The 104386-nt window shown below is 41.5% G+C and overlaps 1 protein-coding gene and 1 long non-coding RNA gene across 7 annotated transcripts; both read left to right on the forward strand.

Moving 5' to 3' along the window:
• Window positions 1–1917: 1917 nt before the first annotated feature.
• pja2 (praja ring finger ubiquitin ligase 2) lies at window positions 1918–103764 on the forward strand. 6 transcript variants are annotated; one of them, XM_041185559.1, is made up of 9 exons: window positions 1918–2232; window positions 24052–24252; window positions 29620–30673; window positions 31066–31266; window positions 41049–41240; window positions 87232–87340; window positions 89776–89890; window positions 91116–91231; window positions 103042–103764. In XM_041185559.1, the coding sequence occupies exons 2-9, from the start codon at window positions 24054–24056 to the stop codon at window positions 103162–103164; spliced, it is 2109 nt and encodes a 702-aa protein (XP_041041493.1). In that variant the 5' UTR covers window positions 1918–2232; window positions 24052–24053; the 3' UTR covers window positions 103165–103764. The 6 variants fall into 6 exon arrangements, with proteins under 6 accessions (XP_041041493.1, XP_041041498.1, XP_041041492.1 ...); XM_041185564.1 differs by having other exon boundaries at window positions 1928–2232; window positions 24052–24136; XM_041185558.1 differs by lacking the exon at window positions 1918–2232 and adding an exon at window positions 3551–3749.
• Window positions 55722–61503, forward strand: LOC121276914. Its single transcript, XR_005942750.1, has 2 exons — window positions 55722–55776; window positions 60733–61503. It is a non-coding gene; the product is annotated as an uncharacterized LOC121276914 (long non-coding RNA).
• Window positions 103765–104386: the final 622 nt, after the last annotated feature.

A 104386-nucleotide genomic window follows, 5' to 3' on the forward strand; every position in this document is an offset into this window, starting at 1 on the left:
ATTTCAATATGGTCATTTCAGACAGTGCAATGTTATTGGAGTTATCAACATGCATCATAATCTTTTAAATGAAAACCAAATCAACAAAATTGGGATAAATCAGGCACAGCCCCTAATTCAGGTCAGCTGTAAAACCAAGAACAAAGTTTAAAGGAAACTTACAAACTTTAAATCAAAATGTGATTAAAGGGGTCAACAAAACACCCCAGTCCCCGCGGTGCCCACCGAGCACGGAAGGCCTCGAGAGTGCCAGCAGACACCGCGTGCTCCTTCTCCAGGGACATCCGGCAGCGAACGTAGCCGCGGAAGAGGGGCAAACAATCGGGCGGGACTCCCCCGTCGATCGCCCGCTGCCTGGACCTGTTAATGGCCAACTTGGCCAGGCCCAGGAGCAGGTTCACGAGGAGGTCCTCCTCCTTCCCGACCCCCTTCCGCACCGGGTGCCCATAGATCAGGAGCGTGGGGCTGAAGTGCAAACAAAACATCAATAAAAGGTTTTTCAAATAACTAAAAAGGGAGTGCAGCCTACAACACCCTATGTATACATGGTCCACGGACTCCACAAGACCGCAAAAAGGGCATGTGTCCTGAGAGTCCGTGAACCTATGCATCCTCTTATTATAAGGGACTGCTGCATGCAACACCCTCCAACCCAGGTCCCCGATAGAAAGGGGGAGGACACCTCCGTAGAGGGCCTCCCATCGAGGGCCTCCGCCGCCGGACGGCAACAAGGCACGCCAGGGCGTGTCCGGTCGACGGACAAGGGCGAGAAAATGGAAGGTATGCAGCAGCAGTCCGTACAAAAAGCCCCTCTTTGCCATGCCAAAAGGCACAGAGGGCATGTCCCCGAGGCGGCTCATATTGCGGGGCACCAGCACCCGAGGGAGGGTTCGGGGCTTGGGGTCAATGTGGAATTCCGTCCGAACAGGGGAACGCTCAGACGGAAGACCACCGCGCACCTGGGCCACCTCAAGACCCAAAATAACGTAGGGTCCGAGCACGACCGTTCTCAGGTCTTGGATGGCATCAGCTGCGACCTGGACACTCACAGACACGCGTCGCGCCAACTCCTGCGGGAGCATCCAGCCCAGTCCTCCGCCACCCAGCACGTCCCCGATCCTGGTCACCCCTGCGGCCACAGCCCTCCTCTCCGCCAACCACTGAAAAGGACGGAGGGGCGGATTCCTGAGCAGCGGCTCTCTGACGATAGCCGCTACTCCAGACGGGGGAGAGCTGCGTCGCGAGGCCGCCACTTTCCAGACTTTGATCAGGTCCTGGTAAAAGACGGGCAACGCCTGCAAGGAGCCACCGAGGCCCAGCTGTTCTATAAACAGGAGCTGCACGTCATAATTCAGGCCGTGCACCTGACGGAAGAAATACGTCATCAGGGCACACCATCTAGGAGGAGGCTCGACGTAGAGGTATCGCTGCAGGGTCTGAAGGCGGAAAGTCGCCACCTGTGTGCGTAGGCACACTAGTGCCTGACCACCCTCCCTAAGCGGGATCAACATGCATCATATTGCATTCTGAGGTGCTTCAAGACAATTACAAAATAATTACTATTCAATGCATATGTTCATTGCGAGCCGTACAGCCCGAGGGCTCTATGCCTTTCCCAGCCCCTTAGAGAAGAAAGACTATGCAGGAGGAAGGGACCTTTGTGCCTTAGTGCACCATTACCCCCACTTTACCATTCCTCTCTCATAACGCCTGACTTAATTGTTCCCATTACAACTGTCTTTTCTATCATCCTACTCGATGTTCTACTTTGTCCACTATTGATTGTTCTTTCTTCTCTATTGCTCACTTACTGTTCCTTCACTCACTTTCCTCTATTAACCCCGCCCATTGCCCCTAATTTACCCCTCCTTTTTGCAGTGAGTGACAGTCTGGCTGCTGATTGGCTGCTGGATCCTCAGTGACGTGTTGCTCTGTTGCGGGTTGTTTTGCTGTGGGAGTGACGCTGTTGGGAGATGAGGGAGGGAGTGAGGGGGAAGCGAGGGCCCGCAAAGCGACTGCTGTTCACTGCAACTGTCACTGAATGCCTGCTCCAGACCGTCGAAGCAGTTGCAATAATCACAGCATGAGCCGCCGTCACAGGCGCAGGAGTGGAGGAATCTGACTTGTTCCTGGTCTGTTCCCAGCCTCTGGAGTCCTGTCACTGGCCGGGCCTAGGGAATGTGTCGCACAACCTAAAGCCTGAATCGCGGAAAAATATCGCCTTCTATTTCTGTACGTATTTTAGATAAAACACAATTGCAGTGCAGCTGTAGTGAGTGACAGTGTTGAAGATCTGTGTAATACTGGGAGTGGGACGGCTGGTTATTTGCTCATGGTTGCCGTTAATTGTCAGTAACACGATTTCAATTATGAGCTTTTAGTTTTATGTATCCTTCTCAATCCTGAGAAGTTGAGGGGTCGTTATCCTATCGGGGCAAAATGAATCTGATGGGCTTTTTTTACAAGTTTCCTGTTGAGTTATTTTCTAAGTATTTCTAGAAGGGGGTTTGACCTAAGTTATTATGTAAAGGTTACAGCAGTGGTGTTTTGGCATCTACTTAAAATATCAGGGCCAAACTATGATCGTTTGCTGAAGTCACTGATGATACCGTGGGTGAATTCGTATTGTACGTGTTATAAGATCATGAGAAAGAGGGGTCCGAGTAGGCCATTTGACACATCAAGCCTGTTCTGCCATTCAATAAGATCATGGCTGATCTGATTGTGGCCTAAACTCCACATTTCTGCCTGCCCAGCCATCCCCACCTCCCCCTTTGGATAATCCATGACTTTCATGTCGATCAAAAATCTGTTTTACTCAACCTTGAATATTTTCATTCATCCAGCCTCCATTGCACTCTGTGGAAGAGAATTCCAAAGACTAATGAGAGAAGAAATGCCTCCTCACATTTGCCTTAAATGGGGGATCCCTTATTTTAAATCGTGCCCCCTAGTTCTAAAGTGCCTCATGAGGGGAAACATCCTTGAAACATCTACCAAGTCTACCTGAGACTTTGATGTTTCAGTAAGATCACCTTAGCTAGATGGATAGAAAGGCACATGAGTGGCTTAGATTAGAAGCTCAGGAATTAAAAGGGTTGTTAAGTACATTTAGCAAGAAAGAGAGCATGGTACGAACATTGGAAACAAAGACCTGACAGCCTGGCAACAATTGGAGAAATTGAAGGTGATAACAGTACAGGCAGAAGAAAATCAGATGGTGGATAACACTGAATCATTGACTAAAGGAGGTTTGAAGAAGGTCAGAGAAGAGACAAGATGATGCCAATGGTCCCACGAAGACTATGGTGAAAACAAATGAACAAAGCTTCTAAACTCCAATGAGCATAGACCTAACCTGCTCAACCTTTCCTCATAAGACAGCCCCCTCATCCCAGCAATCAGTCAAGTGAACCTTCTCTGAACTGCTTCCATTGGAAGTATATCACTGCTTAAGTGAGGATACCAAACTGTATACAGTACTCAAAGCCTGGTCTCAGCAATGCCCTGTACAGTTGTAAAAGACTTTTCTACTTTATACTCCACCCCATTTGCAGTAAAGGCTAACATTCCGTTTGCCTTCCTAATGACTTGCTGTACCCACATGCTGACTTTTTGTGATTCAGACAAGGATACTCTGATCCCTCTTTTGCCCCTTGGCTGACCACCTGAGTATTTCTGTCATTTTATGTTTTTATTTCAAATGTGCAATACTGCTTTGGCTGTTACATTTTGAATGTTTTGAGAAAGTAAGTGGATAAGTCTATGTTCTTAATATATATATAAATTAGCTGTTTAATATTAAAAAATTAACTAATAAATGAATGGCATTTTAGGTTAGTTTACGGTCCAAGCCTCTCTCATGATCAGTTCCTTTGTGCACTTTAGCTGTCATGTTTGCCAACATGAAAGTGACTACACTTCAAGAAGTATTTCATTGGCTGTGAATCATTTAGGCAAGTCTTATGGACATGATAAGATGCCAATTGGTATTTTTAGTGCAGTAGTTCCCTGCCAAGAGTAGGTATATAGTTGGAGTTTTACCCTGTTCCAGTTAGCTTGTGGCTTTAAAAGGATAGGATAGATTAGGTGCAGCTCCACCATGGCAGCAAACAACATTCTTTGAGGCCAGACTGAAACTCTTCTTGTATAATGCATTGTGTGCAACCTGCCATCGTTCTCCTTTTCACAAGGAAAGCTATAGGAGATCCACTACCATCTGCATTAAATTGTTTTTTAAATTATTTAATTAATGTTTTGATCGTACTGTAAATTTTCTATCTGCTGCCCAATTTATGCTTGAGTTGTTGAATTAAATATTTCTGAACCTCTGCTCAGGGCAATGACCTGAAACTAGAATTAGTGGCAATTCTGGCCTGTTTCTAGATGATGTGTTTATACATCATTCATGATTCACTTTGATTTTGTGTCCTTTAGATGTTTAGAGCTTGGGGCACTATAAAGGTATGCATAATGTCCTTACCAATGGAACTCGGAATCTATTTTTTCAAACTACTCTTTTCCACTACAAGTTCTATGGTTAAAAAGGTTAATTAGTTTGTGAAATATCAAACGTAATTTTCAGGAGCATGACTAAAATGACCCTGATTTATTTGCAAAAAATCCTGTGTACTATCTAAGCTTGGCCAAATTTTTAAAATATTTCATGATAGAGATGCTGCTCTTGTGCAAACTGCATTTTAAATATGCACTTCAGTGAAGTTATCAAAGTGGATGTTCTCAAATTTGAGATGTTTCAGGTAATAATGCCAATACTACTGTTTTTCTTCCATGATTTTTTTCTAGTAAGGTAAAGAGCATCTATACAAATATTGTTTTCTGCTGCCATTCCATTTAAAATGTGGCAAACCAATTCGAATTGCTAACTCCAGCTATTTTGAATCTAAGTTGCTGTTGTTTTTGATCTCTGCTTTTAACTCTTTGAAAACATTTGCCCTTCTGACAGTCTTGGAATAGTAGAAAGCAAAGTCTAGTTTTCCTTTATGTATTGGTGCTTTTCACAGAAAAATAAAATGAAACTTTCTTCAGGTTACACAGACTAGAAATAGTATATACCTTGTGGCCTAATTGTGAGGATAATTGATTACAAAAATAGGGAGGTTATGCTTCAGTTGTACAGGGCATTGATGAGACCACATCTGGAGTATTGTATACAGTACTGGTCTCCTTATTTAAAGAAGTATGTAAATGCTTTAGAAGCAGTTCAGGGAAGGTGTGCTAGACTAATACCAGGAATGGGTGAGTTGTCTTATGAGGAAAGGCTGGACAGGTTAGGCTTGCATCCGTTGGAATTTAGAAAAGTAAAAGGCGATTTAATTGAAACCTTTAAGATCCTGAGGGGTCTTGACAGGGTGAATGTAGAGAGGATGTTTTCGCTTGTTTGAGAATCTAGAACTAGGGGCCACTGTTTAAAGATAAGGGGTCGTTCATTCAAGACAGATGAGGAAAAAAAAATTTCTGAGGATTGTGAGCCTTTGGAACTCTTCCTCAAAAGGCGGTGGAGGCAGAGTCCTTTAATATTTTTAAGGCAGAGCTAGTTAGATTCTTGATTAACAAGTGGGTGAAAGATTATTGGGGGTAGGCAGGAATGTGAGGCTGAGGTTACATTCAGATCAGCCATGATTTTATTGAATGGTGGAGCAGGCTGGAAGGGCTGAGTGCCCCACTCCTGCTCCTAATTCATATGTTCATATGATCACCAAATTGCCAAAACAGATGCTAATACTAGAGGATTACCTTTATTGGACTTAGAATTAATACATTGAGAACACCTGTATTGAGAAACAGAAAAATTAGTGGCGCAGCAAAGGTTGGAATTTAAACTAAGCAGATAGCGAGGTCAAGAAGAGGGATGTTGTCAGTGCTGACAGTAGGTGCCTAAAATAGAGAACTGTTCTATTTTCCAGTGCTGACAGAACTTGATCATTTCAGGAGAGAAATGTACATATTGAACATCTTGTATGTTTGAAAATAAATGTACTGAATGAGAAAATAAAATTACATTAAATTACAAGATTTTTAAAAAACTTAGATGAAATAGTTACGATGCTAGGATACCCTAGTATGTCTACTATGCAACCATAAGAAAAGAATTAGACTTTTAGAAAGCATAGTAAGAAGTCAATGCAATAGTAAGCTTCTTATTTTTGTGATTTGGCAGGTGATTAAATTGTTAACCTGTACATCACTGCTAGCCATCGTTATAACATATGTTAGGTTTTTTTCATCTCTAGTACAGATTGGTTAAGAAATTGCAGATAAAATCAAATGAGGTAATAGATAAGACATGGAACATATAGACCATAACAGCTTACTTATGTTGTGCCTGTAAGGTAATAAAGCATTCCAAAGGTCTTCACAGGAGCACAATAAGCAAAAGCATACTAAAGGGAGGACGAGGCAACTATGGCTGACAAGGGACATCAGGGACAGCATAAAAGCTAAAGAGAAAGCATACAATGTGGCGAAGAGCAGTGGGAAACCAGGGGATTGGGAAGCCTACACAGACCAACAGAGGACAACTAAAAAAGAAATAAGGAGGGAGAAGATTAAATATGAGGGTAAACTAGCCAGTAATATAAGAGAAGATTGCAAGAGTTTTCTTAGCTTTATAACGGGTAAGAGAGAGGCAAAAGTGGACATTGGGCCGCTGGAAAATGACGCTGGAGAAGTAGTAGTGGGGATCAAAGAAATGGCAGAGGAACTGAATAGGTACTTTGCGTCAGTCTTCACGGTGGAAGACACGAGTGACATCCCCAAAGTTCAAGAGAGTTGGGGGCCAGAGGTGAGTATGGAGGCCATTACCAAGGAGAAGGTGCTAGGAAAACTGAAAGGTCTGAAGGTGGATAAATTACCCAGACCAGATGGATGACACCCCAGAGTTCTGAAGGAGATAGCTGAAGAGATAGTGGAGGCGTTAGTGGTGATCTTTCAGGAATCACTGGAGTCAGGGAGGGTCCCAGAGGACTGGAAAATCGCTAATGTAACCCCCCTGTTTAAGAAGGGATGAGGCAAAAGACGGGAAATTACAGGCCGATTAGCCTGACCTCGGTCGTTGGTAAGATTTTAGAGTCCATTATTAAGGATGAGATTTCAGAATACCTGGAAGTGCATGGTAAAATCGGGGAAAGTCAGCATGGTTTCATCAAGGGGAGGTCATGCCTGACAAATCTGTAAGAACTCGTTGAGGAGGTAATGAGTAGGTTAGACAAAGGAGAGCCAATGGATGTTATCTACTTGGACTTCCAGAAGGCCTTTGACAAGGTGCCGCACAGGAGGCTGCTCAGTAAGATAAGAGCCCATGGTGTTAGAGGCAAGGTACTAGCATGGATAGAAGATTGGCTGTCTGGCAGGAGGCAGAGAGTGGGGATAAGGGGGTCCTTCTCAGGATGGCGGCCAGGGACTAGTGGAGTTCCGCACGGGTCAGTGTTGGGACCACAACTTTTCACTTTATACATTAATGCTCCAGATGAAGGAACTGAGAGCATCCTGGCTAAGTTTGTAGATGATACAAAGATAGGTGGAGGGACAGGTAGTATTGAGGAGGTGCGGAGGTTGCAGAAGGATTTGGACAGGTTAGGAGAATGGGCAAAGAAGTGGCAGATGGAATACAACGTGGGCAAGTGTGAGGTCATGCACTTTGGTAGGAAGAATAGAGGCATAGACTATTTTCTAAATGGGGAGAGAATTCAGAAATCTGGAGTGCAAAGGGACTTGGGAGTCCTAGTCCAGGATTCTCTTAAGGTTAACTTGCAGGTTGAGTCGGTAGTTAGGAAGGCAAATGCAATGTTGGCATTTATTTCGAAAGGACTAGAATATAAAAGCAGGAATGTGCTGCTGAGGCTTTATAAGGCTCTGGTCAGACCACATTTAGAATATTGTGAGCAATTTTGGGCCCCGTATCTCAGGAAGGATGTTCTGGCCCTGGAAAGGGTCCAGAGGAGGTTCACAAGAACAATCCCAGGAATGAAAGGCTTAACATAAGAGGAACATTTGAGGACTCTGGGTCTATACTCGATGGAGTTTAGAAAGATGAGGGGGGATCTGATTGAAACTTACAGAATACTGAAAGGCCTGGATAGAATGGACATGGGGAAGATGTTTCCATTAGTAGGAGAGACTAGGACCTGAGGACACAGCCTCAGAGTAAAGGGAAGACCTTTTAGAACAGAGATGAAGAGAAACTTCTTTAGCCAGAGAGTGGTGAATCAATGGAATTCATTGCCACAGAAGGCTGTGGAGGCCAGGTGATTGAGTGTGTTTAAGACCGAGATTGATAGGTTCTTGATTGGTAAGGGGAACAAAGGTTACGGGGAGAAGGCGGGAGAATGGGGTTGAGCAACCTATCAGCCATGATTGATTGGTGGAGCAGACTCGATGGGCCGAATGGCCTAATTTCTGCTCCTATGTCTTACGGTCTAAAATAAAATATGACACTGGCAAATAAGGAAATACTAGGTCAGGTGACCAAAACCATGGTCAAAAAAGTAGGTTATAAGGAGTATCTTAAAGGAGAAAGGTAGAGAGGTGTAAGGAAGGTATTCAAGAGATTAAGTTCTAGGCAACTGATGGCGCAGCCACCAATGGTGAAGCAATTAAAATCAGGTATGCTGAAGAGGCCAGAATTAGAGGAGCACAAATATCTGAGGGTTGTGGAGTTGGAGGAGATAACAGATATAGGGAGGGGCAAGGCCCTGGAGGAATTGAAAGCAAGGCTGAGAATTTAAACTTAAGGCATTGCTTGACCAGGGTCCCAATATAGGTCAGTGAACACAGAGGTGATAAGGGAACGGAACTGAGCAGCAGAGTTTTGGATGACCACAAGTTTACAGAGGGTAGAATATGGGAGGCCAGCCAGGAGTGTATTAGAATAGTCAAGTCTAGAGGTAACAGTGTGAATGAGTTTCAGCAGCAGATGAGCTGAGATTGGAAAAGTCAGGTGATGCTACAGAGCGATCTTAGTGATGGCACAAATATGAAGTTGGAAGCATGTCTTGGGCCAGATATGACACTAAGGTTGCGAACAGACTGGCTTAATCTCACACAGTTGCCAAGATGAAGGATGGAGTTGGTACCTAGGGAATGGAGTTTGGTGCAGGGACCGAAAACAATGGCTTTAGTCTTCCAGTATTTAAATGACATATATTGGAAAAGGATTTGGTATAATTCTTAATTATTCACTGAACACTTCCAGTCAATTTGAAACTATTCACAATCTTATTCTAGTAGTATTCTGTGGCATTTGACTACAATACAAAATGTTATAAAATATAAAGGCAGTAATATCACATTTGGAATATTATGCACATTTTTTGGAACCATGTTAATATGCAGTGATGTATTTGATGCAGATTAAAAGATGATGTGATTTACAGGAGACCTATTGATAAAGTGAAAGTATACAGTGTTTAGGAAGATTTGGTAGTGTTTGGTTAAAGAACAGAAAATGGAGGTTTTCGAATACCGCGTATAAACTTACATTACAATAGTCTAAGCCTCGTCTAAAGTAAATAAGATGACTAGAAAAATAAGATGTACCGCTGAATAATAAATACCGGGTGCCCGAAAAAGTTTATTTTTGACATGTTCACCACATAAATCGCAAAGTAGACAATGCAGACAAATAACTAAACCTCATGCGCTAAAGGTCGATGAGGTTCAAAAAAAGTGCGGTTTTTGCATGTTTTCGGATTTACAAATAACGGATACTCAACCTGCAAAGTAAAAATAAAAGGAGTATAAAAGCAGAGAAACTTGCAGGTTTAGATACACAAATCTTTAGACATGGGAGCTTATGTTAATAAAATGTTTTAAAATCTGAGGCTTTATAAATGGGGATGTGAATACAAAAGCAAAGAGGTCATTTTAAAACCTTATAGATAATTGGGTGGCTGTGACTAGAATAGTGTGTCCACTAGGGCACCCTACTTTAGGAGGAATATAAAGGCCATGGATAGAGTACTAAGATAATGCAAAGTGCGATGTGCTTTAATTACAAAGTGTGACTAGATAAACTAGGATTCTTTTTATTTGACACAGAAAAGGTCAATGAATTCTAGCAGAGATATTGAACAATTGAGAAGTTTTAATAAGGTAAATTGAGCTCTTGACCAGCAGCATTGGCCAAAACCCCTTGGCCCAGTGTGTCTCTCCCCACCATCGGAAGGAGATAGAGGAAGTGTGAGAGTCCATCAAGGGAACACGGAACCTGTGAATGAAGCTGTTCACAGGAAATACCTTGAGAGAATGTAATGCTTGAACAATGTCTGAATAACTTTCCAAGACTTCATACACATATAGTAGGCAGAAAGATTGCATGTTTTATAATTAACAATGCCAGAGAATCTCAGAATTAAAGTTGTGAGGCCCTCTTCTATTTCAAAATGTGAATTTTTATGTTTTAATCTGTAAACCTGGACTAATGACTCAGAAAACAGGAGTTTCCAATCCCATATTTTGCTGTTGTGAATTTGAATTCTGAATTTTCTAAAATTGAATCTGGAATTAATTCAGGATGGAATGATTCACATTCTGTCTGCTGCTGCAAAAAAAAAGTAAGTTGAGGGGGTGGGAGAAGAATATATTTTCACAAGTCAGGATGAGGTTTACGTATATGTGCTCCAGTTACCAACTTGAAAGGGTGAAATTAGGACTGCTGTAATAAAAATATTGGCGGAAGCAGAATCAATAATTGAAAAGAACAAAAGCAAATGATGAAGGGGATGGGATCTAGTGGAAACTCTTTCAGAAAATTGGCTCAGGTACAGTTGGCTGAATGGCCTCCTGTGCTTTGATATTCGGATTCTGAATGCCAAGAATAATTGAGGCTTCAAGTTAGGTTAGACTCAGAGTTGGAACTTGTTTTTATTGTTGAAGGGGTTAGGGAGAGGATGAGAAAAACAATCCAGAATGTCCTGGTGCTGGCCGGCATGCCAGTTTGCTGGCAATTTCCTGCCTCCGAACCATTTTCAAAGAGGCAGGTCTGATGGCTACCTGCCTGCAAGCGTCAGGTAGCTTATTAACATAATTAAAAAGCCTACTATGGGCACTAATCAGAGGTCAGTTGGAATTTCCCAGTCGGTCTGTGGTGTCCGGATGCCTGAAGAGGACCTCCCAGGGCAGACCAGAAGACCAGCAGTTCAGGATCCAAATGAGGCCCAACACATCTTCCCCTTTCCCCCAACAGCACCATATCTCCATGGATTCCCTCTCCACAATAGTGACCTGGCAGCTGTGGCCACTTTTTTGTTTAGAAGTATTATGATCCCAGCAGATGTTATTACTGGACAAGTCAGAGACCAGAATGGAACTGGCTTGATGGATCATAATTTTGAAAAAAAATTTAAACCATGTAGCGTATTTACTGAAACAGATTTACAGGAGTCTGCCGTTAACTTTTTAACAAAAAGATAAACAAGAAACATTAACTATACTACTACACTAGACAAAAAGGCTGGAAAGATTTTGACACACACCAAGAAAAAACATTTCAAATTCATGCTATCCCTTTTATCCCAGCAATGCCCTTATAGACCCAACACTCCAGTGAAGAGGTACCACTATTTCCACACCAAGGATAGAGCTGGTTCAGTTGCAAAGAGGTTTCTTTTCCAGTAGACTTCTGAACATTCACTAGAAGTCCTTCTGCAATTGGCACTTCGCTTGAGATATCCAGAAAACTCACCCTAAATTCACTATTACTTTAACTTTAGAGCAATACATGCGAGTTCCTTAAGAATCTGGCATCTTTTCCAACTAGAGTCTAAGGCCAGAATTTTCACATCAGTGTGCAGGGGCGGGTCCAGCACGCCGACGCATAAAATGATGAGCAGTGATGTCGGGCATGCTTCCCGATGTCACCGCACGTCATTCAGATCTGTTAAGGCAATTAACATAATCATCAATGCTGCCTGTCCAATCTTAAGGTTGGTGGGCAGGCAAAGAGCCTAAGTGGCCTTCGCTTTTTTTCAGGAAGCCTCATCCACGGGTGGGATGAGGTTTCTTGAAGGTTTCATTAAATAAATAAATAATTTTTTCACATTTTATAAACCTGTCTCATGAGGGGACATGTCTAAATAATTTTTATCTTTATTTAAACATTCCATAGGAACTTAATCATGGAGCTGCCTCAGGGAGAGTTCTGCGCTCTTTTGTGCACATGCCCTGACCCTTACTCCTCCCCGCAACCGCACAGGTAGCACTGAGTGCTACCAGCTGTGCGTCACGCTGGGTGGGCCTTAATTGGCCTGCCCATGTTAAATGGCGTGCAGCCGATCATGGGCGGCGATCAACTTTGCACCTGCCCACACCCACTCCCGACCGGCCTGCCTGACAGGCAGAAAATTTTGTCCTTGGACATTTTATGTCTTCGCTATGTGATGTACACCTACCAGCTGAAACTAAAATTGCTTTTCTTGTCTCTCCTGTATCTCTGTGGGTCAGTCTCTGTTTCTAGGCAACAGCAGTTTTTTTCTACTTTGTTTCTTTTTTGTTTCAACTTCCCTAAACTACCAACCCCTTGGTATCCCATCTCTTCACTTTGAGTCATAAAACATTATTAAAAATGTTTGTATACAAACAGGCCCCTAGACATGCTGCTCCATCTCTCAAAACTCTAAATTGAAACCAAACCCAGGTTTCACCTTTCTTAACACACACCTAAGAAAGAACTAAATTAAATTTAAAGCTATATCTTGTTCCTAACACCCACAAATACAAATATAATTTACTTAAAACTATCTCTAATTTCTAACAAAAGTTTGTAAGAAATGCTGATAGAATGCTTCCATCTCGAGGGAAACATTAAATGAAGACATTCCCTCTATTTCCTTCCCTTTGGCTATTTACCACTGCCCCCTAACCCCATTTTCACCCCACCCCCCACCCACTCCCCATCAACCTTAAGTATCCTTGAGCTTAAAATATACTTTCCAATTTTAAAAAACCACCACAAAAGAGAACATTGTACCCCCAATGTGCCACATCACTCCAATGCTCTGCTGCAGGCCAGCTTGCTGGAGATCAGTGACATATTGGAAGGCCACGAATACAGTACCTATCATTCTGTTTAAGGATGCAGACCCTCCGCAGCTTTCCTGCCACCTGTGCCTGCTCGTGCTTGGCTTGTGAGTTGTGAATCAGCAGGTGAAAACCCAACCAGCTGTCTTAATGGACCTGCTGCACTATATTTTCCACCGGTGCATGTCCCTTTGTCCAGTGCACCCTCAGAAGAATTTGGGTTCTTCTGGGGAATTGTCCTTATGCATATTCAGCAATCTTTGCTGCATGCCTGAAGGCCCTGCCCCGAAAGACATAAGAAAAGGATAGTTCTGGGAACTCCACAATCTTGACTACTCAGTCTTCTATTAGTTCAGTCATTGATGAAGTTAAATCATCATGTGTGCCAGGTATTTGTAATTCTGTCACTAATTACCTGCGAGTTTCCAGTATCTGCATTTCAGGGATACAGATATGCCACTGATCTATAGGACATTCTCCTCCACATCTGTTAGCTAGGTTATTTGAGGAAGAGGAAGTCCACCTCTAGACCTCTGCTCCAGCTTGCATATTGCCACAAGGGTGGGAAACACAGGCCTGTAAGTGAAGATCAGTTATTTACCTGATAGATGGAGGACATTTGGTGAGGGTGACAAAAGACAGCTGTATCACATTATACAATGTTTGGGGTGAGTGACAATGATGGATGGATAAGTGGGAAAATGATGAAGAGCATAGAAAGTGAAGACTGGGTCCTGCTGAGTTGGGTGTGATGGTGTATACTTGGCGAAATAGTGAGAAGGAAGTGGGTACTTAAACTACAGGATATAGGTAAATCAGCAAATATTCTCACTTTTCCTAACCTGCTTAGGCCATTAAGCTGCAACTTGCTGAGCGTCAACTCACAGACACTTCCTCCTACCTCTCCCTGGACCATGACCCCACCACTGAACATCAAACCATTGTTTCCAGAAGTATCACTGACCTCATCTCCTCTGGAGATCTTCCTTCCACAGCTTCCAACCTGATAGTCGCCCAATCTCGGACGGCCCGCTTCCAACTCCTACCCAAAATCCACAAAGAGGACTGTCCCGGCAGATCGATTGTGTCAGCCTGTTCCTGCCCCACGGAACTAATTTCTCGCTATCTTGACTCCCTTCTCTCTCCCCTTGTCCAGTCCCATCCCACCTACATCCGTGATTCCTCTGACACCTTACGTCACATCAACAATTTCCAGTTCCCTGGCCCCAACCGCCTCCTCTTTACCATGGACGTCCAATCCCTCTACACCTCCAACCCCACTGGGATGGTCTGAGTGCTGTCAGCTTCTTCCTCGAACAGAGGCCCAAACAATCCCCATCCACCACTACTCTCCTCCAACTGGCTGTACTTGTTCTCACGCTGAACAATTTCTCCTTTAACTCCTCTCACTTCCTCCAAATAAAAGATGTGGCTATGGGTACCTGCATGGGCCCCAGCTATGCCTGTCTCTTTATGAGGTATGTGGAACATTCCCTGTTCCAGTCCTACTCCGGTCCCCTCCCACAACTCTTTCTCTGGTACATCGATGATTACTTCAATGCTGCTTCATGCTCTCGTCAGGACCTGGAAAAATTTATTAATTTTGCTTCCAATCTCCACCCCGCCATCATTTTCACATGGTCTATATCTGACACTTCCCTTCCTTGATCTCTCTGTCTCAATTTCTGGTGATAGACTGTCCACCAATATCCATTACAAGCCTACCGACTACAACTTCTCACACCCCGCTTCCTGTAAGGACTCCATCCCATTCTCTCAGTTCCTTCGCCTCTGTCGTATCTGTTCTGATGATGCTACCTTCAAAAACAGTTCCTCTGACATGTCCTCCTCCTTCCTTAATCGAGGTTTTCCACCCATAGTAGTTGACAGGGCCCTGAACCGTGTCCAGCCCATCTCCCGCGCATCTGCCCTCATGCCTTCTTCTCCCTCCCAGAAACATGATAGGGTCCCCCTTGTCCTCACTTATCACCCCACCAGCCTCCACATTCAAAGGATCATCCTCCGCCATTTCCGCCAACTCCAGCACGATGCCACCACCAAACACATCTTCCCTTCACCACCCCCCCCCCAGCGGCATTCCGTAGAGATCATTCCCTCGGGGACACTCTGGTCCACTCCTCCATCACCCCCTACTCATCAACCCCCGCCTACGGCACCTCCCCATGCGAACGCAAGATATGCAACACCTGCCCCTTCACTTCCTCTTTCCTCACTGTCCAAGGGCCCAAACACTCCTTTCAAGTGAAGCAGCATTTCACTTGCATTTCCTTCAACTCAGTCTACTGCTTTCGTTGTTTCCTCTACATTGGAGAGACCAAACACAGACTGGGTAACCGCTTTGCAGAACACCTTCGGTCTGTCCGCAAGCTTCACCCAGACCTCCCTGTTGTTTGCCATGTTAACACTCCACCCTGCTCTCTTGCCCACATGTCTGTCCTTGGCTTGCTGCATTGTTCCAGTGAAGCTCAACGCACACTGGAGGAACAGCACCTCATCTTCCGACTAGGCACTTTACAGCCTTCTGGACTGAATATTGAGTTCAACAATTTTAGATCTTGAACTCCCTCCTCCATCCCCACCCCCTTTCCGTTTCTTCCCCCTCCTTTTTGTTTTTTCCAATAATTTATATTGATTTTCCTTTTCCCACCTATTTCCATTATTTTTAATGTATTCCACCGATCATTTATCTATACCTCTTATGCCCTTTTAGTCTTATTTCACCCCACCCGCACTAAAGCTATCCGTATGTTGCTTGTCCTGCTATCCATTCTTAATTAGCACATTCTTTTAGATAATATCACCACCTTCAACACCTCTTTGTTCTTTTGTCTGTGAAATCTCTTGGTTATCTCCTCCTATCACTGCTTGCTTGTTCCCCCCCCCCTTCCAGCTTATATTTCACCCCTCTCCTATTTTTACTTAGTTCTGTTGAAGGGTCATGAGGACTTGAAACGTCAACTGTACTCTTCTCTGCCGATGCTGCCAGACCTGCTGAGTTTTTCCAGGTATTTTTTATTTTAAGCTGCATTCAAGACTGGGGCAAAATGCTCCTGCTGTTCACCACTTCAGCTACCTCCAATCATGCTGCCATAGGAATCGCAGGCTTCCTCCTTGTGCTGCTGGAGAAAAGTACATCCCTCTTGTTACTGACCGCACCCAACAGTAATGGATCTTTGAATCTGGGTGCTACCCTTGCCATATGTGCAGCATCTATTTTAAATGTCACGACCCACTGTGGATAGTGCGCTGTAATATCAAACCCCCCTGTTCCCCGAACCACAACAAATGTGAAAAAGTTTGATCAAACCACCAGATTGCCCCAATTCTACCTGTTTAATTTAGGTTGGCAGAATATGAGCTCCAGGTTTGTAAACTTAATAAGTAACTAACTGTTTATTGAACAAACTGTCGTTAACCAGCGGCAAAAGAAAGAAGTATGAACTACTAATTTCTAACTCTATAACCTAAACTCTACCCCTTCTTAAATCCCTATACACACACATACAAGACACATAAAGCACACAAAACATGGATTTTAAGAATGGGATAAAACAGTTCAACAGCACCAATTTGGAGTAAAGGATTCAATGGGTTGACTTTGATTAATGTTTTCCAAATTCCTTTTCATTCTTATTGATGACCTGGGGTGATCTTCCAGTATTTTCCACATTTAGTTCACTGGTTGAGCACTTGCCTTTCAATGTCTGTAACATTGATTTTCCCCTTTGCTTCTTGACAGGGGTTTGCAGAGAGAGAGCAGATTATAGAGATATGAGGAGAAAAAGCCAGCTAGCTAATATTGTGGAATTACTGGAATCTTCCACATGCAGGAGAAAGAGGTTTTAGGTCTTGTACCTTTCAGGCTTGGAGCTATTCAGCTGCACGGCTCTCACACAAACCCTGGTCACCTGGTCAGGAGCCAATTAAACATTGTTGCCAGGCAGCTCCCTTGGCCCAGGACTCTTCTCCAGCACCATCCTGTGGCACACTCTGTTCCTGGACTGCAACATTGTATATATATCTCACCCAGTTCCAGTGGACATGTCTTCCAAACTGCAGCTATTGTAATTTTAATCCAGCAGTCCAACAGAAGTAAAAATATACGTTCCTTCAACTAATTCCCATATCGTTGAACCACAGTTATTAAATTAAAACTGGCCAACCAGTTAATACACTCTATTTGTTTGCTAAAAACTGCTAAACAATCAGCAGCTGCCTACCATATTTAAATAAATAATTAAGAGTTAATTAGGCTTGATACCATTGTTGGCATTTGTGGCCATTTCTTTTCTCCAGCTTTGTAAAAAGTGCTGAGATGGAGGTGCCTCTCTCTCCCTTACCTGCAGTGGCAGGCTGCAACTGCTTCCTTAAAGGAGTGGAAATGAGAGCCAAACCTGAGGTGGGGAAACTGCTTAGTGAGAGTGGAGTGATTTTATTGGGACTTGGGCATCAAGGGTGGAGATGAGGATGTAGTTGAGCAAATCTGTAGCTGTAGAAACGTTGTGACAGATGAAGGGCCAAAGATTAGATGATTGTAATTGAAAGTGCAGTGAGTAAATTCTCACCCCTCCTCATCTTTAACTTTCTGCATGCCTACAACCCTTCAAGAACTGTGTTCCTCCAGTTCTGACCTCTTGTCTATATCCTATTTTATTTTCCATACCTTTGGCATCTGTCTAGCCCCTAAGCTTTGTAATTTTCTCCCAAAGCCTCTCCACCTCTGTCCTCCTTACACTTTTTACCAAGCTTTTAGCCACCTACCTATTATCTCTTCCTTTAGCTTAGTGCCAATTTTTGTCTGGCTAGGCTGCTTTGAAGCACTTTGAAATATTTTTCTATGTTAAAGGTCCCATATAATTGCATGTTGTTGTTAGTCATTTTGCTGCTATCACCCCACCTCATTAAAACCAACCTCTGACCCCTCTGTTGTTGCAAACTACAGCCCATCTCCAACCTCCCTTTCCCCTCAAGTCCTTGAAGTGTTGCTGCCTCTTAAATCTATGCTCATCTTTTCTGGATCTCCATGTTTGAATCCCTTCAATCAAGTTTTTACTCCAGCACAGAATCGAAACAGCTCTTATCAAAGTCACAAATGACATCCTATGTGATGTGACAAAAATAAATTATCCATCCTCAATCTTCTTGACGCATTTGATATGATTGACCACCACATCACCACCACCTCCTATCATCTCCCCACAATCATCAGCTGGGTGGGACTGCTGTCTGCTGATTCCATTCTTATCTATCTAATCGAAGCCAAAGTAATACTTGCAGTGGCTTCGCTTTCTGCTCCTGGACTGTTATGCCCCCCAAGGATCTATTGTTGGCCTCCTATTTTCCATCTACATTTTGCCCCTTCATGATATTATCTGAAAACACAAGCATTAATTTTCACATGTATGTTGATGACACCCAGCTCTACTTCATCGCCATATCTGTCAACTTCTGCACTGTTGCCAAATTAGCAAACTACTTGATATCCAGTATTGCCTGAGCAGAAATTTCCTCCAATCAAATGTTGGGAAGATTGAAGCCATTGTTTTTGGTTACTACTCCAAACTCTTCCCTAGCTACCAATTCTGTTCCTCTCCCTGGCATCGATCTGAGGCTGAAGCAGACTGTTTACAATCTTTGTGTCATGTTTGACTCCAAGATGAGCTGCTGACCACATATTTGCACCATTGCTAAGACTGTCTATTTTTACCTCAGTATATCACCCAACTTTGCCCTTGCCTCAGCTCATCTTTTGAAACCTTTCATTCATGCCTTAGTTAGCTCTCAATTTAACTATTCCAATGCATTCCTGACTGGTGTCCCACATTCTACCTTTGGTTAACTTAGGAAATTCCAAACACTGCTGCTTGTTCTGACTCACACCAAGTCCTTTTCACCAATCACCACTGTGCTCGTTGATATGTGTTGGCCCCAGGCCTCATCCTTGCTTTCAGATCCCTTCATGGCCTCACCCTTCCATATCTGTGTAATCTCCTGCAGGCACAATACCTTCAGATTTGAGCACTTATCTAATCATGTCCTCTTGAACATCCCTGACTTTAATCAGACCACCATTGGTGGCATTCCTTTAGTTGCCTTGGGCTGAAATGCTGGAATTCCCCCCCTCCCCATACTTGATAAGAACATCAGAAATAGGAACATGAGAAGACCATATGGCCTGTCAATCCTGCTCTGCTATTCAATATGATCATGACTAATCTGAGACATAAATTTCTCATTCCCACCTGTTCCCATATACCTCGATTCCCTGAGACATCAAAAAGCTGTCTATCTGAGCCTTAAACATAATCAATGATGGTGCATCCACAGCTCTCTGAGAGAGAAAATTCCAAAGATCCGCAACCCTTTGAATCGTGGTTCGCAGTTTTCAGAGGCAGCAGATTCCATTGCTGGGGTTGAACATAGGGCATAACCCCCTTCAGCCTGTGGCTGAACCCTCTTTTTAACAACTTGTTCACGAGATGTGGGCATCGCTGGCCAGGCCAGCATTTATTGACAATCCATAATTTCCCTTGAGAAGGTGATGGTGAGTTATTTCTTGAACTGTTCAGTCCATGTGGCTTGGATACACCCATAGTGCTGTTAGGAAGGATTTTGACCCAGTGACAGTGAAGGAATGATAATCATAGTTCCAACACAGGATGGTATATGGCTTGGAGGGGAACTTGAAGATGGTTGTGTTCCCATGCACCTGCTGCTTTTAGGTGGTAGAGGTTGCAGGTTTGGAAGGTGCTGTTGAAGGTGCCTTGAAGAGTTGCTGCAGTGCATCTGGTAGATGGTACACACTGCTGCCACTGTGTGTTGGTGGGGTGGAGGGGTAGTGAATGGAGTGCCAGTCAAGTGGGCTGCTTTGTCCTTTGAGTTCCTTGAGTGTTGTGGGAGCGCACTCATTCTGGCAAGTGGAGGTTATTCCATCACACCCCTGACTTGTGCCTTGTAGATGATGGACAAGCTTTGGGGAGTCAGGAGGTCAGTTAAACTCCACAGAATTTCCAGCATCAGACCAGCTTTTGTAGCCACAGTATTTATATGGCAGGTCAATTCAATGTCTTGTTAATGGTACAAGTTGTTAGGAAATAGTTTAAGTAAGTTATATTTGCATTTGTGGGCATTCAGAATGAGTTTAAAAGGCACTTTAAAAGGTGACTGCATTTCTAATGAGAGTTTACGACTGTAAGAGGAGTTCAGCAAACACAAGAGTAGAAAAACTGGGCTCTTGCCTAGAAACGGGTCCAGAGAGGCAGGTCCCTCCCACAGACACACAGAAAAAACTAGAAACAGCAGTTTTTGAATTCAGTTTTGAAGACAGCTGCCAGGCAGAAGGAGCCTAGAAGGCTCAGATAGCCAGTTCCAAGCTAAGGAAGAAAGTCCCCAAGAATCCAGGGGACTGGAACAGGAGAAAGTCCCAAGCAGACCTTCTGGTCAAAGGTAGGACAGGGACCTGGAAAAGGTCCTGTTAAGGGAAGCTAAGAGTGAGGGGCAGAGAAAGGCTCCAAGCTGCAAAAAGCAGAGTCAAAGCAATATAAACGCTTGTGAGAAGTCAGAAGGTCCAAAGAGGCAACTGAAGGTCTATAACTCTTCACTATGGGCATGTGAAGCAGTGGTGTACTGTTAACAGCTGAGCTTGTGAGAGAGAGTGCATGGAAGAAAGCTTGAATGCACGTGGTGACCCAGGGGAGAGGTAATTCGGAAGGAGAGTTCAAAACCCTGGAAGTGAACCCTTGAGGAAGACATCTGGGAGAAATTATCGGTTTGGGAGAAGATTCCAAGACGAGTTTTTGGAAAGTGGAGATTGGAAACCCTCAAGTGAAAGATGGAGCTCAGTGAGACTGGTTGGCTCACAGTGTAACAAACATCAAGGCGGTGGGGGGTGATGAGGAGAGATCCATAGCATCTGCCTGGGGTGGCATCTGTCACTTGGTTTTAGAGCGTGGTATGCCTGACCACAGGTTGATAATTGGTTTACATGGACTATAAGATAGTTTTTGTAACTTGTATTATCCTTACAAATCTGTATATATCTCTAAAGGTATGATTGTGAGTAAAGGAGTATTATAATATGCTTCATCTTTTCTTGTTTAATAAATGTTTTATGCTTTTGTTATAAGTTCATTAGCTGACTCTGGTGACTCTGTTCAGTAGCCCCTCTCCATGTATCTAAACAAATAAATTTAGGATCTATCAAGCCAGGTTCCACCCTGGGATAAGGCTTGTCCAGTTGTAACATCAGCTAGGATCATAAAGTAAATAGGTTGGATCTGAAATTTGCATTTTGAGGAAGTGGGGAAATTGGTTTTTCAAAAGGGAGTTCAGAGGTGACCAGGAACATTTGTATCTTATAGGGTTCCCATGAGTAAACAGGGGAAGGTATATAAAATTTTATTGACCCGAAAGTAGAGGCAAAATAAAAAAACATGAAAGATTTTTATATTTGGAAAATTGGAGTTTCAAAGAGGTTTGAGGTCCTGAGATGAAAGTGGAAAAAGATTTTTAAGGAAAGGGACGTTTAACTGTTGGGAGTTGCTGTGGGAAAGGCTAGTTGCTTTGTGTGTGAGCTGTTGAGAAGCTGTGAAAGTTTTGAATTGGAAGCAACTACTCAGTGTTGAGCCAGGAGAGTTTTTGTTTTAGGAAGCAGTTTCATAGAATCACAGAATTGTTACGATGTAGAAGGAGGCCATTTGGCCTGTCGTGTCTGAACCAGCTCTCTGAGCATTTTAACTTTGTGCCAATCTCCTGCCATTTCCATGTAATCCTGCACGTTGTTTCTATTTAAATAATCATCCACTGCCCTCTTGAATGCCTCAATTAAACCATCGTCCTCCACACTTCCAGGCAGTTCATTCCAAACCCTAACCACTCGCTGTGTGAAAAAGTTTTTCTCACCTCGCATTTGCTTCTTTTGCAAAACACTAAAACTGTGCCCTCTGGTTCTCAATTTGTTTACGAGCAGGAACAGTTTCTCCCCATCCAGACCCATCATGACTTCTACCAAGTCTCCTCTTAGCCTTCTCCTCTCCAAGGAAAACAGTCCCAACTTCTCTAGTCTTTCCTCATAACTGAAGTGTCTCATCCCTGAAAACATTCTCGTAAATCCATTCTGCACTCTCTCTCCAATGCTTTCACACCCTACCTATAGTGTGGCACCCAGATCTGTACCCACTACTCCAGCTGAGTTCTCACCAGTGTCTTATATAAGTTCATCATAACCTTCCTGCTCTTATACTCTATGCCCCTATTATTGAAGCCTAGAATACCGAATCCTTTAGAAACAGCTCTCTCTACCTGTCCTGCCACCTTTAATGACTTATGTGCATATACACCCAGCTCTCTGCTTCTGCACACCCTTTAGAATAGCATCCTTTATTCTATACTGTCTCTCCGTGTTCTTTGTACCAAAGTGCATCACCTCACACTCCTCCGCATTGAACTTCATCTGCTACCAGTTTGTTTCTGCACCTCTTCTTTGAATTCCATATCAGAGTAGAAGTGTCTGAGAAGCCGTGAGGTGTACCTTTATTGAAATGACAATAATTCCTTGACTTGGGTAATATTTACTGGATTTTCCTGGTTAAAATCTATACAGGGTTGTTGTCAGAACGGTAGCTTAATTGTGTACATTCGATCAAGCATGTATTTTTGGGAGTTGTCCTGTAAGACTGTTTTAACTATGTAACTTATTTTGTGTGCTTAAGTTTTTTTGAATAAATCTTCTAATTTTTAAAATTCTAAAGGTGTTGCTGGAGCTCTATGCTTTTGAGGTCAATAGCTCTTCCTCCTCATTTTCACAATAAAGAAAAGGTTTATGATCAGTGAGGCAGACTTCACTCTGGGGTGAAACCCCATCAACTGTGGTTGTGACATTACTCCACCTGAGGCCGACCCAGTGATTTATAAATGCTTACCTTAACTTTCTCGCTCTTGAACTCTCTATCTCTATTTATAATGCCTGGAATTCCCTCTGATTTTTTTTAACAGCTCAATCAATTTGTCCTGCCACCTTCAAAGTATTAAAAGGATTTTACCTATACTTGGCTCCTTTTTGCTTTTATAAATAATTTAAAATGCACTCAACCTATGCCTTTAGTTGCTGTGCTTCAGTGTATATTACTTAAAGTAGTGCCATATCATTGTAAAACACACTTGAGAGAGGAAATTGAAATGTTATATAAATTTTGATTTTTGTGAATCTGTACTTCCAGGTCTTTCTGTTCCTTCACCCACTTTGAATTTGTACAATTTTTAGTATATCATTCCTCCCAAGTTGTAACTCTAGATTCAGTGATTATGCCTTTTGGATTGAAAAATTTCAAAAATCACTTTTATTTAAGTAGGAAGGGAGGAAGAAACCAACTAACTATGGATCCATTGGGTTAATATCCGTTATGGGGAAGTTACTGGAATCCATCATCGGGTGCAAAGTCACCAAAGGCATGGGCGCTTATGAACTGATCAGCAAGTCAGTGTGAATTTGTGATGGGTAGGTTATGTCTAAAAATCTAAATTATTTTTGAGGAGGTCATCAGCATATATCTATGAGTGTCTGTGATTGGGTAAACCAGCCTATGGATAATGCCCAGGTGATGAAGTTGAAAATTACCCTGGTGATCTATACTTTTGCATTTCAAGCTTTTAGAAGCCCATAAAAAGATCACATTGTATAACTTAGGATTGTGGCAATCGGAAGTCTGTTTTTGAGAACCTAAAGTGAAGGGCCTGGGTCTGCAGTGCAGGATGCCACCAAAATTAAAAATGAGTGGTGAATTGAAAGAATTTTACCTATACTTGGCTCCTTTTTGCTTTTATAAATAATTTAAAATGCACTCAACCTATGCCTTTAGTTGCTGTGCTTCAGTGCATATTACTTAAAGTAGTGCCATATCATTGTAAAACACACGAGAGAGGAAATTGAAATGTTATATAAATTTTGATTTTTGTGCATTTTGGACTGATTTTTTTCCCCCCTTTGTTTTGTAGTGATGGGTCAAGAGTCTGGAAAAGCAGCCTGGCCCAGACCAGCAGGAGGTTATCAGACAATCACCGGAAGAAGATATGGGAGAAGGCATGCTTATGTTAGCTTTCGTCCCTCTATTGCCAAGCCATGGAATCAGTTAAAAGAAAATGAACCCCAATGGGAAGGAATGGAGCTAAACACTGTTTCAAAAGATAATGGTTTATGTGTGTTGTGTTTCATTTATGTTATATGCTGTCTAAAAAGAATAAGTAGATTTGGGTATTCAAAAGGCTGAGGAAAAAGTAGAGGATGAAAGGTTTGGATTTGTCACTTGTTTTATAAAAAATTACAAGTCCCCTCAATTTATGGCAGGTGCATTCTTCAAAGTATGTTCTCAAAGACTCAAAGACAGCATTAGGAAGAATCAATTTATCCTGAGTGAACGATGTTTGAATAATCTGCCAGACTGTCTCTGTTACTTCCTGTTCTGAAAGATTAGATTAGTGAGGTTTTCAGAGCATTTGAATCCACCTTTCAATTTCTGTCAGTTTGGTTTTACTCTATCAATTTCAACATAAAATGTTTCAGAATTATTTTAATTCCAGATCTGATTTGGGGGGAAAGTTCTCAACCAGGTAGTTTCTTTGCCTGGTTCAAATTTTGATTAAATTGACAAGTCTGCATTCAAGAAGCAAGGTGTCAGCAATATTTGCTCTTTCTGTAAAAAAAATAGTTGAACTTCATAGAATGGCTATAGCACAGAAGGAGGCCATTTGGCCAGTCATGTCTGCACTGACTCTGTGAAGGAGCTGTTTGCCTAGTGCCACTCGCCAGCTTTCTGCCCGGAACCCTGCACATTCTTCCTTTTCAGACGATAATATAGTTCCCTCTTAAATGCCTCGATTGAACCTGCCTCCACCGCACCCTAGACATTGCATTCCAGATCCCAACCACTCACTACATGAAAATATTTTTCTTCATGTCTCCATTGCTTCTTTTGGCAATAATTTTCTTTTGGATTTCCAGCATCTGCAGTTTTTTTTGTTTTTACCTTAAATCTGTGCCCTTTTGTTCCTGATCCTTCCACCAATGAGAACAGCTTTTCCCCATCTCCTCTGTCCAGACCCCCTCATGATTTTTGTATACCTTTATCAAATCTCCTCTCAACCTTTTCTCCAGTGAAAACAGTGCCAATCTCTCGAATCTATGAACTGGTATGAATTCAACTGTGTTTGTGTGTGCGCGCCCACATGCACGCATATATCTGCCACCCATCATCTGTCCCGTCATCTGAATCTCACCAGGGTAGTTCGTAGGTAGCAACCACTGCTGCCATTCAGCACAGAGAAGCTCTTTTATTGTGAATTGTGCTGAATGAGTAAATAGTTTATTTTTGTTTTGTTTTGCTGCTGAAATATCAGGATATTTTAGAGGATTTCAAATGCTTTCCATTAGCAACCAGTGTTCAAAGAGCTTAATAAATAGCCCGAAACAGCCAGTGTGCTTCTTTTGTAGAGTAAACAGCATCTTTGTAATTCATTTCTTTGCTGATAGGAAATTGCTTGGTATAGACTGTCGCATGGTATAAGCGGTTAGGACTGTACTTCAGAAATGTGTGTTTTACTGTGACATCCTTGAGTAGGTATTTAAGATTGAAGAAACTCAGCTCTTTTTAAATATATGTACTATAAAGATGTTTTTTTTAAAAATCCAATTAGCACTTTGAAAATTTGGAATATTCGTTACTGTTGCTTTAGTTCGAAGTCTTATCTTTTTTCAGCCAAGTTACAGGTTGATACCAAAATGAGGGGGTAATTTAAATTTAACTCAGTTGGTGAAAAGTAAAATCAGCTATCTGCTAGGGATTGTGCAAGTGTCATGTAAAGTGGTGGTCACTTATTTTCCATCTTGTTCAGTGAAAAAGTTTAGTGTGGTTGAAGCTAAGAATTCTCTCCAGGTAAGGAATTGCAGGTAAAAACACATAAGAAAAAGTGAATACACATACATAGGAGCATAAATAGACCATTCAGCACCCCAGCTTGCTCAGCCATTTGATAAGATCATGGCTGATCGATTGTGGCCTCAACTCTCCACCCTCCTACACCCTTTGAGTCCTTGTCAGTCATGAATCTACCTAACTCCACATTAGAAATATTCAATTAACCTCCCTCCGTTACTCTCTGGGGAAGGGAATTTTGATGATTAATGATCCTCTGAGAGAAAAACTTTCTCCTCAACTCCATCTTCAATGGGGGCTCCCTGATTTTCAAACTTTGTCCCCTAGTTCTAGTCTCTCTCATAAGGGGAAACATCTTCTCAGCATCCACCCTGTCAGATCCCCTCAACATATATGTTTCAATAAGATCACTTCTCATTCTTATAGACTCCAGTGGATACAGGTCCAACCTGTCCAGCCTTTCCTCATAAGATAACCCCTTCATCCCAGGAAACAAATGACCTCTCTCTGAACTGCTTCCAATGCAATCCTTTCTTACACAAGGAGACCAAAACTGTGCACACTACTCCAGATGGTCTCATCAACTCATCAATGCTCTGTTCAACTTTAACAAAACTTCTTTACTTTTATATTCCATTCCCCTTGCAATAAATAACATTCCATTTGCCTGCATAATCACTTGCTGTACCTGTATACTAACTCTTTGTGATTCATGTATCAAGATATCTAGATCCAACTGCACTCAGAATTCTACAATCTCTCTCTCTCCCCATTTAAATAATATACTGCTGTTCTATCCTTCCTGCTGAAGTGGACAAGTTCTCATTTTCCCACATTATATTCCATCTACCAGATTTTTGCCCACTCACTTAACCCAATATATGGGATAGCAAGTTGTGAGAAAGACATAAGGAGTCTGCAAGAGTTTGAGTCCATTCTCCCTCATAAAGATTTTTTTGTATTTGTTCTTGGGATGTTGACAAGGTCACATTGCCCATCCCAAGTTGTCCTGAGATGGTGGTGGACCAACTTAAAAGTAGAGGTTGTTTCGGGCTAGTTCAGAGGCTGTCAGTGGTCAGCCAGTGGAAATGTAACCCTCTGGCTGTTCACCCCAGTATCCTATTTGCTTTCTTCATTGTTATTGGTTTCAGCAAATTGTCCATGAGAACCACCAGGCATTTTGTGTGTGGTGGGTGTGTAACAAATACCGTTTGGTTTAAATTTCCTTCCCTTATTCCCTTTGTTCCTCTAATCACTTTGCATTTATTTGCTAATTGTGACCCCTAGATTCAGAATATATTGAAATTTCTCTATTTTGATCAACTTGCCACGTTATTTTCCAGCACCGCTCCCCCCCCCCCCCCCCCACACACACACACACACACACACACACACACACACACACACACACACATTTTGTATGATTAGCAAGCTTGCTTTGTTCATCCATTTTCAAATTCCTTGGAGAACAGTAACGGCTCAAGGATTGATACATGGTCATCTCTAAGCCGATGCAGTTCCAAATGCAACTAACCTTTGTTTCCTGTGCTTTGTTTCCAGCGGCTTCTGATTTCTGAGGCTTGTCCTTTCCATGTCTTCTTTTGTTGCTGACCAGTCTCCTGTGTGATACTGTCAAAAGCTTTGATAAAATCTAAATATCTACCGTTCACTGAATTTCTCCGTGTTCACCGGGAAGAAATTCCAATAAACTGGTCAGACCTTATGTTTCACTTGCATTGTTCCTCATTATTCACTTTTCTTTAACTATTATTTTCTACTGTTCAATATTTTATGTATTACAGTTGCTGGACTTATCAGTCTCTAGTTCATGTGGTTATCTTATTTTTGTCTCCATTGGTACCGGGAGGTGGAATTTTTCCCATTTCAACTACACAGTGTCTGGATCAAGCACTGAGAGGCCAGCTATAGCATAGCCAGATACAGACAATTTCCCTCTATTCTGCCCCAAAATGTTCAACAGCCAAACTTCAGAAGAACACTTCCTATTGCACCAGTATTACATTCTTCCATTTCCTACAGCCATCTTTTGACTTCCTTGCATGATATTGCCAACCAGTGCTGAAATACAGACAGAACTGGATTGAAACTACTAAAACTCTTTCAGGTTGATCTCTTGCAGTCAGTCGTTCCAAGATATTAACACTGCTACTTATAAATTAGAATTCCATTTCTTTCTCAGTCGCATAAAGGCCATTCCAGTGCTATTTTCTAAGTAACTCCTAAAGCTTTTATAAGAAAGTCCATCAGGGTTAGGTGACTTGAACTTTTTAGTCTCCTCAACTTGTCTGCCATTTGATTTGAAATTTGCATTTTATATATTTTTGCTTTGCCATGGAAATGCTACTTTTGTATTGTTGAACCCTTGAACATGGATATGAAGGAGTCATTTAGAATATTGAGTATCCTTTGATCACTTGCTATTTCACCCTGAGGATACTCTTGTTTCTTTGACTGTCTTTTGCCCTCAAAACACTTTTGTAATGCATTCCATTTGTATCTTAGCTATGCCTAATATTCATTTATGCCTTTTGCTCTACCTGTCGATTTATACAGGCCAGTTTCTTTATTGTTCGCAATTTTGCATTGTCTCTATTGTTGCGAGCATTAGTTTCTTCTTTGTCACTCTTCTAGATTATGGTTATCTTGTAGTCTCAGTTATCTTTTGAACTTTCCAATTTCCTTTTGTATGGCTGATTTAAAAAAAACTAACCATATTGTGGTCACTGTTTCCAAGCTATTCCCGATTGTAGCATAAGTTCTCGTTCTATGAATTGGCATTCTGAATAAATATGGCTAAGCCATCAATATTATAAGTAGACTAGAAATAAAATGTTTTGACATCATTCCTGTAAGATCCAGCACCGCCTCTAAGAAATTAATGAATGCTGGTGCGAGAATATTTGAATATCTGACCTTGCCTGTTTTTGTTTTGAAGATATGTTAGTTGTCTTATACAATTTCTGGGCCACCAGACGACCTTGGGAGTGTTCAGAGTTTTAGCTGCAACATGATCCTTTGTATTTTACGCCCACCCCAAACAAGAATATTGAAGTGGCATGGACCAGGATAGGGACTTGCAGGCCAGGAATTTCCATGCTTCTGGCTCGGTAGCTCATGAGCAGGCTAAGACACTATATAAGCAGTCAATATTGCTATTTTGAACCTTAAAAGAGGTTTTGACCATGGCTTGAAAGCGCAATCTGAAAATAAATTTCGCAGCTATATTTTGCTCGGTCTCCCCACTCTGCGCACAGCATTTTTCAGCCTCCTTGGGCAGGGAGGCACCCAAGCTATGCCCCTAATGGCATGGCACATAGTAACTTTATTTAAGCCAAATGACCTCCCCATGACTGAAATTTGGGATCAGTGACAGAGGTCTGAGGCATGTACATTGGTCTTTGGATTGTATTTGTTTCATGTTTGCAGTGCATCTGTTTGGTTTCAGTGTAATCTAAGCAATTAGTCCTTGCATTAACATTAGAGTTATGCTCTTATTTAGTTGAATCTGCATTAATTTAGACACTTTGAGCTGTTTGGGAATATACAGGAGAATTATAGTGTGATATAGTGCTGAATTGCAATTTACTTGAGATTTAATTTTTTTCTTTCTTAGCACCCAGTAGAATCTTATCAACAAATGAACTTCTGCCGCAGTGCACGACGTATGACCTAACTATGGATGCTAAGAGAGATGCAGGTTGTGAACCTCAGAAAGAGAATAGATTTTTGCCATCCCCTCTGAACCGAAGACTTTTTCAATGCGAGTCCAATGACTTTGCTTTACCCAGTGCTACAGAGCCATTAGGCAGTTATTCAGGTAGCCAAAGTACAGAGTCCTCCAAGTGGTCAATTCCTAATGATTTTTTTGAGACTGATTCCAGAAGTCCGTCTGGCATTGGTTTTGTAAATATTGATTCTTATGAACCAGAAAGCAGCGAAGGAGAGGATGAAGACTCAACTATTCAATCATCCTTGGAAAAAGAAGGAAAACTTCAGAAAAGGTTGGACACCATGCTTTCAGAATTAGAGAAAGGTGTTGACTATCTTAATGGGCTACAGTCATATCTCTCAGCTGTAATCCATGATGGTAACAGCCCACAAATTGAGCTGCCATGCTCTGTAGCATTGGACAATTTGTCTAATGCAGACATTGGTGTTAAAGGACATCAAACTGAATTAAAAGAACATAGGAAAACCTTACCAACAGTGGGAAATGCGGAAGAAATTAATGGCTATGTCAGGATGGAGGATATAAAAGAAAAAAGAGAAAGAAATCTTGATAAGGCCTCACTGAGCGTTCAAACAGAAGGAAACATTTTCTGTTGTATGTCAGAGCAACCAAGTTCCTCAGAAATGGTAGTAAGACCAAAAGTTAGAAAGGAAAGAGATGCTAAAAGAGATTTGCACTCCCCTGATGAGTTTTATAGTTATTGTACCAGGGAAATGAAGACTAATGTTGAGTGTTGTGGATCAAATTGTGCCTTGTGGAACTGCAGGAGTAAACTCCATAGAGATTCAAAGATTGGATCTGGACTTAATGGCAAGGAAACTACTGGTATTCAGAAGGAACAGGCCACCATCCAACTACAAGAAAAGCCTGAAGATGTCACAACAGAAAACAGTTTCTGGGATGATTTTGAAAATGATTGTAACAAAGGTGAAGAAAGGTAACAAAATGTTCTGTTTATTGCCCCCTTGAAGGGTATGAAAGCTGATTTATTATTATCCTTAAAAATATAATCAATGCCAATATTCTGACTAGTTCTGAATCTCATTTTGCATATCTCCAAATTGGTGACAAAGCTAAACTTTATACTGTTATCCTTCACCTTAATAACAAAGCCATAATTTTTAACATTTGTCCTTTTTCAGCTTGGCGTACTCAGTACTTTGGGTTAACTGGTCTTGATTAAGTTTACTTAATCCATTCACATACTTAAATCCACTTTAATACTTAAAGCAAACAGATTTTGCAATTGTCATATTAAAACTGATAAACATTTAGATGGCATGTACTTTAATGCACTAATTTTTTCCCCCTCTACCTCCTCTTCAAAAGCAGTTCCCTAAGCAGTGATGAGGAGTGGTCAGCAATATGGACCTCTGATTTCGTTTTAGAACAGATGCACTCTAGTGATGAGAGCTGGGAGACCTTGTCAGGAGTTGAAGAACAACAAACTGAACCAAACAGCATTAGTAGCAGCCTGGATGAAGAAGCTTTTAAACATTGCTTCACTGTAGGGTATGAGTCTACCTTAAGGTATAATCCAGACATTGGATTTAATTTTAAGTCTCTAATGCATAGAATGGGGTGTCAAACATATGGATTAAATGGGGCACAGAATACAGTTTAATCTGGCCCATGTGTGTGTGCTGTGCCTGGATTGTTCTGGGTCCTGAAATGGAACATGAATCTCCCAGCCACTGCTTCTGACAGCCTAAGGACTGCATCTTTCAAACTTGGTGTAGCAGCATTGGCCCCTCTCTATGATATCATCCTTTACCCCACCCACACCCTACCCTTACCCTATGCTGGCAGAGCAAGCCAACATACAAGTGGAGCGACCTGCTGGTAGAGAGGAATGAGACATGAGGATTGCAAATCATGGAGAAGGATTGGTTGGGACCAGAGTTTGGTGGGATTGGAAAAGTGGGGCTTAGAAGCAGGACCTCGTATCCAGAAATTGGTATACCATGTGTCCGTTTTACATGCAAATTAGGGCAAAACATGTCAAAAAAACTTTTACTGAACCTGGCCCATGCCAAGAGCCAAGATGTCTGATCAGGCCTGCTATTTAAAATGAGTTTGACACCCTGTACCAGAATAAAAATCTGTTACTGTATAGTATGTATAGTGACCATTTGTCATTTGATTAAATAATTGAAATTCACCTGATTTCTCAAGTCACCTATTATTTATGGCACATTATATTGTTTTATCCACATGATAAAGAACATAAAGTACATATAATCTGTTTGTGTGCTGTAAGTTCTATGGCTCACCTAGTCCATGCCAATGTTTATGCTCCAGATGAGCCTCCTCGTCAAATGTCAGCATAACCTTCCATTCCTTTCTCTCCTTGTGTGTTTATCTACCATTCTATTAAATGCATTTATGCTATTCACCTTAACTGCTTTCTTGTGGTAGCAAATTTCACATTCTAAGTATGCTTTGACTAAAGAATTCCTAAAACCCACAGCCTATCGGCATCAATCCTATCTTTATGGCCCCTAGGTTTGGATACCCCCCACAAGTCTTTTTCTCCTATCAAAGCCTTTCATAAACTTCTATCAGTTGAACCCTCAAACCTTTTTTTTAAGAGGAATGAACACCATTCTGTTCAATCTTTCTTTTTCTGATTGGTATAACCTCTGTTTTGGCATCTCCATGTAAATGTTTTTTTTGCATCTTCTCCAGATGCCTCTATATACTTCAAAATATGGATACCAGAATTACATGTCAGTCCACTGCTGGTAGTTGTGTAGAGGTAGATTGTATAAATGCAGAGATTAGGCAAACATGCAGCAAAGGCAGAGTGGTTTTAATGTGGGATTTTAACTTCCACATAGATTGGAATGAGCAGACATGTCAGAAAGATAGTGAGATTCTTGAGTGTGTCCAGGATAGTTTTCTGCAGCTGTTTGCTCCAGAACCAACAAGGGGTCATGTCATTAGCAATTTTAGTTAACAGGCTAACAGCATGAACATTTATCCATTAGCAATCAAAATATGATTAGAAAATATGAGGTTGATCACATGCAATGTGGGCTCCTTGTGAACATACATTGGTAATATTGTCGAATACAATTAGGAAGATTTTTTTTATTCATTTACAGGATGTGGTGTCACTGGCTAGGTCAGCATTTATTGTCCATCACTAATTGTCCTTGAGAAGGTGGTGGTGAGCTGTTGCCTTGAACCGCTGCAGTCTATGTGGTGTAGGTACAACCGCAGTGCTGTCAGGGAGGGAGTTCCAGGATTTTGACCCAGTGATAGTGGTGAACATGCTGAATTATTACTTTATGTCAGTATTTCCGGTCGAGGAAGAGGCAGTCAGCATGTCAGAAATCGTAAGGGATCTAAAATTGAATCAGGTTCGGGGATTCACCAAAATTAATGTAAGCTAAATAGCAATAACAAAGAAAATAATAGTCCTAAAGAGTGACAACTCCCCTGGATCATGTGTTTTCTGTCCCAGAGTTTTAAAGTCGTAGTTGATAAAACTGAAGGTGATGTAATTATGATTTTCTAAAGTGCCCTCAATTCAGGAACCGTTCCTTTAGATTGGGATATAGTGCTTGTCACATCGCTATTTTAAGAAAGGCGAGCGGGAAACCAGAGAATTATAGACCTAACTCTAGCCTAACATCTGTTGCCAAAAAATTATTAGAGCCTATAATTAAAGGTAGAGTGACTGAACACTGAAAATTCTCAGCTGTTCAGAGAGCTTGCATGGATTTGTGAAGGGTAGGACATGCCTGACAAACTTGTTTAAATAATTTGAAGAGGTGACTAAAGTGGTGGACAGGAGTATATCAATGTATGTTATTCATACAGATATCCAGAAGGCATCTGATAGGTACTGTTAAGCTAAAGTTGAAGCTCATGAAATTTAAGATAGATTATTTACCTGTTTGGGATATTAGTTGAGCGGTAGGTGACAGAGTAATGGACAAAATAATGGGCAGGTACTCCAGTTGGCAGGACATGACTAGTGGTTTCCCACAAGTTTCCCATAAGCCTCAACTGTTCACAGTATTGATGAATGACCTAGTTGATGAGAATCAAATTTGTCAATGACATAAAGCTAGGTGACATTATAAACAGTGTAGATGGAAGTATAAAATTACAAAACAAATTGATAGATTGAGTGGGCAAAGCTGTGGCAAATGGATTTCAGTGTAGGCAAATGTGATCTACAAAGATAGAAACAGTTCTTTCTATTTGGTCCAAAGCTTGAAACAGTGGAAATCCAAAGAGAACATAAGACATAGGAGCAGAAATTAGGCCATTCGGCCCATCAAGTCTGCTCCACCATTCAATCATGGCTGATAAGTTTCTCAACCCCATTCTCCCGCCTTCTCCCCGTAACCTTTGTTCCCCTTACCAATCAAGAACCTATCTATCGTGGTCTTAAATACACTCAATGACCTGGCCTCCACAGCCTTCTGTGGCAATGAATTCCATTGATTCACCACTCTCTGGCTAAAGAAGTTTCTCCTCATCTCTGTTCTAAAAGGTCTTTCCTTTACTCTGAGGCTGTGCCCTCAGGTCCTAGTCTCTCCTACTAATGGAAACGTCTTCCCCATGTCCACTCTATCCAGGCCTTTCAGTATTCTGTAAGTTTCAATCAGATCCCCCCTCATCTTTCTAAACTCTATCGAGTATAGACCCAGAGTCCTCAAATGTTCCTCTTATGTTAAGCCTTTCATTCCTGGGATTGTTCTCGTGAACCTCCTCTGGACCCTTTCCAGGGCCAGAACATCCTTCCTGAGATACGGGGCCCAAAATTGCTCACAATATTCTAAATGTGGTCTGACCAGAGCCTAAAAAAGCCTCAGCAGCACATTCCTGCTTTTATATTCTAGTCCTTTCGAAATAAATGCCAACATTGCATGTGCCTTCCTAACTACCGACTCAACCTGCAAGTTAACCTTAAGAGAATCCTGGACTAGGACTCCCAAGTCCCTTTGCACTCCAGATTTCTGAATTCTCTCCCCATTTAGAAAATCGTCTATGCCTCTATTCTTCCTACCAAAGTTCATGACCTCACACTTGCCCACGTTGTATTCCATCTGCCACTTCTTTGCCCATTCTCCTAACCTGTCCAAATCCTTCTGCAACCTCCGCACCTCCTCAATACTACCTGTCCCTCCACCTATCTTTGTATCATCTGCAAACTTAGCCAGGATGCCCTCAGTTCCTTCATCTGGAGCATTAATGTATAAAGTGAAAAGTTGTGGTCCCAACACTGACCCGTGCGGAACTCCACTAGTCCCCGGCCGCCATCCTGAGAAGGACCCCCTTATCCCCACTCTCTGCCTCCTGCCAGACAGCCAATCTTCTATCCATGCTAGTACCTTGCCTCTAACACCATGGGCTCTTATCTTACTGAGCAGCCTCCTGTGCGGCCCTTGTCAAAGGCCTTCTGGAAGTCCAAGTAGATAACATCCATTGGCTCTCCTTTGTCTAACCTACTCGTTACCACCTCAAAGAGTTCTTACAGATTTGTCAGGCATGACCTCCCCTTGATGAAACCATGCTGACTTTGCCTGATTTTACCATGCACTTCCAAGTATTCTGAAATCTCATCCTTAATAATGGACTCTTAAAATCTTACCAACAACTGAGGTCAGGCTAATCGGCCTGCAATTTCCCGTCTTTTGCCTCATCCCTTCTTAAACGGGGGGGTTACATTAGCGATTTTCCAGTCCTCTGGGACCCTCCCTGACTCCAGTGATTCCTGAAAGATCACCACTAACACCTCCACTATCTCTTCAGCTATCTCCTTCAGAACTCTGGGGTGTAATCCATCTGGTCCGGGTAATTTATCCACCTTCAGACCTTACAGTTTTCCTAGCACCTTCTCCTTGGTAATGGCCTCCATACTCACCTCTGCTCCCCAACTCTCTTGAACTTTGGGGATGTCTTTCGTGTCTTCCACTGTGAAGACTGACGCAAAGTACCTATTCAGTTCTTCTGCCATTTCTTTGATCCCCACTACTACTTCTCCAGCGTTGTTTTCCAGCGGCCCAGTATCCACTTTGGCCTCTCCCTTACCCTTTATATATCTAAAAAAAACTCTTGCAATCTTCTTTTATATTACCGGCTAGTTTACCCTCATATTTAATCTTCTCCCTCCTTATTTCTTTTTTAGTTGTCCTCTGTTGGTCTTTGTAGGCTTCCCAATCCCCTGGTTTCCTACTGCTCTTCGCCGCATTGTATGCTTTCTCTTTAGCTTTTAAGCTGTCCCTGACATCCCTTGTCAGCCATGGTTGCCTCGTCCTCCCTTTAGTATGCTTCTTCCTAGGGATGAATTTTTGCTGTGTCTCCCAAATTACTCCCAGAAACTCCTGCCATTGCTGTTCCACTGTCTTTCCTGCTAGGCTCATCTCCCAGTCAGTTCTGGCCAGCTCCTCCCTCATGTCTCTGTAGTTGCCTTTATTCAACTGTAATACCGTTACGTCTGATTCCAGCTTTTTCCTCTCAGATTTCTTGGCAGTCCAGGTACATCGATCATTAAAATGCCATGAGGAGATGCAGAAGATAATTTAAAGGTCCAGTGGAATGCTGGCCTTAATATGCAGAAGGCTAGAATACATGAGGTGGGAGGAGGGGTGGAAGTCATGCTTCAGATATGCAAAGCCGTGGTTAAATCACACCTGGAATACTGAGTATATCTGGACACAGCACTTTAGAAAGGCATATCGACCTATTGACAGAGCGCAGCGCAGGTTTACCAGAATGATGTCTGGATCCCAAGAGTTAAATTATAGAGCGAGATTAACAAATTAGGTTCTCTGGAATTTAGAAGGCTAAGGGCTGATTTGATTGAAACTGTCAAGATATAAGGTGGAACAGATAGGGGAGATAGAGAAAAACTATTTTTGATAGTTGGGTAGTCTAGGATTAATGAGGGAATAGTCTTAAAATTAGAGCCAGACCTGTCAGGAATGAAATTAGGGAACACTTTTATGCTCAAAAGGTGGTAGAAGTTTGGTAAGATTTAGATTCTTCTGAGATTTAGAATTTTTGTTATCCAAAGATTATAGAAATATGGAGCAAGGGCAGGTGTGTGACCTTTGGCCACAGATTGGTCATGATTTCGTTGAATCCCAGAACGGGCTTGAGGGACTAAATGGCCTACTGCTGTTCCAATGTTCAATTCTATGCCTCTGGAAATGAGCCCTAGTGCTTCGATTATTTGTTGTATTATACCATCAGCCTTATATAATTAATTTGCAAATTCCTTAATATTGATAGAACTCAAATTAGAGCTGTCAAATTAGTGTTGACAAAAAAATGTACTTGTAGGGATGAGGCAATTGCCTGACTGAAATTGAAAGTGGGCAAGAAGGGAAAAATATGGGGCCATTGTACTGGGTAATTCCCTTGATTTTGGATTATTTTATTTTTAAACAGTAGTTGTAAATTTTAGAACCTGTTTTAAGAAACTACTTTTTGGGTAGCTAGCCTGCCAAACCTTGTTCACAAGCTTCTGTCCATAGTCTGATGCCTGAACGTTAATGAGCATTATCCACCCATGTGATATTGGAAAATGTTGACCTAAATGGAATTTAATGTCAAGAAAGATCTTGGGCAGGATTTCCCAGTCGGTGTACGGGGGCGGGACCCACACACCAACTTGTAAAATGACGCGGGATGACGTCGGGCAGAACTCTCGATGTTACCCCGCGTCTTTTCAATTTTCAGTTCGGCAGGGGCACAGCCAAATCAGCTGTACATCCGCTGACCTGTCAACGGCCTATTGAGGCCATTTAAAAAGTAGTTGCACTAGATAAAGGACCTGACCTTAAGGTTGGTGGGCAGGCCGGGAGCCCTGGCAGGCTTCAGAAAAAGCATGAAACCTCATCCACGGGCAGGATGAGGTTTCATGTAGGTTTTTAAAAATTTAATAAAAGTTTAATTAAAGGCGATGGACATGTCCCAACTCATGTAATGGTATCACATGAAGGGACATGCAAGGGAAATTTTATTTTTCTATATTTAACATTTTTGACGTTGGCACCGATTTCCCTGAGGCAGCACTTAGCCTCACGGAGATGAGTGCGCTCTCGGCTTAGGGAATCCCCCCCCCCCCCCCACCTGCACAGGGAGCGGACGTCACGCTGGGTGGGCCTTAATTGGTCTGCCCGTGTAAAATGGCACACCCCCGATTGGGGGCATTGACTGGAGGCGCGCCCGCTCCTGAACTTCCCCCCCCCCCCCCCCCCCCGCCCCCCCCCCACCCCCGACAGGGGGAAAATTCTGTCCTGTGTGATTAAATGCCAGCACCGTTTGGCCTTTTTTTGTTTTTCTTTTTTTTCTGTACTTGTATACTAGTTTTTAGTGATTCGTGTGCCTGGAAACCAAAATCCCATTGTTTCTCCACAGTTCCTACTCTCACATCATTAATGGAATATTCCAAGTTCCCTTTCTTGGATCCAACATGGAGATCCCATGTTTCCCACATGAACTGGATCTACAGTTTTGCGCACTCATTACATTTATGTAGTGCTTAGCAAGATCACATGTTGACCCAAGCACTTTTCAGCCAGTAAGATATAGTATAGTCATTGTGGTAATGGAAGAAACATGGCAGAGAATTTGCACACAGCAAGCTCCCACAAACAACAGTATAATCGTGACTGGGTAGTCTGGTTTTTGAGATATTGATGGAGGAATAAATATTGGCCAGGACACTGGGAATAACTCCCCTACTCTTTGAAATAGTGCCAAGGGAATCTATTACTTCTGCCTGAGGGTAGGCATGGCCTAGGTTTAACATCTCATCCAAAAGGCACCTCTGACAGCACAATACTCCTTCAGTATTGTATTGGAATGTCAGCCTTGATATGTATGCTCATGTCCTGGATTGACACTTGAAGTCACAACCTTCTCACTCCAAGATGAGAGTGCTACTAATTGAGCGATAGCTGACACAATGATGGACTCCAGTAACTTCCCCGCAGCTGATATTAACCCAACAGGTGTATTGTTTCATAGTTTGTCCCTCTGCCCCTTAAATAATAGTGGCATTTGCAGTTTTTCAGTCCTAAGGGGCATAATTGAGGCTAAGGGATAAGTCAATAGAGATGCAGTGGCAGACATTTAAAGGGATTTTTCAGAATACACAGAATAGATACATTCCAATCAAGGGACCCACCATCTGTGGTTAACTAAAAAAGCGAAAGGTAGTAACTTAAAGAAAAAGCATATAATTTCTCAAAGACGGCAGGTCAGAAGATTGGACAGAATATAAAGAAGAGGAGCAAAGAATGACAAGAAGATTAATAAGGGAAAAATTAGAGTACGAGAGAAAGTTAGCCAGAAATATAAAGGTGATAGTAAGAGTTTCTATAGATATTTAAATAAGAAAACAATTAACAAAGCGAACGTTGGTTCTATAGAATTGAGTCTAGGGGATTAATACTGGAAAATAGGGAGATGGCAGATGAATTGAACCGGTAATTTACATTGGTCTTCACTATGGAGAATACAAGTAACATCCCAGAAATAGCTGTAAATCAGGAATTTGAAGAGAGAGAGGAGCTCAGGAAAAATGATGCTTAGCAAATTGTTGGAGCTGCGGGCTGATAAATTCTCGAATCCTGATGGACTTCATCCTAAGGTCTTAAAAAAAATGGCTAGTGAGATAGCTGATGCATTTGTTTTAATTTTTCAGAATTCCCTAGATTTCAGGAAGGTTCCATTAGATTGGAAAATAGTGAAAGTAAAATCTTTATTTAATAAAGGAAGGAGACAACAGGAAACTACCGGCCAGTTAGCTTAACATCTGTCTTAGGGAAAATATTGGAATCTATTATTAAAGAAGTTAAAGCAGGGCACTTAGAAAACTTCAACGAAATCAGGCAGAGTCAACATGGTTTTATGAAAAGAAAATCATATTTAACCAATTGATTGGAGTTCTTTGAGTGAATCACATGTGTTGTGGATAAAGGGGAACTGGTGGATGTATTGTGCTTAGATTTCCAGAAGGCATTTGATATGGTGCCACATCAAAGGTGGAACATAATAGCTCATGGCGTTAAGGGGTAACATATTGACACGGATAGAAGATTGACTAGCTAACAGGAAATAAAGTATGCAAAAATGGGTTTTTTTCTTGTTGGAAAGACGTGATGAGTGGTGTGCCACAGGGATCAGTGGTGGGGCCTCAACTTTTTACATTTTATGTAAATGACTTGGATGAAAGGACTGAAGGTATGGTTGCTAAATTTGCTGATGACGCAAAGATAAGTAGGAAAGTAAGTTGTGAAGAGGACACAAAGAGGCTACAAATGGATACAGATAGGTTAAGTGAGTAGGCAAAGACCTGGCATATGGAGTATAATGTGGGAAAATGTGAAATTGTCCATTTGGTAGGAGGAATAAAAAAAGAAGCATATTATCTAAAGAGCGAGAGATTATAGAGCTCTGAGATGCAGAAGAATCTGGGTGTCCAAATGAAAGAAACACAAAAGGCTAGGATGCAGTTACTGCAAGTAATTAGGAAAATTAATAGAATGTTATCATTTATTGCGAGGGGAATTGAATACAAAAGTAGAGAGGTTATGCTTCAGTTATACAGGGCACTGGTAAGACCACATCTGGAGTACTGTGTAAAGTAATGGACTCCTTATTTAATAAAGGATGTAAATGGGTTAGAAGCAGTTCAGAGAAGGTTTCTAAAATAATACCAGGAATGAGTGGGTTGTCTTGTGAGGACAGACTAGGCTTGTATCCACTGGAGTTTAGAAGCATTAGAGACAACTTGATTGAAACCCTTAAGATCCTGAGGGGTCTTGACAGGGTGGATGTGGAGAGGATGTTTCCTCTTGTGGGAGAATCTGGAACTAGGGGTCACTGTTTAAAAATAAGCGGTTGCCCATTTGAGACAGATGAGGAGAATATTTTCTCTGAGGGTGGGGAGTTTTTGGAACATTCTTTCTCAAAAGACATGGGAAGCAGAGTCATTAAATATTTTAAGGCAGAACTAGATACATGCTTGATAAACAAGGGGATGAAAGTTTTTTGAGGTTAGGTAGGAGGTTACAATCGGATCAGCCATGATCGTATTGAATAGCGGAGCAGGCTCAAGGGACCGAGCGGCCTACTCTTGCTCTTAATTCGTACATTAGTATAATTACTGACTCTAGAGAGCATTGGGAAATTATAAATAACACATTTAATAACAAAACAAAGTACGAGTTAGAAGCCAGCTTTTTCCATTTCTAGTTGTGAAGGTTTTCTCCTCTGCATACTTTTTCTAAATGCAAACACATGATTTCATGTATGGTAACTTTTTAAAACTTCCATAGGGAACAAACCTCTTTGGAAGAAGGAGAAATCCCCTGGGTAGCATTCAATGAAGAAAGTGACAGCAGCAGCAGTAGTACTGATGAGACTGAAGGGTTGGGTCAACTTGCACATTCAGGACTTCTAATTCTGGATGGTAACAACAACTTTGAAGATGATTCGAGCATAAGTGAAGACTTGGACATGGAATGGAGGTTTGTGTGTTTTTTTTATATTTTTGTTGGCACCCAATCACCACTACTTGCAGCTTTAATTGTCATCATGTGATTATCCTAAACTGCCTATAAATGAGGCTCTTTTCACCCCCATCTATTGTTTTGCATGAAGTCATTATGAAAAATACTTCTTGTGCAGAACTTTCTCCATCGCTGATTACATATTAGAGTATCTGTAGGGAACTAGATCTGGTTTTACTATCTTGCAAGATAAAGAAATCTGATATCTCATTTAACGCTAGATAAACGATAAGCAAATCAGCTTGACCGGTTGTGAGAAAACCATGTGCTTATACGTTTATAAATGATGACATTGTAGATAAATTACCTGTCACTGACCTGTCTAACATGTTGCTAGAATCTGTGCCATTGTATAATTTTATTTCACCGCAGTCTGTTTTCTATTCCTCGTGATATACATCCTAGTGTTGCACTGGGACATATCCTGCTGAGATACTGAAGGCTATTAGATTGGCAATTCTTACAGTCTTTAACAGTTTTTAATTGTATTCTTTTACCAAATTGGGCAGTGAGTATTTCTCTCATTTCAGGTTTTTAATCCTAATAATTTGGAAATTGTTTTAAGATTCAACATAGAGAAGACTCATCAGCTGGCCTGTGAATGTGATTGTCGGCATTAACCCATGCATCAGAATGAGCTAAGTGCTTTCACAGTTGGGAAAACTTTCTCATAGGTGTTTGCACAATTCGTACTTGCCCAACCTTCATAGTGCAGCAGTAAAGAAAAGGCCTGCAGCAGCTTAGACAAAAAAAATCCTAAAATTTAAACCTGATGAAGCAAACAAGCTTTGGTTCTACTAAATGTTACATAGGAGTTCAGGGACGCAGGGGTCATAGGTGATTAAATCATCAAAGGTTCATAAGCAGCAAGTGGGAGGAGGTCTTCACTATTGTCAATGTTTACTCTATGGAAGCAGGTAGGAAACATTTCTGGATCCCTAACAGTACAGCCAGGGTAAGACAACTGAACATAACCTTAAATTAACATAGTACAAAACATATATATCATAACACTCACCCAAGAAGCTCTCCTAAAGTACTTTATAGTTTCTGGGATAGACTTTATACTCTAGGTCTTCTTTTGGAAGTGTTTGCAAGTATTTGCAAGCTTGGAAGATAGCTCCCATTTAATGTAACTGTTGCATGTAGATGACATCGCATTCACTTCGGGCCACATGTTGGCAGGTTGTATTCCTCCATGTCATCTTAATTTTTTTTAAAAACCTTTCCTGCTGGAGAAGACAATCCAGGTGTGATAAGTCAAGGGTCCCCAGAATCTAGTGCTAACCCCATTAGAGGAACAAGTTCTCGAAGACCCTGGAAGGAAACCTATTATAGGAGATGCTGAAGTTGGGGTAAATAGTTGGGCAGCTGTCAGCTGAGAATCTGTCTGCAACTAATGCCTTTTTGTCGTACGTTCTCATTTCCCAGTTATCAGCATGGAAGCACTTTACCACAGCACTTACTGAAAGCTATATGTGAAGTTGTTCCATCATCATTGTGACCATTCTTCATTTTTTCCTTTTAGATGTGCTGGACGTTGAAGGCACAGGCCTCAAAATATCTGCTTGTGCCAGCCAGCACTGTATAGGGCACACTGTCATTCACTCTTTCTTTTAAGTACAAGGTCAGAAATGTCCACCTTGGGTAACAGAGAATGCACTAGATGAGATAGATCATTAGTGAACAGGAGCAATGAAAAGGGTATTAGGAGGGCAGCACAGAGAAAGGGATAACATTGCTGGTTGGAGGTTAAGTGGATGACCCAAATAATCTGAATTTCATGAATTCTACTTTTTTAAAAAGTAGGATATTTTCAGATGTTTGATACTTACAAAGCATCATGCATTTGTTACAAGCATTTGGGCTTATACCTAACAGTGGTTCAGATGGTAGCTTTAACGGAGTCTACTAGCTACTTGTCCAGTTATCCTGCAAGATGGTTTCAGAAAATGAGCAAGCATAAAAATAGAATGCATTTTATAGTCATTGACAGAGTGGTGCCCATTTGACTATAGCTCTGCTTGCAACATGTGCGTTAACTTAGCCATCACTTCCCTGGTAATGCAAAGTGTTGACAACGTTGTTCATTGTCTGTACAGTCTGGGTTAATGGTGCTGGTGGATAGGTGTAAAGTGCCTCTGTACACTTTGACTTGCCTGATATCCCTCTGTTGATTATGTGCCTCCTTTTTCCAAAAAGCAGACTTGTGCATAAGTTCCACTGAAAGCCCTGAAAAGCAAAAAGAAAGCAGCACCACAGATAGTACTGTAAAAGATTCAGTACCTCTGTTGAAACACAAAAAAAAACTAACGAAAGTTTTAGCAATATCCTGACAAATAGGCAACTACTGGCCTCTGTAAACTGATGTCTGTGTGCAGTTTGGCACCCAACAGTTCTGAATTCTGAGTTTATGTGGGTGGGTAATGGAAACTCTTGAATAACGAAGGCTGAGTGGTGACTTAATAGAGCCCTTTAAAATTGTGAAAAGTGTGACAGAATGGATACTGAGAGAATGTTTCCACTTGTGAGGAAGAACATAACTATAGGCCATCAATATAAGATAGTCATCAGGAAATCCATTAGGAAATTCAGAATAAGCTTCTTTACCCAAAGAGTGGTGAGAAAGTGGAACTCGCTATTGTAGTAAGTGGTTGAATTGAATAGTGTAGGTGCATTTAAGGGGAGGCTAGACAAGCATATGAAGGAGAAGGAAAAGGGTTATGTTAATAGATTTAGGTGAGGAAAGATTGGAGGAGACTCGAGTGGAGCATACATGCTGGTATGGATCGGTTGGGCCAAATGGCCTGTTTCTGTTCCGTATATCCTGTGTAAATTGATAGAAATGATGGAAAATCATGTGGAAGATTGCATAATGGTATCATGACATCATATTGGCACCATAGTACAGACTCTACTTTTATATGTGAAATCAACAGAGATTCTAGTCACAGCAGATAAGCATTTACTAAAGCCTCCTCAAAAACTAATTGTGGCAAGCCGCTTATCTATGCTGATAATCCAGGTGCAACATGAAACCAAACATAGATATGTGAAGAGACTGAAGCACCCACTTGCATCACTAGAACAATTTCTATATATAAAAAAACTCACTATTGTAACATCCAACTCTGGGAGATGGATAACCAAGGCAAAACAACACTTGAATGATCATGATTTGCTCCCTATTTGCTGGAAGAGATTTATGAAGACTGCTAAGCATACTCTCCAGCATTATAGGTTGTGATCCCAAAACATATCTCATAATACCCTTAATGCCTCACTTCCTACAGTTCTTGATCAGAATCTTGAGTTCAGGAGGCCTGCCTTGAAGATAACCGTTTTCCTGGCACAAGCTCCTACGAATGCCAGTATACTTGGTACAAAAGGTGTGATGCCCTCACTAAATCATCTTGTGTTCTGCTGTATTCCACTATAAGCCACTTTTCCCAATCTGGACATCTGTAACCAGGATATCCTCAACTGTTGATTTGGGAAGTATCCCAGAATGGGTACTTTGAAATGGTTTCATTGTGGGGGTAGCACAGAGGGATGAGACTGATCTATTGTTTAAGAGCACTTTGCTAGCTTATAGTTCCAAATTCTCAAGATGTTAAACCAATGAATAGTAACGCAAACTCTTAACATACTGCAAGGACTTAAGATAGAATCCCTCTTTCAGATTTTGTACAGACTGCAACACACAATTTTCATGTGGTTACACATATCCACTTAATAGTGAGCTACAATAGCTCAACTGACAAAATTGTTAGGATTCTTTTTCAAATTAGAGCAACATTTACTGGACCCACCAGGAGTTAGAGAAATATTTGAAGTGCATCTTAGTTTTAGACTTGGCAATTGTTCTCCATATTGTTCACAGGTTATTAAATCCACATTGCAGGATGTTAATACCATATAATTATGTAGAATCTACAGCACAGAAACGGGTCATTCGAGCGTCTTAAACCAATGTTTATGATCCACGTACACCTTTTCCCACCTGACTCTTATTTGACCTTCCCTGTCTCACTTGTGCATGCATCACACTTCTTATTAAATGTGTCAATGCTATCTACTTCATATACTCCATATGGTAGTGTGTTCCACATATGAATCCGTGAAGAAATTTTTCATAAATTATTTATTTGATCCATTGGTGGCTATTTATACCTCCTTGTTCTGGATTTAACCCCAAGCGGCCACTGCTTCTCCATGTTCATTATGTGTTTGGTGGTATCATGCTCAGGTTAGCTGAAGTGGTAGAGGATGATCTGTTGACTGTGGAGGCTAGTGGGGCAGTGGGTAAGGACAAGGGCAGTCTTATTATGGTTCTGGGAAGGAGCAAGAGCTGAAGTGCAGGAAATGGAATGGGCACGGTTGAGAGCCCTAATAGCTACAGCTGAAGGGAATCCTAGATTGAAGAAAAAAGGAGACATATCAGAAGCACTGGTATGGAAGGTGGCATCATCAGAGACTGAGAAACTGGAGGAATGGAATAGAGTATTTGAAGAAAATGGGATGGGAGGAGGTGTAGTCGAGGTAACTGTAAAAGTCAGAGGACTTAGCATGGAGATAGAGAAGTCAAGGAAAAGAGTCAGAGATGGACCACATGAAGGCAAAGGAAAGAGAGAAGCTGGAAACTAAGTTGGTGGAATTTTTTCAACCTAGAACGAGAGCAGGAAACAGCACTACGTAGTCATCAATGTGCCAGGAAAAAGAGATGAAAGATGGTACTCAAGGGTGGTTGATGGCATAGTGGTATTGTCACTGGACTGGTAGCCCGGAGACCTAGGCTAATGCTCTGGGGATCAGGTTTGAATCCCAGCATGGCAGATGGTTGGATTTGAATTCAAAAAAAAAAATCTGGGCAGAGCTGGCGGCACAGTGGTATACAGTTGGCAGGCAGTTCCTTTGGGAGAACTCAACATGGCATCAGGTCAAACGTGGGCAAGGAAACCTCCTGCTGATTACCACATATTGCCCACCCCACCCCTCAGCTGGCGAATCAGTTCTCCACTAGGAGGAAGCACTGAGGGTAGCAAGAGCACAGAATATACTCTGGGTGGGAGACTTCACAGAGTGATTCGGTTAGCACCACCATAGGCCCAGCTGGCCCAGTCCTAAAGGACATAGCTGCTAGACTGGGTCTGCGGCCAGTGGTGAGGGAATCAATAAGAGGGAAAACCACACTTGACCTCGTCCTCACCAACCTGCCTGCCGTGGATACATCTGTCCATGACAGTATCTGTGGAGTGACCACCACCCAGCCTTGTGGAGACAAGTTTCTTCCTCACTTTGGGAATACCCTCCATTGTGTTGTGTGGCACTACCACCGTGCTAAATGGGATAGATTTTGAACAGATCTAGCAACTCGAGACTGAGCATCCATGAAGTGCTATGGGCCATTAGCAGCAAGACAACTTGTAACCTCGTCGGCATATCCCCCACTCTACCATTGTCACCAAGCGAGGGGAACAAACCTGGTTCAATGAAGAGTGCAGGAGGGCATGCCAGGAGCAGCACCAGGCATACCTAAAAATGAATAGTGAACCTGGTGAAGCTACAACACAGGATTAGTGTACCAAACAGCATATGCAGCAGGTGATAGAGCTAAGCAATCCCACAACCAAAGGATCAGATCTAAGCTCTGCAGTCCTGCCACGTCTAGTCGTGAAAGGTAGTGAACAGTTAAACAACTCAGGAGGAGGAGGCTTCACAAATATCCCCATCCTCAATGATGGAGGGGCCCAGCACATCAGTGCAAAAGATAAGGCTATAGCATTTGCAACAATCTTCAGCCAGAAGTGCTGAGTGAATGATCCGTCTCAGCTTCCTCCAAAGGTTCTCAGAATCACAGATGCCAGTCATCAGCCAATTTGATTCACTCCACATGATATCAAGAAACAGCTAAAGGCACTGGATACTACAAAGGTTTTGGGCCCTGACAAATTCCGGCAATATTACTGAAGAACTTGCCGCTAGCCAAGCTATTGCAGTACAGCTACAACACTGGTATCTACCCGCCTATGTGAAAAATTGCTCAAGTATGCCCTGTACACACGAAGCAGGACAAATCCAACCTGGCCAATTACTGCCCCATGAGGCTACTCTCGCTCATCAATAAAGTGATGGAAGAGGTAATCAACAGTGTTATCAAGTGGCACTTGTTCAGCAATAACCTGCTCACTGATGCTCAGTTTGGGTTCCGCCGGGGTCATTCAGCTTCCGACCTTATTACAGCCTTGGTTCAAACATGGACAAAGGAGCTGAACTCCAGAGGTGCGGTGAGAGTGACTGCCTTTGAGATCAAGGTAGCATTTGATCAAGCATGGCATCAGAGAATCCTAGCAAAACTGGAGTCGATGGGAGTCAGGAAAACTCTCCGCTAGTTGGAGTCATACCTAGCACAAAGGAAGATTGTTGGAGGTCAATCGCCTCAGCTCCAGGATGTCACTGCAGGAGTTCCTCAGGGTAGTGCTCGAGGCCCAACCATCTTTAGCTGCTTCATCAATGACCTTCCTTCCATCATAAGGGATATTCACTGATGATTACACAATGTTCAACACCATTTGCGATTCCTCAGATACTGAAACAGCCCATGTCCAAATGCAGCAAGCCCTGGATGATATCCAGGATTGGGCTGACAAGTGGCAAGTAACATTAATGCCACACAAGTGTCAGGCAATGACTAATCTCCAACAAGACAGAATCTAACCACTGCCCCTTGACATTCAATGGCATTACCATTGCTGAATCCCTCACTATCAACATCCTGGGGGTTACCATTAACCAGAAACTGAACTGGACTAGCAATATAAATACTGTGGCTATAAGAGTAGATCAGAGGCTAAGAATCCTGCGACAAGTAACTCGCCTCCTAACTCCCCAAAGTTTGTCCACCATCTACCAGGCATAAGTCAGGAATGTGTTTCATCACAAAGCATATGGAAAAGATAAATACAACATATAAATAAAATTCAGACATTCAATACTTGTACTGAGTTTGTAGTTTTCTCTGACTGACTTGCTTTTCAGATAATTTTACAGAATTTACATTCTTGAAAATGCATCAGCAATTACATTACCCTTTTCAACAATATGAACAATCTTTAAATTATAAAGCTGTATTAACAAACTCCACCGAACAGTCTTGTCATTCTGAATCTTAAATTTTTCCACAAAGGCCAAAGGATGATGGTCAGTATATACTAATGTTTCTTTACAGAATGATGGATACATACCTCAAAATGCTTAACAATCCCAGGGTTTCCTTTTCTACTGTAAAATATGTCCTTTGGTGCTGATTTAATTTTTTAGAAAAGTACCCCACTGGCTTCTCTATGCCTGATTCATTATTGTGCATTAAGACTGCACCCACCCACCCAAGTCACCAATATCGATTGCCAGCTTGAAAGGTTTAACAAAATTAGGGGCTGCTAATACTGGCTCATTAATTAGAATTGCCTTCAGCTTATCAAAAGCTGTCTGGCATTCTCTTGACCTTTGCTTTCTTTTGCAATTAATCCGTTAGTGGAGCTGCTATCGTGCTGAAGTTTGGCTCAAATTTACGATAGAAACCACGCATTCCTAAAAATCTCATGATTTCGCATTTAGTTTTTGGAAAAGGGAATTCCATCAAAGGCTTTTCCTGGAAAGATTTGTTGCTGCCCTACGATATGCCCTAAATAAGTTACTCATGCTTTTGCGAACTCACTTTTTGCAAGGTTTATTACTAGACCTGCCAACTGTAATTGTTTAAATAAGGCTTCCAAATATTTTAAATGGTCTTTCCACGTGTTGCTATAAACCAATACATCATCCAAATAAACCACACAGTTAGCAACATTAGTGATCACCTGATTCGTTAGCCTTTGGAAAGCAGCCGAAGCATTTTTAGTCCAAGTGGCGTTACTTGGCGTTGGTATAGCCCATTTGGCGTGACAAAACCCGATATCTCCTCGGCTCATGATGTTAAAGGTGGTTGCCAGTATCCTTTCAATAAACCTATCTTAGTAAGGAATGTGGTACAGCCAACATTGTCAATACAATCCTCTAGACGAGCGATTGGTTAGGAATCCACTTTTGTTACCGCATTAACCTAGTCTATTCAAAATCTGGTTGACAAATCAGGTTTAGGCACTAACACTACTGGAGAACACCAGCTGCTTTGTCTGGGCTCAATTGGGTGATTTTCTAACATATATTGAATTTCTGCTTATATTTGAATTTGTTTCTCTTGAATGAAATGATAAGGATGTTCCTTAATAGGAGATGATCCCCCTACATCCACATCACGTGTGGATAAAGTTGTAGACCCTGACTTATCCCTACAGATTCCTTTTAAATTCTGTAAATAATCTCATTAGATCCTTTTGTTGTCCTGCCTCTAAGCATGAAAATATGGTATGTAACTGTCCTAATATTTTGGTGTTAGCTAACTGGATAATAGGAGCTTCAGTTTGTGAACTAAGTTTCCTCTACCTCATACTCGCTGTCTCTTTCGTCCTTCAGTATGCTTACAACCTGATATAAATGCTCTTTCCTGTTTTCCTCCCTACGATGGTATCATTTTAACACATTGATATGATGCAGCTGATTCTTTTTCCTACAATTTGGAGTATTTATCAAATAATTTACTTTACTAACCCTCGTAATTACCTTATATGGACTGCTGAACCGTGCTTTCAGAGGTTTCCCCTGTAATGGCAATAATACTAATACTTAATCCCCTGGTTGTAATGTTAGGGTCATAACTTTCTTATCTGCCCATTATTCCACCTTTGTTTGAGAAACTTTAAGATGCTCTTAAGCCACTTTGCAGGCTTCCATGAGCCATTCCTGGAACACGGACACATAATCTAACATAGACGATTCGTCCTTCTCTCCTAAAAACGTTTCTTTGATTAATTTCAGAGGACCTAAGGGCTAAAACCAATGGATTCATTTGGTTAATCTCCAGTAGCAAATAATAGAAAATCCAGTCCTTTGTCCCGATCATGGGGATATTCATGACTGTATGCTTTAGTCATTGTTTTTAGAGTTTGATGGTACCTCTCTGAAGCTATCTGTGTTTGTGGATGTTAAGCTGTGGACTTTAACTGTTTTATACCCAAACTACTGAATATGTTCTGAACATTTTTAGATATAAAATTGGAACCGTGATCCTACTGGATCTCTACTAGTAATCCATATTGAGTAAAAAATTGGGTTAACTTACTTTAGCCGTAATTGTCCTTAAGGGGATGGCTTCTGGAAATCGTGCTGGACATATCCATAATAGTAAGGGTATACTGGTGTCCTGCCTTCGTTTCTGCTAACAGTCCCACACAGTCTACCAACACTAAATGGTTCCTCAAAAACTGTTATGGGAGTTATGGGTGCCAGTTTGGTTGCATGTGGTGGTTTTCCTACCATCTGGCACCTATGGCACATTTTACAAAACTGCACCATGTCCTTATGAAGACTTGGCCACTAAAAGTGCTGGTTTATCCGCACTCGAGTTTTTCTGCATCCCTACATGTCCTGCATTAGAACTTCATGTGCTATCCATAATTACTCTTTACAATTTTTGATAGTACCACTACTTGATGAACAAGTGCCCACTCCTCATCGGCAGGTCTACGAGGAGGCCTCCACTTTGCCATTAGAATTCCATTTTTAATATAACATTCTGGAATTCCTTAGCCTCAGCTTCAGTTTGGGCTGATTGTGCTATTATCAGAGAGTCATAGAGGTCTACAGCACAGAAAAAGGCCCTTTGGCCCATCGAGTCTGTGCCAGTCAAACAAGTACCTAACTAGTCTAATCCCATTTTCCAGCACTAGGTCCATAGCCTTGTATGCCATGGCATCACAAGTGCACATCTAAATACTTCTTAAATGTTATGAGGGTTTCTGTTTCTCCCACCCTTTCAGACAGAGAGTTCCAGACTCCCACCACCCTCTGAGTGGAAAAATTCTTCCTCACATCCCCTCTAAACCTCCTGCCCCTTATCTTACATCTATGCCCCCTGGTTATTGATCCCTCCACCAAGGGGAAAAGTTCCTTCCTGTCTACCCTATCTATGGCCCTTATTATTTCATATACCTCAATCCTGTCCCCCCCACCATCTCTTCTGCTCCAGAGAAAATAACCCCAGTCTATCCAATCTCTCCTCTTAACTAAAACTCTCCAGCCCAGGCAACATCCTGGTAAATCTCCTCTGCACTCTCTCTAGTACAATCACATCCTTCCTATAATGTGGATTCCAGAACTGCACATAATACTCTAGGTGTGGCCTAACCAGCGTTTTATACAGTTTCAGCATAACCTCCCTGCCCTTATATTCTGTGCCTCAGCTAATAAAGGCAAGTATCCCATATCCCATTATCACATTCTGCTTTCCACTCTTAATGTCACCATTAGCACTTACTTTTGCCAGAACCACCACTATTAACACCCTTTGACTTTTGTTTATACATCTTTCGCAATCTCTCCTTTGCTTCCACCTATCGCGGCCTTCTACCCAGCTTCACTTGTTTTGCCCCCCTTAAACAGTATATATTTCACCACATTTCTGCTTCCCTTCAGCTCTGAAGAAGAGTCTTATGGAATCGAAACATTAACTCTGTCTTTCCCTCCACAGATGTCGTCAGACCTGTTGAGTTTATCCAGCATTTTTTGTTTTCGTTTCAGATTTCCAGCATCCGCAGTATTTTACTTTTATTTTACCTGGTCTAGCCTTCATGTGACTCTGAAATGGCCCAGCAAGCCACTCAGTTGTATCAAACCATTACAAAAACACCGTTTTGATAATGTGGAGCCCAGAACTGCTCACAGTAAAATTATCCTGTAATGAAATTGTAAGTGATGCCCCATTCCAGAGCAAATTACCACAGCAGCAAATCTCTATCACATGGTATACTCCATGGATTACAATGGGTTATTTCAAATCAGATCCTGTTCTTTATTGTCCATACATGCTCCTTTATTTATCATGAAAGTATTGGGGAGGAGGTGGTGTAGTTGTAATGTTGCTGGACTAGTAATGCAGAGACTCAGTCTAATGCTCTGGGGAGATGGGTTCAAATCCCAGCTGGTGGAATTTGAATTCAATTAATAGATCTGGAATATATAGCAAGTCTCATCTTTAACTCTGGATCAACTTGTTGAGCCTTAACTTGAGAAGATTTGTTAAACATTGCTTTTGGATTATCTATGTCTTTAAAAAGAAGTTTCCGCCAGCCAAATATCTGTCACTTTAATATGTATCACTTTAACCTTCGATGATGAACTTTGCTTAACGATTGCTTGGGTCATCACACATGAAGGAAAACTTCCTGGAACCTTTTCCTGTAGCTGTTCCATCTCTTTAACTTCACTTGGGCTTTTCGTAATTATAAGAGAAGCTACTACCAGCTAAATCATTTCCCAGGAGTAAATCAACTCCATCTACAGGTAATTTCTGAACAATCCCTACCGCCGCTGTCCCAGACATTAGGTCACACTCCAGGTGCACCTGATAAAGGTACATGTATATACTTCCCACCAATACCATTTACTAAAAATTTGGCTTTTAATGCGCTGTCTGGTGTCCAAGCAAAAGTGTTTGAGTCGCTCCTGTATCTCTTATTATGCTTAAAGGTTTCCATTTGAGGGATATGGGATTACTTTTGCCCTTGACAAAAAATCTTTAGAACTCTCATGTATCTTATTCACCTCTCCTGAACTGGTAGCAGTGTTCACACTCAGTTTCACAGCTGCAGTTAAGCGCTACAACTTGATCTGTGGTATTTTGAGTCATGGCTCCTTTTCCTGAATCACCCTTACATACCTCAATAAATCCCATGGATTTCCTGCGCAACTTCTAACACTGTGCACGAACATGCCCCACCTTGTTACAATGGAATCACTTCGGCCTTCGAATATCACTTACACCCTCAGCACCTTCCTTTCTGGTCTGAATAGGAGTTTCTGGGGTACTCTCAGCTGCCCCTTCTCTGACCTGGCTACTTGCCTTCCTTTCACCTTCCCACCTTCTAACCTTCTTAGATTTGAGGAGGTGACGGAACACGGGTTTAGATTTATGGACCAGCTCATATGGTTGGCCTTCTCTGCTGCCTGTCTTTCTGTTGCAACCCTCTGGTCTTCAACATGCGTTCTAACAACTGGAGGAAGTGAATTTTTAAATTCTTCCAAGAGAATTATTTCCCTAAGAGCTTCATATGTTGTTTCTACCTTTATTGCCTGTAATCAACAGCCAAAATTACTTTGCTTTACTCTCTCAAATTCAATATAGGTCTGCCCAGGATGTTTCCTTGTATTCCAAAATTTCTTCCTGTATGCCTCAGCGACTATGCAATCAGAATAGCCTTTTTTACTGCATCACAATCCACAGATATCTCTTCCGACAGTGAAACATAAACCTTATGAGCTCTACCCACCGACCTACTCTGTAAGAGCAATGGCCAGATTTCTTTTAGCCATTACATTTGCTTAGCTACCTTTTGCAAATGAAATAAAGAATGCCCCTACATCTCTTTCCTCAAACTTTGGTAGGCCTTGCAAAAATAGAAACATCTCTCCACTGGGCTTTGGGTTGGAGGTTTTATCATCATCAGAACTTTCCTCAGCACCTGAAGCCTCTTTTTTTTTTAAAAGTCTAGCCTTCTAAGCCGGTATTCCCTTTCTCATTTCTCCTCTTTCCTCCATTGTTAATTTCTCTGGAGGTCAAGTTTTTGCATTTCCATTTCTTTTTGAAATGCTGTCTCTTATCTTTTCTTTTTCTTTTGCCTCTAATTCAAGTTTTCTCAGTTCCTTTTTATGTTCAAGTTGCTTCATTAGCTAACTCAGTTGACTCACCCTTTGGAGAATGTATCCCTTCCAATTTCAAATGCTGCACTACTATCTCAACTATGCCTGCTTTCCTTGCCCCTACGGGTAATTCTAACTCCAACTTATCGGGCAATTCCATTCGGTCTTGGTTACTTTTCATAAACAGTCAGGATTACATCTTCCGTTTGTAGAAAAAGCCTTAGCAACTTCCAACACCATATCAGTTTACCAACGTATAAGAAACCTGGCCTCTGTCCTTTTATCCCTTTCCAATTATTATTCCACGTCCAATCACCCGCTGTCAGCATTTCAAATCCTGCAAGACCCCCCAATTTATGTTAACAACTGGGATGGGAGGAGTGCACGAATTATCAGGCCCCACTATTCCGCAGGCCGTAATATTAATTTAAATGTTTAATTTTCTCATCAAAATGGCTGATTGTTTACCTATACTTCTAGTACCCGGAAGAAAAAAAACTGACCAGGCTTCTTTCAAAACACTCAACAATTAATTTATTATAAAACAAAAACCCTTTTAAACAAGTTTCAAGAGCTGGTTGACACACGATTGTAATCCAGAAGTGTAACTAACTAACCCTTTTAAACTTCCCCAGCACACGCATGCAGAAAAACAAAAGACACACAGGTAGTCTCTGCAGAGTTGGGCGGATGAAAAAAAAACAACTTTCTTAAAAAGAAAAATATAATTAAAGTTCATGGAGGTTCGATGCTGTCGGTCTGAAGTTCCCTCAGATGAAGACGTGCTGTTGAGCCTAGTAGATGTCGAGGGGTTCACCAACGATGCTTGGAGGAGAGTGTAGCTGGACCCATTCTTCATGCTTCAGGTAGCAAGTCCAAAATTATGCAGACAAACTACACTCATGAGGATTATCTGGCTACTAGTCTAGAGCCCCACATGGTTTCACAAAATAGAGAGGGAGAGAGAGCTAGTCAAGGTAGCCTTCTGCTCTCAGCTTTTCCCCAACAAGACTGAAAGCAAAACAACGGGTACAAACTTAAGGTTTGCCTCTGCCATGTGATTGCAATTTTGTCTTCCGGCTTTTCATTCATTAAAGTGTTTGTGGTTCAAAGCAAGCAACCCTTCTCAAGTACCATATAGCTCCAGTAATTGCTTGGAAGAGGCCTGCTTGTTAACAGTTCCAGGGTGAACTTATGACCCTTTTTTAAAAAAAACCTCAGGCAGCCTCCAGTGTCCAAATAATAAAAAGTTCAATCCATGTTTCGAGAGATATGATTCTAACAAAAATAAATCTATTTTAACAGTTTCTGTAGCTGTTTGTTGACATAACCTGAAGTGCTATAATTATAGCATTATTAATGCTTATCCGCTTGCCATGACCTATCACAAGTTCACAGTTTGATTGACAGCTCAGAGGTTTGTGGATTATGAATGCAAATATTTGTTTTTATAAGGGATTAAGTACTTAAAGGGGCCTAAATGTACTGAATAGCTTTAATTAATGGGTGCTTTTTTATATAGTGAGGTCTGTAAAAGGTATATAGAATATTTTTTCTTTATTCTTTCATGAGATGTGGGCGTCACTGGCAAAGCCGGCATTTGTTGCCCATCCCCAATTGTCATGAACTGAACATTTCAGAGGGCAGTTAAGAGTCAACCACATTGCTGTAGGTTTGGAGTCACATTAGGCAAGACCAGGTAAGGATGTCAGATTTCCTTCCCTAAAGGGCATTATTGAACCAGATGGGTTTTTATGATGATTGTGTGTCACCATTAATGAGACTGAATTTATATTCCTGATGTATTAATTGAATTTAAATTCTACCAGCTGCCATGCTGGGATCTGAACCCGTGTGTTTCAGAGCATTAGTCTGGGACTCTAAATTTAAATTTAAATAGCCTGCATCTACACTTAGCTTCTGTGGCCTCCTCTGATCTGCGCCCCAGGCCTGGTGGGTCCTACTCCACCTGTCACTCACCTCTGCCTCCACAAAGCGAAAATCAGGCCATTCAGTGCCCTTTTTCTTGAGGCATATGCACTGAGCTAGGAAGTTTCCCAACTCAAGCTACCAGCCCCAGGAGCAAAGATCCTTCATGACTGTAAGCAGCCTCCCAATTCCTCCTCCTAAAGGAGAACCATCTCACACATCACAGTATTGAATTTTAGTTGCCATTTATCCACTTGGTGTATCAGTTTATTTGTCAATCTGTACTTCAGTGAAGTCTTCCATATTATAGGCTGTACTCCGTAATTTGTCAAATGTCAACACCATATCTCAATTTTTAAGAAAAATTCATAGGCATTAAGATGTAGTCTGTAGTTCCTTGGATCAGTACTGTCTATCTTTTTGAAAGTGAGAATTAGATTTCTTATCATGCAACCCTCTATTATAGTTATCCCCTATTTAAAGCATGTACAAATAACATGTTTTCATTTTACCGCCATTTGAAAAATAGGGAACTTACCAAGTAGTACGGCCTCCATTTTCATTTGGAATGGTGCTGTGTACCTTGGCAACTGCACATGCTGAATCATAGTCTACAACAACACATTGTAGCCAAATAAGCGCATAATTCAGTGTTTTTCTTTTCAGTTGCTAATATAAATTACAGCCCAACAGAAACTCAAGTTAGTACTCAAAAGTAGATTGATAAAAGGACCAGTTAATGGCACCAAAGCCCTTTTAACCAACTGTCCAAATCGGGGAACAAAGTTTTTTTTTCAAAAAATTAAAGAATTGGACATGCACGCAGCCAGCTGACACATGCAGATTTATATTTTCTTAAAAGATTTTTTGAAACCTGGATTAAGGGCAAAAATTTTTAAGCAGTTGGTGAGTGGATTGAAGTTGTTGGTAAACAGTCACAGAACTGCATCAAATAACAGCACGAGTAGAAAGAGGATTTTTGGGCCAGTTTGGTTCAAGACAGCCATGACTTTATAATGTGCATCCACTTTCCCCTATTGAAGAATCCGTCCAACCCTGTAAACTAGGCAGCTTTATTAGAAGGACAAAACTACAAATATATATAGCCATGTTCTAAATACATTAAATTAATACATAAAAATAGTTTTTTAATCTAAAAATTACAGGTCAGGAATATAACCAACCCTGACTGCTTTCTTATAGAAAAATTGTTTTTGTTTAAATTGCTGTGTTTTGGGAACACATTCGAAGTACTAAATGAAAGACAGCTATACTAATCCTGTTATATGTTAAATTTTTATATATGAATTCTAGTACCCGCTCTTATCCCTTTCCTTGTTTCTTGGTGTATTATGCAGGAGCAATATGCATCTGAAGCCCAGCCAATGGTATTTTATATTCTTTGATATTTTAATTTCATGTTTTTCCTTTTTGACTTCTCTCCTCCTTCCTAAGCTCATCATATTCCCTTTTGGTATTGCATTTAATATTAATGTGCTTTGCAAGTGTATTTTTTTGTTACATTCAATTTGGCTCATTATTTGTGGCTAGTTCGTTCTCAATTTTTTAGTGACTATGACTGGATCTTCCTGTCCCACCGAAGTCAGTAAACTTTTGGCTGGCTCGCTGCATCCACCGCAGCGGGGTCAGAAAACCCTGGCCTATATTTCTTTTGAACTCTATGAATCTTTTAAATATTTCCCATGTTTGTCCTACTTTTGTCCATATTTTTCTTCAGTTTACTTCCGTTGGCTTTCTCCTCATTCACTCATGGTTGGCTTTTTTTTAAATCAGTTTATTACTTTGCTCTTTATGCTATTTATCTCTATTTCAATTGTTATCATAAACCTTATATTATGATCACTACACCCTAGTTATTATACCATGCTAAGTTCTCTTTATTTGGTCTGGTTCATTTCCCACTAATATATAGTGCTTTCTCCCTCATTGTGCATATTGAGGGAGAAAGGAGTCTTGAAGGCTCTGCCTCTTTTCAGACAGTTGAAAACTTCCAAGAAAATAATTTTTTTCAGAATTCATATATTTGCCTACATATTTCACTCTCCAGTTCCTTTTCACTCTTTGGTTGTCTGGGCCACCATACCTGTCACAATGTGACCAACCCCTTCTCCCTTATACACATGGATTCTGTTTCTGTCTTTGTTTGTTGTGTTCTTTTTAATTAAAGACAGCCACTCCACTACCCTTCTTCCTGAGTTATCTTTTCTAAATCCAATCTAGCCTGCAATAATTAACCAGCCCTGTCCTATCTGTAGCTGTGTTTCCATTATCCATTTTATATCTGTTTCCCTATTTCTTGTCTGATTTAAAAATCTTCATTCTCTATCACCTACTCAAGCACCATTTTTTAAAAAAAGTTTCTTAGATCTCTTCACTGCTTTCCTTCCTAAGCCTGTACACTGATTTCAAGCTCCAGCTCAATTCTTCTTATTCTCTGAGTTCATTGTCCTCCTAGCCTCCTTTAAATCTCTCCCTCAATAAGCTCCCCAATCCATTTTCATCGACACCCCCTTGTTCTTGCCATCTCATGTGGCCTCGCTACTCCGAATGTCACAGATAAGGCCATTTTCTGATCACTTCATCACTCCTGACCCACCCACGCTCCCAACTTCTTTCTTTGTCATTGGAAAAAGCCTCCCCTGAGTCAGTTACAGTTGCACTTTCAAGCTCCCAATTATGTAGCCTTTGGTCCTCCATTCACCACGGCATTTTTGCAGCTACTAAATCTTCTCAAATACGCCTTCATCTCCACCTTGCTTGCCCTAGTCCCCGTTAATGCCATTGCTTCCTCTCACTTTCAGGTTTACCCTAGTATGCCCTTCATCCTTGCTCCCTTAAGTTCAAGGAACAGAGACTTGAATGGATAATTGCAGTCAACTGGTTTAGCCATTCACTGCCAGATCTGACTGGACCACAACAAGCATTCTTGTCTTCTTAAACCCCTTCTCCTCTGTCCGCTCCATACTTAGCAACAAGTATGGGGGATCTCATATACTACTTTGTCACTCAGACCAAGACCATCTATTCACTTGTCTCTGCTATTTCCTTCCCTTCTCCTGGCCCCTGATAGGCCATACCTGCTCTAAGGTACCCCCTACTCCAGTCCTGAACTCATTTCTTCTCTACTTTCTCTCCTATTTCTGCTCATTCCCCCTCTGAGCTCATCTTGTCCATGAAGCACATCTTCTGCCCCCTTGATTTTATTCTGATGAAGCTGTTGACTTCCCAACTTTTCTTCTTGCTCCCATATTAATTGATATTGTTAATGGTGTCTTCTCAATTACTGAGCACCCCCTGCTTTGACTCCTTTGTTCTTGCAAACTACTGCCCCATCTCCAGCTTCCCTTTCCTCTCAAATTCCGTAACATGATCTCACTTCCCAAATCTTGTCCATCTTCTCCAAAACTCAACATTTAAACTCCTCCAGTCAGGTTTCTGCTTCTACCACAGTACCGAAACTGCTCTTATCAAAGTCATATGATATGCTATGTAACACTGACAAAGGTAAACTCTCCCCTCCATTGTCCTTCTTGACCTGTCTGTAACCTTTGACATGGTTGACCATACCATTCTCCTGCAACTCCTTCCCACTGTCATCCAGTTTTGTTGGAGTGCCCTTGTCTGGTTTCAGTTTTGCCTATCCAGTTATAACCAGAAAATAACCTGCAGTAGCTTGTCTTCATGCTACATCATAGTTACCTCTGGTGTTCCCAAAGGATACATCCTTGGCTCACCAACATGCTGCCCCTCAGCACATCATTAAAAACACCTCATCCATTTCCACATGCATGCTGATGACACCCCTCAAAACTACCTCACCATCACCCTTCTAGTCTCTGCCACTGTTTTTAACCTAAGACTGCTAGTCTGACATCCTAATACTGGATGAGCAGAAATTTCCTCCAGCTAAATATTGGAAAGACCAAAGCCATCGTCTTTGTCCTCCACCAACCCCCAACCACAAACTTTGTTCTGTAATCACTGACTACATCCTCCTCCCTGGCAAACTGACTGAAGCTGAACCAGACCATTTGCAACCTTGGTGTTACATTTGACCTTGAGACAAGCTTCTGACTAGTTATCTGTACTATCACTGGGATGGCCTACTTCCATCTTCATACCTTGCCTAACTCCACCCCTTCCTCAATTAGCTCATCTGCTACTAAAACCATCACCCACTTGTTTGTTACCTTTATACTATTCTAATATTGTTCTGGCTAGAAATTTTGCTAACTCTGTTCTAACTCCCATCAAGTCCCATTCATCTATCATCCTGTGCTTGCTGAACTACATTTAGTTTACTAGTTAAGCCATGCCTTGTTTTAAAAATTCTGATCCATGTTTTCAAATCCCTCCATGGCATCGCCTCGCCCTATCTCCTTCAACCCTACAACAAAATGTAAGTACAGGCATACATTTCTGTACGTTCTTTACATTCTCGGTACCTACTTCTGATGATCTCCAAACATTTAAATTTGTCTTCTGTTGTATATAGTTTGATGTGCTACTGTCAAGCTAGATTCCTTCACAAATGATTAAACTTTCAGCAGACAGATGGAAATACAAAGACGTATTTTATAAACTACGAGCTTTTTAAATCTCTAAACTTAAATGCAAATGAATACAGAAGGCTGAAGAATGACCTAATAGATTTTATTAGCATTTTACAATATTGCTTAAACTTTCACTTTGCACCACCTCACAGTTGCTAAATGGCCACACTATTTGATATACGTGATCTTAATGATGCAGAAGAAATGGTAGCGTACAACTGGATCTCACAGTTATAGGGAGTGAAGACCACAGCTGTTAACAGGCTGACTTAATGTGCTAAAAACAAAAAACTGCGGATGCTGGAAATCCAAAACAAAAGCAGAATTACCTGGAAAACCTCAGCAGGTCTGGCAGCATCGACAGAGAAGAAAAGAGTTGATGTTTCGAGTCCTCATGACCCTTCAACAGAACTGACTTAATGTGCAATCTGATGCTGACCTCAAACATGCCTTTTCAGGGTACCAAAAAAGTAATTAGGCTCTTGAAGTGAGCAAGCCACTTTATCGTTGTTGGACATGCTTGCCAGGGAGATGAAATATTTTGTTCAGTGCTGTTAATCGTGATTGTTTGATTTATGTTTATTGAACTCCGCATGGCGCATCCTTTTGGCACGATCGTAAACCTTTCGCTCCTGCTGCAAGTTAATAGGTAGATCCTTGTGGGTGTGTACTTCCGAGTGCAGCAGATGGGAACAAGCAATTCTTAATTCTTTGTTACTTGAAGAAAATCTTGAACTAGCATTCATCTGAGCGTTCATTGTTTCCTTTCATATCGGAAGTATGAAAGCAAAATAATGGTGTGCAATGTATATAGACTGAATTGAACTGTCAATTTTTCTGGTCCTCCTACTTAACATGGGTACAAATGCATTGTGTCAACAATGTTTATTCCAATGTTCAATAAATCTCGGCATTCTCAAGTGCTTTTGTGTGACAAAGGGTGAGGAATGATGTTAAATGTTAATGTAAGTATAGTTGTCAACAGTACTGACTTTTCTAATCAATTTAAATTTCATCATTTATTACAGTTGGCAGAATTAAGCTTTATTAGGAAAGGTATCAATTGCAGCAAAAATATTTATCTCATTTAATGTTTATAATTTGATTTTTTTCTAAACTCGAACACCGCATTGGTGATTTACAAATATTCTGTGTATATGACAGATACAGTGCAGCACTGAGCGTGCTGCATTGTTAGGGGGTGCAGTCTTTTGAATGGGATGTTAAACCAAGATTTATCTGTCCCTTCAATTATATGTAAAATATACCATATACTATTCAAAGCAAAACATGGAAATTTGCCTTGTGTCCTGGCCAATATTTATCCTCAACCAACATCACTTAATTAAGATCTGAAATAGAGTCATGCGGCCTCGAAATGTTACCTCTGTGCCTCTCTTCACAGATGCTGTCAGACCTGCTGAGTTTTTCCAGCATTTTTTGTTTTTGTTTCAGATTTCCAGCATCTGCAGTATTTTGCCTTTATTTAATTAATTAACTGATATTTTTATATCATATGAAAATTGGCTGCTATATTTCCCTACATTATGAAAATTCTTACTTGGTGATGAAGTGCTTGAGACATCCTGTGGTATGTAAGGCATCACATAAATGCAAGATCTTTATCTCTTTGCTAAATGTAATATTTTACAAGGAACTTTGCAAATATTTTACTCAACCTGTTCTAACCATCTTTTTTACAAAAGAGCATCTTCAAATTGGCCCTGATACACACATGATCGAGACTTGTCATAGTTGTTGCTGCACTGTCAGGAGCTAGGGAGGATATTTTAAGAAGTAAGATCTTGTATTCATAAACTCTGGATTACTCTGTGTATTTTTTTTATATATTCGTTCATGGGATGTGGGCATCACTGGCTAGGCCAGCATTTCTTGCTCATCCCTAATTGCTCTTGTTCGGAGGACATGTAAGAGTCAACCACATTGCTGTGGATCTGGAGTCACAGACCAGGTAAGGACGGCAGATTTCCTTCCCTAAAGGAGATTAGGTGCAGTTGGGTTTTTACGACAATCGGCAATGGTTTCATGGTCATATCAGACTTTTAATTCCAGATTTTTAATGAATTCAGATTTCCCCATCTGCCATGTTGGGATTCAAACCCAGGTCCCCAGAGCATTATCCTGAGTCTCTGGAATACTAGCCCAGTGACAATACCCTTATGCCACTGCCTCCCCTATGACAGTACATGACAGCAAGCGTTAAAATAGGAAAATTGGGAGGCATGGTGCAGGAATTAATGGGATTTTTGGACTGGTTCTGTGGTGGAAAGCACCTATTCAAAAGAGATGGGTTGCACCTAAACAGGACTAGGAACAAGGACCTCGTGGGGCGGTTCATAAGTTGGTTAGGGAGAATTAAATTAAATCGGCAGGGTGGCGGACACCAGCATATAGAAGTAGAAAAGAGGAATAATGTGCATAAGGGAGTGAGAATGTTGGATAGTACTAGAGAAGAATGTAGTACCATATTAGATAGGAGCAGACTGGGAAGGACTACAAAGAATGCCAAGACAGGTTTAGAATGCATGTTTGTGAATGCAGAAAGTGCGTTAAGTAAGGTTGGTGAGCTACCAACACAAATAACAAAGTGGGAATGTGATCCCTTGGCAATAACAAAAATGTGGCTTAAAATGGTGAGGACTGGGCACTTAGGGAAACAAAGTGTTCAGAAAACATAGGGAAGGAAAAGAATGAGTTGAGGGTATATGATGAAGTATTTTTACATAGCAAGTGGTAATGACCCAGAACCCACTGCCTTCAAGGGTGGTGAAAGCTGATAGGGTGTTGGATAGGTACTTGAGGGAAATAAACTTGCCAGGCTACAAGAACAGCACGGGGGATGGGGACTAGCTGGATTGCTTTGCAGCGGGTGAGCATGGACTCATTGGGACTTGTTCTGTGCCATTATGACTCAGACTTCTATATCAATGCTTTGTTGATGTACATATCTGTATGGAGACGTTGAAGAAGTCAGTCTTATTACTGAGTTATTTATGTAATTCAGTGAAAGCGTATAAACAGTGCCCAATATCATGAGGGCAGATGTCCATTTTAAGTCTGCAAGCTATGCAGTTGCACACTAAAAAATTCATTGTTTAACAATTGAAAATGCATCTAATGCAGTGGTTTCATTTGTCAGCCTTGACTCAGTGGTAGTACTCTGGCCTATGTCAGAAGGTTGTGGGTTCAAGCCCCACAGCAGAAACTTGAACACATTGTCAGGTTGACACTTCAGTGCAATATTTCAGGAGTGCTGCACCATGAAAATGATGTCTTTTGGATGCAATGTTAAACAAAACTGCATCTGCCCATTTAAATGGATGTAAAAGATCCAATTTGGGGGAAAAAAGCAGAGAATTTCTCCTAATACCTAACATGGCTACCGGTGGCCGTCCCACAACTTTCTGCCTAACTTTCATGATGCAGGGCCATTCAGTCAATTCTCAATTTTCTGCACCAGATTATTTCTAATTCTACATGATTCTGTCTTCTCGTATTGCTTCCTGTGAAATATCAACCAGACTTGCACTCTAATCAAAGTCCCATTATTCTGAAATTTCACCTTGCTCAAGTCACCTTGCTCAACTGTGTACATTTTGATGTTAACTGATGCTGAATAACACTTGCTATCATAGCCTGAAGGGGCAGTATTTGGCCAAGTATCCCTAGCTCCTGGAAACCACTTGAAAATATAGGGAAGAATGTCCTCTGCCAGTTTATCAGTAATGCTGGACTAAAAGAAGCAGAAAGAGTTGCTAACTTGTTACACTGGATCTGCTCATTTTTGTCATGTATTTTCTATTGTTGTGTCTGCCTGAATTGCCCTCCCAAAAATAATAACAATGGAGTCGTATGTCATATTTTCATTTACTATTCATTCATCATAAGACATGCATTCACCAGGTGTCCACCAAGATGAGGGGAAATTTTTAGCCCTCAGCCACTACTATTAACTCTACCTTTTGTCCTTTTGGTCATGACATCTTTGTCTCCATTGCTCCCACCTATCGCTGGCCTTCTATCCAGCTCACCTGCTCCACCCCACTTAAAGAATATAAATTTCATCACATTCCACTTCTCTTTAGCTCTGAAGGGTCATACGGATTCAACATTAACTCTGTTTCTTTCTCCACAGATGCTGTTAGACCTGCTGAGTTTTTCCAGCATTTTCTGTTCTTGTTAAGGGGAATAAGGATTCAATTGCCAAAACATAAACCTTTTGAGAGGAATGTTCCAGCAATATCTGTTATCAGTGCCATTTCCTATTAGGAGCGTAGAGAGCTGCATGATGACAGTTCAGGAGACTAGCATTGGAATTTTTAAAAAGACATTCTCTGGTTTGGGTGATATTTGTAGTTGTCACAATTAGCAACTTAACTACCCTCTGAAATTGCCAAGTTAACAGTCAACTGCATTTGTTTACAATAGCAATCACATATAGGCCAGAGTGGATAATAATGTCTTGGTTTCCTTCCCTTTAAGAGCACTAGTGAACCAGCTGGACTTTTGATCTTCCAACAGCTTCATGGTCATTTTGTTAAACTTATGTCAAATTCTCAATTGCCAGGATTCTGAATTACCAATTCCATAAATAGCACACTACCATACCTTCCAGCAGTAACAAGTTCACATTTTTCCCAGTGGTAAGGCCTCAATCACAAAGAGCAGTACCTTTGGGAGTCCACTGAAAATAATTATTATAAGTTACCCTGAGACATTTGCTGGGTTAGGTGGGCAGACAAAAATCTAACTCATCACACTTTGGCAACATTGTTGCTGGAGAGGAAAATCTTGGTTTGTGACACTGCAATTTTAAAAAAAATTTGTCTGTCTCATTGTTGGAATAATGTACCATAGCCAGTTAAAAATCTCTGGTTTGGCTGAAAAAGAAAGACTTGTTCAAAATCCCCATGGCTGTCCATTTCTATCAATGCTGTCGGCTCTTCTACTTCATGACCCACCTCAGAAAGAGAAGATGCAGGGCATCAGTCTTCCCGTGGCCAGTAGGTTTCTTTGGCAGCCATTACACCAAACTTTAGTGGTGTTATCCCTGCACATCTAACCCTGAGTAAGACTGCTGAACTGTGATTTCTTCTGCCCTCAAGTTAAGTATATTTTTACCCCATTTATGCTCACAGGATCAAAAAATTAAAGGAACTAATTGTCCATCAAGCGATTACCATGCGTTCTTTTTCTGTAAACTGAAATTGATCTACACTCAATGTGATGGATGGTACATTTAGCTTTTGTTCAAAATTAATTTCTTCTCCCTCTATTCTTGAGGGTTCCTAATTGAAGGATTGACATCTTAGCCTAAGGATTTCACCATGCTTTTCTGAAACCATCTACTATGAGTCACTTGAGAATAACCATGATGGCACCATATTTTTCTTCTCTTTCTTTCCTAAGTGGAAATGGATGGACTCAGCATGTCTGAGGTTGGGATTACTATGCAAGCAATATACATGATAAAAATCTGCTTCAGATGGCAAAGCAGCAGACATGTTTAACCTGTTTCAGTACAAAGCCTTTAGCAAATAATGTTACCAAAGAGCCCTAGCAAAATGAGCATCACGGAAGAAACTCTTCAATTCTTGGGTCATACTTTGCAGGAAAAAAAGGTTGTGGTTTGTGGAGGCTACTCACTAAAGTAGGACTTCCCAGGGTAGCGTCCTTGGCCCAACATTTCTCAAATGGCTCTCTGCTAACAGTGCCATGGTGTCCATTCATAACTCCTCTTTCGAAGTAGCAGCCTATGTCAACCTACAGCAGAACTTGAATAACAACCCTAGCTCATTTGACAACATTTGTGCCACAGAAGCAACAAACAATGACCATCTTCACCTTGAATGCATTGCACCCACTCACAAGCCTACTTTGGCAGCGCTTGCTTGTATGAAACATAAACAATGGCATGGACCAGTTGGGCCAAATGGCCTATTTCTGTGCTGTTCATACTTTGTAAACTTACTGAACTCCATGACATCTTCCAACAAGAGGGATAAGAGCAGCAATGTCTTGGGAATATAATTGCCTCCTACTTCAGCTCCAGTCACACATCATCCTGATTTGGATATGTACCATTGTCTTTTCATCATTTTCATGTCACAAACCTGCAATCCTTCACCCAGTGTAATACAACATGTTTAGAGGTGTGGCATCAGTATAAGGAAAAAGCCTTTTTCAGCTTTATAGGGTGACTAGGAAAAGCAATAAAAATATGGTATCGCTAGCCTAGTCCACATCCGAAGAACAAGTCAGTTGCCATAATCTCCTAGCAATTTTCATTTTCACTGGATTATAAAATATGCCTTAAAGTGGGGTGAAAAGGAGAATTTGTATTTCTGGCATTTAGATATACGTTTACTTTCTACTTCCTACCCGAGTTCAATATTGTACATTTTAGAAAGTGCCATGTTACAGCATTTGCAACTCCGTTTTTCAATTAATTATAACTGAAGAGTTGCCAATGCTTTTGCCAATAAGATGTGAGGAGAAACTTCATGTGTTAACCTTTAAAAATACTAAGGTGTGTCCCGATGTCACTGCACATCATTCAGATCTTTTGCTCGGCGGGCGGGTGCTGCACGCCCGCTGAACTGTTAAAGACCTGTTAAGGCCATTAAAAAGCCAATTAAACTAATTATCAACGCTGCCCATCCAACCTTAAGGTTGGCGGGCAGACGAAGAGCCCAAGCAGCTTTCACGTTTTTCAAGAAACCTCATCCATGAGTGGGATGAGTTTTCCTGAAGGTTTAATAAAGTCTATAAATAATTTATTCACATTTCATAAGCATGCACCAGCTCATGTGACACTCTCACATGAGGGGACATGTCTAAATAATTTTACTCTTTATTTCAAACTTTCATTAAGAACTTAATCTCCCTGAGGCAGCTCCGTACCTCGGAGATTTTTGTGCTCTTTTGTGCACATGCACAAAAGAGCACAGGCCCCAACTCTCCCGCCTCCCCCCACTTGCACAGGTAGCGCTAAGCACTATTGGGTGCGCGTCACGCTAGGCGGGTCTTAATTGGCCCACCCACGTAACATGGCGCATAGCTGATTGCCGGTGGTGCTTGGCCTGGCGCCTGCTCCCGACTGGCCTGCCCAACGGGGAGAAAATTCATCCCTAAGATTAACCAACTAAACTCAGGATCTAAAATTACATAAGCAATGTTATATCTGTCAGTAATTCACTTTGTCAGTGCACAATATTGCAAAGTTGTAAGTATTCATAGAATGATACCACAGTGTTATAATCCTTGGCAAGGCCCCCAAGTTGTTTATCGAATCCTGTTAGGGACCAATAACATTTTGTTTAAAGTGGATCAAGTTTGAGATTTAAGATAAAAACAAAAAAACTGCGGATGCTGGAAATTCAAAACAAAAACACAATTACCTGGAAAAACTCAGCAGGTCTGGCAGCATCGGCAGAGAAGAAAAGAGTTGACGTTTCGAGTCCTCATGACCCTTCAACAGAACTAGGTGAATCCAAGGAGAGGGGTGAACTATAAGTTGGTTTAAGATGGGGGTGGGGGGGTTGGGTGGGGGGAGGGAAGTAGAGGGGGGTGTGGTTGTAGGGACAAGCAAGCAGTGATAGGAACAGATAATCAAAAGATGTCACAGTCAGAAGAACAAAATAACACAGGTGTTGAAGTTGGTGATATTATCTAAACGAATGTGCTAATTAAGAATGGATGGTAGGGCACTCAAGGTATAGCTCTAGTGGGGGTGGGAGGACATAAAAGATTTAAAAATAATGGAAATAGGTGGGAAAAGAAAAATCTATATAAATTATTGGAAAAAACAAAAGGAAGAGGGAAGAAACAGAAAGGGGGTGGGGATGGAGGAGGGAGCTCAAGACCTAAAGTTGTTGAATTCAATATTCAGTCCAGAAGGCTGTAAAGTGCCTAGTCGGAAGATGAGGTGCTGTCCCTCCAGTTTGCGTTGGGCTTCACTGGAACAATGCAGCAAGCCAAGGACAGACATGTGGGCAAGAGAGCAGGGTGGAGTGTTAAAATGGCAAACGACAGGGAGATTTGGGTCATTCTTGCAGACAGACCGCAGGTGTTCTGCAAAGTGGTCACCCAGTTTACATTTGGTCTCTCCAATGCAGAGGAGACCGCATTGGGAGCAACGAATGCAGTAGACTTAAGTTGGGGGAAATGAAAGTGAAATGCTGCTACACTTGAAAGGAGTGTTTGGGCCCTTGGACGGTGAGGAGAGAGGAAGTGAAGGGGCAGGTGTTACATCTTTTGCATGGGCATAGGGAGGTGCCATAGGTGGGGGTTGAGGAGTAGGGGGTGATGGAGGAGTGGACCAGGGTGTCCCGGAGGGAACGATCCCTACGGAATGCCGCCGGGGGTGGTGAAGGGAAGAAGTGTTTGGTGGTGGCATCATGCTGGAGTTGGCGGAAATGGCGGAGGATGATCCTTTGAATGCGAAGGCTGGTGGGGTGATAAGAGAGGACAAGGAGGACCCTATCATGTTTCTGGGAGGGAGGAGAAGGCGTGAGGGCGGATTGAGAGCCCTGTCAACGACCGTGGGTGGAAAACCTCAGTTAAGGAAGAAGGAGGACATGTCAGAGGAACTGTCTTTGAAGGTAGCATCATCAGAACGGAGGCAAAGGAACTGAGAGAATGGGATGGAGTCCTTACAGGAAGAGGGGTGTGAGGAGCTGTAGTCAAGGTAGCTGTGGGAGTCGGTAGGCTTGTAATGGATATTGGTGGACAGTCTATCACCAGAGATTGAGACAGAGAGGTCAAGGAAGGGAAGGGAAGTGTCAGATATGGACCACGTGAAAATGATGGAGGGGTGGAGATTGGAAGCAATATTAATAAATTTTTCCAAGTCCCGACGAGAGCATGAAGCAGCACCGAAGTAATCATCGATGTACCAGAGAAAGTGTTGTGGAAGGGGGCCGGAGTAGGACTGGAACAAGGAACGTTCCACATACCCCATGAAGAGACAGGCATAGCTGGGGCCCATGCGGGTACCCATAGCCACACCTTTTATTTGGAGGAAGTGAGAGGAGATGAAGGAGAAATTGTACAGTGTGAGATCAAGTTCAGCCAGACGGAGGAGAGTAGTGGTGGATGGGGATTGTTCGGGACTCTGTTCGAGGAAGAAGCTAAGGGCCCTCAGACCATCCTGGTGGGGGATGGAGGTGTAGAGGGATTGGACGTCCATGGTGAAGAGGAAGCGGTTGGGGCCAGGGAACTGGAAATTGTTGATGTGACGTAAGGTGCCAGAGGAATCACGGATGTAGGTGGCCATTTCCGCCGACTCCAGCATGATGCCACCATCTTCCCTTCACCCCCCCCCCCCCCCCCCCCCCCCCCGGCAGCACTCCGTAGGGATCGTTCCCAGTGCCCTGGTCCACTCCTCCTACTCCTCAACCCCCACCTATGGCACCTCCCCATGCCCTCGCAAAAGATGTAACACCTGCCCCTTCACTTCCTCTCTCCTCACCATCCAAGGGTCCAAACACTCCTTTCAAATGAAGCAGCATTTCACTTGCATTTCCCCCAACTTAGTCTACTGCATTCGTCGCTCCCAATGCGGTCTCCTCTACATTGGAGAGACCAAACGTAAACTGGGCGACCGCTTTGCAGAACACCTGCGATCTGTCCGCAAAAATGACCCAAACCTACCTGTCACTTGCCATTTTAACACTCCACCCTGCTCTCTTGCCCACCTGCCTGTCCTTGGCTTGCTGCATTGTTCCAGTGAAGCCCAACGTAAACTGGAGGGACAGCACCTCATCTTCCGACTAGGCACTTTACAGCCTTCCGGACTGAATATTGAATTCAACAACTTTAGGTCTTGAACTCCCTCCTCCATCCCCACCCCCTTTCTGTTTCTTCCCTCTTCCTTTTGTTTTTTCCAATAATTTATATAGATTTTTCTTTTCCCACCTATTTCCATTATTTTTAAATCTTTTATGTCCCCCCACCCCCACTAGAGCTATACCTTGTGTGCCTTACCATCCATTCTTAATTAGCACATTTGTTTAGATAATATCACCAACTTCAACACTTCTGTGTTCTTTTGTTCTTCTGACTGTGACATCTTTTGATTATCTGTTCCTATCACTGCTTGCTTGTCCCTACAATCACAACAACAGCTCCGCCCCCCCCCCCCGCCACCTTAAACCAGCTTATATTTCACCCCTCTCCTTGGATTCACCTAGTTCTCTTGAAGGGTCATGAGGACTCGAAACGTCAACTCTTTTCTTCTCTGCCGTTGCTGCCAGACCTGCTGAGATTTTCCAGGTAATTGTGTTTTTGTTTGAGATTTAAGACACTTGCTCAGTGAAGGAAGCCAGAAGATTCTGCAGATTTTGAACAAATAAAAATAAGCTTTACTATACAAGGTCAGAAATATACAACAATTTACAATTTCTATCTTACACAACATTCGAGGTAAGTATGCGGTATACATGAATTAACAAGCAAAATCCTCAGACACGCCACACTACACAATAAATGACAGATGCGATCGAGACAGAGTTCATGGATTTCTCAACAACCTACTCAAATGTTAGGAACACTGTGTCAACCAATCTCACTGAAACTATCTCTGTCACGAGGGTTTCCATTCTTCACTATCGCCTTGAAATTCTCTCCAAAGGTTGCTCCAACACTGGTTTCAATGATGGCACATCTCACAGGTTTCAGTCTTGTCTTCCGAGATTTCATTCCCCTGGATTCCTGAGTACACTCAAACATCAACCTACAAGCAATGTTTCAGCTCTTCATCCATGCCAAGCAGAACACCACTGCTTCAAAGGTGTACCTTTGCCTCAAAGTCCTGCAGCATGGACTCACCAACCTTTGGATGCTTTCTTAGGTCTTCAGGGCTACTCCTGAACCCTCTTCAATTACCAGATTCAGACAGCATCAACAACGGCCCACCTCACAGGGTTTCAACCTCTCCTTCCGGGATTCTGTTCCCCTAGATTCCCACGTATATACCCAAGCACAAAATTTCAGGCATAACTTCAGATCTTTGGCAGTGCCAAGCAGAACACTGTTGCTCCAATGGAGCACTTTTCCCCAACAACCTTCTTTACTTAGTCTGATCCCCTTTCTCTAGTTTGGAGCCTGTTTCTCTGCCCCTATTTTATTAACTGGGACCTGTTTCTGTCCCCTGTCTTTGTTCCTTACCTGGGACCTCCTTTTGAGATCTCTCCGTTTGAGACCTTTCCCTGTCCCCTATCTGGGACACTTGCTGGCTATGGCACTCCACACCTGGTCACCTAACCTGGGTCTTCACACTCATTTTTTCTCTTTGCACAGGTGCACGAGGTCTGTCCTGGACCTGATGAATGTAAAGATGCAGAATTGCGCGTGTGCAGCCTGTTTCAGGCCTGTGCATGCATAGTAATTCCAAAGACTGTCGGGACTTGGAGTTCTTGACCTCTGTTCCTCGAAAAGTCAATAAGTGTGGCGCCCATAATAACAGAAGGAAGCCATTTAGCCCTTTGCTGATTTTTTGAAGGAGCTGTCCAATTAGTCTCGTACGCCTGCTCTTTTCCCACGATCCTCAACATTTTTTCCCTTTCAGTATTTATGTAATGCCTGCTTGAAAATATAGCCGACTCATACCATCCTTGCAGTTTTTGCGTTCCTTATCACAATAGCTTACTAGATTTTTTTAGATTCTCTGGTCACCTGTGGTTCTTTCGTCAGTCCTCTTCCAATCTCTGCCCTCTAGTTATTCACCTTATTTACTCTATCAAATTGTATTACATGGTATTTATAGTGCAGAAACAGTCCACGTCAATGTTTATTATCCACACCAGCTTGCTCCCACTATTTTTTATGTAATCCATAATATGTTCTTCCTTGGTCCCTCCTGTGTATCTAGCTTTCCTTTACATTCATCTATGCCAATCATCTCAACTATTCCTTGTAGCAAGTTCCACATTCTAACCACTTTCTGGGTAAAAATGTTTTTCCTGAGTTTCTTATTGCATTGATGGTGACTATCTTCTTATTTATGGCCCTGGTTCTGGTCTCCCCCACCAGTGGAAATATCTACATCTAATCTTTCATAATCTGAAAACATCTAGCAGATCACTCTTCAGTATTTTCTGGAAGAAAGAACGGCAGCCTGTTTGATAGGTATCCTGATAGGTATAATTTTGTAGTTCTGGTTCTCCATTGCCTCTAAATTATTTTTATAATTTGGAGACTAAAACTGTTCACAGTACTCCCAAATGGACCCCTACCAAGGTTCTATACAAATTTAACATAACTCTGATTTTCAATTCTATCCCTCCAAAAATGAACCCCAATCTCTTTATTCTTCCCTCCAAAATATACTACTTCACGCTTACCTATATTGAAGCTCCTTTGCCAATTTCATGCAGATTCTGCAAGTTTATTAATATCTTTATGGATTAGCTTTACCCCACAATGTGGTGGTATCTGCAAATTTTGAAAGTGCACTTCCAATGTTCCCTCTAGGGTGATAGGAAGGAGTAACAAGCCCAGAGAACCATGGATGACCAGCGATATTCAGGATACAGTGAGAAGGAAAAGAGAGGCTTTTAGCAGGTACAAGGGGAGCAAATCAGCGGAGGCATTAGTGGCGTACAGAAAGTGCACGGTAGAGCTTAAGAAAGCAATTAGGAGAGTAAAGAGGGGATATGAGAGAGCTCTGGCTGGTAAAAGTAGGGAAAATCCCAAGATATTCTATAAGTATATCAATGGGAAGAGGATAACCAGAGAAATAGTAAGGCCCCTTAGGGACCAAGGGGGAAATCTTTGGGTGGAGCCAGAGGACATCGGTAGAGTGTTGAACAAATACTTCACATCCGTCTTCACCCAAGAGAATGAGGATGAAAGTATAGAACTCGGGGAGAGAGACTGCGATGTTCTTGAGCAAATTAGTATAGGGAGTGACAAGGTATTGGAGGTGTTGGCAAGCTTAAAAGTGGACAAATCTCCAGGTCGGAATGATTTGTGTCCCAGACTGCTGAGGGAGGCAAAGGAGGAGATTGCAGGGGTTCTGACCAAAATTTTTAATTCCTCTCTTGCCACGGGGGAGGTGCCAGAGGACTGGAGAACAGCAAATGCGGTTTCACTATTTAAAAAGGGTTGTAGAGATAAGCCCGGGAACTACAGACCAGTGAGTCTCATGTCAGTGGTAGGGAAACTATTGGAGAAAATTCTGAAGGAGAGAATCTATCTCCACTTGGAGAGGCAAGTTTTGATCAGGGATAGTCAGCATGGCTTTGTCAGAGGGAGGTCATGCGTAACAAATTTGCTTGAATTTTTTGAGGAGGTGACCAGGTGTATAGATGAGGATAGTGCAGTTGATGTGGTTTATATGGATTTCAGCAAAGCCTTTGACAACATGCCACACGGGAGACTTATAAAGAAGGCAAAGGCACATGGGATACAGGGTAATTTGATAAGGTGGATTCAAAATTGGCTTAGTTGTAGGAGACAGTGGATGATGACCGGAGGATGCTTTCGTGACTGGAAGCCAGTGTCCAGTGGCATACCACAGGAATCTGTTCTCGGTCCCCTATTATTCATCATTTATATAAAAGACATAGATGTCAATGTGGGGGGTAGGATTAGTAAGTTTGCGGATAACACAAAGATTAGCCGGGTGGTTAACAGTGAGGTTGAGTGTCTTGGGCTACAGGAAGATATAGACGGGATCAAATGGACAGATAAGTGGCAGATGGAATTTAATCCTGAAAAGTGAGAGGTGATACACTTTGGAAGGAGTGATTTGACAAGGAAGTATTGAATGAACGGCATGACAATAGGAAGTTCTGAGGAAGAAAGGGACCTTGGCGTGTGTGCCCATAGATCTCTGAAGGCAGAGGGGCATGTTAATGGGGTGGTGAAAAAGGCATATGGGACACTTGCCTTTATCAATCGAGGCATAGATTACAAAAGTATGGAGGTCATGTTGGAGTTGTATAGAACCTTGGTGAGGCCACAGCTGGGGTACAGTGTGCAGTTCTGGTCCCACATTATAGGAAGGATGTGATTGCAGTGGAGGGGGTGCAGAGGAGATTCACCAGGATGTCGCCTGGGATGAAACATTTAAGTTATGAAGAGAAGTTAGATAGACTTGGGTTGTTTTTGTTGGAGCAAAGAAGACTGAGGGGCGACCTGATCGAGGCGTACAAGGTTATGAGGGGCATGGACAGGGTGGATAGGGAGCTGTTCCCCTTAGTTGAAGGGTCATTCACAGGTGGGCATAAGTTCAAGGTGAGGGGCAGGAGGTTTGGGAGGATGTGAGGAAAAACGTTTTTACCCAGAGGGTGGTGACGGTCTGGAATGCGCTGCCTGGGAGGGTGGTAGTGGCGAGTTGCCTCACATTCTTTAAAAAGTACCTGGATGAGCACTTGGTACATCATAACATTCAAGGCTATGGGCCAAGTACTGGTAAATGGGATTAGGTAGGTAGGTCAGGTGTTTCTCATGTGTCAGTGCAGACTCAATGGGCCAAAGGGCCTCTTCTGTACTATAATATTCTGTGATTCAATCAACATTTTCATGATTTTGAACATTTCTTCCAAATTTCCCCTTCTCGGCTTTTAAGAAGAACAACCCCAGTTTGTCTTATTTGTCCATGTAATCAAAATTCTTCATCCTTGGTCCCATTCTAGTAAATATCTGCACACTCTCTAAGGTAGTGACGTTGTTTTTAGTGTGTGCTACCCAGAATGGCCACATTTACGGTGTCACCATGCACTATAATGTCAGCTGCGGCCCTGTCGGTAATGTTTTCATCATTGAGTCACAAAGTTCTGGTCCAAGTCGCATTCCAGGACTTGAACGCAAAAATCAAGGCTGACACTCCAGCGCAATACTGAGAGGGTGCCTGGAGATGCTGCCTTTGAATGAAAAACGTTAGAGCAGGTGGATGTAAAGATCCCTTGGTATTATTTAGAAGAAAAGCAGTGGAATTATCACCCAATGCCCTGGCCAGTATTTATTCCCCAATCAACAAACTACCCAACACACCTTCATCTTTACCTTTGATGCCCTATTCCCCATTAAAACCACTACACTCTCTTACCCCAGCCATTCCTGTGGTATAGTTCTCATCTCCAGTTCCTTGCATCATAAGAATGCAGATTGTTAAAAATGGCAGACATCGGGTTTAGCTGTTCACATTGGATCACATAAAGCACTGTTGGGTTCTGCTGCTGTCTACCAAAGCTGCTCACTGTCCCAGGATCATTCTGCAATGCAAAGATAACCCACTGATTTTCTCAATTGCAAATAGTCGTCTTAAATCCTCCTCCCCTGCCTCCTCCACCCTCACCTCCAACAAGTGCAAGGAGCTTGTGGAGTTCTTTGTCACTATGATTAAGATCATCCTATCAGCCTCTGCTGTTTTTCTCCTTATCACTCTCCCAGCAGGTCACGCTTTATCTAAGATTCCTCCCTGCCCTGGCCCTAAAATTGTGTCATCATCTTGTTTTTCTCCGGCTCCCCTGTTAGCTGATATTGTTAATGGTTCTCTCTCCTCAGGTGTTGATGACCTCTCAAATCTGCCTATCTCCACAAAATAACAACTCTTGACCCTTCCCTCCTTTCAAATTGACGTCCCATTTCCAGTTTCTCTTTTCTCTCCAAAGTCCTTGAACGTGTTAACGTCTCCCAAACCTTTGCCCATCTTAATCAGAACTCCACATTTGAAGCCACCCAATTAGATGACGTCCTAAGCTACTGTGACCAAAGGTAAACACGGCTTCCCTGATGTATTTTCAGCTTTTGACACAATTGACCACACACCCTCCTCCAATTCCTCTCCACTGTTGTCCATTTAGGTGAGCCTGCAGTTGACTAGTTTCATTCTTATCTATTTGTAGCCAGGGAATCACCTGCAATGGCTTATTTTACTGCTCCCGCGCTATTAGGTTTGGAACCCCCCAAGGACCTTCCTTGACCGCCCTCCTGTTTCTTATCTACGTGCTACCCCTCAGCGAGATCATCCAAAAACACAGCTTCAATTTCCACTTGGGAGTGGCAGGGGGAGGAGCCAGTTGTCTTGGTCCACATTGGAACCAATGATGGGGAGAATTAAGAATGAGGTTCTGCCGAGAGGTTGAAAAGCTGAATCAAAACTAACACGGAGAACCTCACAGGTAATAATCTCTGGATTGTTACTGGAGTGATGTGCAGATTGGCATTAAAACAAACAAATTAGAACATTAAATGTGGGAAGAGGGGTTATTGTGTTATTAGTTATTAATATGGGTTGTTAGGAGTTACAGTCATGGAACACTAACACCAGGACTGAGTAAAGAGGGTACTGTTGCATTGGGACTGACTCCACTTAATCGGGCTGGGACCAGTGTCCTGGTGCAAGGAGTAAGTAGGCCAGGATTCTGGGCTTTAAAGTAATGAAGGAGGCACAGAATTCAGGCAAGGGTAAATTTAAAAGCAGTTAAAGAAATAGCAAGAGATAGCACAGTAGCAAATTCGGCAAAAAGAAACAGTGGGCGGAATCTTGTAGGGGGTGAAGGGTCTCTGTCGCCAGCTGGATAGGAAGGTCTATTATTCCGCTCAGGCAAGTGGCAGGCAGCTCTACTGAATGGCAGTGCCACTGGGGAGGCAGTGGCTGCTGTTGATACTGCATTCATCGAATGCCTAGCTCGTTGCTGTATTCCAAGCCAGATGTGAGTGATGATGGGAGAGGGCAGGGAAGTGGTCAGCAATGAAGGTAGAGGGGTTGGCTTTCAGCAAGCACCCGTCAGTGATCCTTCCTGATGTTGGGTCCCTCTATCAGGCACTGAATGTCTTTGAACAAAGGACCACCCTGCCCAAAACCCTGGAGCCTGCAGTACCAGCACTAATCACTCAGTTAAGGTCGTCAAATGGTGGTGGTGCAGGTAGGCCATCCATGGGCCTTCCCATCACGGACCTAATCGGGGTGGAGATAGGAAGGTGAGGGGATCCCCACCCACCGGTCTCCTACTTGATTAAATTCCCCGTCACCAAATTCACATTAGAGGAGGGCACAAGATTCTGCTGAGTGGGTTAGGAAGGTATATGCTTAACAAAGGTAACAATGACTAAGGTAACATCAGGGGAAATTAAAAAGAAGTTATAGCTAAAGACGTGAAAATGGAATGCACATAACATTTGCAACAAAATATTTGAATTAAAAGCACAAATAGAAATAAGTGGGTATGATCTCATAGGTGTTATAAAGTGATCAAGGTTGAGGAACTAAATATTCTAGGATATGTTCTGATGAAGAGTCATACAGACTCGAAAAGTCAACTGTATTCCTCTCCACAGATGCTGTCAGACCTGCTGAGTTTTTCCAGTTATTTTTGATTTTATTCCAGGTTACATGACCTTTAGAAGAGATAGGCATAAGTGAAGGGAGGACTGAAGGATATGGGGTAGAAAAAACTGTTGGGAGTAGTTTATAGACCTCTAACAGTAAGGTCAACTGGAGTATAAATTAGGGGTGCATGTAATAAGGGCAATACAGTAATCATGGGGAACTTTAATCTTCATATTGACTTGGCAAACCAAATTTGCAAGAATGAAGTGAAGGATTAGTTCATAGGGTGCTTTCAAGATAGTTTTCTAGATCAATATGTCAAGGAACCAATTGGGGAAAAGGCAATTTTAGACTTAGTATTGTGCAATAAGACAGGGTTGGTTAGCTTTGTAGTAAAGGAGTCTCAGGGGAAGGCTGACTCATAATATCTTATAATTTTACATTGCGTTTGAGGTTGATTTCGTTAAGGAAGGTGCTAAGGCCTGAAATCTGATCAAAGCAAATTACATGGGTGTGAGAACTGAATTGGCTAAGATAGGTTGGGAAACTATATTAAAAAGATGTGACAGCAGATAAGCAATGGAAAATTTTTTTTTAAAAAAACTCCCACCGGGAAATGTGGTCCAACCATAGCTAATGGGAAATGAAAAAACATATTAGATCAAAGGAAAAAGCTTATTATGTTGCCTGAACATTGGTAGAACTTAATAAAGAAATTGATGAAAAGAAAGTAGAATATGGGTAAACCAGTAAGCGATATAAGACAGATTGTAAAAGCTCCTATAGGTATATAAAAAGGAAGAGATTAGCAAAAGTAAAAGGAGAGTAGCAACATGAAATTAGCTGAGTGACAGGAAACAGTCAGAATGGGATGTTTTTCGGACTGGAGGAAGGTTTGAAGTGGAATTTCCCAGGGATTGGTATTGGGACCCTTACTTTTTCTAATATATGATAATGATTTGGACCTTGGTGTACAGGGCACAATTTCAAAATTTGCATATGATATGAAACTTGGAAGCATTGTGAACTATGAGGAGGGTAGTGTAGAACTTCAAAAGGACGTCGACAATTTGGTGGAATGGGTGGACAAGTAGCAGATGAAATTCAATGCAGCGTGAAGTGATTTATTTTGATAGAAAGAAGAGAGAGAATAAAAAATGAAAACACCATTTTAGAGGAGGTGTAGGAGCAGAGGGGCCTGGGTATATATGTGCATAGACCATTAAAGGTGGCAGGACAGGTTGAGAGAGCGGTTAATAAAACATACAGTATCTTAAGCTTTATTAATAGGGCCATAGAGTACAAAGCAAGGAGGTTATGTAAAACTTGTATAAAACACTGGTTTGGCCTCAGCTGGAGTATTGCGTCCACTTCTGGACACCACAATTTAGATAAGATGAGGAGGTGTTTTCACGAGAATGGTCCCAGGGATAAAGAACTTCAGTTATGTAGATATATTGGAGAATTTGAAGCGGTTTTCCTTGGAGAAGAGGAGATTTGATCGAGGTATTCAAAATCATGAGGGGTCTGTACAGAGTAGATAGAGAGAAACTATTCAAACTGGTGGAAGGATTGAAAACAAGAGGACACATACTTAATTTAATTGACAAAAGAAGCAATGAAGATATGAGAAACTTGTTCACACAGAGTAGAGAGGCAGGTTCAATCAAGACATTCAGTGGGAAATTGGATTACCTGAAAACAATGTACAGGCTAATGGGGGACAGGGGAATGGCACTAGATGCATTGTTCATCCAGATAGCCAGCACAGATACAACGGGTCGAATGGCTTCCTTCTGTGTTGTAACAAATCTGTGATTCTGTTGACACTTTGGATCACTCCCTGTGAATCACAAGGTTGAAAATGTACCCCTACTGTTTAAGAAAGAATGGAGAGAAGAAATGGAACCATAGTCCAGTGGATAAATAAAGACATAAGGCAACAGTCGAGGGTTAGGAAAGAGGCATAAATTAAGTGCATAGACAGCAGAGGCGTACATGATAAGATAAAATGCAAAGAGATTAGGAGAAAAATCAAAAAACTAATTAACAAGGCAAAGCAAAAATATGACATTAAATTAACAAGGAACGTATAAGAAAATTCAGGTGTAAAGTATTTTGCATGTGCATCAATGAAAAAGGAAGGCTGTGAATGGAATAGCACCATTAAGGGATAGGAAGGATAATACTACAGTTAACAATAGAAATATTAAATAATTATTTTGGTTCCACTTGTTTACCAGATAGATAGAACAGGTAGACATGACGTTGAATGATGAGGTGAGCAATGAGATGACTGCATTTAAAATAAATAATCAAAATCAGAGAAAATAAAGCCCCTGGTCCAGATGGATTGCTTCCACATTTCTTAAAAGAATCTAGGGAAGAGATAGGGGCATTCGAATGCATATTTTAAGAATTTGTTAGAAAAAAAGATATAGTGCCAGAAGACTGGTGGAAAGCTAAGGAAAGAACATGGGAATTATAGATCAGTCAGCTTAACATCAGTGGTAGGAAATATAATGGCACCCCTACTAAAGAAGAGAATAGAATAGCATTTAGAAACAAAAATAAATAAATAGCATGAATTTCAAATGGAAAAGTTTGCTTGCCCAACCTTACAAAATTTTTAAAGCGGTAACAGGAAGAGTAGACAATAATAATGCAGCAATACCTAGACAATATCCAGGCTTGAGCTAGCAAGTAGCAAGTAATATTTGTGTCACACAAGTGCCAGGCACTGACCATCTCCAACAAGAGAGAATCTAACCATCACCCCTTCATGTTCAATGGCATTACCATTGCTGAATCCCACACTATCAACATCCTGGAGGTTTACCATTGCTCAGAAACTGAACTGGAATAGCCATATAAATACTGTGGCTACAAGAGCAGGTCAGAGGCTAGGAATCCTGTGGCAAGTAACTCACCACCTGATGCTCCAAAGCCTGCCCACCATCTACAAGGTACAAGTTAGGAGTGTAATGGAATACTCTTTACTTGCCTGGATGAGTGCAGCTCCAATAACACTCGAGAAGTTTGACACCATCCAGGGCAAAGCAGCACGCTTGATTTGCACCCTTCACAAATATTCACTCCCTCCACCACCAACAAGCAGTGGCAGCACTGTGTACCATGTACAAGATGCACTGCGGAAACTCACTATAACTCCTTCGGCAGTACCTTCCAAACCCACTGCTACAACCTAGAAGGAAAAGGGCAGCAGATACCTGGGAACACCACCACCTGAAAGTTCCTCTCCAAGCCACTCACCATCCTGACTTGGAAATGTATTGCCATTCCTTCATTGTCGCTGGGTGAAAATCCTGGAACTCCCTACCTAACAGCACTGTGGGTGTAGCCATACCACAGAGACTGCAGCGGTTCAAAAAGACAGCTCACCACGACCTTCTCAAGGGCAATTGGGGATGGGCAATAAATGCAGGCCTAGCCAGCGACACCCACTTCCCGTAAATGAATAAAACATAGATCGGAGGATGTGGAGTTGGACAGAGACAAATGGTAGAATAGCTTGCTTGCTGGCTTCAAAACAGAAAGCAGAGAGTGAGAGTGAGTAGTTATGCAGAGTGGTAGGAAGTGGTTTTTCACAATTAGTGCTGGGACCACTGCTGTTCACAAATTACATCAACAGTTTTGCCTTTGGAATCACAAACACAATTTCTAAAATTGCGGATGACACCAAATTGGAGGGTAGTCAATACTCAGGACTGCAAGAAATTACAGGAGGATATTAATAAACTTGTAGAATGGACAAATAATTGCCAAGTGAAGTTCAACACTGATAAACATTTTTGTAGAAAGAATCAGAAGGTTACTTATTGCTTGGAAGGTGCATGTCTAGCTGAGAGAAAGGTACAAAGGGATCTCAGAGTACAAATATACCAATCGTGAAAAGTTGCGCCATAAGTCAACAAGGCCGTAAAAAAAAACTGGGTTTTATTTCTAGGGAGATAGGATTAAAAAGTAGAGAAGCTATGCTAAACCTGAATTGAACCTTGGTTAGACCACACTTGGAGTACTGCATGCAGTTCTGGTCACCATATTATTAAAAGGATACAGAAGTGCTGGGGAGGGTACAGAGATGACTTAACAAGGATGATACCAGGAATACTTTGGTATATGTACATCAGGAAAGGATTGACAGCCTGGGTCTCTTTTCTCTTGAAAAACAAAGGCGAAGGGATAACCTAATAGGGGGTCTTTTAATATTATGAAAGGTTTTGATAGAGAGGATACAGAGAAAATGTTTCCTTTTGTGTGGAGGAACATAACTAGAGGCCATCAATATAAGATAGTCCTCAAGAAATCCAATAGGGAATTCAAAATAAGTCTCTTTACCCAAAGAATGGTGAGAATTTGGAACTTGCTACCACAGGGAGCGGTTGAACAAATGGCATAGTTGCATTTAAGGGGATGCTGAAAAAGCATATGAGGGAGACATAAATAGACGGTTACGATGATTTAGATGAGGAAAGGTGGGAGGAATCTTGAATGGAACGGGGATGGTTGGGCCAAATGGCTGATTTCTGTGTTGTATGTCTTATGCAATCCTATGAAAATACTGGAATCTATTATTAAGGGGCATGATAACAGGGCGCTTAGAAAATCATTATGATTTATGAAAGAGAAACCATTTTGACAAATGTGTTGAGTTTTTTTGAGTTTGTAACTAACAGAGTAGCTAAGGGGGAATAATTGAAAGTTATGTATTTGGATTTTCAAAAATCATTTGATAAGGTACCACACAAAATTACAGCCCATGGGATTTGTGGTAATATATGAGCTTGGATTAAGGATTGGTAGAGACAGAAAACAGAGTAGGAATACTCAGTTCCAGGTTGACAGGCTGTAATTAATGATGTACTGAAAGGATCAGTGCTTTGATCTCAGCTACTTATGATCTTTATCAATGGCTTATATGAGGAATCAAGTGCATTGTATCCCAGGTTTGCTGCAAGATAAGTGGGAAAGTAAACTGTGAAGAGGATGCAGTGCAGCTGATAAGGATTTGGACAGATTGTGATTGGGCAAGAACTTGGTAGATGGAATATAACCTGGAGAAATGTGAAGTTATCCACTTTGGTAGGAAAAGTAGAAAAGCATTGCTCTTTTTTTTAAAATGGTGAGATACTGAGATATGTTGGTATTCAGAGGGACCTGGGTGCACTTTTACATAAATCACAGAAAGTTAACATGCAGGCATGGCAAGCAATTAGGTAAGCAGATGGTATAGGGCCTTAGTGAGACCACCCAATCCATCCCTTACCTTGGCAATGCCTGAGGTTGAACTAGACTTCACAACCAAAGTATGATGCCTGACCCTAAGGTGAACTTCAAACAATGTATCTGTCCTATCGATAAGGTTGCCTGTTTCCACCTCTGTAAGATCGCCAACTTTGCTCCTGCCTCAGCTCACCTGCTGTTAAAAACCTCATCCAAGCCTATGTTGCCTCTGGGCTTGACTGTCTACCATCCACGAGGCACAAGTCATGTGTGTGATGGAATACTATCCATTTGCCGGGATGAGTGCAGCTCCAACAACACTCAAGAATCTTGACACCATCCGAGACAAAGCAGCCCGCTTGATTGGCACCCCATCCACCAGCTTAAGCGTTCGCTCCCTCCACCACCAGCTCACAAAGGCAGCAGTATATACCATCTAAAAGATGCACTGCAGCAACTCTCTAAGCCGCCTTGAACAGCACCTTCCAAACCCACGTCTTCTACCACCGAGAAGAGCAAGGGCAGCAGACGCATGGGAATACATTACCTGCAAGTTCCCCTCCAAGCCGCACACTATCCTGACTTGGAACTATATTGCCTGTCCTTCGTTGTCCCTGTCTCAAAATCCTGGAAGTTCCTCTCTAATAGAGCTCTGGGTGTACCTACACAAGCTGGACAGCAACAATTCAAAAAGGCAGCTCTCAAGGGCGTTTAGGGTGGACAAGAAATACGGGCTTTGCCAGTGACTCTTAGACCCCAAGAACGAATAAAAAATAATCTGCAAGGTTCCAAATATGTTACCTCAAAATGACTATGTTGTAATATGCACCCATAAATGACATATAGCGATGAAGTTAGAGAACTTTAGCAACACACTGCAGGACATAACCCATTTGAGTTCCATAACATAATAACCTCTTTATACAATGAATGATAGAGTGAGGCATATGCTGTGCCAAGATGTTACAGATTATGGTGGAATACAATTCCATTGCTGGCCCATAGCGCCTCATTGATGCTCTGTTTTGAGCTGCAAGATCAGGTCTGAATAAATGCCATTTACCACAGTGGTATGCCACCCAACATGACTGTTATGTCTTGATTATTAAGACAGGACTTCCTTTCTCATTGGTAAGATCATGGATTCATCAGTTGAGGAAGTGTGGTAAATAGTAATCATCATCAGATTTCCTTGCTAGTGTTTGACCTGATGCCATTATACTTCATGGGGTCTAAAGTCAATGTTGAATACTCCCAAGGCCATTCCTTCATGACTTTAAACCACTGTGTCACTGCAGTAACACTGGGTCTGTCCTGATGTTGGGACAGGATGTACCCAGGGATAGTGATGGAGGACTTTGGGACATAGGCTGTAAGGTATAATTCAGTGAATATACCTGTGTCAGGCCATTGCTTGACTAGACTGTGGTACGGCTCTCCCAATTTTGGCAAATGTCCCCAGAAGTTAGTGAGGAGGGCTTTGCAAAGTTGTTTATAGGACCAAGGTCGATGCAAGGTGGTCCTTCAGTTTTATTCTTCAACTTTTCTATAGCAGACTGATAGCAGAATGACTTACTAGACATTTCTGAGGGCCTTTGAGAGTTGACCACATTGCTCTGGAGCCAGACTGGGTAACGACATCAAATTTCCTATCCTGATGGAAGTTAGTGAACCAGATGGTTTTTTTTACAACAATCCTATAGTTTCGTGATCATTATTAATGAGACTAGCATTTTATTCCAGGTTCATTGATTAATTTAATTTAAATTCTCCCAGCTGGGATTTGAAATCATGCCTCTCTGCCCTCTTGCTTTCTAGTTCAGTAACATTATCATTATGCTACTGTCCTCCTGAAAGTTTGCTGTTCCAAATCACAAAGGTCCTATTTGGCTACTTTGGAACATGGCTGTTCTGATTGTAACCTCCCGCCTGCCCCCGATAACCTTTCACTCCCTTATTAATCAAGAATCTATCTAGCTCTTCCTTAAAAATATTCAAAGACTCTGCTTGCAGTGCCTTTTGAGGAAGTTCCAAAGACTCACGACTCTGAGTGAAGACAGGAAAATGGAACTGAGATCACAATTAGAATAGCCATGATCTTATTGAATGGTGGAGGAGGCCTGAAGGGCCAAATGGCCTATTTCTGCTCCTTGTTCATATATTAATGGTGTCCAATTGACCTGACGTGTGTTAGGCTAATAAAACTGTCCAATTTCCTTCTGGTCCTGTGATATTAACACCCAAGAACAGAAGATAAGAATTGACACCATTGATTTCCACTTCTCCATCTCCAGCTGCCAGACCAGAGTTGATTCTAATGACAGCAGTTCTGTTGTTTCATGCTATAGTTAAGGGTGGATGTTTGCACTTCCTCACTCCGTGAGCTGTCATTCCCTGATGTTATGGGCAGAATCTTTTATTCGGCATGCAGGGGTGGGCCCTGCATGCCAACGCGTAAGATGACGCACGGTGACACTCGGCATGCATCCTGACGTCACTGGGTGTCATTCTGGTCTTCCATTCAGCGGGCACGCACCGGAGTCGGCTGCATGCCTGCCAAACTGTCAAAGGCCTGTTAAGGCCATTAATCAAACAATGAAGACAATTGAGAAAGCTGCCCATCCAACCTTAAGGTTGGTGGGCAGGCGAAGAGCCCAAGCGGCTTTCGCATTTTTCATGAAGCCTCATCCACGGACGTGATGAGGTTTCATGAAGAGTTTATAACATTAATATTTCTGGAACATTTGAAAAACGTGTAAATGATTTTTTAGGTCCTTTATTTAAAGTTCATATTATGAAATTAATTTAGCTGCCTCAGGGAGATTTCTGCACTCTTTCGCGTGCATGTGTGAAAGCGCAGGCCCTGATTCTCCCTCTTTCTCCCACCCCCGCCCACACAGGTAGAGCTGAGCACTTCCGGCCACACATCACGCTGGGCGGGCCTTAATTAGCTGGCCCACACAAAATGGCAGCGCACAGCTGATTGCGGGCAGCTCCTGACCGGCCCGACCGACAGGGAGAAAATTCTCCCCTATGTGATGTCCTCATCCGCTGGATAATTTTATGGGGTCAACATCTTTGCATCGCAGTCTCACAATGCTTCCACCTGTGTATAGTGGAAATCAAGAATTTCAGACTTTGATGTAGAATCAACTATATGGAGTATTTTGAAGCATCCCACTTTTTTGGCCACAATGGGAGATTCCTAAGGACTGTGGTGCAAATTGCTGCCTAATGTGCCTGCCGTTGCCCAGCTCTGAGAAGAGTTACTGTTGTATGTAATATATTTCTTCTCACTTTCTACAAAATCTTTCCTCTCCCAGTCCAAAAGAGCTAAAGGATGATGAATGCAGGTCATTAGCTTCTTGAAAATAAAAATGGTCAGATTTTGATTTTGCAATGCAGATCAGCTAAACTGGCAAATGCTGAATATTCTGTTTTATTGGAAACAAGTTGTAACTCTAATGCTAAATATGATCATAGTAAACCATGTTCTTTTCAAAGAAAGAAGAAAAAAATCCAATTTTAAATTCTGAATCCTGTGCGTGAATAGAATCACAGAATCTTAACAGCACAGGAGGAGGCCATTTGGCCTACTGTGTCTGCATCGGCTCTCCAAATGAGCATTATGACTAGTGCCATTGATCTGCTTTTTCCCTGTACTCTTGCACTTTGTTTCCATTCAAATAATCCTCTAGTCCCCTCTTGAGTGCCTCGATTGAACCTGCCTCCACTACATTTCCAGGCAGTGCATTCCAGACCCGAACCACTCGTTGTGTGAAAATGTTTTTCTCACGTGATGCTGAACCATTGCAGTTTGAAACTCCAGCTAAATTAACTAATTAATTTTTAATGTGCCTGCTCCACTTATACATTTTAATTGATTCATAAATATTTGAGTGAAAATTTAGAAAAATAATCCTTTATTTAAAATAACCCCTTGTTTTTGCTTGAAGACATTTTTCCTACTTTAGAAATTTAATAATTTATCAATCCTTTCTTATTTATCAGTTCAAAACATAAAGGTCCTCAAAGTTAATAAATTTAATGTTTTGAAAATATCGTTTCAAAGATGCCTTCATGTTGTCTATATCATTTTTTTCAGATTGTTAGATGAACTTGGTGAAGGACTTACAGCTCAAGCTATTTCATCTGTTGATCCACAGCTTCTTACCTTTATGGCTCTGGAAGAACGATTGGCTCAAGCAATGGAGGTGATAACCTTTACTAATATTTCCTATGATTAAACCCAGGAATTTGTAACTGACTACACTGGAATTTTTAAATTTTATAACTGATGTACGTTTTAAATTGATCAGTATCCTTGGTGTCCTAGTAATAATTTTTGAATATCCTGACTTTAAAACCCAATAGTTAAATTCAAGGTTTGTTACATAGTGGTGGTTATTTTTATCCATTCTAGTCCTGGTTATTAAATGAATAACTTTGGCACACTATTTAACCATAAGAAAAATGGGCACCGCTGCTATGTAGGGTAAAACACAATAGCCAAGTTTATGCAAATCAAGGCTTTAAAATCAGCAAATAAGATGAATGGAGGCATTGATTGAAGGAGAAGCGTTGGTAAGAGCACCTTGAGAACTCCTTACTTACTCTTTTTGTGCAGTGCAATATTTTACAATCTTGTGAATGGACAGATAGGGTCTTGGCTTAAAGTCTCATGTGAAAGAGAGCATCTTTATCAATGCTGCGTTGCCTCATTACTGTAGTGAAAAGGCAAGCCAAATTATATATAAATGCTAGAGTAGGTCTTGCCAGCAACCTTTTGAGTCAAAGACGAGAGTCCTACCAACTAGGCCACACTATCAATATGCATGTATCTGGCTTATGCTCTGTGATCTTGGTGAATTTGATGCAGATAGAGCATTTCAAAAATTGAATAAATTTTCCATTTCCTGATGTTAACATCCAGCACCTTGGTGAGCATAAAAAATTCTGTCAATGAATTTGTGACCATAATGTATGACCTAGTCTCCAAGAACTATCAGGATCAAGCTCCTTGTAATTCTGCCCTTGTTGAGGCTACTGATGAACTATTACCTGGATGTACTGCCATCTGATAGGGGGATGAGAAGCGGATGCTTACATTATACACTCACCTCTAAATTTGATTATTAACGATAAGTTTAAACTTTCAGACAAGAAAGTTGGTTATTCACTGATCCTCATGGAAAACCACACTTTAAATACCCTAAACAACCTGCTGAGAATTTCATAGTGGAAGAGTTTCAGTTGACAGAAATGGAGAGCATACTTAATCCTCATAATAGCACTTTCTCAAGTCAAAGGCTTTGACATAACTTGCAGGAATACTGCCAATTTTTAAGTGGTTAAAACCACATTGCTTTCTAGCAAAATGTACTAGTAAGATTCCTGCTGTTGGTTCAGTCAGGACCTCCCTTGCACTGTAATGTAGTGCCAAGTGAGAAGAATCCAACATCACTGTGACAATTCTAATAGCTAGTCAATTATTCAGCAGCACCTCTGAGTATAGTGAATCTGTCTAGCTCAGGAAACCGATGCACTTCTTACCAATGCTAAAAAAGCCATGCTTGCTTTCTCCAATTCCATTCAGGAAGATGTTCATCTGTTGGCATTCATAGGAGTTTGGGGTACCAATATGAACAAAAATTGCTTCTAAAAACTTGGCATGAGCCCAATTTATGTCTGCCACCATTATTTAGGTTAATGTAATGTGGAGTCTATTTCCTTCCAGCAAACCAGTTTATTCAGCCTATCTGCATAGTAGACTTCAAATGCTTTTCCAACTCCAATGAAGGTAGTTCCTTCATGTAGCCTTTTGAGCCATATTATAAGCCAGTACTTTAGTCTCCCTAGACGCCAGAGGTGGTCTTGGGTTTGTTAGAGAGCATCAAATTTCTCAAGTCAAGGGCAGTAGCCCAGAGCAACCCTTTCAAGCATGATTGATAGTGGACCTTAACAGCAGAAAAACATTTTGGGTTTCATTTTTGCAATTGTGCATGCTTCAGTTGAGCACAACCTTAATCCAGTTCGTCTCACTAGTGGCCTCCTATGGCTCCATAATAAATCTTTACAGGTGTTCTTAATTGCTCTGGAAGCTTTAATTACTGCTTTATAGACATCTGCCTCTGTCTTGCAACTATTGTACTGTTTGTGTCTAGGATAAGATTATCTACAGAGCAAGAAATTTATATAAAATTTGAAGTTAAGGGAACATGAGAAGGGATTAAAAAATTTTACTTTTGTGCAAGTTTCTTCTGTCATACCCCCTATGTGAAATATTTGACCTCACATCGCTCTCTGATAGCCCCACGGAGATGAGAAATTTGCTGTACCTGTTATTATAAATTTGCATCCTTTAAAGTCTGTAATGCAATATGTTGATACAAATATGAAGCCTTTTACATAATGCTCAAGTACCGTGCAATGGCACCTTTGTGTTGTAGTCCTCTTCTACCTGATTCAGTGGTGCTTAAGTTGTCATTTTGTACAAATTTGATTCCATACACAACTTGAGTGCTTTTACACACACATGCACATTTTTTTTATTATAAAAAAATCTGTCTACACAGATACACAAAAAATATACTAACTAAACATTTTAATTTCCTGGATGCTTTAGTTTTAAATGTGTTTTTATTGAAAGGCTGCTTTGGCACACCTTGAGTCCCTGGCTATAGATGGGGAGCAAGCTCCTCCTCCGGCTCCCAAGGAAACAATTGAATGTTTACCGCAAGTTGCAATCTCTGAGGAGCAGAATGGTAAGTGAAATTATTGTTTCTGGTGTTAGGTGCATTGGTGTTTCTGAAAAATAGATTTCATTTTGGTCAATTAAACGATTTGAGTAGGCCCTGGAATCATCTTGGAAGAACAAATAAAATCATACATTGAGAATTTCTTCAAAGCTGACATCATATTGCAGCAGAAATCCAGTTGATTGTTTTGATTGTAATTTGATGTGCAAGTGCCAGCTTTCTCCTCCTTCAAAAAGTTGTATGATCCAGGAACGGATTTGATCCCTCTTGTGGGCTGAATTAGCTAATTTTCAGCAATGGCAACACTATAGTTGGCCTTTGTCTTCTGGAATATGGCTTATGTGTATATTATAACAGAGACACGTAAATGATTTGATCTTTGATGACAAAATCTTATCTACTGCCTTAGCGGCATCACCTATTCACACCCTTCGGTTCTCAATATTGCACTGTATTCAAAATAAAGAGATTACCTGGTGTTAATTTTTCAACATTGTATTTATATTGTGGGCAACACTGCCACAAGCCACCTTTAATGCCTGTCCCCAGTTGTCCCGAGAAGGTGGTGGAGGTCGTCTTAAACCACTTTAATCCCCGAGGCAGTGGGCTTCCATGATTGTGTTAGGTAGGGAATTCCAGAAGTTTGGCAACATATAGTCAAGCCCAGGATATTCTATCGTTTGTCAGGGAACTTGGATGTAATAGCGATCCCACAACATTGTTGCTCTTGTTCCTCTTTGTGACAGAGGTTACAGAGGATGGAGGTGCTGTTGAATTAACATTGGATAAATGTAACATGAGGTATTTACAGAAAAAGTGTTGGTTCAGTGTCATTCTAACTGCTTAAATCTTAATCAAACTGGATACTCCTCAAATTCATGGCCTCTTTGCCCATTTTTCTCCTTTTCTCAAACTGGGTGTTGGCTGCAGTTCTGTGCAGAACTAATTCAAATATTTGAATGGAAAGATGGGAATTTAATGTGTTTCTTGTTAGCTAGCTGCTTGGTAACCAGTGTTTTACAGGGAAAAATAAATCCAGAAATAATTTGTGGATGCTAAGCAATGTGATTGCTGTTATCTGAATTGAATAGTAATGTATGTCTAAATACAATGCGATTCTCTATTGGTGACTTAAGATAATTTTTGCATTTTGAACCAGAATTGCACAGTCTTTTTTTTGGATCTGTGATCTGTGTTGTAACGTATGGACATTCTACTATTGATCCTGCAGGTTTGGAGCAATCCTGTGCCATCTGTTGCAGTGAATATGTGAAGGAAGAGTTAGTGACAGAGTTACCATGCCATCATTTATTTCATAGGCCATGTGTGACCCTCTGGCTACAGAAGGTATGTACTAATGATCTAACTTTTAACCCATTAATTCAAAAAACATTCCTGAAAGCAAAACACTAATGTTCAAGAAACTTTGGTAATTTAATTGCATTTGGCCTACCTTTCCAAAAAGGTTACTTTACTATTCTTTCTTATTTTTGTAATTTGTAAGACATGTTTAAAATATACGAGTTGAATTTATACGATTACATTTATATAATTTTTAATTTTTCATTAAATATTGAGAAAATTGAAGACATTATCATCAGTCCCGTCTACAAACTCCATTCCCTCTCCCTGGCAACGGTCTGAGGCTGAACCAGATTGTTTACAATCTTGGTGGCATGAGTTTCCAACCACATACCAATGTCATCACTAAAACCATCTATTTCTACCTCAGATGCTGGAAATCTGAAATAACAGAAAATGCTGGAAAAACTCAAGTCTGGCAGCATCTATGGAGAGAAAAACAGAGTTAATGTTTTGAGTCCATATGACCCTTCTTCAGAGCTATGTGAAATTGTCCAACTCCGTCCTTGCCTTAATTCATCTGCTACCGAGAACCTTATCCATACCTTTGTTGCCTCCAGACCAGGGATGAGAAATTTGTGCCATTTGGTGGAATTCCAAATTTGGGATCATGAAATTCCACCCTTTTAATCTTTCTTTCTGATCTCCACCTCTGCAGAGGTGCATTTGAAATGTACCATGCTTTAAACATTTTAAAAAGGACATTATACTCCTCTGAACTTGTGTATGCAAAAACAGAAAGAAAACAGATTTCCTGTTGATTCTGGAAGAGGGGTGTGTGTGTGTGTGTGCAATTTACCTACTCCTGGCCGCCTGTGAAGTGTGTTGCCATGTGGCTTTGTCAGACATGCTGTTGGAGCATGAGCTGCTGGGTGAGGAAGGATCAATCACAGCATGTGAATGTCACAAAGGGCGGATTTCAAGGACAGTTGAGAGATGAAATGTGTTTTGGAGAGTACTAGGCAGCTGGGTGGGGAGGACATCTTTGAATATGGCTGCTGGCTGGGAGGAAATCAGGCTGTTGGCAGCCAACTTCCAGAGAGCGCATTTCACAAGCACCGTGCAGAGGTATGACTGTAAAACTGTTATTTCCCCATTTTTCCACCCTGCTTGACAGCACCTACTTTCCTGGGCAAACTTTTTTTTCTCTCTTCCCAATAACTTCAGACTCCTTGTAGGCAATGTCTAGTGAGAGCTCCCTTTCAGACTGTTGTGCACCCCTTAGTCTGAAGGTTGGTCTCTCTCTCTTGGATCAGTATGTGTGAGCTTAGAGGTGGGGGGGGGGGGGGATTTGTTTGTCAAACTCGTTTTCTTGTTTATAAAGCACCGTGTTATAGGCTTTTCCTCCATTTGTCCCCTAATCTATGTATTTTCTAAAGCTGCGTAACTTTTCTTGACCAGCAAAGAAAGTTGAACATGACTGCATCATCAAAAAATTAGCATAAACAATTAGTGTTGACAGAAAACATAGAACATTCAATTTGTAATCTTGTTTTTGCAAAGCAAACCTTGCAATATGAGGTCAAATTAGGAACCTTAGAAACATAGCTTTAATTATTTTGGAGGTTGTGTCTGCCACCTTGTGTTTTGAGAAATCAATTACAGTGATTCAAAGTTCTTATGCACGTAGCAGCAATTTGTATTTATGAAAGAGCCCTAATGTAATAAAACATCTCAAGGTCCTTCAGAGGAGCTTTATAAAACAAGTATGATACCAAGCCACAGAAGGAGATATTAGGTCAGACAACCAAAAGCTTAGTCAAAGAAGTAGGTTTAAGGAATGTCTAAAGGAGGAACGCGCAGCAGAGTCTGAGAGGTTTAGGGAGGGAATTCCAGAGTTTAGGGACTTAGCCGCTGAAGGCACGGCCACCAGTGGCGGAGCAATTAAAATCAGGGATGGTCAGGAAACCAGAATTACAGACATGCATGCAGGTATCTGTGGGTTTTGGGGCTGGTGAAGATCGTAGGTAGGGAGGGGTGAGGCCTTGGAGGGATTTGAAAACAAGGATGAGAATTTTAAAGTGGTTGGATTGCTTAACCAGGAACCAGTGTAGGTCAGTGAATGTGGGATGATAGGTAAACAGGAATTGGCGTGATTAAGGATGATACGAGCAGCAGAGTTTTGGATGCCCTTAAGCTGACACAGAATAAAATGTGGGAGGCTGGCCAGCAGTGTTTTAAAATAGTCTAATACAAAAGCAACAAAGTTGTGGATGAGGGTTTCAGCAGCAGATGAGCTAAGGCAGGGGTGGAGACAGGCAATGTTACAGAGGTGGAAATAGTTGATCTTGATGATGGCACAGATGTGGAAGCTCACCTTGGGGTCAGAATAGTCTGATCCAGCCTCGGAGAGGGGTGAAATTGGTGGTTAGGGAATGGAGTTTGTCATGTGGACCAAAGACTGGCCTCAATCTTCCCAATTTTTAATTGGACGAAATTTCTGTTCATCCAGTACTGGGTATCGAACAAGCAGTCTGAGAGTTTAGACACAGTGGAGGGAGGTGATGGTAAAGTAGAGCTGGGTGTTATCAATGTACAAGTGGAAACTGACATGTTTGTAATACATTACAATTGATGTGAAACCTCACTTAAGCTTGCAACTTACAACATCTGCCTTTGGAACTGGAGTATATTCGACTGTCTAAGCTGAGATACAAAGTTGATCAAATTCACCATGTTAGGTTGTGGCCTGGCGTTTCCCCATTGAATGCAATTGGGAAATTAGATACAAAAATGTTTCCATTGTTGCCCATTTGTCGATGTCAAGTTACTGTCAAGTATCTAACAAATCTCATTAGACTATACCAAAATTTAAAATAAACATAAATCAAGTTAAACAATTGGAGCCAAGGTATACCCAAACCAATATCATATATTTCTTCTTTAATTATGAAAATGTAAGTTTCAACTCCTTCAACCATCATTTATGCACAACATGGATAGATAGATGGAAGGAGCTAAGTTCTGATGTATTTATTTAATCCTGTATTATGTGTACTAATTATATTAAATGCTGAATTGTTCAAATGCTGAGGTCACTTTGGTAGTTTGATACAAATACTGTCGAGACTGTGGACCAATGTGATAGAAGGTAAACTAAATTAATGTTTCTATCCATTTGAAGTCTAAAAATTTCACCAATTTGAAGTGGCCTAGAAAGAAGCATTTGCTTTCACTACAGTTCATAGAGTGCTATAGTTACATGATTCCTTGTCACAAAGAATTTTCAGAACTTTTTGTCTTTGACCCCTGCTCCAGACTTGATTATTTCAAGACACTCAGGGCCGGTGTGCCACATTCTATCTTCTATAAACTTAAGGTCATCCAAAACTCTTCTGCTCAGGTTGTTGATGTTATATTACACCAGTTAACGTAGTAGAATATTCCAAGAAGCTTCACAGGAGTGATAGTAAATAAAATTTTGACACCAAGCCACGTAAGGAAATAATTAGGGCAGGTGATCAAAAGTTTGGTTCAAAGAGGTAGGTTTTAAGGAGCACTTTAAAGCAGGATAGAGATATAGAGAGTTAGAGAAGTTTAGGAATGCAATTCCAGAGTTTAAGGTTTTTACAGCTGAAGACACAACACCTAATGATGGAGTGATTAAAATTGGGGATATATAGAGGAGGCCAGAATTGGAGGAGTGTTGTTATCTTGGCGAGTTGTAGGGATGGATAATGTTACAGAGGTGGGGAGGTGAGAGGCCATGGTAGGATTTTAAAGCAAACATGAGAGTTTTAAAATCAAAATGTTGCTTAACCAGGTGCCGGTGTGGATCAGAAGTATTGAGAAATAGGTGACTGGGACTTGGAGCAAGTTGGGATGCAGGCAGCGTTTAGATGTGCTTCAGCTTCTGAATGGTGGAAGATGTTAAGCTGGCCAAGAGTGCATTAGAATAGTCTAGTATAGAGTTAACAAAGAGATGGATGAGGATTTTAGCAGCAGATGCATTGAGACAGGGCTGGAGTCAGGTGATGGTACAGAGGTGAAAGTAGGTGGTCATAGTGATGATGTGGATGTGTGGTCAGAAACTCATTTTGGGTTCAGATAAAACAGCAAGGTTGGAATCATTCTGGATCAGCCTCAAACAGTTGCTAAAGAGAGGGATGGAGTCAGTGACTACAGAATTAAGACCATAAAACTTATGGGAAAAGTCAAAAGGTATACCTCTAAAGCCACCAATAAATTTAAGGATCATTAGTACATAAATCTTGCAACGTAAGGTCAGTTTCATAAGGTCAAGCCCGTGGAAGTATTAATTCCATGCTATAACCAACTAAAGGAAACAGAAAGGTTTGCACTTTTATAATGCCTTTCACAAACCATAGGATGTCCCAAAGTGCTTCACAGGCAAAAAAGTGCTTTTGAAGTGTAGTTCCCTGTTGAAATGTAGGAAATACAGTGACCAAGTTCTCACAAACGGCAATGTGATGATGACCAGTGTCAGTCTTGATTTTTCTGTTTCAATTCTGGAGTGGGAATTGAACCTGCAACCTTCTGACTCTGAGACAAGAGCGCTACCAAGCGAGCCACAGTTGACGAGTTACTGCTATAACTTTATGGGTTTGATTTTGCTATCATCACAAGTATAATAGTTATAGTCACTCCTGTATGTAGTCTGAATGCCTTACCGTTAAGTAGTGTACCTACACTTGCCATTGTGTTACTCTGGTATAATAATACTGCCTTGTCATCTGTGATGAATATTCATGTTTTTACAAATTCTCCAAAAGCAGACTGAGCAAACATGGGATGAGACCAGATATGCAACGTTAAGCTGTTTTATTTCACAAAGTAAAATCAGATTTACAGCTATGATCCAATTCACTTAGTTTAATCAGTACAACTTATTTTCACGTAATAATACAATAAAATGAATACACAATCCTTCCCCCATATTAAAGGGTCATCTGACTTAAAATAGTTTCTGTTTAGTTTTCTGTGTGCTAAACTTCTCTCAACCTTTGCTGGGCCTTACTCTGTCCTGCTATTTTGTTGAAAAAAAATGGCTTCCTTCACAGCTTTTTCAGTCTGCAGTCTTTGATGGGCTTAATTGACTGTGCCAGTAAATGTCTCCTTTTTTTCAAAACAATAAGTCTCCCCCGGAAAGGAGGCTGCACCATTTTTTATTTGGTTGGGTCAGATGCAGCGATCCTGGGTGAGCTTCTCGCAGGATTCAAAGTCGATATCAAAACTCCTAAGTGAAACCTTCAGAGTGCCCTTGTAGTGGTTCTTTTGAGAATGCTATGAGAGTGCATCCCACACCCAAGCTCTCATAGAAGATTCACTTTGGTGAGTGAGTGTCAGGCACCCTGGCTATATGAGCAGCCCAACTCAGTTGGGTGTGGCCTCCTTCAAAAGCAAGTGTAGAATGGGCAGAGAGAAAATGCAAGGAGAGGAAATCCTAAACCAGCAGCTTGTCTGGAGTGTCCTGTCCTCTTCGCACCTTGGACTTAGCCATTTCAGAACCTGTCGAATTGGAGTGAAACAAGTCATCCTCGATCCTGAGAGACTGCCTAAGAAGTTATGCAACAGAACCTTCTGAACTCAGGTCAACCTTAGCAGTCACCTATGTTACCCTATCAACACCCCAGATGATGAACATGGTGCAGCTGGTTATCTTTGCATCGAAGGACAAGCAGGAAGTAAAAAGAACTAGAAAGGAAGACCTGCCAGACCACAGTCAAGTGTTCAGGAAAGCAGACCTCCCAATACAATGAATGAGAGACATTTATTAATTCCAGAGAAAAACTAATAAATTGCTTATCGTTTGCAGTCACAGTGGGGGGAGGGGGATATCAGCTTAATAGCATATTAATCATCTATTACCTCTGTGCCCTTTTTTTGTTGTGTACAGATGCCTTGCTTTAAAAATCCAATATTAACAGTAACTCTACATTTAAAAAAAGCAAAAATACTGTGAATGCTGGAAATTTGAAATTGTTATGAAAATATAATTTTCACAATATTTTTATGATTTATTGTAAAAGTAGGTTAATAGTGGGGCTTTGGATTAGTTTCTCTGTGTGTATGTGTGGGATTTAATTGAATTGGAGATGGCTGATCTGGAGATTTTGTGTCATCAAAAAAGAAGCTGGGGTTGAAATGCTAAATATGTAAACATGGTTGACATTTTTGAATGTGAGGTGTAAGGAAAATTTGCATTTTTAGATAAACCAGAGTAGTTTGAATTTCAAAGAGATGGTAAGATGTTACACCTAGTCAGAAGAAGCCAAACAATGTGTTTATTTTTTCCAAGGTTACTGATGAAATTAGTACTATGAAAGATGAGCTGGGGCTGGGTTGATTGAGCATCTCCCAAAAGTATTCCACCAGCTTTTCCTCCTGCTCCTCATCCATCAATAGCATCCTACCATTCTTGCCCTTGGTTGGTACAGTGTTGTTGCTTCTTGTTCCAGTCAGTTCCTGTACAGTCCTGTAGCCTGGGCCAGCATTTATTGCCCATCTCTAGTTGTCCTTGAGAAGGTGATGGTGAGCTGCCTTCTTGCACCGCTCTAGTCCATGTGATGTAGGTACACCCACAGTGCTGTTAGGGAGGTTGTTCCAGGATTTTGACCAGCGACAGTGAAGGAACGGTGATATATTTCCAAGTCAGGATGGTGTGTTGCTTGGAGGGGAACTTCCACGTGGTGGTGTTCCCATCTATCTGCTGCCCTTGTCCTTCTAGATAGTAGTGGTCATGGGTTTGGAAGATGCTGTCGCAGGTGAATTTCTGCAGTGCATCTTGTAGATCGTACACACTGTTGCTACTGTGCATCTTTGGTGGAGGGAGCGAATGTTTGTGGATGTGGTGCCAATCAAGCAGGCTGCTTTGCCCTGGATGCTGTCAAGCTTCTTGAGTATTGTGGGAGCTGCACTAATCCAGGCAAGTAGGGAGTATTCCATCACACTCCTGACTTGCGCCTTGTAGATGGTGGACAGACTTTGCGGAGTCAGGAGGTGAGTTACTTGTCACAGGATTCCTAGCCTCTGACCTGCTCTTGTAGCCACAGTATTTATATGGCTAGTCCAGTTCCTAGTCCAGTTCAGTTTCTGGTCAAAGTAATCCCCAGGATGTTGATAGTAGGGGATTCAGTGATGGTAATGCCATTGAACGTCAAGGGCACTGGTTGGTTTCTCTCTTGTTGGAGATATTCATTGCCGGACACCTATGTGGCACAAATGTTACTTGCCACTTGTCAGCCCTGGATATTGTCCTGGTCTTGTTGCATTTGGACATGGGTTGCTTCAGATCTGAGGAGTCGTGAACGGAGCTGAACATCGTGCAATCATCAGCGAACATCCCCACTTCTGACCTTATGATGGAAGGAAGGTCATTGATGAAGCAGCTCTCCTTCACAGCATTATCCAGTCATCTGTATCTCTCATTTTGTTCTCGTCTTTGTTCAATGTTCTTTTCCCGGCCCGTCTTGCTCTTCACCATGTGCAGAGGGATCTAGGTGTCCTGGTATATGAATCACATAAAATTAGTATGCAGGTACAGCAAGTGTTCAGGGAAGCAAATGGAATGTTGGCATTTATTGCAAGAAGAATGGAATATAAAGGTAGGGAAGTTTTACTACAATTGTACAGGGCCTTGGTGAGACCATATCTGAATACTGTGTGTCGTTTTGGTCTATTTATTTTTAAAAATATATAATTGCTCTAGAGGTTCACTGGAATCATTCCTGGGATGAAGGGGTTGTCTTATGAAGAAAGGTTGAACAGGTTAGTCCTATACCCATTGGAATTTAGAAGAATGAGAGTTGATTTTATTGAAACATATAAGATCTTGAGGGGACTGGATAGGGTGGATACTTGGAGGATGTTTCCTTTTATGGGGAGGATTAAAACTAGGGGACATAGTTTAAAAATAAGACATCTCTCTTTTAAGACAGAGATGAGGATAAACTTTTTCTCCTGAAGGGTCAATGGCGTGTGGAATTCTCTTCCCCAGAAAGTAGTGGAGGCTGGATCATTGAATTTATTCAAGGAAGAGTTAGATTTTTGTAAGGCAAGGGAATCAAGAGTTATGGGGTCAGACAGGAAAGTGGAATGACAACACAACCAGAACAGCCATGATCTTATTGAATGGTGATGCAGGTTCAAAGGGCCAAATGGTCTATTCGTGCTCCTATGTTCTTATGTTCACTAACTGTCTTTCACCAATCAATTTCTACCTTGGGTTAGTGATCTTTCATTCTTTGTTGATTCCTTTCCTCTGCTCAATGGTTACCTCTGCACTTTCGTTAATCCCTCAATGTTGCCCAACTTCGTTAGCACTTTGAATCTGTTGGAGAGGGCCAGCCGGAAACTGATATGTCCCTGTCCTCTAGTTTCCCATTGCAAATTACCTTTGTGATTCCATGGTTGTTGCCTTCTTCAGCTTCAGGTAGATCCCGCCTAACACAAGGTGGTGGTCCGATCTTTCATCACCTCGAGAAATCTGAACCTCTTTTAGGAATAGCTTCCATCTGCTGCAGATGCATATATAGTCAATCACCTTCAGGGTGTTACCATCTGGAGATCTCCATATCTTTTTGTGGATGCCCTTGTGTTTGGAGAAGGTATTCCCAATGCTGAGCCCATTGCTGTTGCAGAAGGCCGGGAGGCACTTACCATTTCTATTGAACATGCTTGCTGACCCATTAGGCCTGATCATACTGTTCAGTACTTGCAGGTTACTGTTGAGCTTAGCATTGAGGCCACCAATCAGTAGCTTGATATCATAGCTTTGTTCATTGTGTTTTGCAATTGGTGGTAAAATTCATCATCCTCCTCCTCTGTGTCCATCTCTGTAGGTGCATAACCTTGCACAACAGTGACTTAGGCGTGCCTTGTGTGGAATTGGATAGTGATGATGCAATGGTTTACTGGCTTCCACTCCACTAATGCTAATATCGAGCATCTGTTGAGTATGAGGTTAACTCAATAGGTGTGGTGTTCTTCTTCCCTGGAGCACAGGATCGTCATGCCCTCACTGCTGATTTGCCCTAGGCATGTTCATTGCATCTTGCTGATGCCTAGGTTGTCAAGTGGATAGATTCTCATTTCTCGCAGCAACTAGAATATCTTCATGCACTGGAAAACTGTTGGGACATTCCATCTGCCAATTCTGGTGATGGTTTTGGTGTTGAAGATTGAGTTTGTCAAGGATGGGACTTTCTTTCGGCTCTCATCCATTCCCAACGTACGTACATCCTCGGCTTTGCCATTCTTTCTTTGCTGAGGTTTGCTATTTCTTGCTGTTTTGTAGGAAGACCAAGACAATGATGACTGGATGGCAACAAGGCCTTCCCATCACCATCAGGCAACAGAACATCAAGGACACGACCACTTCCACCACCTAGGAAACAACATCTCCATGTAGAGATAAATGCTCACACAAGAATCTGCAAAGCAGCATCAGTCTTCCAGCTGCGCCACGTGGTCTGTGCATCCAACACCATCAACATGACCATGAAGCTGTGATTCTATATGTCCATGGTAGTACCAACTGCAATCCATGTCAGTGAGGCATGAAAGAGAACACAAAAGATGTTACATAATTTGGACATCATTCACCAGGGTTGCCTACGTAGGAACCTGGGCATCACATGAAGAGACAACATCACCAGCCAAAAGGTGCTACAGAGAACTGATTAGAAGCACCTGCAAGAATTTGTGACAGAGGGATGACTGAAACTGGCGGGACATGTATTTTGCCACCCAGACATACACCCCACCAGAGTGGCAGTAGAATGGACACCACCAGATGGAAAAAAAAGATGGGACCAGCCGAAGAAGACCTGGTGAAGCACATTTAAGGAGGACTTCCAAGAGTGGGACACCACATAGGCTAGGAAAAAGAAAGTGATGGAACGGGACTGGTGAGAAGGTTTTGCTGCCCATTGTCCCACGTGAGACCGGAGGACCTAAGTCTAAGGTTTTGAAATATTGTCATGGGATCTTTTACACGCACCTGAGCAGGCAGATAGAACCTTGATTTAAAGTTTCATTCAAAAGACTGCATCTCCAACACTGCAGTGATCCCTCAGTACTGCACTGGAATTTTAGCCTTGAATCTTATGCTCAAACCCTTGAGTGGGACTTGAACCTGGAACGTTGTGATTCAGAAGTAAGTGCGCTGTCAACTGAGCCACACTCTAATGTTAATACATTCTTCAGCAAAGCTAGGAATTACATAAAAACAAAAACAAAAATACCTGGAAAAACTCAGCAAGTCTGACAGCGTCTGCGGAGCGGAATACAGTTAACGTTTCGAGCCCGTATGACTCTTCAACAGAACTAAGGAAAAAAGGTTAAATATAAACTGGTTTAATTACATTGGCCGTTTCCTTATCATAAATATCATTTTCTTTCAAAAAAAATTGAGGGCCAGTTACCAGTGGGGAAGCCTGCTTGCCAGCTGGGTACATCGGCAGTAACTTGGTCTTCCATTGATAATGTGCATTCATAAGATTATGCATCAAATTTATGTACAAATTATTTCAAGTTACAGTATTTACAAATTACTACAAGCCAGTACAAGAATTTATAATAATTTCAGAACACCAATAATGATTGGCTAACCAACAGAAAGCAGAGAGTCGGGATAAATGGTTCTTTTTCTGGATGGCAAGCTGTAACTAGGGCGGTGCCACAGAGTTCGGTCCTTGGGCCCCAACTATTTACAATCTATATTAATTACTTGAATTCAGGGATAGAAGGTACTATAGTTAAATTTGCAGATGACACCAAAATAGGTGGGAAAGTAAGTTGCAATAAAGAAATAAGAAATTTATAAATGGATATGGACAGGTTAGGTGAAATGGCCAAAATCTGGCAGATGGAGTTTAACGTGGATGAGTGTGAGGTTATCCATTTTGGTCGGAAGAATAAAAAGGCAACTTGTTATTTAAATGGAGAGAAACTTCATAATGCTTCAGTGCAGAGGGATTTGGGTGTCCTCATGCATGAATCGCTGAAAGCTAGCATGCAGGTACAGCAGGTAATAAGGGAGGCAAATGGAATTTTGGAATTTATTGCTAAAGGAATAAAGTTTAAAAATAGGGAAGTGTTGTTGTAACTGTACAAGGCATTGGCAAGTACTGTGCACAGTTTTGGTCCCCTTACTTGAGGAAGTATGTAGTTGCATTGGAGGCGGATCAGAGGAGGTTCACTGGATTGATTCCAGAAATGTGTGGCTTGTCTTATGAGGAGAGATTGAGCAGTTTAGGCCTGTACTCGCTAGAGTTTAGAAGGATGAGAGGAGATCTAATTGAGATATATATGACGCTAAAGGGTATAGACAAAGTAGATGTGGAGCATTCTAGAACAAGAGGCCATAGTTTTAGGCTCAGAGGTGGTAGATTTAAATCAGAGATGAGGAGGAATTACTTTTCTCAAAGGGTCGTGAATCTCTGGAATTCACTAACTCAGAGCGCAGTGGATGCCAGGACGCTGAATAAATTTAAGGAGGAGATAGGCAAATTTTTAATTAGTAATGGGTTGAAAGGTTATGGGGAGTGGGCGGGAAATTGGAGTTGAGGCCGAAATGAGATCAGCCATCGTATTGAATGGCAGGGCAGGCTCGAGGGGCTGAATTGCCTACACCTGCTCCTAGTTCTTAATGTGCTTATGTTATGCAATACTGTAGGAATTACAGAAGTTCAAATCCTGTGAAGCTATCTTTTTCTTCTTCACTGTTGACATAAACGTTCGCTGATCAACATTCCTAACTGGAAATTGAGTGAAAAGAGTGGAATAGTAGAGAGATTGCATTGTTTACTGACTGACTACTTGTTCTATTTCAGTCTGGGACATGTCCTGTATGTCGTCACATTCTTACATCAACACTTCCAGAAGCTGCCACTACTGCATTTTTATCAGAACCAGAGACCACTCCTTCTACCCGTGATGGTCCTGCAATACGCTGAAGCCAAAGTTTTCCCAATGAATGTGAAAGGGAACTGCACTATTTAAATAGGAGCAGAAAGTATGAAAAATATGTTGCGATTTTACTTGTAGGCTTATTTTGTTAAAGGCTGACAAAACTGTCTTACTACTGGTGAGGTGTTTAATTCTGCATTATAATTATATGTAAAAAAAACCCTTCATTAATGGTTGTATTTTTGTGACAGAAAATTAGATCTTTTGTTGCTGTTAATATTTGGTGGGGGCTTATGATGTGTTTGATTTGTTTCTCTGTTTAAATGAAATTCTAAATATGCTTTTTGGTTCAAAAAATCATGTATTTTGATGCTGATATCTATTTGCACAGAGAGCTTAGGGCACAAATGTATTAAGTTTTATTTTGGAAGTTAATTCTAAAGTTTTTTGTTTTGTCTAATGCAGTAACACACTGACTTTACATAGGGTGATGGAGCGTGAGGAAGTTGTCTTAATTCCATGGGATAAAAAACTTTAGTTTCTTTCAATGTGACCCGAACAGTGACCATAAACGAAGACATCATCTGATATCACAACAGTATTGAGATTTGTTTCACCTCCAATAAACTGCATTATTAAAATTGAAAGTTCTGGCATACTGTTTAAATGTAATAGTTATTCTGAATTCAAAAATCTGAGGAAGAAATATTTTCAACAGTTTAAAACTGGAACTTTTTTTTAAAATCCTTTGAATTATCTTCCTTGTTCTGTATTTGAGACCAGTGCCATGAGATCTCATATGACGTACATCACTATATTTTAAGTTTATCATTCAGTGAAGTTAGCAATCAGAATTGCATGCAGACTATCTACTTGGTAACTCAAAATAAAAAGTTGTTTTATAAACATTTTATTTAAACCGTGTAACTGCAGAGAAAATAGTGCAGTGACTTATTACTAAAATTTAATTTTCCAAAAGGAGAAATATAAGCTAGAATTCTCCCATGACCACGCCAAATATGTCAGGAGCAGGTGGGCAAAAAATTGGTTTCACACGGGCATAATTTATCAGCAGGATCTTCCAGTGCTGCCCACCATGGTGGATCAGAAATCCTGCTGGAGGCCAGCAAGAAGCCAGTTTGCATCCCACTAATGGGATACAAATGAAGGCCTGTCCTGAATTGCTTTCCACACCCAATTCTCTGTTATGCCAGCGGGAAAACATGCCAGTCTAGAGCATGCCTGGACGTGTGATGTGCAGAAGTCAGG

This window comes from Carcharodon carcharias, chromosome 4, assembly GCF_017639515.1.
Source record: "Carcharodon carcharias isolate sCarCar2 chromosome 4, sCarCar2.pri, whole genome shotgun sequence".
Lineage (NCBI taxonomy): Eukaryota > Metazoa > Chordata > Chondrichthyes > Lamniformes > Lamnidae > Carcharodon > Carcharodon carcharias.

What these genes read in the sequence shown, in the direction of transcription:
- pja2 (XM_041185558.1), top strand. An exon ending in TGTAACAAAGGTGAAGAAAG is followed by an intron (nt 30,674 to 31,065) that starts GTAACAAAATGT and finishes CCTCTTCAAAAG; the next exon opens with CAGTTCCCTAAGCAGTGATG. An exon ending in GACTTGGACATGGAATGGAG is followed by an intron (nt 41,241 to 87,231) that starts GTTTGTGTGTTT and finishes CATTTTTTTCAG; the next exon opens with ATTGTTAGATGAACTTGGTG.